Source organism: Mesoplodon densirostris, chromosome 5 (assembly GCF_025265405.1).
Source record: "Mesoplodon densirostris isolate mMesDen1 chromosome 5, mMesDen1 primary haplotype, whole genome shotgun sequence".
NCBI classification, from domain to species: domain Eukaryota; kingdom Metazoa; phylum Chordata; class Mammalia; order Artiodactyla; family Ziphiidae; genus Mesoplodon; species Mesoplodon densirostris.
This window is the reverse complement of record NC_082665.1, coordinates 151,762,009-151,883,904: the sequence shown is the minus strand read 5'-3', so window position 1 is coordinate 151,883,904 and position 121,896 is coordinate 151,762,009. Positions and strand designations below refer to the sequence as shown.

Here is a 121,896-nt window from a genome sequence, read left to right as displayed (position 1 = left end):
AGGCAGGCAACAATGCTGCTCTGAGCTTCTTAAGGGCCAGAGAAGAGAAGAAAACATTATTACTTACTTAAGTACATAATTAAATTATTGTTTATTAATTAATTATTACAAAATCAAAACACCATGGGTTCAAGAGAAGCACTCTCTTTCTCAGTGTGTGTATGAGCCGTGGGAGCGGGACATAGCATTTTTTTTTTCTTTGCGGCATGTGGGCCTCTCACTGTTGTGGCCTCTCCCGTTGCGGAGCACAGGCTCCGGACACGGAGGCTCAGTGGCCATGGCTCACGGGCCCAGCCGCTCCGCGGCATGTGGGAGCTTCCCGGACCAGGGCACAAACCCGTGTCCCCTGCATCGACAGGCGGACTCTTAACCACTGCGCCACCAGGGAAGCCCGACATAGCACTTTTTTTTTTTTTTTGTAACTGACTAATAAGAGAATCGGTACAGCTTCCTTACAGGGGGCTTCAGTGTGCACTGCTGGCATAAGGCTGAAGTGCAATTCAGAGGAACCGGTTCTCAGAAGTCCCCAACATGATGGTGTGAAGCTCTCATGGCCTGGGTTGATCAAAGGGGAACATTTAGAGGAATGATGGACTGTGATCATCTATAAAAGCAATCTTCTATAAAAGCTATTTCTCCACAGTGCGATTTTAGTATCTTTAACAACACGGTTCACCCTTTCTCTCTGTGGGAGCTTAGAATTTGGGAAACTTACGTTGCCCATTAAGGCCACGTTCAAATGATTTGACAATCCAATCAGAAGTAGGTTTATACTCCTCTTATGAAAAGAAGGAACCTAGTCAAGGCAAAGCTTGAATGGTGGGAAGTCCAGGAATTCCCTGATATTAAATGCAGGGAGAAGATCCATAGTTCCCACCAGACTCTCAAAGATAACTGTGAGCCAAAAATAGATTAAGAACCACAACTTTAGGGGCTGGAATTCTCCCAGAATGGTGTTCCGTTTCCTGGGGAGAGATACAAAATTGGAGGAGCCCAACAAATTCCTACTGGGGCTGAGTTTTAAAGTGCAGTTGAATAGTCATGAAAACTTCAAGCTTTTCAATAATAAAAAGACAAATAACCCAATTTAAAAGAGGGGAAAAGATCTGAATGAACATTTCTCTAAAGAAGTTATACAAATGGCTAATAAGCACATGAAAAGATGCTCTCAGGGAAATGCAACTCAAAACCCTTCACACCCACGTGTAATAAAAAAAGATGGAAAATAACAAATGTTGACAAGGATGTGGAGAAATTGGAACACTCATACACTGCCGATGGGAATGTAAAACGGTTGTTACTTGGGAAAACAATTTGGCAGTTCCTCAAAAAGTTAAATTTAGATTTACCATATTACCCAGCAATACCAAGCCTAGGTATATACCCAAGATCAGTGAAAACATATGTCCAAAGGGTTGCACACGAATGTTCACAGCAACATTATTCATAATAGCCTCCAAATGGAAAAAACATAAATGTCCACCCACTGGTGAATGGATAAACAAAACGTGGTATATCTGTACGATGGACTATTGTTTGGGAATAAAAGGGAATGAAGTACTGAGGCTACAACGTGGATGAAACCTGAAAGCATGACGCTAAGGGAAAGAAGCCAGTCACAAAAGAACACATACGTGTGATTCCATTTATTTGTAAAGTCCATGCTATGCAAATCTGTAGAGACAGAAACTAGTTGCTGGTTGCCTTGGGCTGGGGGGTATGGCAGGATTGGGAGTGAAGACTAAAGGGTGAGGGTTACTTTGGGGGTTATGAAAATGTTCAAAAGTGTGATTGTGGTGATGGCAGCACAACTCTGAATACAGCACCACGGAAAACCACTGAACTGTACGCTTTAAATGGATGACTTATATGGTATGTGAATTATATCGTAATGAAGCTCTTTCCGAAAAAAGCCTCTGATGCACAGCAACACCTAAAAAAAGTCAAGTTTATATTCAGAAAACATTACAGCCCATACAGCACATGCTATTCTAAAAGTTCATATTTTCCACTTTCACACTCGGGAGTAACAGTGGCACCCCTGTTTAGAGGGTGGTGATCAAGCTCTGTCTGAACACCTGCTTGTGCGGGCGCAAGATTACACACTGAGACACTGTGGGTAAGGGCTTTGCCGGGATCCGGATCACAGAGGTCTCCTGCTCTCCCCGCAGTGGGGCAGCTCCCAGGATGACTGAGGGCCCTGGCAGCAACGTCCGTGGTAATCAACCAGGCAGAGTTTCTTGGCCAAGTATATTGTCTGGAGGGGCTACGGGAATGCTCGGCCCTCTCTCCGTGGTTAGAGGAGGGCTGTGTACAGAAGGTTTTAGATGGAGTTCCAGACCACTGCTGGGAAGTGTGGGAATACGAGACTGTGCCCTAAGTCTGCTTGACCAGTCTCCAGTGTCTTTACAAGCGTGACAGTGAAACAGAGGAAGAAAAGCCAGGTACACGCCATACACCCGCGCATTTCTTCAGCTAGGGGAAGAAGGTCAGCTAAGACACCGGCCGACACCCCTTTGCCCCGTGCTGTTATGGACCCGCCACGCTCTGGGAGGCGTCCGGTGTAGACAAGCTGGCTGCTAGCTCTGGAAGCTGTGCTGAGGCCCGAAGCACTGGCTTGGGGAAGCGGCATGGGCCTCTCGCTGGGCCATCTCTTGGATGTGTCTTGCCCCTGATGTGTAATATGGACTAAAACAACTCACCAGTCTGAATCTTTCTGCAATCTAGGACATGCATTTCAGATCCTCAGCCTAAAATTAAATGCCACAAACAAGGCAACAAGTGTTTTCTACCAGTTAGTCCCTTCAGCCATGGCTGAACACAGCCCTTGCTCCCAGCAGGAGCATGTGCTACAATGTGCAGGTCCCCGTGTAACCCGACAGAGTGGTGGCTGGGGCAGGAGCCCTGTGGCTTCCCTAGTGATTCTCCTCTGGGCTGACAGGCGCCTCAGCCCAGCGTGGAATGCTGGCATCAGCCTGTTCATATGAATAAGAGTTGGACCATGAGCAAAGGATGGGGAAGGTTCTAGACGGGTGATGTGTCCAACCTGCTACCTCCTCCTGCATGAGCTACCGCTTGTGGACTAAGAAGATCTCTTTAATTTGCTTCAGATGTTTTAACACTAACACATGGTTTAGCAACACCACTCAATTCCAGTATATTCCCAGGTTAAGTCATTCCTTAAATCCACATTTCTCAAACTGTGTTCCAGACACCTGAAATTTTTCAAAATGTTAATAAGAGCTCCTTAGAAATGTACCAAAGCAGAATGGGAAAGGCTGCATGTCATCCCCCCAGAGCGGGGGTGGAATTGGGAGAGCTGCCTCTCTTCCTCCCACTGGCCACGACCCCTGCATCTCTCTCCCTGATGGTCTCCCCTGTGCTTTCCAAATCACTGGGAGCTGGGGGCCTTAGGCACTTCGACGTTCTTAACGTTTTGTGTGCCGGGGACTTCTTTGGCAGAGTGGTGAAGCCTATGAACCCCTCAGAATAGTGACTAAGTCCACAAAATGAAACATATAATGTTAAAAAGAAAACCAATTACATTGACATTCAGTTATCAAAACCTAAGAAAAAACAAATTTGTGATTAAAGTACGACATGCACCTCTTTATTAACTTATTAAATAATGAGACCCAGCGACAGGCCTATTGCCCACTATGTTTTGAAGCAATGATGCATGAAGATACTATTTTGAGGTGTCTGCAACCACTGTAGTGAGAGGTGAAAATACTTGTGATTTCTCTTGGAATAAAGGCCCAGGTACTGCTAGCACTGCTGTAGTTTACGGCCAATATTCCGAATAGAATGGAAACTCAATTCCAGTTAGAGCTTATTGAGAATAAGGATGTTGAGTTTTCCCACTCAAGTTCATGGAAGCTTAAATTCTCTCCTTGGACCCTTTGGTAGGGGGTCCATGGACTCCAGGTTAAGAATTTAGAGGCTTAGAGCTTATTGATGCTTCACCTTATCCCTGGTCAGTCTGGTTCTCTGTGAACGTTCACTTGTGTAGTGGGGGCAGTATTTGTGTTTAGTGTCACCTATGATTCTAAGAACTCAGTCTTTAAATGGATGAGATCACAAACCAATTTATGCAAAAGGAACCTTATTTTTTATTATTCGTGGAGTGACTTTGGGCATCTCGGAGAGCTAGTGCCATGCACTCGACAGCTCAGAGCATTCCCCTGAGTTACAGGGGACCCTGGGCTCTGGATGCTCTTAGCATTTAGGGCAGCCAGGTCAAGCCTGGGATGGTCAGAACTCCTGACCTGGGGCTCCTCGGAGGAAAGCTAGGTTTGGCCAAGCATCCCACAGTCCCTGTAGGTGACAAACCCAGTGGGTGACAAGTGGCATCTTGGGCTTGCTGCATGTGGTCAGGGAGAAGCTGGACCACTCGGACGTCTCCTCCACCAGAGCTGCAGAGGGTACCGCTGTCCACTGTGGACAAGGAGCCCATGAAACACGGGGGTAGCTGGGGCTCTGTGCACCCAAGCAGACTTCTGTAGCCTAAGGGCAGCCACCCAGGAACTGCGGGGTAAGGGACAGGAGGAGGGTAGTTGGTGCAGGTGAGACAGGCTGGGACCTGGGAGCCTTTGCTGCAGTGCTTGCACCTGGACACACCTATCCTGGAGCAATGGAATACAAAGAATGATAAGGGACTAAAAATAACTGCATGCATGTGCAGTCGGGGCGAATTATGAACAACAAAATAGAAAAAGACCAAAAACCCACACAGCACCTCCAAGCCAGTGGGCAGACTACCCAAGCCACCCCTCCAGCCCAACCCTTGCACCAAACCCTACGCTCACCCCATATAACTAACCAGCTAACCGAACCCCCGCCCCTTGGGGATCGAGGAAGGGAAACTGTTACTTGTTCTCGCTCCCTCCTGCTGCAGCAGGGGCCCCAATAAAGCCTTGCCTGAATTTCTTGTCTGGCCTCTGACCAATTTCTATTGATTAAGGAGGCCAGGAGCCCTGGTTGGTAACACAGGGAAGCCAGTCGGAGTTCCTGTGGGTACAACTCTAGATGGCGGTCCTGAATCTCTGTCTTCACGAAACAATCCAGTAGTCTCTGAATCTCAGGACATGCATTTTGGACCCTTGGCCTAAAATTAAATCCTACAAACAAAGCAAATGTTTTATCCAGCAATGGTCAGATAATCATCGTTCTCTCTTGTGTACCCTGCTGGCTCTCACCCCAAGCCAGCTACAAGATGACTACTCCAATGAGAAACAGAAGTTCCCTAAACTAGTGTTTCTCATAATTTAACAGCTGATTTTAAAAGGCTTCATTGGATTCAAAATCTCTCCATAAATTACTAGAAACTTCAACAATAAATTTGTCAGTTATAGAAGAGGAATCGCAATGAGTCTTTAAATACATTTTGTAGTGCAGTAGTTTTCAAATTAATGTTGTAAAGAAAATTATCACTGCTTTGTAAAGTTTCTCATCAAGGTGGACTAGAAGGAATTTAAAGACACTGTTAGCTAAAAATATCTTAATTAGGAATTGTTTGTAACAATTTCCAGCATAAATCCTGATATAGAAAGTTAAGGTCATTAATCATACATAAAAGCTTTTGCACAGCAAAGAAACCATCAACCAAATAAAATGAAAAGACAACCTACAGAAAGGGCGAAAATACTTGCAAATGATATGACCAACAAGGGGTTAACTTCCAAAATATACAAATAGCTCATACAACTCAATATCAAGAAAAACAACCAACCCAGTCAAAAAATGGGCAGAAGGCCTAAACAGACATTTCTCCAAAGACATACAGATGGCCAACAGGCACATGAAAAGATACTCAACATTGCTAATTATTAGAGAAATGCAAATCAAAACCACAATGAGGTATGACCTCACACCAGTCAGAATGGCCATCATCAAAAAGAATACAAATAAATGCTGGAGAGGGTGTGGAGAAAAGGGATCCCTCATAAGTGTTGTTGGGAATGTAAATTGATGCATCCACTGTGGAGAACAGTGTGGAGGTTCCTTAAAAAACTAAAAATAGAGCTACCATATGATCCAGCAATCCTACTCCTGGGCATATATCTGGAAAAGACAAAAACTCTAATTCCAAAAGATACATGCGCCCCAGTGTTCATTGCCAGCACTATCTACAATAGCCAAGACATGGAAGCAACCTAAGTGTCCATCAATAGATGAATGGATAAAGAAGATGTGGTATATATACACAATGGAATACTACTCAGCCATAAAAAAGAATGAAATAATGCCATTTGCAGTAACATGGATGGACCTAGAGATTATCCTACTAAGTCAGACAGAGAAAGACAAATATCATATGATATCACTTATATGTGAAATCTAAAAAATAATACAAATGAATTTATTTACAAAACAGAAACAGACTCACAGACATAAAACAAACTTATGGTTACCAAAAGGGAAAGGGGAGGGGGGAGGGATAAATTAGGAGTATGGGATTAACAGAAACAAACTACTACATATAAAATAGATAAGAAACAAGAATTTATTGTGTAACACAGGGAACAATATTCAATATTTTGTATTAAACAATAGTGAAAAAAAATCGGAAAAAAAAATGTAACTGAATCACTTTGCTGTACACCTGAAACTAATACAATATCATAAATCAACTATATTGCAATAAAAAAAGTTAAGGTCATGAAAGAAAGCTCACGGTTTTCATTAAAATTTTTGAAAAGATCATATTGGAAGTTTTACATAAATTCAATGTCTTTCCTAATACTTGCATTTTATTTTTATCATCAAAATTACATATTGCAGAGAAAATGTAATGAATTTTGTCTCGTATAGACACCCTTAAATCCTCTCCAGTTTACCCCAGAGGGTTGTGCAAATATTATTGTCTATGCTTTTCATGGGAAGTCTTCCCTTAAATGAGAAGGGGGCCTCGGTGGCAAGGGAGGGTTTGACATGGGTGCACTGTAGGCTACCCTTCCTTCTCTTCTTTTATGCCTGAGCTAAAATATTTCTGCAGTTAAAATGTGTTGTGATTAATAGTTAAACCTATGTGGGCTACTCAGATGACAGTTCATCCATTTATTAATTCATTCATCAAATATTTAATCAAGCAAACTCCTCATCTTAGAAGTCTGAGCTCCTGTGATTCCCTGAAGATGCTGGTGACACAGACCCCAGCTCCGTTCTTGCTCCCAGAACCTCTGACAAGTGTGTGTGATGGGTCTAGTAACACACCTGTGCAGTTAGCAATTTGCATCACCAATGCTTAAAGAAGGCCCCAGTGCCCAGGGGGATGGGCCGAGTGAAATGAGTCTGAGAGCAGAGAGGGAAACCTCAAAGCTGGGTCTCCACTTACCAGCTGTACGCCCTTGGGCAGTTTCTTCCTATGCAGAATGTGGACTCTGATACTCCCTCAGTGAGGTTGTCATGAGGCCAGGTGAGATGCTGAATAGGGAAGAGAATCAAAGAGCTGTTGATGGGGCCTCACAAGTAATATCCGTCACTGAGGGGGGCAGCTGTAGGAAAGCATCCACTCAGGGGCAGACAGCTGACCCTGGCTTCAGGGTCTGGGAGACGGTCGGAGGGAGAGGGGTAGGAGGACCTGGGCAGCCAGCCCATCCAAAGGGGGCGCTGCAGCTCCGTTCCCTGTGGAGCTGTTCACAGGCTTCTCGGGAAAAGTTGCCAGTCAGATTTTCATGTAATTTCCCTGATTTTTAAATGGTGGCGCCGATTAACACTGTGCAGTCTGAACAGTAAGGTTTGTACCCTACCCACACCAGTGTGGAGGTGATAAGGATGACCTGGGGCCAGGGTGCATCACCACAGCCAAGGCCTCTAGGACAGGGGTTGGGGGGGGCCACAGGAGGACAGGCCACCTTCCCTTGTCTGCAGAGCTCCGAGGGACACTGAGGCCACAGCAGCTGGCTGTCTGCCACGTGCTCCTTCCATCCTCCAGGGAGAACGGAGCTCATAGAAGAGAGTGACTTCCATTTAGAGCTAAAACTATAAAACCTCTAGAAGAAAACAGGAGAAGATCTTCATGATCCTGGGTTAGGCAAAGATCCTTTTTCTTAGATGGTGGCATGGGTGACTTGTTTTCTCCTGGATTTAACAAATGCCGGCATTTCATCATATATGCTTCAAAACTTACCTAGCATAAAAGGCTACCGAAAACTGTTCTGTGATCCTTTCTAATTTCTTGCCCTTTCTTCTATCCCCAGAAGCAAGTGCTATCCTGGTGACAGTGTTAACATTTCACAACCATATTTTTGTTTTTTTGTTTTTACATCTTTATTGGACTATAATTGCTTTACAATGGTGTGTTAGTTTCTGCTTTATAACAAAGTGAATCAGTTATACATATACATATGTTCCCATATCTCTTCCCTCTTGCATCTCCCTCCCTCCCACCCTCCCTATCCCACCCCTGTAGGTGGTCACAAAGCACCGAGCTGATCTCCCTGTGCTATGCGGCTGCTTCCCACTAGCTATCTATTTTATGTTTGGTAGTGTTTATATGTCCATGCCTCTCTCTCGCTTTGTCACAGCTTACCCTTCCCCCTCCCCATATCCTCAAGTCCATTCTCTAGTAGATCTGTGTCTTTATTCCTGTCTTACCCCTAGTTTCTTCATGACATTTTTTTTCTTAAATTCCATATATATGTGTTAGCATACGGTATTTGTCTTTCTCTTTCTGACTTACTTCACTCTGTATGACAGACTCTAGGTCTATCCACCCCATTACAAATAGCTCAATTTCATTTCTTTTTATGGCTGAGTAATATTCCATTGTATATATGTGCCACATCTTCTTTATCCATTCATCCGATGATGGACACTTAGGTTGTTTCCATCTCCGGGCTATTGTAAATAGAGCTGCAATGAACATTTTGGTACATGACTCTTTTTGAATTATGGTTTTCTCAGGGTATATGCCCAGTAGTGGGATTGCTGGGTCGTATGGTAGTTCTATTCGTAGTTTTAAAAGGAACCTCCATACTGTTCTCCATAGTGGCTGTACCAATTCACATTCCCACCAGCAGTGCAAGAGTGTTCCCTTTTCTCCACACCCTCTCCAGCATTCATTGTTTCTAGATTTTTTGATGATGGCCATTCTGACTGGACACAACCATATTTTTGTATTTGTACACATCCACAAAGAACACACTGCATGATTTCAGGTACTATAATTGTTATTTCTGTACACTAGAAAAAAACAAGTAGAAAATGAACTTAAAAATTGATACCTTTTACTGCATCATGAAAAATATATCTGTGCTTACTTAGAAATATATCTAAGAAAAGATATGCAAGACTCTACAAAAGTTTACTAAACATTACTGAGATAAAGCAAGAATTTCCACCCTCATCCTCTGAAGAGGGAGACGGTGAAGGGAGAGTGGGGTTGGGGTGCATCAGACGGGTCTTGTACTGGTGACTCAGGGTTTCTGCCACATGGTGGTCCTGGACTATAACAGATACATCCAGAAGCCAGTGGGCGGATTGCACCTTTCAGCAGAAGTGCCCAATAATGTAATAGCTGCCTCGTGGAGTGCAAAGCTCCTGGTCTCTGGAAGATTCTAGGACAGGCAGAGTGGCCAAGTGTTGGGAGACTGGATTTCTTCTTATTAGGCTGGAATCAGTGACGGGTGTGATTTTATGAGGGGCTTGCGACCTTCGGATTCTGCAGGGAGCGACACACAACACAGCAGCATCATCCTCATGATGCTGGTGACAACCGTGGCGTGGAGGTGATGACAGCTGAGTCTCACTGAGCCCTTCCTATGTGCCAGGGACTGTGTTCACTGTGTTCTTTTTCACTCATTCAAACCCCATAAGAAGCTTCCATGGTGGGTGCTATGATTATCCCCGTTTTACTGCTGACGAAACTGAGACAGGAAGCTCAGTAACTTGCCAACAGCAGTGACAGGTGGCCGTGCTGGGTTGGAATCCGGGTGGCTGACTGCAGGGTTGGTACCATCCCGGTGTCATCCACAGATCTGGCCTCAGGAGCTCTGCGAAGAGGGGTCCCTGGGGATCCTCAGCCCGCCCCCCCCCAACCACCCCGAGTCAAGCCAATGTTTGCAGAGCGAAACTGAGGTTTCAGTCCTGCATTAATGGCTCCTGACCGCACAAGGCAGCTTTTGCTCAAACAGTGACCAGCGGCTAAGTGGCCATCTTTCCAGAAAGAAGCCCATTGCCTTCTTTTTAAAATGGGCTTTTAACACTCTTGTTGAGCTTTAAACATGTCAAGTGAAGCTTTCACAGACAAAGTCGATTTCCTCCCAAGATCAGGTTCTCTCCACCGCATTTCTCCTGGGAGGTGGGGAGGGGGATCTGAGGCTGATGAAGCAGACACGGAAGGGTTCACAGTGCCTGCACACATCATCCCAGTCCTGAGGGCAAGCTGATCGCAAAAGATGGGGAGCAGCCCCCAGAGGCCTGCGGTATCTTGGCTACATTTAATTTTTTGTCGTATAATGAAATGACCAGTGTTAACTTTCAGATCCCCTTGGTGTTCACATACACACTAATACAGATACAGACCGGCAGAGTGCTCACCAGACAATTTGTCATCCCGTAGTCATTTCTTTTACATAAACGTTCCTCGTCCTTGTCCATATGGGAGCTGCCAGGGGCCCCCCACCCGTAACATCTGTTCTCCATGAATCCTGTGGCCCAGTTCCTCTTGGCCGTTCTCGGTGTGGCTGCACCTCTGCCCTCATGGCACAACCTTCCCCAGCGTCCTCCCTGCCACCCTGGAGGGGGCGTCCTTGCCCGGTCCCCGCACAGCTGGGGTGGAATTATGTCTGATTCCTCGTGTCACGGAGGTGTTCAGCCGTCCCCCCAGTGGAAACAGAGCAATCTGAGCACAAGCCTAGGGCGGCAGCTCCCCCGGGAAGAAGGCACTCCTCCGATCGACCGGTTGCCCTGATTGCTTTCTGGAGGTGAACACCAGGAGTACGTCCAGCCAGGTGGCAACCTTTGTGTCCTTTAAATCCACATTTCCCACAGGGGCAAAGGAGCTCGTCGTCCAGCATATAGTTTTCAGTTAGTTGGGAAAAAGAAGATGACTCAACAGTCTTTTGGGTCAACAGCCATGTAAATAAATCCAGTGATTTATAATTTCGTTTTTGAAAGGACAAATTGGTGTTCACTTCAAACACGTACTGATTGCTTATTCTAAACGCAAGGTACTGTTTCATCATGAGATGAAATAACACACACGTTCGGGGTGCTTCCTCCTTCCTGGAGCACTATGTCTGCATGCGTGTGTGTGCTCCACGCGGGTGGGTTGGGTGGCGACCTCCTGGAGCCCAGAGGTGGTCAGGACGCCTCCAGAGCAACATCCTCGGGTCTATGGTGGGAGGTGACTGGTTGTCCGTCAGTGGGCAAAGTTGCTGGGAAGCCAGCGCTCACCCACTGGTCTGAATAATCTCCTGTATCATTTGGTCTTGGCTTGAGTTTGGCTGCCTTTCGGTCAGGATTGGCAAATGCGTGGTGCACCTCACCCTTCAGTCCAGTGTCTATGGATCACTAGCTAATCACAATACTCTTTCCTACTGAGCCCGATGGGACCTCAGAATCCTTCTTAACCCAGTGCTCCAGGCAGCAGTGACCAAACATGTGGAGAGCCGGTTTAAGTCCAGGTTTCCTTCTCATTCTCAAACCCTTGTGACTCAGCTTTGCCACTGGATACACAAGGACCTTGAGGCATTTTGTCTCTTTTATGTCTCATCCTGTAGGCGCTTCTCTTTAGAGGATCGGCCTTGGGGACAATGCTGCTCAAAGAGCCAGGAGCTCTGAGTGTTCACTGGACCATTGTTTTCTGAGACATCAACCCTCCTGAAGATAGGCCTGAAAATACTGAGGCTTTGTCAGTAAAAAATGTTTATGCTTTTGTGCCATTTTTGCAGCTCTTTCCTAAGGCAACAGGTTTTCCTGGGGTTTTAGAAGCTTTCCTGTAGGAAGGTTTATTCGCTGGGCTTGTTTGGGTGGGACCGGTAGGTGCCTCCAAGGGTACCTGTGTTCCTGAACGGAAGCACCAAGCTTAGGTTATAGAGCCTCCTTCAGACTGGGCCCTGGGGGAGAAACTGGGGCAGGAAACATCGTTAGATGAAGGAAAGGCAGCTCCATAAGACTATTCACGGCCAGAGGGTCCCCGACCATCCTCTGCCATCCCCCTTACCAGCAGGGTGACCACCTGCAGCCACCACCGCTGCACCTGCCAGAGGTCTCCCCTGGCTGTGGTGCTAAGAGCTATCCTCCACACTGTCCCCTAGAGACGTCCTCAGCACCTTGCCTCTTCAGAGTCCAGGAAAAGGGGGAGACTCTGGGATTTTACCTGCCTCCCTATTAAAACCAGGTTTTGTTTGAAGACCTACATTTGCCACCAACACCTGACCAAATTATGCCTTCTCCAGAGGTGGCGAACTTCCGGAAGGTTTTCCTGGACACCTTATCTTAACCAACACACTAGTCCTGCTGCTCAAGTAAGAGGAAGCATGGAGAGTCACAGGGCAGAGGGAGGTTCAGGTCATCAGAGGAAGCAAGCACACAGTGTCACCGGGAGACGAGGAGGGCCTGAATCATGGCAAAGCCTGCTCAAAGGAGTGTGCACGGCGTTGGATTGTTCCCAATATGGAACAGGGCAGAATGGACCAGATTTCCTCACTGAAGGGGATGCTGGAGTTACTAGCGGCCACCATGAGTTTGACTTAGGGGATGGGGATGCATTTGTTGGGGGCCCAGGAGGAGGCGGAGGTACTCTGGGGGAGAGAAGTGACTTTGGTTCAGTATCTTTTGACTCAGGGATGCGGGTGGGACATCCAAGAGACGGCATCCCAGTTGCCGCCTGACTTAGTTTTCTTTAGTTCTGCTCACAAAATCAGAGAGCCCCTGAACATCCTGTCAGGAGCTGTTGCTTCCCCTTTGGTCCCTCTGCTGGGTTTTCTCCAGCCCCTTGCCCTCAGGCAAGAGAGGAGTCCGCAGCGCAGTCTGCTGGGGGCTACAGGGCAGGCTCTTAACCCAGCAGGGCCCTTCAGATGTTCCGCCACTGACAGTCCCAGACCTACCGCCTGCCAGCATCTGCTCGCGGAGACACAGCATCACAAACTCTCTGGACTGGAAGGGATTTGAGAGGTCATCCACTGCAGCCCCGGGGCTGGCATTTTCAAACTGGTCTAAGAACTTGAGAGTCCCCCCTTCTATTATGTGGAAACTGTGTCTTCTGACTTTCCCTTACCATGCTGTTAAAGATCACCCGTGGGCCTCCTTCGTAAGGAGAAGCGTGCTGGGGCTTGTGTTTGTGGGTCTAGCAGTGAGGGGCGTGACAAGGCCAGATCTGGGAACACGAATTCTTTCTGTCCTTCACAAGACAGCTATGAGAATGGTCTCCATGGTTACAGCAGCTTCTTAGAGGTGTCTAGATTTTCATTTTCTACATTTCCCTAAATGTCTAATTTATGAATAATCTGTTTAGGTAACCTGCTGGAAAGTTTCTGCAAGTACATGTATTTCAAGGCATATATATTTATATATATTAACAACAACAGAAAGTAGGCTGATAGACATTTTTGGAACATTATTTTTTCTCCCACTAAAAACAGAAACTTGGATCGAATTAAAAAATTTCAAGTTAAACAAGATTCAATGAAACGAACACTGCCTTCATGTTCTTCAAAGGCACGTGAGCCGGAGAGGGGCTGGAGCTAACCTAATTATGTTTCCTTTAATGTGAAATAGCTATTTGCCTGACATTCTATTTGCATCTCACCATCATATTCAAATAGCTGGGACATTGATTTTTTTTCCCTAGCGTTCCCTTTGAACATGAAAGTGTTTTTTCCTGTTCTTTCCCCCCGCTTGTGAGAACAGTGATAAGAATGGATCGATAATTACATTGTTGGATAAAAATGAATATAAATTTTATTGAAAAACAACACGAGCAACAATGTGGGGAAAGCATACTCAACAGCCAGTGGCCCACACAACTCAATGCACACGTTATGAAAACTAATCACCTCTTCAGAGTTCCAACTACTCATCCAAATGAAAAGAAATGATCGACCTCAGATAAACTGACGGGGGACACAGATGCAGACAACCTCTGAATGCTTAGCCAACAGCAAAGGACGCGACCATACCATTCTGGTCCCCTGTTTGCTGTGGGTGATGGAGCGTATTTCAAGAATTAAACTGGTTTGGAAAGAATCTAGTCCTTCGGGTTAGTGTGGCATCAAAGACCCCAGACCACTGGGAAAACTTTTCTATTTTTCCCGTCCTTTAAGAAGAGGATTTCACAAACTTTCTTGGCAACTTGTCCCTCCTGCTTAACAACAGGAAATACTTTGTTATGTCTAGCCTAAATCTTTCATGCTTCAGTTAATCTATTTATTTCCTTTTAATCTCAGCAGGCTGTGAGGGATTCGCCCTGGTGGGACAATGTAACATATGGGGAACACACAATGATCACAATCAGATTGAAAACGGAGTCCAGTTGTGCTCGTGGTGCTTCCGAAACAAGCTGAAAAGAAGTTAATTGCGGTTGTGTTCGTAGCCCATTTGCCCCATCCTCCCCCCCCACCTCCACGACCCTCCATGCCCTCTGGGGACTTGCGGCAAAAGCTCTCTGAGTTCGATCAGTTCCAATCCTTCACTGGCGCAGGAATGAGTGTGGTCAGGCTGTTCCATCCACTCCTACGGGATTTCCGGGCAAAATACTCCCCAATCCTATGACATTCACGTCGCCTCACCACTCCAGGCAGGCCCCAGTGTCGCCTCACAACTTGTGCGTGGCAACGACGTGCTCCATGTATACACGAGGAAGCGCTGAGAAGCCACGAGAAAGCAGTGAATTTAACATAAACATCTCAGCTACATTTTTCAAATTCTGTGTAAAAACGCCGGTGATAGATTCAGCCTCAAGGGGATTTGCAGCGCCCGCAGCTCCGCACATCGGGCACCAGGGGGCGCCCGTGCCATTCCGCTGGCCGCTGGAACGCCTCGACCGGGAAACAAAGATAGGGATTTGAATAAAAGACTTCGAAATGCAGCCCCGAATTCTACCCTGAGCAGCATGCGTGTAAAAATTCATGAAGATTGGATTTCATTTCATGTATTTTTACTTTAGTGGGAAGAAATGCACGTGTCGTCTGACTGTGCCTACAGCTGTCTTTACAAGGGGCGGGGGTGCCTGTTTAAACGAGCAGGGAGGGCTGCTGATGCTCCCCAGCGCTTTGAGAGGCTGGGCCTCCGTCTCCGTCTAGGGACAGCTCCTATTTTTCTGGGTGGCATCCTTTGTGTGCTCTAGAATGTACAGATTCATTCTATTGTTTTGTAAAGGATGCATGTTGTTCAGCAGCCAGCTCTGGGTCCAGGGAGTGACATGAGTCATAGAAGGCACTTATTACTTTGATGAAACACAGCACATTTCTTTCAGCCCATAAAATCAAAGGGGCGAGAAAAGGCTGTTTTCAGGGTGTAGAAACTCCCCTTGTTTCCCTGTTGTGGTGCACAGCGGTTCTGCGTCTGCGGCCTTTGTGCATTTTCCAGGCATGAGTGACACGGTGCTGAATGCCCGGGTGGCAGAGCCTATCAGAGGACGGCTGGACACAGGCCAGGGCAGCTTGGCCCCCAACGGTGTACCGCCCTTGAGTTCCAGGGCCCCCCGCCTGGTGGAGGATGGGCACCCCGTAGTAACATCTCTCTGGACCGGGCCCATACTGGGTGACAGTGGGGGTTGTCAGGGGAGAGATCCTAGGGGGAGGGTGGACTGAAGCGTTAGGAGCCTGGAACGTGAAACAGGCCTGGGACAGAGGGGCTGCTGCCGCCCACCCTGAGCTCTGGAATGGCGAGGGCAGGGCCCCTTGGTTCCCTCTGTAGCCCCAGCATGAAAGGTCAACTGACACCATGCTTGGTGCTTATTAAGTGCTCCACGAACATTTGTTGAATATACAAATGTGAGGATGAAGGCACAGGAGTCTGTGAGGACCCCCGAGGGCCCTGGCTGTAGCTGAGCCCGGGCGTTTGGAGCGACAGTGTGGGGAGGAGAGTGCTGGGCGGTGCTGGCTCTCGGTAGGGGCTGCTGAGCTGGAGAAGCCAGGAGGGCAGGCGGAACCCCCTCCAGTGTCTCCGTGTGCTGGGATGGTGCTGCAGTGGCCACGCAGGGCCTCTTGGGGCCTCTCCATCCCTCCCTTCCTGCTGCCCTTGCTGGAGCCAGCCTTTCTGCTGTTGCCATGGCAACGTTGGCCCGAGGTGCTGCTACGGGCCGGCTGGGCAGCGATGCTTCTCAGGCCTGAGCAAGTAAGGGGCTCTGGACTGTCCCTACGGAAGGCGGGCCCTGGGGGTCTCTCTTGTCTGAGAAAGGGAGGAAGGAGCATAGGATAGCGATCAGCACAGAAACTGCTCCCAAGACAGGTCGAGGTCCCCCCAGGTGTGGCTTTGGTGGTAGGGATCTTGGGGCTGGCAGGGCCCTGTTATCGTGGGGGCCCCTTGGCACTGCGGCATTCTCATTACTTCACCCAAAGTCTTTATTTAGGGTTATCGTCAGGGCTCCCCAAGGGCCCAGCAGCCTCCTGGGGCTTCCTGTGAAGGGTGCAGGCTGGGGCCTGAGAGGGCCTGGAGGGGCCGAGTGAATTGCTCTTAGACAGAGTGGACTGAATTGCCCCCTCTGAGAGCAGAGTCGGAGGTCTTACATCCTTAGACTCAGGTGGCAGGCCTGCCATGTTTCCCTGCACCTCCTGGCCCCTACCCAGGACACCAAGAGCGGACACTGGCTGCTCTTGGCCTTGGAGTCTCCCATAAGTTTTCTGTTGCCACATTCCCAGCACACACAGGGATTGTGGAGGCCCTCAGCCCCCAGTCAGCTGGGGGGCAGTTAGTTTCCTCTCCACACCTTCCTTCTCGGACCCTGGAAGAACAAGAAGTGGCATCGGGAATGCGGAAGGCAGTCAGGTCTGGGAAAAAGATGACAGTCCAGCCTCCCCTGGGGTCCAGGAGTTGGTGAGAAACACTGTGATGCTCCTTGAAAGTGGCTCTAGGATTCAGGATGACTCAGCCTCGTAGAGCATGCCCTCTTCTCTCTCCCCATCAAGGGAAAAGCTTTCGGCCCGGGCAGCATCCCTGCTTTCCCACACCAGCCAGATAACAACAAGGACAGCATCAGCAGGAGAAGGGGGCGTCTGGGCCGTGGTACTGTACAGTTCACAATACCTCAGATTCACGTAGCACCTTTGTCTTCTAAAGGGCCTCCGCCTCCATCCCCTCGGCCACCAGAACACAAACATCACAGCTCCCGCGGCAGAGCAGGGAGACTGAGGCGGAGGCCTAGAAGGGATTCCATGCAGACTCAGGGGTGTCTGGGGCTCTCTGCGCTGCCCAGGGCAGGGGTGGCGGGGCCCCGGCCCTCACTGGGCGTCCACCTCGTATTTCAGGATGTAGGAGTAGAAGTTGTGGTTGGCATTCTCCAGCACCATGACGTACACCTCCTGGCAGCCGGCTGTGCTGCAGTGGCCCTCCCAGTAGCCCTCGCGGTTCAGGGTCAGGGGCCATGTGTCCTGCCCCTTTACCAGGGCTTTGGCGATGCCGTGCAGCTTCAGCTTGAACGGGACGCTGTGGTTGGCGGGCAGCACGCCCGACAGGGGCTCCAGTAGCTCGTTGTCTTGCCCCCAGTTGCCGAAGCTCTCGGGGAACACGGGCCAGTTCACCTTGCTGTTGGTGCAGCACAGGAGGTAATTGAAGACGAAGACGTAGTTGCCCGGCTCCTGCCTCTTCTTGACGAAGATCTTGAGCGCGAACTTGCCGGCGTGCGGCACCTGGACTTTCAGCTCCGTCCGCTTCTCCCGCTGCAGCTGGAAGATGTAGCGCCGCTGTGTCTCCTCGGTGACGGGGCCATCGTCCCCGTGCAGCGATGCCAGGACGCTGATGCCCTCCTCCACGCCGAAGCTGACGGAGCAGCGCCCGTCGCTGGTGTAGATGACGGGCTCGGGGTGGGACGGCTTCGTGATGCCCATCTGCTCTGAGAACCAGCTGGGCCCCACGGGCTGGTGCAGCTCCGCGGGCAGCCGGACGTCGATGTCTGCGTAGTGGCACTTGAGTGTGTACTCCAGCACTGAGCTGTAGATTTCCGAGTTGCCCTTGGCGAAGATCTGCAGCTTGTGGGTGCCCACGGTCGGAGGGTACACATCCAGCTTCATCCCGTTCTTCCTGAAGCTCAGCAGCCCGTGCTCCTGCTTGCCGTTGAGCATGAACATGAACAGCGTCGGGGCGCAGCTCTCGATGGTGACTGTGACCTTCCCGTTCACTGTGCAGAGAGAGCCGGGGTCAAGTGAGAGGGGTCCGGCCTGTGCTGATGTGCTGGTAAATGTTTAACAACGGGGTCTCTGGGGGGAAAGCGCTGACACATAGCGTCTGCCCAGTTCCATGGTGTAAACACCTTCACCGCGATAGTTTTAAGTCACCACTGTGACCTGACTGAACACGATATAAGCCGGAAGCAGCACACCTCTGGAAGGGGCTCCCCTACCCGCTCTAGGTGGTTCTCTTCGAGAGCTGCAAGCTGGGTGGGAGGGGGTCTCAAGAAAAAAATCTGCCCCCAGCTGTATGTGCTCGCCTTGCCCATTTGATTCGTATCAGATGAGTGTTGCATGAAGCCTTAACCTGATTCTAGGGCAGGGGAGAGGGCTAAGGGACAAGGCGGGCCCAAGACCCTGGCTGGAGAGCCTCCATGTCTCAGGTCTTGCTTTCACCCCGCTCCCTCCAGCATCTGGGCCTTCCCTTATCACAGCTGTCAGGTCAACACATCACCTTAAAAACGGGTTGGAATGGCTTCCCTCCTGGAGGCTGTGCTCAAGGGGCAGGGCTGCTTCCTTGCGTGTCCCCCACTCTCCCTGTGCCCCCCCCACCCCGCCACCCCAGGCTGCACATCTCTAATGGGGTCAGTGAGTGCAAGGGAGGGTCTTCTGCACCCACCTTCCCCGCTCCTTGCCCTCCAGCGCTGTCTTCCTCTGTCCCGGTCATTGCTGTCGGGGAGAGGGGCTGAGTTCTCCGGTTATTGCAGCCCACCAGCACTCCCCTACCTGGCCCTCCCTGCTTCGCAGGGCCACAGGGAGGGAGAGGGCTTCTCTGAGAGCCTCACCTTCTCTCAGAAGCTGATCACCTGCTCCGCCCAGCCACCTCCCCAGTCCCGTGCGTGGATGAGCGCAAAGGAAGGAGACAGACTAGCGTCTGATCCATGTTCCCTAGTAGCCTGTCCCCAGTCGGGGTCCAGTGCTCTTGCTGGGTAGGCAGAAAGTCATGCCCAGGCTCTAGGACAAGTGTCCCTGAGACTTCCTGTCTAATCAGCCACGAGGTCTCCGACTCCAGGCTGCTCAGCTACTGCATTCAGTGGTACCTCTCATCTTGGGAGTGAGTGAGAATCCCCACACAGGCAGCAGGACTGGGATGGGGGCTCCATCAGCCTCCCCACTTCCTTCTTCATGGCTCGTCCATCTGGAAGACTTTCCCTGCCTTCCCAGGTACTGCCAACTCACCTACCTTACTCTCCCAAACACTTCCCCACTGCAGTTCCCCTCCACCCAGTCAGCTCTCTGAAATCTGGCCTCCGTTCCCATTCTCCAAGTGTTCAAGTGTGCTTGGAGGGTCTGCGCCGCTGGCCATGCCCTCCTGGAAGTCCTCTCCTCGCCTTGCATCCACCACCCTCTCCAGCCTGGCCCTCTCTCCACCCTCTGACCACCACCTGATCCCTTCCCTTTTCCGTACACTAATTGTGGTATTCTTTGTGCTTAGGTGCTATTTTCTTTGTCTACACTCTTTCTCCACTGCCACCAGCCACCGTGGGACCTGGTGACCTCCAAAGGAAAGTGACCAAGAACAGCAAACTCGTTATCAACCTCTCTCGGTTGAATCCCTCCTCTCCCCTCACTTCCTAATCTAAGCCAGCTCAGAGGGCAGAAGCTGTCTCAGCCTTCAGCTGCTCATGGACCCTGTCCTGCTCCATCTTGCACCACAGTCGGTTGTGTGGTCCCCGTGCAATTCACCTTTGATGCATGGAGCGCTCCCAGCATCTCCACATGGCAGCCCGAGGGCTCCTGAAAATATCCCCCCGGTCACTCCGGGGCTTACTTCACCATCAAACCGGAGGCCAGTGGAGAGGCCCGTCCCCTCCTGCCTTGCCTGAGTCAGGACCGTCTTCGGGCCCACACGGTATTCCCTCACATCCTCCCGGGGGACACCCGTTCACGTCCCAGGGCCCTCACACATGCTCTTCCCCATACCGTTGTCCCCCAGACCTGGATAAGACCTCAGGGTAACGTTCTGACGGCAAAGAAAGCTTTCCCGCTGCCCTGGGGCGAGGCTGAGCTGCCTGGAAGCCTCTCTCCTGGCTCTGCATCTCCTCCAGGGAACTCAGCACCGTAGTAATGAATTGGTTATGTGTGTAACCTCTGTCTGTCCTCCCTGGGGACGCCACAGGGAAGCGTCCGCCTGCCTCCTTTCCTGCCATGTCCCAGGCCTGGCCGGGGCGCCTGGCCCAGGGCGTTCTTGGCAAAGGTGAGTTGACTGGCTGGGAAGACTTGAAATAAAGGATTGGAGACCCCTGGGGACCAAGTTGGAGCCTGTGACCTGCTCTTCCTCTCACCCCTCCTTTGCCCCCTCTCACCCTCTCCTCCCTGCATTTTGCCCACCTCAGTTTTCCTCTCAGCTTTCCTCCCATCCCCAATCTTAAGAAAACTAGCTCCAGCAAAGAAATATTCTATAAATATGCTTCATGAATATGCAATCACATTTTAGGTTTACTATATATTAAGAAACCCAGTGTTTACATTTTCTCTGTCTCTTGAAAAGGCAGACCCCTTGGGGGCACTGTTTTGACGCTGGTGTGACCTGGCCTATTCCTCCCTGTGGCCCCGTGGCCCGTGACAGCTGGAGCAGGCCCCCATCTGACGTAGTGGAGGAGCCGCACTCCTGAGACGGCAGCTTCACACCGTTATCTTAGCAGCGGGAGCTGCCAGGTATTTGTAGTGTTAGAAAAAGTATTCCCGAGCTCAGCAGCCTAGTTAAGGAGACTGTTGTGAGGTGGAAGGGACAAGTCAGCTGGGACTAATGTGGGTGCCCCCATAGCCCTGAGTGTGGGGTGGGGGTCCCCCAAAGACCCTCCCACAGACCCCGCTGTGCTCACACCAGGTGAGCTCAGGCCTTCTCTCCTGGGAGCACACAGGCCCCCAGGGGCAGAGATGGGGCCCGTAGGCAGTCCTTGGAGGAAGTGTGGGGGGTGCACTGATCCTGCTGGGCTGAGCCCTGACTGTGGCTCTGGCATCCCTGGGCCCAGCCCCCCATAGGCCTTGCAGTTCCCAAACATACCCAGCTGGCTGCCCGTGGCCCCTGTGGGGAGGTGGGGAACAAAGGTCAGTCCAGGCCAGCCTTGGGGACAGCTCGGCCGGGGGTCCTGCACGCCTGGCTGAAGAGGCTGGTCCTGCCTTCAGGAGGGAAGGAAACAGGGCAGCGGGCAGAACCAGCCGGCGTCCAGGCGGCGAGGGGAGCTCTGAGAGTCCAGGCAGCACCCCTGGAGCCCGGCCGTCGTCTGGGGTGCTTGAGCTCAGACCTGGGGGCCTTGCCGTGTCCTTCCTGGAGCACGTGCTCCCATGTCCCGGGATGCCTGCTCTCCTCCAGCTCCCAGCGCCCAGCTCGGTGGCTACCTCCCTACTACAGCCCGCAGCGCGCTGTCCTGGGACACACCCGCCGCTCGCCCACTAGCTGCTTAGGCCACTGACACGCAGACCCTGGCTCAGCCGGGTCAACACACACTCTCTGCCAGGAGTTTAGGAGCATCTGTCGGGCACCTGAGCTGGGAGGCGGGTGTAGCCAGCTCTGAGGCAGTCCTTTCCCTGCTGTGTGAGCTGAGAGAGACTACCCCAGCTCGGGCCCGCCAGCCCTGGTGCCCCGACCCCGGGCCGAGAACGCGGCCCTCAGGCCAGGGAAACCTCGGACCCCCTACGCATCCCTGTCTTGGTTTATGCTGGTGGGAGGGGCTTCTGTCCCCGCAAAGGTGCCCTGATGGCCTGACGGCCTGGGCTGCCTCTGTCGCCCCTGCACAGCCCCCATATACAGCGTCCAGCGAGCTGGGCCCTGGCAGGGCAGCCCCGCGGGCCCGGGTTACCTGTTTTGATGATGGAGGTCTGCGGGTGGGCGCTCAGCATCCCCTTGTTGTAGAACTCACTCTTGTGATACATGTTATTCTCAAACTGCCGCAGAGACTGAGGAGGCCTGAGCAGCTGCCAGTTCTTGTTGTCTGGGAAATGGTCCTCGATGAACAGTGCCGGGTGGGTGAGGAAGTAGAATTCATTGTAGCTGGAGGGGGAAAGGAGGGCAGGAGTCATGTGAGGGGAGGAGCCCCGGGTGTGCGAGGGGTGGGGGGCCCACAGGGGGTCTTTGGGGCCTTCTTTGGGCTGACGTATCTTAGGGGGGTCCCGGCCACCAGCCAGGGGGAAGAGGCACCACTTCCAGCCCTAACGTGGGTGCTGCAGACGCCCCCTCAGTGGCTACTTCCATAAATAGGAGGTGAGACAGGATCTGAGGCTCCCCCCCCCCTTTTTTTTTTTTTTGCGGTACGCGGGCCTCTCACTGTTGTGGCCTCTCCCGCTGCGGAGCACAGGCTCTGGACGCGCAGGCTCAGTGGCCATGGCTCACGGGCCCAGCCGCCCCGCGGCACGTGGGATCTTCCCGGACCGGGGCACGAACCCGTGTCCCCCGCATCGACAGGTGGACTCTCAACCACTGAGCCACCAGGGAAGCCCTGAGGCCCCTTTTAAGACAAGGCCACTGCCCAGGAGGGGCTGTGACCAGGCGGGGAAAGGGCTGCCCCTGCTCTCAAAGCCAAAGAGATTTGAAGGGAGCAAAGCCATGACCCACAGACCAGGTGCCAGTGGAGTGGAGGGAGGGCAGGGAGGGAAAGCCTGGTGCACCAGCTCCGTCCACATGGTGACCTGATGTGAGTAGCTGTGCAGGTGAGAGGCCCTGATGTGGTCCCTGGGGCTGCCTAGACACGGCTCTCTGGAGGTCAGTGATACAGATCAGGAGAAGAACGGGGGACTCATCTGACATGGGCGAGCCTTCACTCGACCCAAGGTGAGCAGCGCCCAGAGCTGATGCAGCAAAGCAGGGGTGTAACTGAACGTGTCCTGCATGTACGGGCTCCGTGCATGCACTTGTATCGGCCCCCGCGTGCGGACCGTCAGGATTTTAACTGCACGAATGGGGCCGTGCTCTCATTTTTCTGGATGAAAAGGCATCTGAGCTGCTGATGGACATCAAGATCCAGCATGAGTGTTATGGCCTTAGCTTAAGGCCGGAGCCTCAGAAGACAGATGCGCTCCAGTACCCAGTACCCAGGCCACCCTGCCCCGCTGTGGCCACAGGGAACCTGCACACCCCAGCACCCCTTCCCGCAAACCAGACCCCTTTTCTCAGAGGTGGGATTCAGCTGCATTCAGCCCAGAGAGCAGGAGGAGGAACCCCGGTGCCTGCGAGAAGCAGTAGGAGAGAATTCTGGCAACTGTAACACAGTCAGTGGCCAAGCCCTGAGGGGAACCTACAGACACTTAGAGAAGCTTCTCAGCCCGGCCTTTCCTTGCACTTGGCCTGTGGCAAACACAGTGCTTTTAGCACTTGGGTGGAGGGAGCGCTGGGGAGCCAGAGGGGGGATTTAGACAGTGGAGCGTGAGGTGACAGGAAGGCCTGGGCCCTTATCATTGGCCCGGAGCTCACTCCCTCCACCAGAGGAAGGGTGGGAGTGGCCAGCAGCACACGGAGGCCCCCCAGCTCTCCTTCCCCTTCCATCCGGCCTTCTCCACCTGCCGCCTCCTCCATCTCCACCCACCAGACACCCCGCAGAACTGAGGCACTTACAGGAAGGTGAATTTGGAGGTGGTGGAATCCACCAGGCCGCTGCCCCAGGTGCTGTCCACCAGGTGCCATCTCCCCTCCAGGAACACGGCGTTCCAGGCGTGGTCAAACTCCCCGGAGAAGCTCTGCCCCGGCTGGTAGCCAAAGCCCTTGGAGTAGCCAGGCACGGTCATGCACTGCACGCCTGCGATCCTGGGGCGGGACAGGGCTCTGAGAGGCGGCTCCTGCTGGGGCTGCGTCCAGCACCACAAGTCTGTCTGTCTGTGGCCCCAAGCCTTAGGCGCATTTGCTGTCCACAAGTCCCTCCGGGCCTCTCCTCTTCCCTGCCTCTCGCCCAGTCACACACACACAGCCTTTTGTCTGCAGAGCCGGGGGACAGGGGCACACAGGGCTGGCTGGTCCCTCCGGCGCAGCCTGGCTGCGGTCCCCGCTGTCTGCTCCCCCTTCAGCCTCTACAGAGCGCTTGGGAATGTCTCTCCCCAGAGCCTGCCTGAGGGCTCCGCCGGCAGCCGCAGGAGGACAGTAGCGGAACAGTGAGGGGCGCCTGGCGGACACGGAAACCAGGGGCATGCCAATGCTCTCGACTCGACACACGTGGCTGGGGAGCTGGGTGGAGGTGCCACGGGTGGGGCGTCAGGCAGGGCGCTGCACGTGAGGGTGTGGGAGAAACTGAGCCCACCTCCACCGCCACGTCCTGCCCGCAGACACCTGTGCGGCGACCCCTGGGGCAGGCCAGCCGGGGTCCCTATCTTGACCGGGGGAGGACGGGCCCACTGCCAGGGCCACCAAGGTGCATTAAGGCCATTTGCCGACTGATCGCCCTGGCCACGGTTTCAGAGTCCCCTGTAGCTGTTACTTTGGGAGTGGAAATGCTGAGTGGTCAGCCCGAGCTTTTATCAAGACCCCCTTGGCAGTGTGTTCCCCCACTGCTCACAACCAAGCTGACCTGCACGGTGGGGCAATGGGCGCTGGTCACCTCTGGGGACCAAATGGCAAGCTCTAATCTGGCCTCTGTGTGACTTAGAACAAGGTGCTCCTTCTTCAGGACACTTTGCTTTCACTGTGGAAGGTTGGTGTAATCAACGCCCAAACCCGTGATATCCAAGATGTTCGTGATGGCCCATCGAATGGGGCGCAGCACGAGCTTCCCGCTGACTCTGCCCTCCCCTTGCACGAACCGGGGCTGTGCTCCGGGTGGGTGTCGACCCGGCCTGAGTCAGGGAAGCGGCCTCGGGCGTCCCTCCGGGAGCAGGTCTACAGCCTCAGTTGCTCTGAACAAGAGGCCACGGAGCCTCAGGCTAATGGGGTGAAATGGCCATGCACACAGGATAGGAATGGGGAAATTTTCCGTATAAAAACGACCATTTAATTAACAATTAGTAGAATATTGGATTAAGTACGACTTATCTCTATTTACATATCATTTGTTGAGAGACCTAGTGAGGCAAAATATGGAGCCTGCAAATTACCAGATTCCACCTTGCCATGGGGGCCGCGCACGTGCCCACGTGGCCTGAGCTCCCCTCTCCTGCCGGGGGCAAGCCTGCTCTGCTGAGGCTCCTTATGGGCTGGGAAGTTTTGCAGCCCCCCACCTTTCTGCCTGCCAAAAGGACGTCCAGGCCTCCCAGGCTGCCTAAGAAATCCCATGGGAACAGACCAGCTGGGCCCGTGGGGAGGATTTCGGGAGCACTTGGGGGGCGGGAGCAGAGAATGAGAGAAACCAGATTCCGATGGATGTCAGGATTCTGCTGGTAAAAGCCTACACGGACTCCCTGAATCAGAAGGGCCGCCCAGAGGCCCGAGGCCTGGGAGGGGTGGGCCCAGGACCCCAGGGGAGGGAAGTGCAGCAGGCATGCCTGGAGAGCCCCCTCCTCATTTAGCTGCAATGGGATGAGGCCCAGGGGGTTTGTTCTCAGCCTGTGTGACCTGAGTGAGTTTAGAGTCTTAAAGGAAACAGCCGGCAGAGGGGCGGGGCGAGGGTCGCGTGCCAGGCCAGAGGCTGGGACTGAGGTATGTGCGAGGTATGGGGGCACCTTCCACAGACTCAGAGAGTGGACGAGGAGAAGGAATGTTGTGAAAAACGTTTAACGAGGTAGGAGATGCTCCTGACACGCTGCTAACTGACAGGAGCCTATAAAACCCCACCATCAGCACAAGTCGTGTGTGTGTGTGTGTGTGTGTGCACGCGTGCGTGCGCACGTGCATGGAAAACAAGAGATGGGGGAGGGCAGAGAGGGACGGCACACAAGTCGTCTGGTCTCAGTGGTGGGGTCAGGGGTGATGTTACTTGTCTTCTTTAAGCTTCTCTTTATTTTTAAGATTTTCAATAATGATTATGCGTTACTTTTCGAATTGGAAAAGAATCCGTAAATACTACTTGAAAATGACACTTTTAGTGAGTTATTGTCCTTTCTTGCCCAGAACGTCGGTGCATATGAATTTCTAGGATGATGTGGAGGAGTGTGGGGTCCTGGGACAGCAGTGTTTACACGAGGGGCTGCTTTGCGGGAGGGGAGGGTGTCTGCTCCGCTCTGGGCGAAGTCAAGGCGGGAAGGAGAGGTGCTGAGCGCCCAGGCGGCCTCCACGTGCTGTGAGAAAGATGGGGCTGGTGCTGATGTGGGCAGATGGCTGGCTCGAGCTCTGCCGGACGGTCCTCCTGGGAGAAGCCGTGTCCCCGGGCAGAGGTATCCTCCCACCACGGGTGTGAAGTGGAGGTCAGAGTTGAGCACCAAGTAGGGGAATAAGAGTGAACACCCCGTCCCAAGCCTGGAAAGGGCCGGAGTGGGGAGAAGCGAGTGGCCAGCTGTCCTCCCAGAGGGCTCGGGGCTGGAGGCGGCGGTGACTGGGCTGAGCCGGGAGGGCGGGGCTCACCCCAGTGTGACCTTGCCATGCTTACTGTGGGCAACAGGGAAGGTTGGCATTAAATGATCTCTAGGGGTTGATTCTCTTCTGACAGGCTGAGGAGAAGCTGGGAGGGCCGTGGGGAATGCCTAGGGCAGAGTAAAGATGAAAAACCCCCTCAGCTGTGAGCTCCTGCCATGCTTGACTATGATATGAGAATATTTTATTACCTGGCAGCAATGTGCTAGATGAATTGGACAGGGAAGTCATAATGTAAAGCATTATTGTTAATAATCCATAACTCCCATGCAAGGAGGTGGACCTAGTAATTCTAGCTGCTGGTTGCTAGACAGATGACCCACCACCATCTCAGGTCATCAAAAGATCACCAACTGTATAGACTCTGTGCAAAGCACTGTACCAGGCGCAGGTACCAGGGGATAATATCACATATCATATCATTTCAAAATGTAATAAATACTATAACATAATAAATTGTAATATTCTAAACATAAAGCTCACTGGCCACCCTAGATGTGCTCATAGTCGGAAGGGGGCAGATATGTGAACCGTCACGAAAATGCTAGTGATAAGCATGGCCCTTTCAGGGAACCCAAAGGAGCAGGAATTTGCTGGAAAGCTCGGGGAGAGCACTGAATAAGCGCAGAGGACGAGAAACGTTTCCGCCTCTCGAAGAACCCCAACCAGCCATCCTAGAGCCCCAAACATCAGCCAAGGAGATGTATCTAATAACCTCAGGCTGCAGAATCTTGGTTTTCACTTTTGACAGTTTTGAAAATCCCAACACCAGTGGTTTTATTGAGGAGGTGATGGATCCAGACTGTGACTGTCATTTTAAACAGAGACGATCCGGGCCTCGGTAGCAGGGTGGCTGAGCGGCCTGGGGTGGGCGGTGTACCCTGCACATATCAGCCCCTGACCATAGTGGGCTTCCTCACCTCTGACCACTTCTTCCAGGATGTCTGAGCCACACAGAAAAAAAAAAAAGGGAGGGTGGGAAGGCTATAGGAGATGCAGTAAAGCATGCTCTTTTTTCCCATCTTGATGAAAACATTGTGATTTCTAACAGTAAAATTAGGAAACATGGTTTCGTTAACGTTAAGCTCAAGGGCCTGTTTAACTGGGCAAATGTGTGAATTAGAATTTTTAGGGCCTTGCTGTTCCTGAAATGGTCCTCAAGAAGGTCATAGAAAACAAATTTATGGTTACCAAAGGAAAGGTGGGGGAGGGATAAATTGGGAGTTTGGGATTAAAATATACACACTTCTATACATAAAACAGATAACAAAACAGGTCCTACTGTACAGCACAGGGAACTCTACTCAATATCTTGAAATAACCAGTAATGGAAGAGAATGTAAAAGAATATATATATATATATATGTATGTATAACTGAATCACTTTGCTGTACACCTGAAACTAATCCAACATTGAAAATCATTGTTTTTCAATAAAAACTAAAAAAGGTATATTATATAAATCCAAAAAAAGGTAAATTCTAAACTGGCAAAAAAATTGTGATTTCTATACTACAGCAGGACATGAATAACCATGATTTATGTTTCACAATTTATGTAGTTGATTTCTTGTAAATTTGACGGTGTCTTCATATTTCTGCTATATAGTCGGTCCCCTTACCCTTTTCTTATACCACCACCCTTACAGCAAGGTCAGTAACTGTAATCACGGTAATAATTTTCACTCCAAAGCCCTGTTTAGAGCCTTTTGAGGTTGACTTCAGCGGCCTCCTCTCTGACAAGTGAGGAGTTGGAAGTTCAGAGAGGGAGGCTGACTTGCCTGGGGACACTCAGTAGGCCAGGGGCCAAAGCAGCGCCAGGACTCATTTTTCCTGATGCACAGTTCAATAGGCTCTGTAATTGCACCAGCCCTTTTGTACATCGAGATTTGTTTTAATCTATAAACTGCTGGGTGGTATACAGAGTGAAATTAAAGGCTGGTTTGCTATAGTGACATAGTTCATCTCCGTGAGAATTCTCCTTTGGTGTATCTATAAGGATGGGAGAGTTTAGATGCCCCTTTCAGAGGCCGTATATGGTGAGGATAATTTAAGGTTATTTAATGTATCCTGACTTCTGGGCCTTTGGAACCAAGTGATGTTCTGGGAGGGTCTGGGGCATGATGCCACACAGCGGCACGCCACTGTGACAGCTGCAGGATGCATGGAAAACGCACGGACATCTGATTGGTGACAACGGGAGTCTCCTCAGCACCAAAGTCTCAAACTGGTAATAAGCTCCTGGCCTTATCAGAAGTCCCTGGAAAAGCTGCTAACGGGTGGTGCTAGCGCGGTGATAACGGGGAGAAATTGCACTGGAGGCTGACTTAGTGGTAGAATTCTGGGGAATTAAGCTTGACCCTCGCAAGGAAATGAAGCAAAATTCATGAAGGCTGCCAGGGAACTGAGGCAAAAGGAGAGACATGAATGCTGGATGAGAGAAAGTCAGAAAGAAACTGGTCCAGCAGTTACAAGCAACAGTGCTAACAAAAAAGGTATAGTGGTTACTTGGGAAAGACAATGAAGAAATGAATGACGTTGCAAAAATATCTGAATTCCCCACCAAATTACTTTATTAAATCAGTCTTTAATGAGGCCATTGCAGGGAGGTGGAATGGACTGGCAGAAGTAATGCCAGCCGTGTGGATACAACTCTTGCTAAGAGGCCACCTTGACAACTAAGCAGGGGTAAATCAGCAAGTGTGGATTACACGTCTTCAGTTATTAAGGAGTCCGGTAATGAATTTACCAAACCTTCAGCAGTTATTTTAAAGGGAAGGGCACTTAGGAAAGATGCATGGACCAGGTTACTGATCTTTAAAGCCAAAGTTAAAGGAATTCAGCGAACTGTGAGCTATTGTAAAATGTCCCAGGCAATGCAGAGAGTATTTCACATGGTAACTGCCAGGTTGGAACCTAGCTTTAAACGATGCAAAACGTTGGGATGTGTTTTAATGATCAGCTTCAGGCCAGAATACGGCCGTTGTTAAGCATCTGGACCAGGCCAAAAGGGCTGACGGTTCCACTCAAGGCCAATGTCAATGTTCTGAGCCTGTGTGAGTCTGTGTGGGTCTGTAGGAAAGTTCTACAGAGCAAAGACACTCCAATACTGTGGGAAGACAGGGAGGATTTAAAAACAACAATCCCCAAGTCAGGTTAGCAAACTCCACACTGCATGTTCTCATTTAGTGCTGCAGTCCTGCCAGGAGGCAATAAAGTCCCCAGTGTACAGATAAGAAAACTGAGTCTCCAGTCTCCCAGAGGCTTAGTGCCTTCCAAAAGGAACAAAACTCTTAAGAGGTACATTAAGGACTGGAAATCAAGGGCTGGTAAACTAACTGAGGCCTGGAAGTCTTTCTGCTATAAATCTGGTACTCCTTCCATACCATGCTGAGAAGGCTTCTACTGGATAAAGAAGGATATATTCTATGACTTAAAACCCTGAGTGTTTTCAAATTTGCAAATTGAGATGAAAATGCTGAAAGGTGCTAGGCACAAACAGAGCTGAACCCAGAGGGAGGGCTATTCCATTATCTAAAAAGAGAAGAAGGTCCGTTTCATACAAGTCTGCTAGGAACATCCTGTCGTTTCCTGTCATCGAGGGCCTACTGTGTGTCGGATTCTGAGATGTGTATTCACAGGGAAAGCAGAAAGGGTCGGGGGAGATATGTGAAGACATAGAAGACCTATAAGAACTATAAGAAGAAATGAGCACAGGCAAAGCCTACATGATAGAACAAAGTCCAGAAAGGAATATGACAAAATGTCAAGTGTCATCTCGAAGTGGTAGGATTCAGGGTAACTTAATCTTCTTCTTTTTGTTTCTATTCACTTTATAAATCTACAGTTAAGTTTTATTTTTAATTTACAAAAGTTAGTTAAAAAAAAAGGCTAAGCAAGACCTGAGCTGGCGTACAGGTGTGCTGACGGCACCCCGGGACGGGGAGGGGGGGCCATCCTGCAGCGGGACCCGAAGAGCATTAGGGAGAGGAGAGCAGAAAGAGCCTGAGGTGCAATGAACATTTTGGTACATGTCTCTTTTTGAATTATGGTTTTCTCAGGGTATATGCCTAGTAGTGGGATTGCTGGAGCTGGAAACAACCTAAGTGTCCATCATCGGATGAATGGATAAAGAAGACGTGGCACATATATACAATGGAATATTACTCAGCCATAAAAAGAAACGAAACTGAGCCATTTGTAATGAGGTGGATAGACCTAGAGTCTGTCATACAGAGTGAAGTAAGTCAGAAAGAGAAAGACAAATACCGTATGCTAACACATATATATGGAATTAAAAAAAAAATGTCATGAAGAACCTAGGGGTAAAACGGGAATAAAGACACAGACCTACTTGAGAATGGACTTGAGGATATGGGGAGGGGGAAGGATAAGCTGTGACAAAGCGAAAGAGAGGCATGGACATATATACACTACCAAACGTAAGGTAGATAGACAGTGGGAAGCAGCCGCAGAGCACAGGGAGATCAGCTCGGTGCTTTGTGACCGCCTGGAGGGGTGGGATGGGGAGGGTGGGAGGGAGGGAGATGCATGAGGGAAGGGATGTGGGAACAGATGTATATGTATGACTGATTCACTTTGTTATAAAGCAGAAACTAATTAAAAAAAAAAAGAGAGAGCCTGAGGAGCTGGAAGTGGGAGCGGTGGAGGCGGCAAGGCCGGGAGGGAGGTGAGGCTACAGTTGGGAGGACGTTATGGGCCAGTGTAAGCCTTTAGTCTGGTTCAGGAACCCAGGGCCTGGGAGCCTGGACAGGGGGCTAGTGAGGACCCCGGTTTCTGGAGAGGCCCAAAGGCATGTGGGGTGCCTGGGTCTGGGGTGGGGTGGGAATGCGGGGGTTGGGAGATGGGTTGAACCTCTGCACCCTGACCCGCCGTGAGCCCCTCTAAGAGCAGACGGTGAGCAGGAGGGGTGAAGCAGCATGTCTGTGCTTGCTGGGCGTGGGAGGCTGGACAGCTGGGGGTCAGGCTGGGAGTGGGATGCGTGTCCCCCAGGAGCAGGACATCCTGTGGCCGCTGTACAGCATCGACACATCACGACTGCCTGCCCATGGACTCTTAAGTGTCTGTCGCTACTCTTGGTTTGATGAATTTCCCCCTGCGGTCCTGGCTGGCTGATGTCTGGGTGCCTGAGAAGACCGGCTCTCAGAGGGCTGCAGGGGCAGTGGGCACAGTCTGTCTACACCCTTGGGGATGGGCTTTTCAGTGGTCCCCAGGGCTGGCTGACTGTTTCCCGGGGAACACGGCAGACCTCAGAGAGCAGGCACAGGAAGCTGTGCGGGTCGGCGGGGCTCCCCCAGCCTTGAGTGTGTCTCCAGGTCACCTAGAACCTGCAGTGACGTCTCCAAACACAAAGAGAGCAGCCACTCGCCTGCTCTCACCCACCTGGGCAACCTGGCCAGGTGCTCCCTCCCGGAGCAATGGAAACGGAGCCCAGAGGCTCCAAGAGACGAGCTGCTTCCTAGTTATTCAGCTTTTCCAACTGACAAATCTTTTCGGGTGGGGGAGCTTTTGCTTCCCCCGAGGGGGCCCCTGTGCCAGCCCCGAGGACAGCCTTTCACAGTCCTCTTGGCGCCCTCAGTCACTGTCCTCGCGTTCCCAGATCTGCCATTCTTCTAACCTTCAGCTGCACAGAGATGGGAGAAGGTGGAAAAAGGGCCTTTTATAACCAAATTATCTCTGTGCATTCATCTGCCATTATGTTAATGTATCCCGAAGCCCGACAGATGGTACAAAGTCAATTATGCTGGTGTTAAAAAGGGAGAAATTGACCTTTTCAGGACTCACTTGGATTCAGAGCAGAGTTTGCAAACTCGGGCTTCAGGCCTGGCACGAGGTGAAGGCTCAGGGCGCTTGGCAGGGGGAGGGGCTGGGTCAGGGTGGTCCGCGCGGGACGCCTGTGTACCTGCACATTCTCTCAAAGAGCCCAGCGTAGCCGTCACAGTTGGTCTTCTGGGTCTGCAGGATGGTGGTGGGTTTGAAGGCCTGGCGGTCCTTCTCCTGGGCGGCCTCGATGTCATACTCTGGAGGGCAGGGGAGGAGGCCGTGAGGAACCAGGTCCCTGGAGACGACCGGCCGGTGCAGAGGAGAGAGGGGTCCGCCATCTGCGGCACCACCCCTGCCCTCCACTGCACTTCCAGCATCACTTGGGCTGGCCTCCCTCAGGCCGGGGGGAAACCGCTGTGGTACCCCAGTCCAGGTACTATCTGGCAAATGTCCCCTCTGTGTGTGGGTGAGGGCAGGAAGAGCAAGGCATTGGCTGAGGGGCCACTGGTTCCTTAGGCCTCGTAGGAGGGGCTGGGAGGGGAGGGACCAAGACAGCACTGGGCTGGGGTTTGCCCGCGTGTCCCCACCACAACGCAGCTCTGCAGGCAGGGCCAGTGAGGCTGCTCACCCATCCCTGTGGCAGCCCCCAAGGCCAAGGCCTCACACTGACCTGCAGGGCGTGAACTGAGCTACTATTAAAACTTGTCCCAAATAGAGAAGACAGACTGTCACTTCAGTAACAGTAGAGCTTAAGGCATGGGGGAGGCCCTGAGGCTGAATCCCTGTGGCCTTTGAGGGCACAAAGGAGGTGTGTGTGTGTGTGGGGGGTGGTGGTATGTGTGTGCGCGTGCACACACGTCTGTGTGTGCATGTGTGTGGGGTGGTGTGTGTGTGCGTGTGGTGTGTGTGCGTGTGTGGTGTGTGTGTGTGGGGTGTGCATGTGTGTGGGGTGTGTGTGTGTGGGTGTGGGTGTGTGTGTGCGTGTGGGGTGTGTGTGGGGGGTGGGGTGGTGTGCATGTGTGTGGTGTGTCTGTGTGCGTGTGCATTTGTGTGTGTGGGATGGGGTGGTGTGTGTGCTGCAGGTGTGTGTGTGTCCGTGTGTGTGTGTGTGCACGCGTGTGTGCATGTGTGGTGTCTGTGGGGATGTGTGTGTGTGTGTGTGTGTGGTGTATGTGTGCGTGTGTGGGGTGTGTGTGTTCGTGTGTGGGGTGTGTGTGTTTGTGTGTGTTGGGAGTGTGGGGATGTATGCGTGTGTGTGCATGTGTGCGTGTGTGCTTGTGTGTGGTGTGTGTGTTTTGTGTCTGTGTGCATGCATGTGTGGGTGGACGGGTGCGGATGTGGGTGTGTGTGCATGTGTGGGTGTGTGTGCGTGTGTTTGGGGTGTGCGTGTGTGGGGTTTGTGTGTGTGTGGTGTGGTGGGGTGTGTGTGTGGGGTGTGTGGGGATGTATGTGTGTGTGAGTGCATGTGTGCGTGTGAGGTGGGGTGGTTTGTGTGTGTGCATGTGTGGTGGGGTGGGGTGTGTGTGTGGATGTATGTGTGTGTGTGGGGGGGTGAGGTGTGTGTGGTGTGTGTGTGGATGTGTGTGTGTGTGTGTGTGTGTGTGTGCGTGGGGGGGGCGGGGCAGCAAACAGCATCCTGACGGACGTTCTGTTTCCCATCCTGTCCCCTTGAAGCCCAGGCTGAGTGCCGGGGCTGGAGTTGGAGGAGCGGCTCCTCAGGTCCTGTGGCAGATGCTCTACCTGTGTCAGGCGAGCTCATCCTCTAAGCGGCATCCCTAACTGCTGCTCTGGGAGGACAAAGAGAAAGCCCAGTGGCAGCAGGTCAGGGAAGCCCTGCTGGTCTCTATGTCACAGGGAAGTCCCTAGGAGTCCACCCCACCAGCCAGCTCCTCCATGGACTGCGGGGTGCAGCATCCAGCTTTCCCTTAGCAGCCACCTGTGGGCTTGGCTTGAGCTGGTCAGACTCTCAAGGCTGTCCCATGCAGAGCTGTGGGCAGCTGAGCAGGCCCAGGTCCCCTGGGGTGGCTCTGAGAACCTGGAGACCGGGCTGAGAGCAGCGGCCGAGGCCCCCACTGTGAGAGCAGGGACCCGGGAGAGGGGTGCCCACCCTTCCTGGCGCGGGTGTTTTGAGAAACCTCTGGTGTTGCGGTAACTTTTCAAATAGCTATGGCTCATCCCCAGCCTCCTCCTTCTTGGAGATGACTTTCTGCCCTGGGTTCTCATCTCTATGGAGCAGGTCACCCAGGAAGGCAGGACTGAGGGAAGGTTGCCACTGGGTGAGGGGCCTCAGCTCTGGCTGTGGGCAGAGGGCCACGTGGGATCCCCGCCCATGCACCCTTCACGGAGACTGCTAGCACACAGTGAGTTAACCTTGGTTATTGAACTCAGCCATCTGAGAGCCCCTCTCTTCCACCTTCCCTCTTCCTCCACACACATGGGTGATGGAGTCAAGCCCAGAGACGCTCCTCTGGGAACAGGGTCCCAGAACCAGTGGCCCCACCGGCAGGCCTACCTATGTGGTGGCAGATCCAGATCCAGATGGCGCGGACCCTCTCCAGGTCACTGTGGGCCTCCTGGAGCAGGTCGCTTACCAGCGCGTCCAGGCCGCTCTTGACTGTCACCTAGGAAGTGGGAGGGGGGTGCTACGTCAGGGCCCAGACAAGGGCTGTGGGGAGCCCGGTGCCTTGCCACCTGCAGCCAGCACTGCCCTTCCTCCGGTCAGAGAAGGAGAGGCCCAGAGGCTCAAAGGCTGGGCTTAGGGCAACCTTGACGTGGGGCTGGACGTGGTGGGCAGTGCTGACCAGCTGAACCACTGGCCCTAGAGCCATCACATCTTCTCTCTGCAGCTCCTGGGGCCAGTCAAGTGGCCATCTGGGCGCTGTAGCAGCCCCTAGTCATGGTCAACACTACCCGAAGCGATCGACAGATTTAGCACAATCCCTATAAAAGTCCAACAGCCTTTTTTTGCAAAAATGAAAAAAACAGTCCTCAAATTCATACGGAATTCTAAGGGGCCTGGAATAGCCAAAACCATTTTGAAAAAAGATGAACAAAGTTGGAGGACACAGATTTCTGGATTTCAAACTTACTTAAAGTTACAGTAATCACAACAGTGTGATATCGACATAAGGGTTATATAGACTAATGAAACAGAATTGAGTCTAGAAATAAACTCATACATCTATGGCTAATTGACTTTTGACCAGGGTGTCAGGTCCATTCAGTGGGGAAAGAATAGTCTCTTTAATAGATGGTACCTGACAACTGGATATCCATATGCAAAAGAAGGAAGTTGGACCCCTACATCATACCATATATAAAAATTAACTCAAAAATAATCAATGACCTAAATATAAGAACTTAAACCATAAAACTCTTAGAAGAAAACACAGGGGTAAATTGCGTTGACCTTGGATTTGGCAATGGATTCTTAGATATGATACCAAAAGCACAGGATATAAAAGAAAAAATAGATTAATTTGGCTTCATAACAATAAAAATCTTCCGTGCATCAAAGGACAATATTAAGAAAGTGAAAAGATAATTTATACAATGGAAGAAAATATTTGCAAATCATATACCTGATAAGGGTTTAATATCCAGAATATATAAAGAACCCTTATAATTCAACAACAAAAAGACAACCCAATTTTACAATGGGCCAAGGACTTGAATATGCATTTCTCCAAAAATATATAAATGGCCAATAGACACATGAAAAGATGTTCAATGTCATTAGTCACTAGGGAAATGCAAATTAAAACCACAGTGAGATACTACTTCATACCCACTAGGATGGCTATAGTAAAAAAAAAAAAAAAAAAGGAAATCAAAACAATTGGCAAAAATTTGAAGAAATTAGAACCCTTGTACATTGCTGGTGGGAATGTAAAACGGTACAGCTGCTGTGGGAAACAATTTGTCAGTTCCTCAAAAATTTCAACATGGAATTACCATATGACCCAGCAATTCCACTCCTAGGTATATATACAAAAAGAACTGCAGACAGATACTCAGATACCTGTTCACCAATGTTCATGGGGCAATATTCACAATAGCCAAAAGGTAGAAACAATGCAAGTGCCCATCACAGATGAATGGATAAACAAAACGTGGTATATCCATGCAATGAAATATTACTCATCCATTAAAAGGAATGAAGTTCTCAGACATGTTACAACATGGATGAACCTTGAAAACACAATGCTAAGTGAAACAAGTCAGACACAAAAAGACACAGTGTATGATTCTTACTTATATGAAATATCTAGACTAGACAAATTCATAGAGACAGTAAATAAATTAGAGGTTACCAGGGGCTGAGAGAGGGAGAATGGGGAGTTATTACTTAACGGGTACAAAGTTTCTGTTTGGGGTGATTTTGGAAGTAGACAGTGGTGATGGTTGTACAACACTGGGAATGTAATTGACGTCACTGAATTGTACACTTAAAAACGATTCAAATGGCAAATTATATGGCATATGTTTTACCATAATATATAAAAAAGAGCAAGTTAGGTTTTCTGCAGGGATCCTCGGGAGGAAACAGGGCTGGGGTGGCTGGAAAGGCAGCCCTGGGCACGCTCACTCTTTCTAGAGAAGCAGGAGCACCTGTGTGCTTACCTCTGCAATGGTTGCCCACGCCTCGGTCAGCTCTCACCCTAGGTCCTCCTGACCTGTTCTCCCCTGGGACGGTTCCACCGCTCACACGGGAGCTCCAGGACCCACCCTCTGAGCACAGGGAGACCGCCAGGCCCCTCCGCGTGCCCCCTCACCCAGCTGCTCCAACACCACAGTCCTGACTTTGTCCCTCTCCCAGGGCCTAGAAGCACACGTTGCAGGCCCACATTACAGCCTGGCTGACTCCTGACTTAATCCCCAGCTTCGGTTCTATGGCTTCTGGCCCTTTGGTCCCCACTCTGCTCTCTGAGGCTGTCCAGCAGCCTGTCCATCCCTCCTGGCAGCCCTGACGACATGTCCCACCCTGCACAGACTCTGGACGCCCGCCTTCCCTTCCCTCAGTCATGCAGATGACCAGGCCTCAGACTCAACAGGGCCCAGGCAAGGCTTCCTTACCCGCGAGCCCTCCTCCTCCTCAGCTGGGCCCTCTGCTGGCCTCGGAGCCAGGCCGCATCCTCACCTCCTCCTCCCGGCCCTGGCGGCCCCAGCCTCTCCTGTCTGCCGGGTCTCTTCAAAACGCCCCCAGGCTCTCTCTCAGGACTGCCCGCATCTAGTCTCCCGTCCATGCCAGGCTCCTGTGGGGTCTTCCCTCCACTCCCTCCCCTTCCAGCCCCCATTTGCCCTCCAGCCTGCCGGAGCCTGGCCCAGGCCTTCAGCCTCCTCTGAGCTGCCCCCCTGGAAGTACAAAGGGCCTCAGTGCTGAGCAGTGGAAGGGAGCCTGTCTAGCCTCGCCTGGTCAGAGTGAACCATGCCTGCACCTTCTAGAACACTGACCCTTCCTGGTATCGCCCGGCCTCAGGTGGCTCCTGGCCCTGCCTTCCCCAAGAGGGCACCCTCCCTATGGCTTTAGCTCTTAGCTGAATCTGACGGCTCCCAAAGCAGGGTTTCCGGCCCAGACCTCTCCAGGCTAGATACAGCTCCGGGCTCGGCTATCCAGCTGCCCAGGGGTCACCTCCACAGGCACCAGAGCCCACTGCACCCCACACAAACCGTCATCCCCGGACACATGCTCCAGCTCCCTCGCTCCGCGCGCCGAGAAGCTACCCTGCCTGCCCTCCACCACTCAGCGCAGTGACTGGGCAAGGCCTGCCCCACCTTTACCTCACTGCACACACACTGGGGAGGGGTCCTTCCCCTCTGCCTCCAGCTCCTCTCTGTTCTCAGTGTCCCCGCTTCATCCAGGGATGCCTCCTCCTGCCGGGACAGCTGGACACCCCCTACTGATGTTCCTGCCTTGAATCAGACTCTCTGATCTGAGCTCCTATCATCACTCATCAGTTCAGCAAACAAGGTTCCCGAGTATCCACTAGGTGCCAGCCCCAGGGTGGTTTTTCTAGGACTGTAGATGATCTCCCGGCTTATCGGCCTAGGATCGCTCCCTCTGACCTTAGCAACGGGTCCAGCTCCTTAGCTGCTCCAATCAGACTCTCTGTGGTATGGCTCCTGCCTGGCTCCCAGGACCCCAGTGTGTCCCTAGGGCATCAGCTCTTGTAGCTGCTCCTCCCCACACCCACCCCAGATGTGCCCAGGCCCAGAGGTGTGGGAGCTCAGCCGCCCACGTGTTCAGGGGTGAGGACTGCTGTGGTCATGTGGGTGCTGGCCATCTGCATCTGTGGCCCTACCCCCATCCTCACGTCCCTTCCTTCATGGGCTGGGGCTGGCAGGGCTCAGCAGCAGCAGTGCCCCAGTGGGCAGGGGAGGACGGGACAGGGCTGGTTGGAGGCGCCTGCCAACAGGGAGGCATGGGGTGTGTAGCCTGGGGTGAAAGCCTCAGGACCATGGGTGGGGTGGGAGGGTGAAATGGCCTCTGTCTGGGGGCTTTCTGTCCCCCTCCCACATGCTGTGGAAAGGAGCTCCATACTACCCATCCAAGGGACTCAGGATACACTCAGGAGGGGTCTGGGGAGAGCCTTTGCCGCTCTGGTTTGGGAAACTCCAAGCCGCCTAGTGGGGGTGACCATCGCAGGCAGAGGGCCCGGCTCTCCTACCTGTGACGCATAGGTGTCCAGTTTCTCAAACTGCCGCAGGTCCAGGGGCATGGATTTCAGGCTGGAGCGATCCCAGGGGTAGGCTGGAAACACAGGGAGGTTGGTCAGGGTCTGAGACTGGCCAACAGGACTGCCTGGCCCAGGGCTCCCTGTCTTTTTGAGGAGCTGTGACTGCCTGACCTTCAACATGATTCTCAGACTGAAACACTGCTCTCAAGAGCTAGATCTCTTAGAAGGGTTCCTCGGTCCAACTGGTTTGGGAACCGTGGAAACTCCTCTAGTCCTCTGGGAGACTTACAGGGATGGTAAGCAGACCCCAGAAGTCAGCAGTAAAGAAAGTGATGGATTGCACCTCAATGAATTCAGCAGCCCCAGACGGACTGAGGACAGAATCCCTTCTCCCCATCCCATAGTTTCCTGCAGATTCCCTGCTAGCTTTCCCAGGAATGAATGCTCTGTGGGAAGCACCCAGGCAGAGCTGCTCGCCACTGATATCCTGGCCACGGTGCCCAGGGTAGTCTGAAGGGCACCCGGGTGTAGGAGAGGGCATGATGGTCCTGGGCCACCTGGATCTCCATAGGGTGAGGTGCGTTTGGCACCCAGACAGGCTTCTTCCCTTGACCATGGTTATCTGGAGACGGACCACTTGCACCCCAAGAAAGTTAAGAGTTCTGGCAACAGGTGCCCAAAGTACAGTGGGGGGGCCCGTGAGGGAAGCTGGGCCTCAGAATCACCCTTCTACGCACAGCCTTTCTCAGAGGAAGCCAGGACACAGGACAGCCCCAGGCAGCTGCTGCAGGGTTGACTGACCAGTGGTCAGACCAACCCATGGGTGGACGGGCAGCAAACCCCTGTCCCAGCCCGGAGAAGAGCCTGGGCTCTGGCTGGGTCTTTCTTATTCAAGGCCCTCTGAGCCAGGCTGACCAAAATCAGGCAAGCTGGCTAGGAGGACAGGGCTTGGGTGAGGGGTAGACGGCGCCAAAGGGGCACTGATGCCCTGACTCCAGTGGATCAACCCCCAGCCTGCCATGTCAGCACCTCTGGGTGCTGGGTGAGGAAGGGGTGCTGGTGGGACCCCAGGACATGACAGCAAGGCTGGGAAGAGCAGAGGAACATGGGAAAGTGCCTGGTGGGGCTGCTCAAGGCCCGGGGTCTTGTCCAGTGACCTCCCCCTCACTGGGCTGTGCTAAAGCCAGCAGCCCAGCCTCCGGCGCCATCTATGGGGCACCTGGGTGGGTGAAAGAGACGGTGGATCACGTGGTAAAGTCAGCAGCACTCTTCTCCCTGGGAGGGTGCAGGGTGAGGGTCCTTTGCAGGCAAGCGCAGAGCAGGGGTGCGAAGCCGCTGTGCCCGGGGCGGGACTGCGCCTTCATGTACCCACACAACCCTCGTGGACTGTGAGAGTCCTTTTTTTCTTTTCAGTTTAAGCAGAAAAATAATTTATTAAAGGTCTTCAAGTAACTGCGTGAGCTACAGGAAGACCAGAACAGCAAGTGTAGAGGCTGCATAGCCAGAACCAGGGCTGGAATTCAGACTGTGGAACCGCGGGGGACAGCATTTTGGAGAGTGTCGCCATTCCCACCGAGATGCATGCAGTGGTTTCCTTGGTGCTATAGACCTGAGAGGTGTGGTGAGAGGGTGGGGACGCCACCAGTGCTGGCTGGAGCAGCTCCACGACCCTCCCTGGGCCAGCACTGCATGTCAGGCAGTGCCAGCTGGTCAGGGAGCTGGTCAACGTCTGGCCACAGAGGAGCTCCCAGCCTCCAGTCAAGTTCAGCCGTCAGGAGCAGGCCACACGGGTCCTTCTGCATTTCCCCACTGCTGTGGGCACCTTCCCGTTAGGACCCAGGCCTTCTCCCTTCTCAGCCTCAGACTGGATTTGGCCCCCTCTCTCTGCTCCCTGGGTCTCTCCCTGCTGACGCCCTGCAGGAGTCCTCATGGGGGGGGGTCGGTGGTGGGGAGAGGTGCTGGTCCCTGTGACCTCTGACACATCCAGGATCCGAGGCTGTTCCTCTCCTAAGAGGGGACAGGGTGCGTGGTGGGCAGGCAGGCTGTGCAAACTCTACGGTGAGGCTGTGGCCTCGCCCAGCAGCCTAGCATTTTCTTTCTTCATTTTCTGCTCCTCTAATAAGCACCAAGGCTCCCTGGACGTCCCCCGCCCCCAGCCTTCTGTCCTGTACAGTCTTACCCTGGAGCTCCCTAGAAGCCCAGCGCCATCGCGGCTCAGTGACTGTCTGGTGCCAGAGCTGGGATTTCTCACCTCCCATCACTCAGATCACCTCAGGGCCTATCTCGGGTGGCCTACCGTGCGGCCCTCGTCCAGCCAGACCCTCAGAAGGGAGGGGGGACACGACAGGAGGCCCTGCCGAGCTTCCCCCCTTCTTGGTGCCCTCTTCCCCCCACGGACTCTGGCTCCTGCCATCCTCTGACAAGGGCCGTCACGGTGACCTAAGTGGATATGAAGTGGACTTACACATTTAACAAGCGTCAGCTCTGCAAATGAGGTCTCCCCGCCCCCATTTCAAAGAAGGATGCTGTTTCTAAAATGGGACTGAAAAAGCCTCTTATTAGGAAAGTTTTACCCTTTCTTGGTTCCATTCTACAATATCTGAACATTAAGAATATCCATAATGATTTATGCCTCATTAAATTTACTTTCTGAGCAGATTACATAATATTTGAATATGATTTTGCATAATACATTTAAAATACCAGTGGCATTAACTAAGTTATTCTAATTTTAAAGCAAAACAATGGGAAGATGTACCAAACTGTACTAAACCTTAGATGCCATCTGGTCTGAGCCGAGGGGGAAACTGAGGCCCAGGGAAGGTGAGTGAGGACCAAAAGCAGGATTCGAACCCAGGCCGTCTATTACCCATTCGGAATTTCTTCCTCTGCCCCTCTCTGCTTATTCACCTGCCTCCCTCCTTACAGATGCTTGGCATTCCATTTAAAGGTAATACAATTCTGAATTCTGTTTTCAATGTTTCCCATAACGGGCTGCCTTGCTATTGGTGGGGTTTATGCTTTAGCTTTGGGATCACATCTGGTGCGTGAGCTTTTTACTTCTCTACCTGTGTCCATGGCAGACACTGCCAATCAATCATGATACTCCTGTCCCCTGAGCCCAGAGGTGGCCCCAGACTCCCAGCACAGTGCTCCAGGGAGCCATCTCCAATTGAGCGCAGATTGGCTCATGAGGCTAAACCAACTTAACCGTCTCAGAGAATGGCTCCAAAGAAGGCCCCGCAACTTACCATGGGCGTCTTTCCCTCCAGGCTGCCGGGCTCTTGTGTTTCCATTTTTATCGCCTTGTAAACCTACAATACCCCAAAGGTCAGAAGCAGAGACACTTCAGAAGAAATAGAAACGCAAGCGCAGACGATTCTCTGTGTGGGTGTCCTTGTTTCTGACCTCTCCTCTTCACTCTCCCTCCCACAGCCTTATTGCTCCCATCCCCACCCACTACGGAATTCCTGCTGGGATTGCCCTGGGCCTCCTGCTGAGGAATAGGGAGGACTGGCAGCCAGGGAGGGGATGACAAGAAAGAGAAGTGCAGTCTGTGAGCAGAGGGAGAATTTGCTTGGGCATCAAGCCTTGCGATTATTCAGTGGGCCTGCCTGGAGCTCCGTGTTCCTCCCTCCTCTGGACACTCCTGACATCTTGGACCACAGCTGGGGATCCTGAGAACACCAGTGAATTCACTACCAGATGACCCCAGGACAAGAACTGACCATGGGCAGTTCATGAAAGCAGGGAGAGGGGAGTTATTCCTCAGGAAGGTTCAAGGACAACCAAATCCTATAAATCCAGGACTGTTAAGGCAGAATGGTCAGTAATTGTTATTAGACTCCACAGGCAACAGGAGAGAATTTCCTGCTGATTTGAAGCCAGGTCAGGAAGATGTGGGTCCCTCATGGAGCCAGGAGGAGCCAGAGGTGGGGAAGCCAAGGCAAGTTCTTCTCTGCCCTTGAAGGCCACTGTAGGCCTTCAAATGTACAGAAGGTTGCAAATGTACATAGGCCACTCTGAGAAACAGTGGGTCTTGTCTTTCTTACACCCACATTTTGTTTCCACCTACATTCTATGGTAGAGTGATGGGGGTTCAAAAGAGTAGCCAGATTTTTTGTATACTTACTACACCTGGCTTGTGCGTTATTGACTATCTCATTTAACCTCATGACAATCCTACGAGGGATGTTGAATTAGTTTCCTCCTTTTATACATGAGGAAACTGAGTCCAAAAGAGAGGTTAAGCCACTTGCCTGAGGTCACACAGCTGGGATCTGAACCCAGCCAGTCAACTCCCAGAGCCTGACCTCTCTACACCTGCCTGCCCTCCCGAGGCCCTGGTTGCTGAGGGCTGCAGGACCAGGCAGCCTTGGAGGAGCTGCCTCGGCCCCCGTCTCTCCACGAGCGGACATGAAGGTTCACTTCATGAACCTCAGCCTTGGCTGTTCCGCAGCCTCCATTCCTTGGCTGGCATTTCCCCAGGCCCCTGTTTACCCACAGGATGGACAGATGCAGGGAGAGGACCAAGAAGGGAGCGGAGGAGACATCGTGGGCCTGGGCCTGGGCCTGTGCACAGCATAGAAGGCAGCCAGGTGCGGTGGTTCAGGGTACGGGCTTCATTAGGACCTGGGTTCTGATCCGCTTCCTAACTGGGTGACTGGCAGTCAGTTCACTTCTCTGAGCCTTTGCTGATCTAAAAGGTGGGGGTAATACTGGTGCGTATCAAAGAGTTAAAAACTTATTGAGTGTACAGTGCTTAGCACTGTGCATGCCACTTTTTAGGCAGTCAATAAATGGTGTTTAAAAACAACGGCACTCTTGTGATGAAATTCATCTTTAGCTAAATGCCTTGTGTTACACCTAATGGCAGAGACTTAAGAGCAGGGGTTGCTGAGTGTGGAGAAGAGAGTGCCCCGGATGAAGCTGTCATGTCTCTGCTTCTTCCCAGTGTGTAGGCCCAGGTCACTCCTCTCCTTCCCCAAGAAGGTGTCCAGGCTGGGTTTTGGCCCTTCCAGCTACCCTCAGTCCTCCCTGCCAGCCCTCCACACATGAGTAGCCCTGTACGTACGTACGTTTAGCCAAGGGGAACTTCTTGAGCAGCTGGGGCATGGCATCCCGAGGGTGGACCTCCACAGTCAGCTGTGTCCCTGCAAAGGAATAGGAGGTGATATTCTCAGCCAGACGCTGCCAGGAAAGGGTGCAATGTCTCATGACAGATGTTTGATCAATAAAACACAACTGGTTTTAGAGCTTTCTTTGGAATGTGCAAATAATTTTTGTTTACAAAACCAAAAAACAAGAAATAAGCAGACAGGTTCCAGATCTGGGCAAGATGGAGTAAACAAATTCTACCTTGTCTCTCCCACCGAATGCATCTGTAGGCATTGGAAAGAATGCATGGGCCAACTCTTTGAGGACTCCGCAAAGTAAATGGTAGGCAAATGGGGAAGGAAGATTAGAATTTTAAGCATCATCAAATTGGCAGAGTTGACCATTCCCCACCCCCAATGGTATTACCTAGACTGGACTCAAAGGCAGTCCCAAACCCAGCAGTACACAATGGATGCAGAGAAAAAGTGCTCTAAGAGAAGCCCTTTTTTTTGGCCTGTGGAGTGAGAAAGGGAAACTCTAAGAGCCAGAGTGGGGGAAATCCCCTGTTGTTTTTTACCCCCTTTTTCCATTATCTCCTGACTCAGCCCCCAGGGAAGTTCTGCTGGTATCAGTGCAGCAGTGAGTTTGGTGGCCCAGCAGGCACCTAAGTCTTTGAGGGGAGGTACCAGTGAAGCTATAATTCCCAAGAGTGTGGGAGAAAATACTCTTGATTTTTTTTCTCTCTTTGTTCTCTGCTGATTGGTTCCAGATGCAGGCAGAATTGTGAGAACTACCCAGAAGAGTGGGGAAACTAAAACCCCAGTTTTTGGGCCAGAGGACTGGGAAGTGGGTCATAAAGAGGAGGGAGCTCAAGAAAGCAATTCCATAAAGTTATGGATGAACTCCTGTGGTCACCTCTTCATGGATGGACCTCATTCATGTTGTGCATGCTTTGATCTCATCCTAAGCATCATATCACAGTCTTTGAGAACTAAACTAGGGGGTAGACCAATGCCCAGACTGGCTTCTGGGTGGTGCATGTGCAGGGCAGATCTGTATAGCATTGCAAAGGCTACAATCCCAAATTACTCAGTATAGAGAAACCCTAGAAAATATCAACTTAAAAAGGAAAAGAAAATCAACAGATGCTAACCCCATGATGACACAGATTTTGGAATTATCAGACAAAGACTTTGAAAGAGCCATGATAACCATTCTCTAAAAAGTGAGGGCAAATAGTTTAAAATAAATGGAAAGATACAAAGTATCAGGAAAATGTAGAAGACATAAAGAAGAAAGAAATAAAAATTTTAGAACTGAAAAATATAGTTGTTTAAAAAATTATCTGGATATGCTCAATAGCAAAATAGAGATGACAAAGGAAAAAGTCAGTGACTTGAACATAGATCAATAGGAATTATTGAAGAAAAACAGAGAGAAACAGTGAACAGAGCCTCAGGAACTTGTGTGACAATGCCTGAAGATCTAATGTTCATGTCACTGAGATCCCAGAAAGAGAGGAGAAATAGTGTGGTGCAGAAAAAAATATTTGAAGAAATAATGATAGAATAATCAACAAAACCAAGAGCGGGTTCTTTGAAAGGATCAGTAAAATAGATAAAACTCTAACCAGAGTGGCCAAATAAAAAAGAGGTAAGACACAAATCAGGAATCAAGACACCAATATCAGGAATGAAATGAGTTATATCACTACAGACCCCGTATATGTTAAAATAATAATAAGGGAATAGTACACATAACTCTATGAAGAGAAATTCTGCAACTAAAATGAAGTGAACCAATTCCTTGAAAGTTACAAACTACCAAAACTCACCCAATGAGTAGATAACTTGAATTTTCCTATATGTATTTTTAAAACTAAATTTGTAGTTCAAAATTTTCCAAAAACAAACAAGCAAACAAAAACCAGGCTCAGATGGTTTCACTGGCAAGTTCTAACAAAATTTAAAAAGAACTAACACCAAAGACAATTTTTCACAAGATCCTTCAGAAAACAGAAGAGTATCGAATAATTTATATCCTTTTATGATACCAAAACCAGATAAAGACAGTATAAGAAAAGAATATTACAGACCAATATCCCTTATGGACATAAACATAAAAATCCTCAACAAAATATTAGAAAAATAAAATCCAGCAATATAGTAAAAGAATAACATACCACAACCAAGTGTGGTTTACTTTGGGAATGCAAGGCTAATTCAATATTTGAAAATCAATGAATGTAATTCACCATATTAGCAGGCTAAAGAAGAAAACCCACATAATCATATCAACTGATGCAGAAAAAGCATTTGACAAAATTTAACACCCATTCAACAAAACCTCCCAAGAAGCTAGGAATAGAAGGGAACTTCTTAATCTGAAAAAGGGCATCTACCAAAAACTCAGAAAATTTAGATGGAAAGGTACAGCAACTAGAATAACCAAACTAATTTTGAAAAAAAATTAAGAGGACTCCAGCTGATTTTAAGATGTACTATAGGACTTCCCTGGTGGCACAGTGGATGAGAATCCGCCTGCTGATTCAGGGGACACGGGTTTGATCCCTGGTCCAGGAAGATCCCACATGCCACGGAGCAACTAAGCGCATGCTCCACAACTGCTGAGCCTGTTCCTGAAGCCCGCGAGCCACAACTACTGAGCCCATGTGCCACAACTACTGAAGCCCACGCGCCTAGAGCCCATGCTCCGCAACGAGAGAAGCCACTGCAATGAGAAGCCTGCGTGCCGCAACGAAGAGTAGCCCCCGCTCGCCGCAACTAGCGAAAGCCGGTGCGCAGCAATGAAGACCCAATGCAGCCAAAAATAAATAATAAAGCTAGAGTAATCACAACAGTGTGATATTGGCAAAGGGATAGATATATAGCTCAATGGAACATAACAGCGTTAAGAAATAGACCCACGCAAATATGGCAAATTGATTTTTTACAAAAGTGCAAGGACAATCCGATTAGAAAATGGGTAAAAGAATATAGATATATCACCAAATACGAAGTTCAACATCTTGCTGTTGTTCAACATGATTAGCCATTAGGAAAATGCAAATTGAAAGCAGAATGAGATATCACACCTATTAGAAGACCAATAATAAAAAAAATAGTGGCAATACTATATATGCTGACAAGGTCATATATGCAGGTGGGATTGTAAAATGATACCGCAGTTTGGCAGTTTCTTATAAAACAAAACATGTACTTAACATATGACTCAACAATTACACTTTTGGGCTTTTATCCCAGAGAAACGAAAACTCATGTTCACACAAAGACATATACACAAATGTTTATAGAAGTTCTATTCATAATCACCCCAAACTGGAAACAACCTAAATGTCCTTCGATGGGTGAATGGATAAACACTTTGTGGTACATCCATATCAAGCTGTACTTCTCAACAATTCTCTTAGGAATGCATGATGGGAGGATGTGACTACAAAGAGTCTGCACAAGAGACTTTTTGGGGTGACAGGACTTCCCTGTATTCTGATTGTGGTGGTGGTGACGTGAACCTGTGCATGTGTTAAAACTCATAGAACTCCACACCAGAAAATCCAATTTTACCGTATGTTAATTTAAATTAAAATAAAAATTTTAAAATACCAACCAAACACCAAAGTCAAAGCAGAATTAAAACAAAACAAAAACTTGTATGGTACAGAAAGATGTAAAATAGAAGGTGACACTGAAAAGCAGGATTATAATAACCATGCTTTTTGTATCCTGCTTTCTTCACTTAAGTCTTTACATGTCAGTGAATATAGTCATCTTCACAAGTCATCATTTTAAATGACTGCATAATACTCTATTCTATAAATGGTTTATAATCATTATAAGCAATCCCTTTTTGTTGGATAGTTAATATTTCCTGAATGTTTTGCTATTTAAAGTGATGTGATGAACATTCTGATACACACTGCTTTACACACTCTTCACATCAATTCCTTCAAATACATTCTTTTTTTTTTTTTTTTCTGTGGTACGCGGGCCTCTCACTGTTGTGGCCTCTCCCGTGGCGGAGCACAGGCTCCGGACGCGCAGGCTCAGCGGCCATGGCTCACGGGCCTAGCCGCTCCGCGGCATGTGGGATCTTCCCGGACCGGGGCACGAACCTGTGTCCCCTGCATCGGCAGGCGGACTCCCAACCACTGCGCCACCAGGGAAGCCCCAAATACATTCTTAAACATGGATCAAAAGGTATGGAGATTTTTAAGGCTTTTGTTAGATACTGACAAACGTTTCTCCTGAATGATTTTAAGTTTACGATCCTCTCAACAGTGCAAGAGGATGCCTATTTTGCTCATCTTTGCTGTGTTTGATGGCAAACTTGGTCACAATACTTTGTTCTTCTTCCCAAGAAGAGGTCTTTTATTCCTTCCCTCACATTTGGCCCAGCCTGATGATGTGATCTGGACAGTTAGCGTGTGGTAGACGTGATGCTGTGCGAGTTTGGAGCCTAGGCCGAGAGACTTTGCAGCTGCCACTTGCATTCTTGGGATTCCAGCCACAACTGCCATGTGACTGCACCCAGGCTAGCCTCCTGGAGGATGAGCAGAGCCATCTCAGGTGAGGCCACCCTAGACCAGCTGCTCTCCAGCCAACCCTCCAACGGACCACACACACGAACGAGCCCAGCCAAGACCTGCGATCAGCCAGGTGTGGCTCAGACGAGAATATCCAGCCAACCTGTAGACTTGTAAGCTGGTAATTGTTTTAAGCCACTGAGCCTTGGGGTGGTTTGTAATGTAAAAATAGAGTACCAATACACTCACTGACATTTGATTGTTATTAATCCTTTACAGTTTTATCAATGAACAATGACATCTCATCGTTTTTATGTATTTCTTTAATTTTCAGTGTAGTATTTTTCATATACTTATTTGCCATTTTAAATCTTATTTAGTGAATCACGTATTTTCCTATTGATGCATTATTTTTTCCCTGTTGATTTTGTAAGAGCTCTTTTTACTAACCCTTTGCCTGTTAAATGTGTTTTCACAGAATAACAATACTGACTTTCTTGTGTAGCTCATGAACTTGCTCTGCATGCCAAAGAGGGTAATTCTCAAACAATTTTCAAAGATACAATGTGGCCTCCCGAGGGATTACTTTAAAGGGGTTAATATTCATTTTGAGTGTAGTTTCTAGCACATTCACCGTCAAAGAAAATCGGCCTGTGACTTGACCAGACGTTAAGCATTTCAGAGTTCAAAGCATCATTCAGCTCTGGTCACAGGATCGGGTACCATTGCCATGGGCAGCCACCTCTGCCTGTGTGTCTTCCCACGATGCACGAGGCACAGCCTGCTCACCTCTGCCTTTGCACTTTCTCCCCCAGAGACACTCGGAGTCAGTTTTCAAAGTGGGTGCCAAGCTGTACTTGGCTGCCAGATTCCTTGTGAGAAAAATGCCCACTTTCTCCCCTTTTGTAGTTTGCAACACACAATTCTCTGAGAAGTCCTGCAGAAGTCTACTGGACCCGGTACGATTTTATCAAACAAAATCTGGGAAATGCTGAGCTGCAACAATCTCCAGAAGTGGAGGGAAGCTGCAAAACTGACCCACCTGTTGGTTTAGGGCTCACCAACAAACCTCTTCCCCAAACTTCTCCTAACGTCCGGGTACTTGCAACCACTCCAATCCAGCCACGTCGCTCTGTCAGAGAATGAGCAAGCCGAAAACCAAAATACTCTTTAAGCCCTGCCGAGGTGGTCTCGCACTGGGAACTCGCCCTGGCCGGAAGCTCCACCCATCACCTTTTCTCATCCCCTCCTGCCCCCTGCACTGTCTCTTCTCTCTCCCCTCTCGGACAGGGGCTGATGCCCAGCGTTCTCCTGAGGATTATCGCGCCCCGCCCCGCCTCCCTGATGGGTGCGGGAGTGTGATTCCCGCTCCCGTTCACAGCTGTGTAAGAGCCCTTCCGGGAGGCTTCCCTGCTCCACGCGGGCCTGGGTCTGGGCATGCTGTCCCCAGGTGCGCAGGGTCACAGTACCCATGCTTCCTAAAGGTGTGAAGTGCTGAGAGTTTGCTGACTACAACATTCCTGTATCAAATAAAACTCTTAATTTATAGAAAAACTTAATTTGGCCAATCTCCAATGATAAACAGTGGAGCATTATTTGGAGCACCATTTAAAGTGAGATCTAAACCCTAAGTACAGTCAGACACCACGACAGTAATCTTAGTCACATCTAAACCCAAAGCAGCCCCTTCCTGGGATTTCGGGTCACCTGGCTGGCTCTCTCCTGGCACCCCTCCCCAATTCTACCCGTTGTCACCCAAACAGCAGTTTCTGAAGCTGAAACTTTGGCTGTCTTAGTAAAAGTGTATTAGCCATTATTTTCTGCTACATCTGAGAAGTGGTTCGCAGCCCCTTTTCCCAGATGCTCCGGGCTCTGCTTCCGTCTCCCCACCCTCGCAGACGTGGAGCTGCAGCGGGCAAGCCCAAGCCCGTCCACTGGCCTGCCGCCCAGGGCCTGCCCTCTACCCTGTCAGGAGAGTCCTCCCACGCGAGAGCTTATCTCCAGGTCTCTGCGGCTTTGAATCAGGCTTTGTCTAGAGGCCTAATTTGCTCAGAATTCCTAATGCAGAGATGGCAAACAGATTTCGTGTTGTTCATTAACTCTGACTGATTGGAAGTGGCTGCCTGGAGCGCTTATCAATTAGCAAAGATTGTCAGGTATGTGCGTGTGTATGTGAGTGTGTGTGTGTGAGTGTGCACACACACATGTGGGTGTATATCAGCGTGTGGAGGCTGCAGGATTCACATCAGATGTTTGCCATCATTGACTTAAGGCGGTCCTTAATGCTCTCTGTAACTGGCTGCTGCCTTTACAACCTGGATCCTCTGCCTTGGAATTTTTTCCTGCAGTAGCTGAGAGTCAGAAACCCTCAGCTAAAGCATTTGTAATTATTAAAAACATGACCCTTAAACAGCCCGTGACTGGGTGTTCAACAGAGGTTTCTACCCAGAGTATGGCAGTCAGCTTTAGTGCAGGAAGCGTAAGCTCTGACATCCCAGGAACAGTGGGCTGAATGATGACCCGGGACAGTCCGTCTCTGTAGATCCCGCACCGGGTACTGCAGTGGCTCTCGTCGTGGGATGACAGAGAGTGCAGAGCTCAGGGCCAAGACCTCAGGGGCACCCGTCAGGGGGTGATGAGGGGCATCTCCTGCAGCCCTGACTGACCCTGGCTTCCACTGGGCTCTTGAAAACCCAGGGCCGTTCATGATTCTTTCTGCAGAATGGAGCTCGACAGGGATGTCACAAGTCTGGAAACACGGCAGTTGGAGCCTAGTGCATGAGTGATCCAAGAAGTCACAGAGTGTCTGCGTGGGGATGAGGGTGGGTGACCTGGAAGGATGAGGCCTCAACCCAAATCTGATTCGTCACGAATAACTTTCGGGGCCTGAGGTCACTGGGGCTCCTGTGATTGTTCCCCTCTCATTCAACCCACACACCCATTGCAGATGAATCCTACGAAGCCCTCTTCTACATGAAGATCCAAGATTCCAGTGATCTTCCCGTCACCTGTTGCATGAAGTTACCACACCCGGTGTCCCTCTGCTGGGAGCTCTTCCCCGGAGGCCGCATGACCCGCTGCTCCTCCGCCTCCCTTACTCAGATGTCACCTTCCCAGGGAGGCCTTTCTCAATCACTCTATTTTAAATCATTCCCTGTGGTAGCTGCCTGATGGCCCTTAAAGCTATCCATGTCCTAATTCTGTGAACCTGTGAAAGTTACCTTATATGGCAAAAGGGACTCTGCAGATGTGATTTGCTTAAGGATCTTGTGACGAGAAGGCAATCCTGGATTATCCAGGTGGGCCCAACATCATCACCAGGATTCTTATAAAACAGAGGGGAATGTATCTACTTTATGGAGAGAAGGCAATGTGATAGCGGAAGTGGAGATTGGAGTGACGCAGCTACAAGTTGGCAAGTGCCAGCAGCCTCTAGAAGCTGGCAGAGTCAAGGAAAAGGTTCTTACCCAGAGCCTCCAAAAGGAACCTGCCTGCCAACCGAGAGACTGATTAGCCCAGTGAGGCTGACTTGGGACTTGTAGTCTCAGAACTGTTAAAGAGAATACATTTGTGTTAAGCTACCAAGTTTGTGACAATGTGTTACAGCAGCCGTAGGAAACTAATACACACCCATGTGCACCCCCCCCATTCCCCTTCCTGCTTTAGTTTCTCCCCCAGCCTTATCTGACACCTTGCATTTTTCTTGTTAGGGTCATCTGTCTCCCTCGCTAGGTGTCAGCTCCACGGGGACAGGAGCCTTTGTCTGTTGTGTTCTCTGATGGATCCCCAGTGCCGGCATCCAGAGCTGCTTTTTGTGGAACGGACGGATCAGTGTCAGTGTGGACTCTGGCTCAGGCCCAGAGCAGGGCAGCCTCTCCCTCGCTGTGGTACAGGCTCCCTTAAGACCTGGGGGCGGGGGGCCCATCCTATCCCAACCTACAGTGGACCCTGTCCTGTTTGTCGGATGCCAAGGCCACCCTCCTTCCTGCCCTCTGGAAGCCTCAGATACCGGGAGGTGGCTTGTGAGTGGCCCATGAGAGCCGGGGTGTGGTGTGCCAGGTGAGGCTCTGGAGAGTGGCAGGCCCCATCCCACTAGTCCCACCCCACACGTCTGACAGGAGCACCCCGCTCGGGGACTGCAGCACCCCCAGTCTCAGACTCCTCCTCTGTAAAGAGGGATAACACCATGACCCCATCAGGGATGTGGCCAGAACCAAGCGAGAGAAGTGGCTGCTAATCCACTCTCACTCTAGTGAGGTATCATTTACTCTTATTTGGGGTGAGCTGTGCTGCTAGTCCATTTCAGAGGAGCAGGGGGTCTGGGTTTGTCCTTGTGGTGCTCAGCGGGGTAGCAGGTTGTGGTGGGCCCACTGAGTACCCTGGGGTTTGTCCTGCAGCCATAGTCCCAGGAATTCTGCCCTAAATGGATACTGACCTAGATTGCAAGGACAGCTGGCCACCTCCTGCTGGGAACTTGAGCTGACAGGCCCTTCCTCACGACCTGCCAGTGCCTTTCCCTGGGGATGGTGGGTCAGCCGGTGTCTCAGAGAGCGATTCCCCGAGGACCTCCGAATCCTCCAGGGCATCCTCCTTCGGCACTGCACCCTGGACGTAACCCTTATAGATTAGGGCATCAGTGCTGAGAGCACCAGTGGTGACATCTTGGGGCTGAGTCTACGAGAGTTCTCAGGCACCAAGCCCTGAGCAGAAAAACCAAGGTGGCAGGAGGGGAGGTTAGTGAAGGGGGGGAGTGGAGGTCTCTAACCTGGCCTCTCCTCCAGCTGTAGCTATGGAGCCATCCCGTCACTACCCCGTCGGGCTCTCAGATCCAGTCAACTGCAGAGTCCGCACGGGGCTGCCCTTGCCTGCCCTCCCTGACCCCCCAGGACCTGTCCTGGCAAAGTGAGGATTCTTGAGGAAGACCTCTCTCACTCTCCATTGCCGAGTTTAACTTGTCCCTGGGTGGAAGGGCCTGGAAGGCTCAGCCTCAGGAGGAGAGGCCAGGGAACCGCTGTGACTCGGTGGGAGGGAAGGCTTGCACACGGCGAGCCAGTAGGGGGAGGCCGGTTTCTAGGAGAACCAGAGCTGTGAGAAGTGGAACAGCTGAGGCCCTGGTGGGGGTTGGGGGGGGCCGGGGGGGCAGGGAGGGGGTCAGGCTGCTCCCGCTCTGACTCTTGCTGGCCACGTGATCTTGGACGAAAGAAAACCTTTCTAAGCCTCAGCACACTCATCTGCGAAATGAAGATAGTAAGAGTACCAATCAAATACGACTGTTGTGAGGCATAATTCACATGAGAAAGGTCATGTGCGTGGTCTGGCAGGGTGCCTGACATGAAGGTAGCACTCAGCAAATGTTAGGTATAGTGACGACAACCGGGGTGATGATGATGGCAGCAGTGGATGCCGGAGCCCGAGGGCTTTACTTCTCTGCTCCATGACACATGCAGCCTCTCACTGGTTTCCATGGGATGTGGGAGAGGGGAAGGGTGCTCCAGCATCCCCAGGACAGAGGGGCCCCCGCTCCCCACGGTCTGGGCTCCGCACCTGCTGTCTCTGGCCAGGACAGTGGATCCGGGCACACAGGAGCTGGGGGAGAGGTCACAGGCAGTGGCGAAACCTTACCTTGGTTGTCGTAGGAGGTGATGACCTGGGGCTGCTGGGGCTGCTGCTTCTCCACCAGGTTTCCTATTTAAGGAAGACAGAGGGAACTGCAGTGACCACTGGGCCCGCGGTGGGGTGGATTCTTCCCCAGGCAGAGGAGAGAGCTGCCAGGCTCGGCCTAAACACGTGTGAATCAGCAGAGTCGCACACCTGAACGCAGAGGCACGTGACCGGGAGCCCGTGTACGCACAGCCTCACGCTCGCGGCAGGTGCCGGCAGAGGCTGGGTTTTTCTAGAGAAGCTGGGGACGCCTCCCATGGGCTAAGTGACCACAGCTCCTGACTTTGCTGCAGCCGGGCCCAGTTCCCAAAGTGCAGAGGGATGCCCTGCTCATCTCCACACCTTTCTTTGGAGCCGCCAGGGAGGCTCCTATCCTGATTACGGGCCTGCAGCTTCAACTGGTTAACTTTGGCAAAGACCCCACAGCCAGGTGAGATGCGGGACTTGAACCCAAGTCTCCAGCCTCCTGCCTCCCTCTGAGAGGAATGGGGGGGGGTGGGTACCCTGCCGCCTACTCTACCCTAGGAGCTGGGGTGCTTGCAGTTTGGTTCAGTTTCACAGACATTTGCAGGGCACCCGTTCTGCAGGGTGAATGCTCTCCATGCACTGGTCATAGTCATGTCCCGGGACACAGAGCTGTCCTCAGAGCCTAGTGGAGCCAGGCTGCTGTGGAGAGATGCCCAGCTGCTGCCATAGGCCATGGCAGGGGGAACCCACAGGCTTATCTGCCCCTCCTACAGGAAGCACCGCCCTCCCTCCATCTCTCCCTTTACAGCTGCTGTGGTGGCCTGGTCTTGCCCTTGAACCTCTGCTTCAGAGGGGTGGGGGAAGGGCCACTACCACCCTGGCCTGCCATCTTCTCCCCTGGTCTCCCACTGGGCTGCAGAAAGGCTGTTGGGCCTGTCACTGGAAGTGACCACTGGCACCTGTGCCTGGACCTGGTGCAGGCACTCAGGGGCACTGGCCTGACCTGGTTCCCTTCATATGACATCCCTTGTGTACCCAGCCAGATCTGTCACTCAGCGTTTCCCATGCCTGGGCTCAGGCAGAAACCAGTCAAGGTGGATGGGTGGGTGGGTCACTGAGCTGGGCTGGACTTGCGATCCTCCTGGCAGGGTCTTGCCCTGGGAAGCCCATCCTCTCCAGCCTTCTCTATAAGCAGGCCCAGGCAGGACCCTTAGCCCCCCCAGGCGGAGGTCGATTGGTTGGCTAAGGGCCAGGACCGCTGTGTGTGCCAACCCAGGGTGATGCTGTATGCTGGGCTGGAGCTCCAGGCCAGACCCAGGCGAGGACAGGGCAGCTGCCTCCTGTGGGCACAGCTGGCCGCATCTCTGCTCGGCTGGCTTATGGAAGAAATAGGATCTGGGAAGGGAATCCTCAAGGAGGACGATTGGCTGGCATAGCTGCTGTGGGCTATTTATAGTCAGGGTTGCACAGTTGGTTTCCCTGTAGCTGTGGGGCGTAAGTCCCTGTGCTGCTAGGCAGACTTCGGCCAGGACCAAGGAAAGCAGCCAATCACAGCAGGGGAAGCCCGTTGCCGGGCAAGCTGGTGGCTCAGCCCAAACACCTGCTGCTTGGAAAAGTTTGGAGCACTCGGGCTCCCCCCACCCTGCCAACGCCCCAGCCCAAGGAGTGCACAGTGCAGAAAGAGGGGGGACATGTGCCCTTTTGGACCAACCCCACGTTCAGCCACATTGGTGCACACTCCACCAAGCACAAGCCATCAGCTGCTTCCTTCTCAGATGAAAGCCATCCAGTTACCAGGGCTGGGTGCTCTGGGCACCAGCAAGGCAAGTATGTACCCAGGACCTCACCATCAGAAAACACAGAAGAAGCTGGAATTTTAACTTCTGCACGGATGCAAGCATGCCACTCGAAAAAATTAATAAAATTTGACTTAGTAAATTTTAAATTGCATTATGTTGGTGGAGTGGTGGAACCATCATCTTTCCCAGGCTCAAGGCCTCTGTGTGGCCTCTCTCCAGCCCTGCACTTACCTGAAACTCTCAGTTCTTGGGTGGTTTTGCAAGAACTATAATCATTCTCTTTATCGGCTGGTACATTGTACTAAGACCCACTTCATGTCTTAAGGAAGATGGATAAAGAAGATGTGGCACATATATACAATGGAATATTACTCAGCCATAGAAAGAAACGAAATTGAGCTATTTGTAATGAGGTGGATGGACCTAGAGTCTGTCATACAGAGTGAAGTAAGTCAGAAAGAGAAAGACAGATACCGTATGCTGACACATATATATGGAATTTAAGAAAAAAATGTCATGAAGAACCTAGGGGTAAAACAGGAATAAAGACACAGACCTACTTGAGAATGGACTTGAGGATATGGGGAGGGGGAAGGGTAAGCTGTGACAAACCGAGAGAGAGACATGGACATATACACACTACCAAACGTAAGGTAGATAGCTAGTGGGAAGCAGCCGCATAGCACAGGGAGATCAGCTCGGTGCTTTGTGACCGCCTGGAGGGGTGGGATAGGGAGGGTGGGAGGGAGGGAGATGCAAGAGGGAAGGGATATGGGAACAGATGTATATGTATAAGTGATTCACTTTGTTATAAAGCAGAAACTAAAAAAAAAAAAGAAAAAAGAGTCTTGTAAGAGTTATCGTGTCTCTTTGTGTTTTGTTATATTTTTCCACTAAACTTACCCCAAACCAGGAACCCCGAAGATGGTAAAAAGAGGATGAATCCAGTATATTTCACTCCTCTCTTGAGGACTGATAACATTAATAACATGCCCGAGAAGCCATAAGATGAATTGCCAACAACTCAGGCAAAGTAAGAGCTGCGACAAACACAGACGCAGTGTCTCTTTCCTCCCACGTGGCCCGCCTGCCCTCCACCCACCCGCACACTGGCCGAGCACGCCTCCCTGCGTGGGCTGCTATGTGCTTCTGTGGCTGTCAGGTGTCTGGAGGTCTGATTCTTACTGTAATTCTCAAGAGCCCACAGCGCCGTTTCGCTAACCTTGGCGTCTGCTTAGGTAGAGCTGGAACTGGTGCGTCTACCATCTGATGGCCCCGTATCAAGGTGTAGGAAGCCATCCCACACCATGCGTGCCCATCAGCCAGGACTCAGAGGGTGGTCCCTGGTGGTGGGGGTGTGTCTTGAGGATGAGTTATCTCCATGCAAAGTGCAGGGGACACAGGCGAGCTCTTCACCTCCAGGGTGCTGAGACTCGGCTGTGGTGAACGGCATTATGACGCAATCATTCTAACATGGACCCAGGGGGACGGGCACTCCCAACCGTCCATCTCCAACAATTAGAACCCTTCCCGGCACAAAGTAATCACTGTCGACCTTTACTGAGGGAATGAATGAATGAATTTACGTTTAGAAGTTCATCCTCCCCTTTTGTTACTGTCAGGAGGACGGCAGAGCATAGGTGTTCTGTTTTGCTCACTTGGGGTCCTGTTTCCCCATTTGTGGAGCATCACGGGGGGGTGGGTCCCTTCCTACTGGCATTTGATGAGTCAGTCATCCGATCCTGGGGCTCACACAGTTGGAATCTGACTGAATCCCCTACTGGGGCTCTGGGAATGGAGGCCTGATTCTTACTGGAATTCTCACATGCCCACAGTGCAGTTCCACAGTGTTTGTTCCTGGAGGCCGGGCTTACAAATCTCACAATAAGGGCACAGAATAAGGCCCAGTATAACGGTTCATGCATGGCATGGTCAGAGAAATCCTGGGCCTGCAGGGGGAAAGACACCTGGCCCCATAAAGAGGCTTTGGAAGCTGATTTCTTCAGATCTTACTGTATTCTGGATCCCAGGCCAGGAGCCACAGAACCCTTGAGTGGCATCTCCCAAGGCCTTGAGTACACCACCCAAGGCAGGCCGCTGTCTTCTCTGTTCAGAAATATTTTCAAAAGATGGGTGCCCCAAGATGCATGGGACGCATGACCTGGGAAGCCCCACCTCCCATGGGAACACACCTAAACCCACCATCCCAAATGATGCCAAGTTCTTTACAGCTCAGCCAGCGAACAAGTGGGTGCTCAGGGTTGTAGCATTGCGCCGTCTGCCTCCCCACACACCCTCCAGGAAATTGGTGGACCTGTTGCCAAGGAAAATTTTCCAGGGTCACAGTGGCCCCAGAGGCCTGGCTGCATCACAAGCAGCCACTGTCTGAGTGGTTAGATGTCTAGACTAGTCCTCAAACAAGTGAAACCCAATGCTTCCAGGCATTTTTCAGTGTGTTGAATTCCAGAGATCGGAAAGAAAACAAAATGAAAATGAGAGAATTTACCATGTAGGTCATTTCTTTCTAATTTCTGCCATCTCCGGATTCCGTTTCCAACACCTTGAAGCCCTGTGAAGTAACAAGGACCGGCATGAGGCTCTCTGCGGTGGGGAGACTCAGATCAAGTGTGTGATGCACCAGTTGCAAACTGATCTGGGCTAAAGCGGGGCTGGTGGAACTTGGCTCTCCCGGGATCCGAGGGAGGCTGCCCACGAATGAAGTGCACTTGGAGGAATGAACGCAACCCTCCACATTCAAAACATTAAAAAAATATTACCACGGTAGTTTCCAAGGGTGGCGGGTTGGTTATCAGGATCATTCAGGGAGAATTTTCACAACAGAGGTGCCCCTTTGTCACTCCCACATTTCCACTGCATAAATATGGAAGCATTATTGTGAAGACATTTGCCATTCATGTTTCCTGCCTACTTCTGTATGTGGTGAATCTCCTACTTTTAGCGTCCTGATGTGGGGTGGGGGGTGGGCAAGGATGGAAACTGATGGATCCCTATGGGAACTGCACGTGATGGCTGCCTGCTCTCCCAGCCTCCCTTGCAGCTAGAGCATGGACCTGTGTGGCCGAGGCATCCACTGAAATGAACCTGTGTCCCATTCTCTCTTGGGACCTAGTGAGGCAACAGGGAAGCGAATGGAACCGCTCTCTCTCTCTCTCTTTCTCTCTGGTGGCGGCTGGAAGTGATGGCTGCAAGGTCGGGTTCCTGGCACAGAACTGGCAAACGTCCTGGCAGTGCAAGCAGCTGCAATAATTTCAAGTTCCTGGCGCAGAGGGAGCGTCTCGGGCTCCTTGGTGGCAGCGGAGGTTTCCTCACCAAACCAGCCATTCTGCACAGCTTATGGTCGTGTTCCTGGAAGCTCAGCCTCCAGTCTGGGTCTCCAACCCCTTCCACCACTCTGAGCGCCCCCAGTCCTTTCTTGACACCCTTCTTTTCCGCAGAGCTCTCCATAGTCAGTGTCTGGGCCTTACCACGCGGAAACTTCACTGACACTTGGGGAGTGGAATGCACACATCCCATCCACTTTGGGGATAAAACCTAAGGCGTTGAAGCTTTTTCAGACCTGGTGTGGCAGCTTTAGGCTACCTCCTCCATGGCCGGGGGAATATACAATAGGAGTTGAGGGCTTCTAGGCATGTTTTGGAGAAGTGCGGCTCTAAGGAAACTGCTGGGGAAATGCTAGGGCCCTGCAAGAAAGGGGAGGGAGTATCTGCTGCCTTGCAGCCCAAATTCCCAGTGCACATGCTCAATGCCTCCTTGTCCCTCTGACTCTTTTCTGCCACAAGGACACAACAGAAAGCCACCTGGTCACAACCTTACTCAGTCCTCTGCATGTGAGAGTAACCGAGCTTTGCTCTTTTCTCAAAGCAGAGCTCAGGCCCTCCTTTGCAGAGCCGGGGAAGATTCCCTGTCCAGCCGGGGGCCTGGAGCGGGGAGGAGACTGGAGGAGACGCCTGGAAGTGGGGGAGGGGTGGGTTTTGGATCTCTGTGCACCAACAGGAGGCCTTGGAACAAGCTAGTCTTGTCCAGCATTTCCCCTCCTTAGCTTGTCCCAAGGAGTGGGCCCGCAGGCTGGCTTAGCCAGGGGTCTCCTGGACATCCCTGCTGCCCAGCGGGCTTTGGAGGTCACACACGCTCCCTCTTCCCTGCTCTGGTGCAGAACTGTCTGATCGTCAATAAGTGACACGGGTCTCTCCGCTGCCATAGCGCCTGGGAGAAATGTCTGTCAGGAAAATATTTGGAGAAAAATATCAGCAGAGAGGGCTCAGCAAACAGCGGTCTTCTTTCCCTGAGTCACGGTCACGAGTGTGAAGTGCATCGGTCTGGCCTCATGTAGGCTTCATGCCGGGGGCTGGACACGTCTCTGAGCAGCCCCGGTCTCTGGACCTTCTCTGTGTTCTCTGCCCTGTTTCTAGTGTCAGAGCCTTTCGGAGAGATGTGATCGGAGAGGGAGAGAGAGGAGGGGACTCATGCGCTAACCTGGAGCTGCGCCTCGTGGGGGGCCTCTGGCCTTCCGGACCGCAGTCCGTGCAGTAGGGGCAGCCGCATTTCTATCAGGGAAGGCCAACGGCCTCTGCCAGTTTCCTCATTACAAATACCCCTGCACGGGCCATCTCCCCTTCTCCCAGAGGCAGCTCTGAGAACTAAAGAACCAACTAACCCAAACGACTCCTGGGCCCCAAATCCCTCGGGAGACTGGGGCACCTGCCAACATTCTCAGCTCTCCAGAATCTCTTTTCTTTCGCCTGCCTGCCTCCCCAGGAGGTCACCAGGAGCTACGGGGCAGCTGCAGCTTGTGGGGCTGGCGGGGGGCAAAGCCACGCGTGGCACCGTTGCTCCAGCAGGGTCGGTGGAAGGTGCCCGTTCAGTGTGCATAGCGGCTCTGGGGACAGAAGAGCTGTGGACAGACTTCAAGGAGCTCTGGAGCTGGAAGGGCGACGGGGCAGGTCACTTTACCTTGAGGGCTGTGAAGCTTCGCTCCCCAAGAACCGGGACACAGTGTGTCTAGTGTGCCCTCACGCCAGCCTCCTCAAGGGCTCCTGAGGGCTTCCTCAGAGACTCAGGACCAGGGGGTTCCCAGATGTATGAGGGGCTGATTTAACCGCCACTGTTATCCATCTCTACTCTCTTCACGTTGTGTCCTGTTCTCTGGAGAGTACAGAGGCCAGAGCCCTGCTTTCCACAATCACTCTATGAAAAGTCGCTTTATTTGACCAGTCTACCCTTCCCCAGAAAGTCTGTAGGACAAGTAGAATCAACAGATAAGCCCAAGTGGGGAGAGCAGATTTCAAGTCTAACCCTACCCAAGCTTGTGTGCCTTTTACACCTGGCACGCCTTCTACTGTAGGAGGCTGGGAGAGGGCTCAAGAAAGGGGACAGTGAGGCCATGAATCGTGCAAGGACACCAAGGGAGGGTCCCACCTCAAAGTCTGACTCAGCACACGAATCCCCCTGGGTCCCCTGTGCCCTGCAATGTTGCCTGTGGGGAGCAGGCCTCGGGCACACAGGAGTCAGGCCCGAGGTCCCTTTCCTCCAGGGCATCTTCCAACCTGATCTGCACCCTTCAAAGAGTGACCAGGAGGAAACCTGCTCACGGGGGGGACGGAAGCACGGCAGGCCTGTACGGGGTGTCAACCGGGGCAATCGCGGGGCTGCGCGTTGCCACGGGATGCCAGAGGCGCAGCGCGGAGGCGCAGCCAGCCTTGGGGAGCGGGTCGGCCTCGGGGACCTCTTTCGGGGGCGCGCACCCCCAGCAGGCGGGCCTTGGGGCGAGGAGGTCCAGGGGCTGGGGGCCGGGGCCCTGGCTGGGGGCGCATTACCTCCTCTGCGCTGCGGAGGCGCGCCCGGGTCCGCCTGGCGGTCCGAGTGCGCGCCCTGTGCGGCGCGCCGCTTCTCCGAGTGCACGATCAGCAGCATGTCGATGGATACGGCGTTGCTGTCCTTCTTCAGCTCCATGGTGCCGCCAGCTCCGGCCAGTGCGCGGCGGCCGCTCGCGAGGCTGCCTGAGCTGCAAATGGCTCGTGCGCGCCGCTGCCCGGCGCGGGAGACGGCGAGGGTGCGGGAGAGGGCGCTCCTTGCCGCCCGGCCGCCGCGCCGCGTTTCGCTGACTCTGCCAAACTCGCCATTAGGGCCCGCCCGGGAGGGCGCTACGCTAATGAAGAGGCCGTAAGTCACCTTTGAAAGGAAATTCCCGTCCGGCCGCTCTCCGGAGCCTCCCTCCCCGCGCCCCTGTCTCCCGCCCCTGCCGGCCGGGCGCTGCCCCATCCCGCGCTTCCCGGGGCCTTTCTGGGACGGCCAGCAGCAGATGTCCGAAAGCCGCGGCAAATACAGAAATTGTACAGTGCTGTCAACAGGGGGAATCAGTGCAGGAAAAGAGAAACGGCAAGGGGGCTGCAGATTCAATTGCAAAATGTGGAGAAATTGGCCAAGTTTTGGCCTTGGCTCCACTACCTCCCCGGGTGGGCTTGGAGGTTGACAGCTCCCTTCGTTAGAGGGAGATGTGTGGGGCATTGGGGTCAGGACACCCCCTCCCCCGTTATGGCCCCACCAGAACTTGGAACTTGCCCACTGGGCGTCAGCCTAACAGCCCTGCCTGGTCTGAAGTGAAAGTCTTAACATCTCTGTACCTTCTAGAAGCCTGGCTCTAGCCCGCTGGGGAAGGGGGAGGGGGAGAGGAGGAGGCTGGGTGTAGGGAACGGCCGGCCTCGGTTGGCAGTCAGGGAGCTGGACCTGAGGGCCCGTCTATTTTTAGCGAGGCCTGGCCTGCCCAGCCAGCGGCAACAGGGCCTTTGGCTCTGGGACTCAGGAGTGTTTACAGCGCATCTGCTTGGCAGCCCTTGGCACTGTGGGCCTACCGGGCTGGGGTCAGTCCCCTAACTTGAGTTTCCACCGTTAAGAAATACCGTAGGCGTGGAGACCTTTGCTCTGGGACCCTCCTTGCTGTGGAGTTAAGTGACTCTACCTTGTGTGGCCGCTGAGACCTCCCGCTACCTCTTGGAGGCAGACCGTATGGCACAGGCCTGGGTTCCACACTTGCTGCCCCCGTGACCTTGGACAAGCCACTTCCCCTCATTTTGTCACTCGTATCATGGGCATAACGCAGGTCCTGCTGTAACAGTGACATGCATGTGAGGTGCCTGGAGCCTTGTAAGTGGTCTTCAAGTGGTAGCTGGCATTCTTACCTGATTCTAAGGGCGAGGAAAAGGACAGGTGAAGTGATAAAGCTGGGGGTCACAAAGCTGAACTCTCAGACCCTGAAGATCTTTCCTCGCTGACTGTGGCTCACAGTTTAGTCACCTGGAAAGACCACCACCCCATTGTATCACCGCCACCCCACTGCCCACCGGGCATCCGATGAAAGGAGCGGTCACTGGCTTCCGGCAGTGTTGACTGGAGTCCTGAGAGAGCTGAGCGCAGGACCAGTAAAGGTGATGACTCGCAAGGCAGTTTCTTCATGCAGCAAGCCCTGTCCTTCCCTGTCCTGTCTGCATGTGGGCCTGTACACACACACACACACACACACACACACAGGGCTGGGAGGCTGGCTAAGCCTTGCTCTCTAGATGACTAGGGAAGTAAGAACTATGGATTATTCATTATCTGAAGCTGCTGGGGTCTTGGAGATTGCCCAGGCAGCTCTCTGGTCCCAGCATCACCTCACCACTGGGGCTAAGTCCTTGGAGGGTGCGGATCCCAACAGAAGCTCCTGTGCAGCACCTGAATGAGGCTGCGTGGGGAGGGCAGGGAGCTGAAGCCCCCTCAGCAGACATTTGTGTTCCATCCCCCATGCTTACTGTCCTGCTGGGAGTGTCATTTTAGGAACTCACTCACCATGGCATACCTTCCATAGCTGCCTTTGGGGGAGGGGATGATGACCTGGGGCAGGCGGGAGGGTGGTGGTGCTAGCCTGAGCTCCAGGAAGATGGTCTGGGACACCCTGCCTTTCCAGAATACTTGAAAACAGATCTTTTGGGGCAGGGCTTCTCCCCCATGGCACTATGGACATTTGAGGCCAGAGAACTCTTTGCTGTAGGGGGATGTCCTGTACACTGTAGGGTATTTAGCAGCATCCCTGGCACCTACCTAACTAGATGCCAGGAGCACCCTCTTCCCAGTGTGACAACCCAGAACAACTCCAGTTGTTGACGTATGTTTCTTGGGGGACAAAAATACAGCGAGAACACTGCCTTGGAAAAACCCCGTAAATATAGGGGCCATGTTGCCTTGACTGCTTTGGGAGATGCTGCCGCTCCTGGATCCTGATGCTGCCCAGAACGTGGACCCACTCTGCGAGGCTCCCACCCACGGCCCTCAGTCTTTGGGCCTGCCAGAAGCGTGAGCAGAAAGAAGAGATGCTTTCCTCACCCCCTCCCTCCCCCATCCCCGGTCTCAGGTGACCCATACCCTCATCCAGAGCCTCATCAGTTTTGGGCTGGGAGGAAGACACCACGGGGAAGGTGATGTGGATGAGGGCATCTGGATGTATCTGGAAAGGGGAGGGGGCACAGGACTGAAGACTGAGGCTACGAGTTACCCGTCAGAGGGTCTAACCCTCTGCTTAAAATCCCTCTCCAGTTGTTCCTACAACCAGCGGGACACAGAACAGACACTCGGCCTATGACTCACACCCTAGTCCAGCCTCCTTCTACAGACCCATGTCTTCCTCTTTCGCTGCCAACTCGCACGCGCTGCAGCCACGGCCATGCCCCCTGCTCCCCGAGCACATCTGGCCTTTCTGCTGCCAGGCTTGGCTCTGCACCCCCCGCCCCCCCATCCTGCCACCAGCTTGAACAACACGGGATTCAAGGACCTCAGTATTCTGACCCAGCTAATTAATCTACACCCTCGTCTTAGGATCTGACAAGCCAGGGGGTATCTCCATTCTAGGGCAGAACTTTAATTATTTTAATCACAATGAGTTGGAAATTTCAGGACACCGAAAGACAAAGAGCAGTCAAATGGCTGTATTGTCTCCTTTATCCTCTGTCACATTTAATACCCAGATACGTCCAGCTGTCACCCACATTGCTGTCACCCCTTTGCTTGAAGGGGGGATTTGTCAATTGAGTGGTTCTGAACCCCGAGCCCACTTTGCTATTTTGGCGGTGGGGGGTGGTTGATGGGAGGAGGCTTGCCCTTGCCAGAAGGGGTTGTGTTCTGACTCACGTTATTGTTTTTCCTCAAACATAGTAGTTCCTCAGGGACCACCTGTCCTAACTCTTACTTCTTTAGAGATTCCAAGAGGCAAGTTTTCCCCTTTTCTATAGAGACCTAATAGGCAAGCCAACCCATGGAAGGCTCTTAGCCGGCAATCTGTAGACACAGCATGCTTTTCTCCATTGGTGCAGTGGGGAGGGGTGCACTGAGGGTGGGGAGACTCGGGGAAGCGCAGCAGACCAAGTCCCCGCCTCTTAACACGCTCGCTTCCCCTGAGGTGGGCAAACAGTCGCACGGGGGACCAGACGTCTTTCCCAGAAACCTCTTTCACAGCTGTTGTGGGCTTCTCCTGGAGTCATGACCAGCCTGGCTTGGCTGGCTTCTACTTCTGAGTCTTTGTTATTGCTTTCACTTCTTCCTGGAAGACTTTTTAGACCTCCCTGGCAAGTACAGTCTAGCCATCCTTCAAGGCCTGACATGAGACCTCACCTCCACCCTGAAGCCTTCCTGGGCACCTTAGTTCCTGGAAGTCCTAGAGAATGCCAGCTCTCTGTGGTGCCTCTCTTTGTATCCATCCCGATAGTTAACAGGACTTGGAAAATTATCCCAGCTCTGGTCCCACACTCATCAAATTTAGAAAACCCGTCAATTCCCACTGGAGCACTTATGCCAGGAAAATGTATGCTTCCAGATTCCCTCCTAGCGCGGTGACCTTGGGGAATGTACTTAACCTCTCTGAGCTTCAGTTTTCCTCATCTGTCAAATGGGTGAGGGAGTTGAGATAATGTGCTTAGCGATAGCTTAATTAAAGAAAGCTATAGTGGCTTCCTGTGTTCTGGTCAGACCCCTGTGTGTCCTGGTCTGAGGAGGGTCTCATGGGTGTGGTTCCACAGTTGGGGAGCGGGGACAGAAGAAACTGGAGGCCTCCTTGACCCCCTCCTGGAGCAGGAAGTTGCCTTCCCTCCTGTGTCACTGTCCTCTGTCGCTGTTCTGCCATTGCAGAGAAACTCAGTGAGCCACAGAATCCATTTCTTGCACTACTGACTTCAGATCTGTGCCGCAGAGTGTGGCTCAGCATAGCTCTTCTTCCTTCCCCCCGTCCCCCCACACCTATACTCTGTGAACACGGTGTGCATCCAATGGGATGTGCCTCTGTATTATCTCCATTTTATGGATGAGAAAACTGAGGCTCAGGGACCTAAGGAGACCTATACAAGGTCCCACAATGTCTCATACATAGCACTGATGCCCTAACCCTTGACACCATACCCTGTATGACTCCAAAGCTCATATGCTGAACCACCCCCTGCCCCCGAGACCATCACATGTTTGTGAGATGCCTAGCATCCCAGCCGAGGGGAAGAACAGCCGTCAGCCTGCAGGGGAGATGCTTTCAATGGTCATAATGAACACAGCTTGAGCCAGGAGCCCAAGACATCTGTTGAGGTTCTTGGGAAAATTCTCTGAGCTCAAGCCCTGAGTTGGGCCTTTGAGGACAGATTTCTTAGGCTCTGTGCCATCTCAGTGGGTGAGAACTGGTGGCAGTGGCAATAGACCGAAGTTGGTGGTCGGGAACATTCAGCAGCCTTTAGGAGCTGTGAGGGATGGAGACGGAGACAGAGTTCTGCCATTTGCACAATCATTAGGAGGTGTGCTGCAGAGAGGACGGTTCATCTGTAAAGGAGCCTTGCCATGTCTGCTGGGTTTGTCTTGAGGATGCTTCCTGGCACCGGCTGCAGCTTGTTCTTGAGACCCTACTGTGGGCAGTGCCATCATGATGAAATGACACAGCAAGCGCTCAGGGAGGGGGTACCTGTCCTCCTAAAGAGGAGGGTCCAGGAAGGCTATGAGGTGGGGCTGACATCCGAACAGTGTTCTTGGTGGTGACGGAGTCGGAAGAGCCCCAGAAGAAGGGCGAGGACTTTCCAGGCTGAGGAACAGCCTGTGGGGGAGGGGGTGGGGGGCCGGGAGAGTGCTGGAGGTGAGAGAGAAGATGACACGCTTCAGGAAGTGAAAGCAGGGTGGTCTGGCTGATGCCTCAGTACAGGGAGGAGCCCAAGAGCAGCAGGGGGTCAGCATGAGGGGAGGCCTGCAGTGGGTGGGGCTCCTGCCACCCACCTGAGCCGTGATGGATGTTGTCAGCAGGGAAGGGAGAGCAGGGGGTGTTCACAAGGGGGACGCCTGAGGGTACATACTGTGGGCTGGGCTTCTGGAGAGGCTGCTGGGTAAGGGGATACTGGTGTGAAAAGATTGTCAAACACCACACTTGGGCTGTGTGATGACGGGGCGTCTGCGAGTGTGGTGCGAAGTGTCCAGGTGAGGTGGGGAGCTAGGCTCAGAGCAGGAGCACGGGCAGGGGCCAGGCGCTGGTGGAGCAGGCAGGTGACACGAGGGGCCTCCACTCCAGCTGGAGGGCAGACCCAGCTCAACCCTCACACACAGGTGACCGTTCTAGGTGAGCGCGGGACCACCCCCTGCAGGGCTCCCTAGAGGGGTCTGTGAAACAAGCCACCCTGCCAAACTCATGTTCATTATTGAAAATTTAGGAAATGCAAGCCTTATATAGGGAAGAAAATAAAATCACCCAATCTCATCATCTAGGGATAAATCACTTTTAAACATTTTGTTGTTTAGCATTTCCTTCAACTACAACATATAATTATTACATCATATATAATAAATGTGTGTGCGTATCTACATATATACACACATATATATGTGTAAATACTTATTTAAAAAATAAAACTGGGATCACACCATATAGAGTTTGGTCTCATGATTTTTTTGGTCTCAACACAAGTAGTGAATAGTTTACTAAAAGGTATTCAAAACCTAATTGAAAGGGCTGCTTCATCACCCACTATACCAATGTACCATAATCCATTTTTCTATTTTCTCGTTGTTGAACTTTTAGCTTGTTTTGCATTTTCCACTTTTATAAATAATATGTTGATAAATATCTGCGTGCTTATACCTTTGACCACATTTCTGATTATTTCTTTAGAAGTAGATTCCAGGTAGTGGAATTACTGAGTCAAAGGTTATGACTATCTTAAGGCTTGAGATAGATATAATGTCCAATCACTTTCCAGAGAAATCGTGCCTGTTTACAATCTCGCTAGCTGTGTACGTCCACCTCCCTGTAGACCGTCACAAGCAGTGAATACTGTCATTGTGTGAACCTTTGTCATCATAAAATTGATACATGGTAACTCTTTCGAATTTTCATTTTAAATTTACCACTGAGATTGAACAATATTTTCTACATAAATTTATGTGTGTGGTGTGTGTTAAATCATTAAACCTTAAATAGTTTGAATCCTTAGTTCCTTCTTCCTACTGGAATGGCACAAATATTTATATATTAGTTTGAAAAAAGAATACTCTTCCAAACTACCTAGGGCTTTTCTATTTCATAGCAAAGGCTATGGTGAGGTCATAGCCACGCTGGGATCACGTTAAGGTCTTTGAGGGCCGACTCATGGTCTTCCTCATTCCTGAGTCCCCCTTCCTGTGCCTCCTCTGTGTCTTGCACACAAGAGGTGCTCGATAAATGTTTGAATCAAATGGGGTGGAATGTGTGCTCCCAGCCAGCAAGACCTCTCCCTTTAGCCCAGAGGGTACCAGCCGTCCAGAGACTCGTAGCACTTGCTCTTCCGTGTCTCCCTCGGACCCTCAGGGGATGGAGGAGAAGGAGGTTAAATTAGGACAAGCAGCTCTCCAAGCACCTCCCCCGCTCCTGGCGGAACCATCTGGAGCACGGATCTGGGGAGAGTTTGGTTCTGACAGCGCTGCTCAGTCCCACGCAGCCGCCCCACCTCACCGCAGCCGGGAGCCAGAGCTGTGACATTTCTGTTAAACACGGTTTCCGTTCTCAACCTTTCTGGTATGTCTCTCCCCGATGGCCCGTCAGCCGTTCCCTGTCAGTATTTCTGTCCATGACACCCTCATCACCGGTCCCTGTTTTTCTGTCCATGGCTCCTTCCGACCCCCTTTCTTGCATATAATGAGATGCACCTGTGGGAAGGACCACATCCAAGTTCCAGGTAGTTTAAATTTTGGAGTCTTTATACTCGCTGGCGTTCTTGGCCTTTTCCTGTGGATGGATATGATGAAAATCAATTTGTCTTTCATCATCACTTCCAAAATATCTCAGGCCATGCCAAGAGAGGTATCCAGTGGCACATGAAAGCCCATGGAGAGATTACCTCTTCAGCTTCACCAAGTGTTTATTGCCGAGCTATTGAAATGCCCCCTGCATGTTCCTCGATCCGCTTCTCTCTCCGATGGAAGCAAGGCGTCCTCACACCTACTTCCTGCTTCAAAGTTCGTCCACCCGCCGTCACCTACTTCCGAGCAGAATTCTGCATTTTTACTTCCGTGAACTCATGTCGTCCTCACTCTAACCCAAGCCTGGGCTGATGCCTTTGTGTCTGTTTTATTGGCAGAGAAACAAAGGAGCAAGAAATCTGTTCACACAGTTTCACCAGTGTACCAACTCTGGCTTCTAGATGGGCCCGGTGCTCACACCAAGCCTCACACATTTGCTGTCCTGCGTGTTTTAACAGAAAGGGCACAGATGTCTTTTCCAGGAGCAGGCTAAGACTTGGGTGGGCCACTTGCGGGGTCCAGAGCTGTGCTCCTGGTGAGGCGTGTCCCTTGGGGACGAGCCCTTGTGCTTCATGGTGGGAGGCTGTCTGACGGGGTGATGAGGAGACTCCCAGAAAATGGCTTTGGAATATCTGAACAAAAACACACATGAAGGGTTTCCCTGGTGGCACAGTGGTTGAGAGTCCGCCTGCCGATGCAGGGGACACGGGTTCGAGCCTTGGTCTGGGAGGATCCCACATGCCGCGGACCAACTGGGCCCATGAGACACAACTACGGAGCCTGCGCGTCTGGAGCCTGTGCTCCGCAACAAGAGAGCCCGCGATAGTGAGGGGCCCACGTACCACAATGAAGAGTGGCCCCCGCTTGCCGCAACTAGAGAACGTCCTCGCACAGAAACGAAGAACCAACACAGCAAAAATAAATAATAAATAAATTAAAAAAACACACACACACATGAAGTCAGGACAGCCTTTTGATCATTACTGGGGATCCCTGGGGACTGTCGGGAGGAAGCTGGTGCCCATCTGCCCCAAGCGGGACAGGCCCAGTGGCCTAGATCCCAGGGGGCACAAGAGAGCCGGTTTTCAGTGTCAGTGTGGGCTCCAGCCCTTCCTGTTCCTGGGCAGAGCCTCTAAGAGGAGACATGGGTATTTTTAGTCTCACGTGTGCAGGCACAGGACAAGGCGAGCTGGAAGGCAACAGCTAACAAACCATGGTCCTTATTAAGTTGGGAAGGATGAAATGAGGGGAGGGTGGGGAGCCTGGTGGAACTTTTTTGCACATGCCTCATTTTCAGAGAACTCTCTTTCCATAATTCACAGAGAAAGATTGAGGTCGGGGCGATTATGCATATCCCTGGTCACAGAAGCCTGAAAGTGGAGCAGGCTCACCTCTTGCAGCCTGCTGGTCCCCTCCCCACGGACCCACTCTACCTTCTGGTGAGCAGGTGGGATGGATGTTCAGCTTTGGGGCTTGGCTATCAAGGCTCTCGTGGTGGCAGGGTCTTCAAAAGGACCAGAGTAGAACCCATGCCCAATATAATCCTTGCAGCCTCAGGAGATAGTTGAGTGGTACCAACTATTATCCTGATTTCACAGGATTTGGAAATGGAGGCTCAGAGAGGTGCAGGCACTTGGATAAGGCCACACAGTTGGGAAGTGGTAGAGCTGGGATTGAAACTCAGTGTCCTAGATCAAGGTTTACTGTTGTTTTCCAGTACATTCCACTTTTCCCCAAATGATAGTCAGTCGTGTGTAAGACTCATTATCCATTTTATAAACGATAAAACTTTTTTTTTCTATGCCAACTCTGTGTCAGGAACTCTATCATTGGAATGAGGCAGTGATCAGTGACAAGGATACAGCTGTTGATCTCAAGAACTCTGGTCTTGTTGAGGGTCACATAGACCATCCCCCTCATTCACCCACTCCTCCAGCCCCATCCCATTACCAATTCCTTCATTCCATCTAGAACCAGACACTGCATTCCAGGCCTTGAGTCTGGTGTGGTGGGCACACAGAGGTGAATGAGTCTCTCTCGTAGTCGACCTAGAAAACAGTGTGCAGATCCACGTACAAAGGAAACAGTGGAATTTAAGAGGATCCTGAGAGGAGCGACAGAAAGAATATTGTTGCAGGACAAGGAGAAGAGACAGGGCTGAAGGAGGGTCAACTAAGGTCACTAGCTTCTGCTTTGGGGGGAGGATGAAAGAAAGAAAGAAAGAAAGAGAGAGAGAGGGAGGGAGGGAGGGAGGGAGGGAGGGAGGGAGGGAGAGGGAGGGAGGGAGGGAAGAAGAGGGGGTGGGGAGGGAGGGAGGAAGGAAATATGCATTGAATATCCACTGCCTGCGAGGCCCTGGGCTAAGTGCTCTCATTTGTCTTAATTATCTCAACAACATGCATTTTGGAGATGAGGAACAGGGTCTCAGATAGGGCATCTGTTTAACATGAATAAAACCTGAAGAGCAGGGCTGGGTTGAGTATGCTTGCTATCACAAAGCATCAGAGCGAGAGCTTGAAGCGAATCGGTCTAGGACAATTGAAGAGCGTGCTATCTGACAGTTCACTTCGGGACGGTGTTGCCTGAAGTTGTGCATGTGGACAGGAACCACGAAGCCGATCGGCTCCTGTGGTACTCAGAAGGAGGTCATGGGGGCACGCACAACTGCTGGAGTTTGATGCCAGGTCGTATCTGTTTGACATGGAATTGGAGCCTCCCTTGGTGGCTGCTCCAGATTCAGGGTCCTCCTGGAAGATTCCTGGCCCTGGACCCTCTCTGCACGGATGTAGGCTCAGGCCAGACCTACTGAACCTCAGCCAGTTCAGTGTTCAGCTTTGTTTGCTTTTCTGGTTCAAGTCCTCCTCCTGGGGGTAGGGTCTTGTGAGGACCTAATAGAGCCCCAGAGAGGAGAGTTCAGCTTTACTTCCCACCTGTTAGGGCTTCAGCCAGGGCTCCGTGAGCCCCAGCCCCAGGCCCCTCTGACACCCAGGATGTACTTTTCTGCTGCTGACACGTCATTCCTGGCACTTTCTGGATCCACACACAGTCCTCACTGTTTGATGTCACCAAATAGCTCCCTGACTTCTGTGATGAATCTCTAAGGACCACTGATTGTCAGTATCTGTCCCCAGGCTGGAGTGTCCCCAGATAGTTATGTAGGTGGTCTAAGCAGCTGAGGACTCTAGTGCAGCTCAAGGTGAAGGGGCCCTGTGGTTTCCCAGGCAGATTTCTTCCAACAGGTGCAGAGCTGTGGGGTTAGGGAACAACACGGAGGCTGGGTGGGGATGGCAGTGTTAATCAGAGATTCTAGAATTACAGAGGTCTCATTCAGTTGAGCCCTGCTGCTTCCTACAAACTAGTGGGTCTTCTCCCTGGTGTCAGTCTGTCTGTCTGCTGAGAAACTGCTCACTGGGCCTTTGCCTGCCTGCCCTGGAGAGCAGGTTTGGGTAAAGGGAATGCAGGTGCCCAGGTATCAGTCAGGGCCCAGTGGCTCGGCCCCAGCACCCAGGACTGGGAAAGGGCATGGGTGGGGAGAGTGGCTGCTCTGGGCCCAATTCCCTTGGCCACCCTCCCCCCCCAGCTCTCCCCTCGGCATGGCATGGCCACCTGTCAGCTCAGCTGTTCTTGCACACCATGGAATCCCTGCCAGGAAGAGGAGGAACATGAGCCGGGCCTTCTCCCACTGCATCCTGCCATCCTGTCCTCCTTCTAGCCAGGAGGGACGGGAGGGCTGCTGCAGCAGCGGGGGCCTCCTGGATGCACAGACCCCAGGAAACCAGGCCTTCCCTCTGGAGCCCGCGCCTGCGCAGGGCCTGCTCTGGTTTCTGGCACCTGGACACCTGCTGGACCCGTTCAGTCCAGGAGAGTCTCTCCTGCCTCCTCTTCGCTTCCCTGGGTCTGGGGTGGGGAGCCCTGCTGGGTGCTTTTATTTCCATCTTAAAAAAACCACTTGGCACCTAGGGAGCTCGATGTCCCGGCGTGGACAAGCAAGTCAGAGCCTCAGTCTCCCCATCTGTAACCCAGCGGCCATCATGCCTGCCGCCCCGGCCAGAAGACAAAGTGACGTAGTGCAGGCTGTGGCCCAGCACACGCTGGCGCGGGGTGGTGCCTGTGCACAAGCCGTGCAGGCCGGCCCTGAACCTGGACATGGCTGCTCCCCTCATTGTCAGGGGCGTCTCTGTACATTGCATGGGAGGAGTGCCCCTCCATGGGACCCCAGGGACAGCAGGGTGGGGCGCAAGTGCTGCATTCGTGGGGCGCTCTGCTGCCGGAGCCGTCTTTTGTTTGTGTTTTCCTAGAGCAGCTGCTTCCTGCACATGACCGGTGCTCCTTTCAGGCAGTTCCGAGTGTGTATGCGTGTGTGTAACGAGGCCGTTTGGGTCCCCCACTAGTGCTGTGGGACCTTGGAGCAGTCATGTCCCTTCTCTGGGCCTTGGTTTGCTCATCTGGACAATGGGTGTGCTGATTCCTGCCTGACGCAGCTGTTCTGGATTCTGCAGTGGGCCCCCTGCGTGGCACAGTGACCCCCCCATCCAGTGCAGAGGTTTTCTCAGCTGCCTTAGGTCTGCTCCAGGGAAGAAGGGGGAACTGGGGGGGACACTGCATGGGCAACAGGGGTGTGGGGGGCCCTGGCTTTTCACCAGACACTGACGCTCTCTGCAGACAGAGGCTGGGCAGTGCTGGCCGGGGGTCAGCAGCCCAAGGCCACTTCTGGCCACCCCCTGCAGGTCTGGGAGATATTGGGCAGCGGGCTTTAGGGCATGCCACCCAGCCTGGCTTCTCCCTGTCTCCTGCTAAGGGAGGGGGCCAGAGTGGAGGCCTTGACCTTGCCTCTCAGTGAGAGATGGGGCTGGCCAGTTTCCATGGAGGGCCCCGACCCCCGCGTGATGCTCCGGGGAAGAGCTGGGAAAAGCCTCCTGGGTTCAAGCCCCCGCACCTCCCCCCAACCCCGAGGCCGGGCCTCTGGCTCTGGAGCAGGTGTTGCGCAAGCAGAGCCGGGAGCTTGGCCTTGCACAGGGTTACCCGAGGCAGGCTGGGCCCCGGGCTGGGCCAGGCCCTGGATCTCGGTGGTGACAGTGACCTGTTTGTGGCAGGACAGTTTGCACTCCCCAGGTGGTTGCTGAAAAGCCACCAAGAAGGGAGGAGCCTGTGTGATGAGACGGGCCTCGGGCCAAGCCTGACAGCCATCTGCTCTACCAGCAGCCTGCAGGCCTCCAGGGAGGGAGAGGGCAGGGGGAGAAAGAGAGGGAGAAGCAGAGGACGGAGAGGGACAGAGACAGAGACAGAGGGACAGAGACACAGAGAAACACTGAGACACAGAAACAGAGAGAGACAAAGAGACACTCAGAGACAAAGGGACAGAGAGAGGAAGAAGGAGCCACAGAAAGGCAGAGAGACACTTAAGAGGAAGGATACTCAGAGAGAAAGAGGCAGACAGAGGGCGAGAGAAATGGAGGACAGATACAGAGCCTAGGGAAGGGAAACAGGACAGAGAGAGAGACAAAGAGACACAGGAAGAGAACAATAGGAACAGAGGAAGCAAGAGAGTGGTGGAGGGACTTGGGGGGAGGGTGGTGGGGCGGAGAAGGGGGCGGGGGATAGAGACAGAGACAAGGAGGAACTAGAGAGACACAGGGAATCAGAGAGACGGGAGGACAGACATGGAGAGAGACAGAGAGACAAAGAAATGCCTGGAGACGGGGACACAGAGGGTGCGTGCTGGGGCAGCTGGGGCTGGAGTCGGGGAGACGGGCAGATGCTTTTGCTCAGGCTCCTGGTGGAAGGAGCGTCTTCAGAAGGAAGAAGTCACACTTGGCTGGGGGTCCTGGGTCCAGGGTCCTGACAGTGGTTCTCAGCACATTCAAGTTCAGGTGCCGGCTCCATCCCCAGTCTAATCCACTGGTCAAGGGGAGGCCTGGAATCTGCATCTCCAGCAGGCTCCCCAGGAGAGTCTATTGTGGGGTCACACCAATCACAGTCAGGATGCTGCACTAGAAGGGCCCAGGGGTGGGTCCCCCTCCCTCTCCCTCCCTCCTCTCCCCACACTGCGGGGGGGCCGTAGGGGGGCAGGGCCAGGGCTGGGAGGGCTCTGAGGGAACCGTCTCCAGAGACCTGGGGGCTTCCTACCTCTTTTGTTTCATCACCAGTGATCCCAAGAAGGGTTGGGGACCTGTCTAGCCCTGGACGGGCAGTTTGGGAGCCACCTTAGAGCTCATGATTCAGCCCTGAACACTCTGTGCAGTTGAGGAAGCTCCATGGCTGGGCCAAGGCAATGGAGATAACATGAAATGTTAATTTATCAAGCCCCTGCCCAGGCTGTGGGCTCAATACTATTTCATTTCATCCTCTTGAATAGGGTAGGGCTCACCACTCACTCCACCTTAGAGGTGAAGAAATGAGGCCCAGAGGTGACAAGTAACATGCCCAAGGTCACAGAGTTAGCAAATGGCAGAGCTTGGACCAGAATGCACGTCGGTTTTACCCTAGAATCCATGCGCACTCCCAACCTCTCCCTTATTTCCTCTAATGGCTCTTTTGCCTCTCAGGCTGAGATCCCAAACTCAGCTACCTTGGTTCCTTCCACCTGTTCCCATCTGTCCGGGGTGCAAGGCCTGCTGACGCCAGCCCACTATAGTCCTCTCATCATCACCATCTTCTCCCACTGTAATGTCTTTTCCCAAATTCAGCCTTCATATATGTTGCATATCTATCTGGGCCATAATCTTTCAAACCAATTTTTCCCCTAAACTTGTTACCTGTACCACTGGAAGGGAGAGAGATGATTTTAGGCAGCGGTCTTTCCAGATACCCTAGAAAACAGAGCCAGAGGCAAATTCCTCCACTGACACTTTCTGAGAAGAGGGTGGTGGGTGGGATGCAACCCCAGGGCAGCAAGGGTGAAGGGGAATTGCTGGGATGCAGTGAGAAGGGAGAGGACAATCAGGAGGTCGTGTACCGAGCTGACCACAGGTTTTGGGGGGACTAAAATGCCTGGGTAACTGGATCAAAGAATCTTAGGTAATAATAGAGCCAGCACATGTTAAAAGATGGAACTTGGGGGGCTGGCAAATTATTTCTGAGCACAAGCAAATGTTTTCAAACATTACCAACTAGATAACCTAAATCAAATATGATTTTTGAGGCTCTCTGAACTACATTAGAGGACAATTTTGCAAGTTGTTGCGCTCCAATGTGAACGTACTCCTCCCAAATCCACACACAGCCCCTCTAAAATTTAAATTTGGGTGAAAAATCAGTTCTAACTAAGGGGTATCTGATTTGATAGGAGCACTTGGGGAAATGCTCTGGAAGATCTTAGATGGCCACAGTCTGAGCTTACCAACAGGGAAAGTGCATCCATCACTGTAAGGTAGTTCCTTCAAGAGTCAGCCATGGAAAAGAAACGGTGCTGCTGAGAACAGCGGTGAATTCCCTCTTTCATGTTAGAGGATAGCGTGGTTGGCAACACCATGGTTTGCTCTAGGTAAATGGACTGCTCATAGCTGACTGGGGGGGAATATAAACTATTACAATACTTTTAGAGAGCAATTTGGCAAGTCTAATAAAGTTGATATATACATGCCTCATGACCCAGCTCATATCATTAGAGGTTGTTTATTATAGTAGCATTTGTAGAACTTACAAACTGGGAAGTGTCCATGGTCAGGAGGGTTGTACAAATCACGATGTCCTCTCGCATTGAAAGTCTATATGGATGTTACCATGGATCAACTAGATCTCCATGGAACTGTATGGATAAACATCTACAACAAAAAACTGAGTGAATGAACTAGGATTGGAATATTACAGCATGATATCACTTAGATATAGTTTTAAAGCATCCAAAACAATATGTATTGTCCACACATGTATACAGGTGTGGAAAAAGTTTAAAGAATGAGTAGAATGTTCTGTTACTTGTGGATAATGATTCCATTGTGGAGAGAGAGAATTGGGGAGGGATTCATATAGATCATCAATACATCTGTAATAATTGACTTTCATTAAAAAAAGATCTGAAGCAAACATAGAAAAATATTAGCTTTTATTCACTCCCAGTGGTGGACACATGGGTATTTGTTATGTTATGGGTGTCAACAGTGCTTTTCTGTGTGTTTGAAATGTTTCATAATGAAAATAATAGATGTGGAAGGAAAAGGAAAACCAGGAGTCCTGCATTTGTGGAAGCGTTTAAACAGAGGCTGTACAAGTGTCTGTGGGTACAGTGAGCCAATGCTTCTTGCATGAGGGGTGTTGGGGGCTGCAGCAATACCCTATATATCAGATAAAAGGGTTTGAACATGATTTGTGGGATGTCACAAGTGGTGGGGTTGCCCCCATCTCTTTGCGCCAGTTTCCTCATCTAAGAAATGGAATGCTGTGAACTGAGGGAGGCTGTGTGTGGATGTAGATGGGGAGCATGGAGTCATGCACAGTAAACATTATGACCTGGGCTGGCTCCAGGTCTCCCTTGGGAACCTCCAGTGACAGCTTGTCAAGTTGGGTAATATTTAAACAAATGTGTAGGGTGGAGACTTTAAACAGATTTTGGAAATGGTGTTCCATTTTCAAGGACCACAAAACCCATGCTGTGTAAAAAAGGGGTGCACTAATTCCATCATTGAGAGTTCAGAAAAAAATCCATACATCTATGACAATTGATTTTTGACATGGATGTCAAGACAATTTAATGGGGAAAGAATAGTCTTCAACAAATGGTGCTGGGACAAGTGGATGTCTACATGCAAAAGAATGAAGTTGGATACCTGTCTCACACCATAAATGAAAATTACATTAAGATGTATCATAGGCCTAAATGTAAGAGTTAAAGCTATTAAACTCTTAGAAGAAAACATAGGTATAACTCTTTATGACTTTGGGTTGAGTTTCTTAGATATGACACCAAAAGCATGAGCAATCAAAGCAAAAAAATAGATAAAATAGACTTCCTCAAAACCAAAAATGTGTTGTCAAAGACACTAACAAGGAAGTGACTTTTTACAACTCACAATATGGTAGAAAATACTTTCAACTCATGTACCTCATAGGGACTTATATCTGGAATATATAAAGAATTCTTACAACTCAATAATAAAAACAACAGCCCAATTAAATAATGGGCAAAGGATTTGAATATACATTTTTCCAAAAAAGATACATGATGATCAATAAGCATATGAAAAGACACTCAGCATCATTTGTCATTAGGGAAATGGAAATTAAAACTACAATTAGGTATGACTCACACACATGAGGATGGCTACAAAAAAAAAGATAGGTAATAATAAGTGTTGGTGAGGATGTGGAGAACTTGGAACCCTCATTCATTGTCAGTGGCAATTTAAAATGGTGCAACTGCTGTCGAAAACAATTAGGCAGTTACTCAAAAAGTTAAACACAGAGTTACCATATCACCCAGCAGTTTTACTTATAGTTACATATACAAGAGATTTAAAACCATATGTTCACAGGCCTCAGGAAGGGAGGTTGGCTAATATGGTGGAAAAGAAAGATGCTTAGCTCACCTCTTCTTATGGGCACACCAAAATTATACTATTTGGCAAATTGGTACAGCCACTATGGAGAACAGTATGGAGGTTCCTTAAAAAACTAAAAACAGAGCTACCATATGGTCCAGCAATCCCACTCCTGGGCATATATCCGGAAAAAAAACCATAATTTGAAAAGGTACATGCATCCCAGTGTTCATTGCAGCACTATTTACAGTAGCCAGGACATGGAAGCAATATAAAGATCCATCAATGAACGAATGGATAAAGAAGATGTGGTACATACATATAATGGAATATTACTCAGCCATAAAAAGAATGAAATAATGCCATTCACAGCAACATAGTTGGACCTAGAGTTTGTCATACTGAGTGAAATAAGTCAGACAGAGAAAGACAAATACCAAATGATATCATTTATACGTAGAATCTAAAAAAATGGTACAAATGAACTTATTTACAAAACAGAAATAGAGTCACAGATATAGAAAACAAACTTATGGTTACCAAGGGGGAAAGTGGGGGAGAGATAAATTGGGAGATTGGGACTGATGTATACACACTGCTATATATAAAATAGATAACTAATAGGAATCTACTGTATAGCACAGGGAACCCTACTCAATACTCTGTAATGACCTATATGGGAAAAGAATCTAAAAAAGAGTGGATATATGTATATGTATAACTGATTCACTTTGCTATACATTAGAAACTAACACAACATTGTAAATAAACCCTATTCCAATAAAAATTAATTAAAAAAATTACAACTATTCGCAGGATAACCATTGATGAAAAAGATATAAAGAAGAAACTACAATGAGATGGGTAGGAGGGATGGAGTCGAGATATAGTCAAGTCCCATGTTATCCCCAGGTAGGTGATCCACAAACAGGTGAATAATTACAACTGCAGAGGTTCTCCCAAAGAAGTGAGAGGTCTGAGGCCCACATTGGGACTTCTGTCCAGCCCAAGAGTCCTGCACCAGGAAGGTGAACCCCCAGAGCATTTGGCTTTGAAAGCCAGTGGGGCTCACTTTTGGGAGTCCCACAGGGCTGGGGGAAATAGAGACTCAACTCTTAAAGGGCACACACAAAGTCTCACATGCTCTGTGACCCAGGGCAGAAGCAGTAATTTGAAAGGAGCCTGGGTCAGACCTACCTGCTGATCTTGGACAGTCTCCCAGAGAGTCAGGTGGCAACTGTAGCTCACCTTGGGGACATAGACATTGATGGCTGCCATTTGGGGGACCTCATTCTATCACATGGACACTGGTGCTGGCAAGTGCCATTTTGGAATCCTCCCTCTGGATTATTAGCCCCAGGACCCAGCCCTGCCTGACCCAACAGTCTATAGCTGCCAGTGCTGGGATGCCTCAGGCCAAGCAAATAACTGGGCATGGACATAGCCCCACCCACCAGCAGACAGGCTGCCTGAAGATCCCAAGAGACCACAGCTGTCCCTGGACACGGTCCTGCTCACTAGCGAGCCCAGGACATAGCCCCATATATCAATATGCAGGCATAACACCCAGGAACCCCAGGACCCTGCAGCCTGAGATGCTGGGACACTGCTCTACCCACCAGTGGGCAGGCACCAGCCCCAGAATCCCCTGGGCTCCAGTCCCACCCACCAGCAAGTCTGCTCTATCTTTGGAACCTGCTTCACCCACCAGTGGGCAGACAACAACCTCAAGACAATTGCAGTCCTGCAGCCTGTAGACCTGGCCCACCCACCAGCAGGCCAGACCCTTCCCTGAGACTGGCTGAGCCCTGGTCCTGCCTGCTAGCAGGTCAACACAAGCTTTGGGACACCCTGGACCCTGCAGCCAACTGTGTCAGGAGCCAGCCCCACACACCAGCCATCTGACACCAGCTCTGGGAACCCTGGGCCCTGCCACCAGACCCCAGGACCCATCTCTGCCTGCCATTAGGCTGTCACTAGCCCCAGGATTTGGCTTTACCCACCAGTGGGTAGACAAGAGACCTGGGGTCACGTGGACCCTGATTCCACCCACCAGTGAACTATCACTAGCCCTGGGGCCCCCTGGGGTTCTGCAGTCAGCCATCTCATGATCGGGCCTCACCAACAAGTGGCCTGCAGTCTCCACACAAGGCAGGACCTGGCAACCAACTGGACTAGGAACAGTAGTCAGCTCACCACAACAGAAGTACTCACACAGCCCACACAGGGGGCATTCCTAGAGCATATAGCTCTGCTGAAAAGAGGACAGTACACTGCTGGGACACATAGGATGTCTCCTAAAAAAGGTGACTTCCCTAAGTTTGAGAAATGTAACCAACCTATCAGACACATAAAAATGAAAACAGCAACTTAAGTAAAATGAGGTGACAGATGAACATGTTCCAAAGGAAGGAACAAGATAAAACCCCAGAAGAAGAACTAAGTGGAGTGGAGTTAGGCAACCTATCCAAGAAATCGTCCAAAGTAGTAAAGATGATCAAAGAACTTGGGAGAAGAAGGAATGTACAGAGTGAGAAGTTAGACGTTTTTAACGAAGGTTTAGAAAATATAAAGAACAACCAAACAGAGATGAAGAATACAATAACTGACATGAAAACTACACGACAAGGAATCTAAATGAGAGACTAAATGATACAGAGGAATGGACAAGCAAGTGGGATGAGCATCAGCGGAAATCACTGATGCTGAACAGAAAAAAGAAATGAGGACAGTTTAAGAGACCTCTGAGACAACATCAAGCACACTAATATTTGAAGAAGAAAATAGGAACAAAAAAGACCTACAAAAACAACCCCCAAACAATTAACAAGCTGACAATGAGAACATACATATCAATAATTACGTTAAATGTAAATGGGCTAAATGCTCCAATCAAAAGACATAGATTGGTTGAATGGACACCAAAACAAGACTCATCTATATTCTGCTTATAAGAGACTTCAGATCTAAAGACACATACTGAAAGTGAGGGGATGAAAAAGGTATTCCATGCAAATGGAAACCAGAAGAAAGCCAGGGTAGCAATACTTATATCAGACAAAATAGACTTTTAAACAAAGACTGTTACAAGAGATGAAGAAGGACATTACATAATGATCAAGAGATCAATCCAAGAAGATACAGTTGTAAACATATATGCACCCAACATAGGACCACCTAAATACATAAAGCAAACATTAACAGACATAAAGGGAGAAATTGACAGTAACACAATAACAGTAGGGGACTCTAACACTCCACTTATATCAATGGATAGATCTTCCAGACAGAAAATCAATAAGGAACACTGGCCTTAAATAACATATTAGATCAGATGGATTTAATAGATATATATAGAACATTCCATCCAAAGCAGCAGAATACACACTCTTTTCAAGAGCACATGGAGCATTCCCCAGGATAGATTGCATGCTAGGCCATGAAACACTTGGTGGGAATGTAAATTGGTGCAGCCAATGTGGAAAACAGTATGGAGGTTTCTAAAAAGCTGAAAATAAACTACCATATGACCCAGCAATCCCACTCCTAGGTATATATCTGAAAAAAATGGAAACCCTAATTCAAAAAAGTACATGCACCACAATATTCATAGCAGCATTATTTATAATAGTGAAGATATGGTAGCAACCTAAGCATCAGCAGATGAATGAATAAAGAAGTTGTGATGTGTATATATATATATAAAGAAGTTGTGATATATATAAAGAAGTTGTGATGTATATATATAATGGAATATTACTTGGCCATAAAAAAGAATAAAATTTTGCCATTTATAACAACATGGATGGACTTGGAAGGTATTATGCTTAGTTAAATAAGTCAAAGAAGGACAGATACTGTATAACATCACTTATATGTGAAATCTAAAAAATAAAACAAACTAGTAAATATAACAAAAAAGGAACAGACTCACAGATATAGAGAACAAATGACTGGTTACCAGTGGTGGGAGGGAAGGAGGAGGGGGAAGATAGGGGTAGGGAATTAGGAGGTTCAAACTACTATGAATAAAGTAAATAAACTACAATGATGCATTATACAGTGCAGGGAATATAAACAATATTTTATAATAACTATAAATGGAGTATAATTTATAAAAATATTGAATCACTATGTTGTATACTTGAAACTTGTATAATATTGTACATCAACTATACCTCAATTAAAACATTTAAAAAACCAAAAACAAAAAAGTTCATATAAAAACTTATGCAAGGACTTTCATACTAGCATTACTCATAATAGTCAAAAAATGGGAACAACTCAAATATCCACTAACTGATGAATAGATAAACAAGCTGTGGTATATCCATTACAATGGAATATTATTTAGGCATCAAAAGGAATGGAGTACTGATACATACAACATGGGTGAAAAAATTATGATAAGTGAAAGAAGCCAGACACATAAGTCCACATATTGAGAAAGAGAGTAGGTGAATGGTTGCCAGAGGTTGAGGGTGGGGGGAAATGAGAAATGACTGCTGGTAGGGACAGGTTTTTGCTGATGGGTGAGGAAAAGGTCCTAGAATTAGATAGTGGTGAGCATTGCAAACCTTGTGAATAATGTCAAAATGATTTTAAAGTATAATTGTCCACTTTTAAAGGGTGAATTTTATAAGTGAATTATATCCCCATTTTAAAAAAAGATTAAAAAAGTGAATCTGTTTGGAAATGGGGTAGACAGTGAGGAATCAGGGACAGGAGCTGGAGGGGGAGAAACCAGATCCTGTGATATTGCTCGAATCCCCATATCCGGTTATGCCAGAAGGCTGACTACCTTGGAATGTTTCAGTTATGTGAGCCGACAAATTCTCTGCTTCTTAGGTCAGGGTGGCTCAGGTTTTCTGTCACTAACACCCAAGGGTGCCCAGGCTGGCACTCATGCCCTCTGACCTCCCGGGGGCCTGGTCCCTCCAGCAGCACTTTTCCTTTTTTTTCTCCCCTCTGCCTCTATTGGCTTCTGCTTCATGCTTCTTCCCTTTAAAAGGGAATTCTCCTCGAGTCCACTTCATACCTTTCTCTCTCCCCCATTTCACTCAGATCTCCCTAAGAGTGACCTACATTTGCTATTCTCTTTCCTCACAGTCCCTTTCCCTCTTAACCTGGGGTCCCTGTCCCACACACCCTGGCGGCTCTACTGCCCTCCTGTGGTCAGTCTCCCGCACTTCCTGCCCTCCATCTTCCTGGCCCTCCCTACATCTGGGAGGGCTCTGAGCTCTCTGGGCAGCCCTCTGACCTCTGCTCCTCGGCTTCCTGGTGGCCCCTGCCTGGTCTACTCACCCCTGGACGTTTGCGCCTCCCCTGACTTTGGGCGAGGCCTCTGCCCTGCTCCTTCTCCCTGGGCAGGTGTCTCCACGCTCCAGCCTCCCAGCTCGATTCCTTGCAACTGGATCCCCTGCCTGCCCTTGGCCTCCTCTGACCCCCCTTCTCTTTTGGAAACACCCCCGTGGACCCAGCCACCTATCCCCCTCTTCCTGCAGTCACTGAGTCACGCTGTGCCAGGTCCCTTCCTGAGCACTCCTGGCGTCCCTGCTCTCTCTGTACCCCCATCACACTAGAAGCTAAGTCACCCAGCCAGCCACCCAGTTGGCTCCTGGGTGACTTAGCTTCTAGTGTTCTCTCCTCCAGTTCCACCTCTTACTGTGCTCAGGTTTAAAACACACATCCAGGTATGCCACTCCCTGCTCAAACCCACACGGGTTCAAGTCCAAGCCCTTGGTGTGGCACTGGGCCCCAGGCACTGGCTCCCACCTGCTTTCAGATGTGTTTCCTGTCATCTCTGCTTAGACTTAAGCTCCTCCTACCCAGAACTGCCATGGGTTGCCGCAGGGCCCACACTGCCCCACGTCGCTCTGCACGTGTGCCCTCCCACTGCCACCCCTTTCCCAAGACATTCTTGCTCTTGCTTTATGATTGGACCAGGTGACATGTTCTTAGAGATGCTTTTCTGGACACCCCATCCGTCCACCCCGACTCAGGCCAGGTCACAGGCTCTTCCTGGTTTCCATAACTTGTTGGGCTTTATCTCTGTGAGGCTATTTACAACACTGTTTAAACGGTTTTCACATCTATGCATGCTGTGTGCTTCTGGAGGGCAAGGCTGTGCGTTCCTGGAGCCCAGCATAGTCCCGGCACGTACCAGATGCTCAATCACGGTTTAATGAAAGAACAGGATGAACTAGAAAGGCTATCGTTCCTGGGTTACTGACTACATGCCAGGCACCTCTCTAAGGACTCTTCTTATAAGAACTCATTTAAACTCCACCACAACCTATGTGGTGAACATCACAATTGTCCCCATTTTACAGATGAGGATACTGAGGCACAAATGAGGCTAAACAACTTGCCCAAAGTTATGCAGCTGAATTCAGGCCAGCTCTGGGGGCTGGCCTATAACCCATAACACTGTGCTGCTTCTACAGCCCAGCCCTCCCCCACTGCTGACTTGTGTGCCGCAACCCCTACACTGGGAATGTCGATGACCCGTCACCTCCCCGACCTTGCTCAGGACCCAGCTCAAGGTCCCACTTGCACCAGTCATGCTCAGTCCACCCCGAGCTCCCTGGCCTAACAGCGAATGAGCCCTTTACATGTACCGTTCATTGGAACAAAGCACTGCACCCCCAGAGCTCGTTCGAGGCCCAGAGGCCTTGTGGCCTCTCAAAGAGAGCTGGTGACCTATGGGCCCATCAGACATGGGCCATTAAGAAACACCACCACTGATAGCCATGCCTTTGAAAACGCCATCTTTTTGTGGGGGATGTGTTCGTTTACCTGAAAGGAAAAAGAGACATAGTTTTAATGACTTTCATTTATTTGGTTTTGTTACAGTTCCCAATGTGCTGCCACTTCTTGGCTGTGTCTTGTTTGCTCTCCCCGCCTCCCTGGGCAGAGCTCAGGACAGGTTGGCCCCACTTCACTGAAGAGACAACTGAATGTCAGCTGCAGGCCCCGCAGCTCACCGGGACCCGGTTTGCTGGATCTAAGCTTGCACTTGCTCCCCATGACTTTAAGCAATCTCTGGCCACAAAATGACCCCAGGACAATGTCGTTCAGCTAGCAGGTGGCTGAGAAAGCCCTGCACTTAGGTGTCTCAGCACAGACCAGGGTCTTGTCCCTGGGGGTTAGGACTTCAATGTATGAATTTGGGGGTGGGGGGAACAATTTGGTTCACAACAATATGTAAGTGTGTGGGGTTTTTTTTTAACATCTTTATTGGAGTATAATTGCTTTACAATGGTGTCTTAGTTTCTGATTTATAACAAAGTACAATATGTATGTTTTTAAAAGAGAAAAGTGCCTTGGTAATTAAGAGCATAGTGGGACGCCCTCATGGGGGGGTCAGCGCTGTTGACCCCTCAGATGTGACTGTACATGGAGATAGAATCTTGAAAGAGGTAGTGGAGGTACAATGAGGCAATTATAGTGGGTCCGAATCCAGTAGGATTGGTGTCCTCATAAGAGAGGAGGAGACCCCAGGGATGCACCTGCACGGAGGAAAGGCCATGTGAGGACACAGCAGAAAGGCGGCCACCTGCAACCCGAAGAGGGAAGCCTCAGGAGCAGCCAACCCTGCCGACACTTTGATTTTGGACTTTAGTCTCCAGAACTGTGAGAAAATACATTTCTGTTGTTGATACCCCCAGTTTCTGGCATCTTGTTCTGGCAGCCCTAGCAAACTAACACACACATACATTGTAAAGCTCTGTTTAACCCTGTGATCATTTACTGATGTTCAGTTTTTCAGTAGCCCTAGTTTTGTCAACACCGTTAAGTTTACCCGAATATTGACCATTGAGGAACGGACTCCATAACTCATGTCGAAGTCACCCTTTGAAGGGCTGTGCACTGTCCTGCATACTGATGAGGCAAGAGCTCTGGGCAGCGTCCAGCTTGGCCACTCACTCCCCGAGAGGTCTGGGGTAACAAGCAGACTTGACCGAGCCTCAGTGTCCTCAACTGCACGCTGAGTACGTGGCGACATAGGACTCAGTTCCCTTCCAACCCCAAATGCCATCAATTCCTGATGGGAGAGGGAAGGAGATTTCTGGCTCAGTGATGCTCTGAGAGATTCATATTTCGGGTTGGGAGGGTCCACAGCCCCCCACCCATCTCTTTCTGTTGAAAGGCTTAAATACAAAAGGCCCTTTAGTCCCTTTGCAGGACTGGGGCTGGTGACATGACGAGGAGATTTGCTCGAAGAGATCTAAGCGGCTGGAACCGTCAGCTCACAGGAGAGCTGGCAGGGGTTTTACAGGAACTCCAGCGAGTGCCTTTGAAACTTTCTGCTATTCAAGTCTGTTTAAAGCTTGCTTCTGAAGCCTGATATCTTTCAACTGGTTGACTTAATTCTTCCCTCCTGCCTCGGGGGCTGAGCCCAGAGGAGCCTTGCAGGACAGCGGCACTTGTGAGTGAAGCCCCAGGACAGGTGGCACTCGGGACAGGAGCCTGGGAACATGCAGGGGCAGGCCTCATAGTGGGATGAGGTTCAAGGGTGGGGAGAGCCGGGGGGAAGGGCGGGGAGGTGGACCCTCTCCGGGCCACGTCCTGTAAGGGGCTCTCTGTGTTGAGGGCAAAGCCGGGAAAGCATGACTTTTGAGGCAGACACCGTGAAAAGGGGGCTGAAGAGGGGGTGAAATTAGTTTTCTGTGGCCGTTCAAATGAGAACGTGTCACTTTGTTCCGTGGCACCTTGTAAACTGTGAAGTGAGGGACAGCTACCGTGCCCCTTTGGGGATGACTCGCTTACACGTGGCCAACAGGAATGCTGGCCAAGCACAGACGTGAAGGCCAGAGGCTTCTGAAGGTCAGTTAAGGCAGAGACCTTCATCTCGGGGTACATGTAGCCCTAGGAGGCCCGTAGAGGGGCTTCCTGGAATCTGAGTCACATGCAAAAGCATGGTCATTTTTACAGGGATAAGGACCGTAGCTTTTGTTAGATTCACAACTATGTATAGCCCTGAGAAGGTTCAGAAGCTCTAATTTGGGGTGAACTATGGCGAATGTTAAGCTAGAACCTGCTCAAATGCTTTTCTCTGGGAGGGCTGCGATGACGTTATGGCAGGAGAAGGTGGAATCTGGGAAACGATATATTTAGAGTTTATACATCACTCAGGGGTGAGAGTAATCCAGGGTTCAGGGGCTGAGACTGGCTCTGGGCCAGAAATATATCTCAAGAGAAGGAAGGACACTCAAAACAGTAGCCTTGGACCACTTGTTGGTGAGACAAGCATTTGACATGTATGATCTCAGTCAGTTCTCACAGCTACCTGGGTGTGAGTACCATGGCCCCACTTTATAAATGAAGAAACTGAGGCTCAGAGAAGTTAGAAATTTACCCCAAATCACCCAGCTAGCAAACAAGGCTTGCTAGAGTAGCAACCCAGCCTGACTGTACCCCTCAGCCCTCTCTCATTATACTCCGCAAGCCTCTTGGGGGGTTGACACCTCCTGATTGGTGGGCCCACTTTGTTCTAGTTCTGAAGCCAGCCAGTAGCCTTTTGGGGGCTCAGAGTGGGTATCTTCTAGGAGGGAATTCTCGAAGCCATGCCTGAGACTAGGGCTCTGGTCCAATCTAATTCTTATTATGCTCAATAAATGGTCTTTCTGAGTCATCAGTTGGTTTCATTTAAGAGCATTTTAGGAGAATTGGTTCTCAAATCCTGTTACTTCTGAGTGCCCACAGGGAATTGAGTTCTGGGGTCAGCTGGTCACTCTGGGTATCTCTTAGCTAAAACAGGCATAATTGGGGAATGAGTCTGCACTTGTATTGGGAGCAGTTCATATTAGATACCCAGAAGAGCAAATTTATACTAGGAGCTGCAAATCATCATTAACTAGACGTCGTGGGTCCTGAAAGCCAGTAGCAAAGGCTCCAAAAAGAAGGGATCTGACGGGGGGCGGGGCTCTAGAGTGGGCAGGAATAGCAGGAAGGGGTGCGGGCTGTGAGATCTGTCTCTTCTGAATTGCTACGTTTACATCTCTAGAACACCATCGTTAATAAGTATTTCGCAGTGTGAAATATTTTTGAGTCCTTCAGACTTTAACCATTTGTTCATCCAGCCATCCAACCAAGCAAACATCCATCTGGCACCGAGGAGTCCATCCAGAAGCATCATGATGAGGATGAGAGTGAACATTTACACTGTGCATGCTGGGCGCTGTTTACTCCTTCAGTCCTTACAACAACCCTTGGAGGAAGGGACTAGTATTATCCCCATTTTACAGATGAGGAAACTGAGGGTTCAGAAAGACTCAGTGATGTACCTAGGACGCTCAAGCAGGCAGGAGTGGGAGGAGAGATGAGAGCGAGTGGGCAGGTGTCCGACTTGGCATCTGGGTTGACAGAGAGTCACTGAAGGGCTTTGAGTCAGGGCCCTAGAGTCTACAGGCAAAGCAACTACAGTTCTGTTCTCTGAAGATTGTTAAACTGTTACACCTCTCTTACCTCTGAAAGAGTTTGTGGCTTAAAAGGCTGAGTGAGGGGCTTCCCTGGTGGCGCAGTGGTTAAGAATCTGCCTGCCAGTGCAGGGGATACGGGTTCGATCCATGGTCCAGGAAGATCCCACATGCTGCGGAGCAGCTAAGCCCGTGTGCCACAACTACTGAACTTGTGCTCTAGAGCCTGAGAGCCACAACTATGGAGGCCACGCGCCACAACTACTGAAGCCTGTGTGCCTAGAGCCAGTACTCTGCAACAAGAGAGGCCACCACTATGAGAAGCCCGCACACCGCAACGAAGAGTAGTCCCCACTCGCCGCAACTAGAGAAAGCCTGCACTCAGCAACGAAGACCCAACGCAGCCAAAAAAAATAAATTAAATAAATTAAAAGGCTGAGTGAAATAGACTGGCTATAGCTACAGCCGGGTGGTACTCATTAGAAGTTGGAGGGAGAGTAGAAGTTTTCTGGCACCAGAAACTAGCAGATGACACATCTCCACCATGATCGTGGTTCTATGTTTTGCTAAAGCAAAGAGATCTTACATGGTTTTCCTCATCTGAAATTTGATTAAACTTTTAAAAGTTTTATTTTAATGTTTTTTTTTTTTTTTTTTTTTTGCGGTACAGGGGCCTCCCACCGCTGTGGCCTCTCCCGCTGCGGAGCACAGGCTCCGGACGCGCAGGCTCAGCGGCCATGGCTCACGGGCCCAGCCGCTCCGCAGTATGTGGGATCTTCGCGGACCGGGGCACGAACCCGTGTCCCCTGCATCGGCAGGCGGACTCTCAACCACTGCGCCACCAGGGAAGCCCTATTTTAATGTTTTGAATCCACATTTTTGAAGAAGAATGGTTTTGTGTCTAAATCTGAGTGTGAAGGTTGCTAAGAGACTGCTTGTAGAGCACAAATACTTGGCCTTATATAAATAAGAGGACCTGGGAGATCGGGTCCCATGCCTTATTTTCATGAGGACATGGATATGACTTGTTCAAGGTCAGACGGCAAGAATTTGATGTACATTAGAAATATCCTAGGTCTTTTACATAAGGCCAAGAACTAAATAATAAGAAGGAAAATCATTCTTTTTTAAGGTTGAGATGTGTTATCAACCCAAGTTGCGTCAGTTACAAGTGTTAGAAAAACAGACTTAAGTGATCAAGCAAAAACAGAGAATATATCCCTTGCTCATGGAAGTGAAAAGTCCTGGATTCTGGCTTTAGACACGGGGCTCAAATGACATAATCAGGTCTCAGTCTGTCTCTTGGCCTGCTTTCCTCTTTCTATCTTTGCTTCATTTTCAGGCAGGTTCTTCTCACAAGCCACCAAAATGATCCCAGTGCCTCCAAGATGGCTTACGTCCTTACTGGCTTAGCACATAGGGAACCCCTCCCCACTTCCCACCATCAACAGTTCTACCGCATTAGCTTGGATTGGCTGGGTTGGGGTCACCTGCCCTCACTTGACTTACCGCCAGGAGGGAGTGTAGCGCTCTCATTGGCCAACATGCTCACCCTTGCATCAGGGGTGGGCTCAGACCCACCGCAAACCACACTGCCTCAGGGTCAGGGCATTAGCAGACCCAGGAGAAATGAACGCAGGCGGGCAAAACAACAGATGTGCGACACCAGTTTTCATGAGAGCCAGTTGCTCTAAGACAGCTTTCATTCTCATTTGGCTTTTGCCATGGAAGGAAGTGTAGTGTTGACTGAGGCCGTGAGAAGAGTTAAGAACATCTTTTGGATTGAGAGAAAAGTAAACAGAGCGCTCTCATCTATATCAGGGGCTGGAAGCAAGCCCCTGGAAGATGACACGGCTGCCGGTAAGAGTTTTGGGTGCAAAGTTGCTCAGAGCACCTAGAAGTGTGCCCGTATTCTGGGAACATGAGCTCAGCCCTGGCTTGTGACTGTGGGCAGGTGATTGCGCGTCCCCTCAGGGCCTCTTCTATGTGGCTCTCCCCTGCCCCCACTCTTCCTCCCTGAGTAACTGGGGACCACGCTGTTCTAGGCTGGCTGTACGTTCCAGCTACAGAGAAATCTCTCTCCATTTTAGCCATCCTTCTGCCTCAGGGGCTGTGGCCCAAGTCAAGTGCTCCTTTTCCTATTTTCCTATGACTCTCTGGTCAAATAATCCATATGGGGAAGTGTCTTTATTGCTTAAGCACAGACTCCTTCATTAATCCCTTATTTTCTTCCACTATCTCTTTCCACTTTTGCCTCATTATGTCAAGAAAGTTCCTCCCTCTTCATGTATCTCTAGACACACCTCCCGCCTGCACGAGGATGCTTTCCTGCCTCAAAGAGTAGAAACCTCCCTCGAATTCAACGGAAAGTCCAGCAGAACAGGAAGTCCAGAGGCAGGGTAGCTGTGGAGGCAGTGAAGCCCAGGCTTGGTGTCCCTGGGTTCTCTGGCCCTGAGCTCCTCTGCTGCTGCCCTGTTCTCAGCAGCCTCACTTGTGCTGGCGTAGTGGCTTCCAGAGGCAACTGGGACACGTTCATGCTCAGCAAGAGAGCTGGAAGGACCGCTCCTTCAGTCCACCTGGACCAGCGTAGGTCTCCCCCCACTCCCTGGGCCAATGACAGTCTCCAGAGGCATGCCAGGTGCTGACTGGATGCCTGAACACATGAGATGTGCTTAGCATGCTGGCTCCACTAACCAGGACCCTCACTGGAGCTAGAGCTGGTCCAGGGGCCTTGGTCCTGTGGCTTGAGTGGAGGAGGAAAGAAGGCTTGGATGCAGGTAGACCTTATATTGTGTTTAACTGGGCTGTACATGTTTAACGGGTTCTAACATAAATATTTTTCATTAAAAAACAAGATTGCTGACATGTTATGATTTAAACAGACCTTTACGGGTTTAAACTTATAACCTAAGCATCATGTATAAGATTGTTTGTTTGGGGCTTCCCTGATGGCACAGTGGTTGAGAGTCCGCCTGCCAATGCGGGGGACACGGGTTCATGCCCTGGTCCGGGAAGATCCCACATGCCACGGAGCAAAAGAAAATGATTGTTTGTTTGGAAAAAATGTATAACCTCATGCCAAACATCTTATTTACAAAAGCATTTATACCAATTTAAACTCTGTTGGGATGAAGCATTGATCAGAATAATTAGGTCTTTGTTTGGGGAACTGAGGTCACTCGGACACCTTCTAGAGCTTTGGGGATGCCCTGTCTGCTCCACCACAGAACCCGTGTCAGGCACACGTACACGCAGATGTGCTTCTCTCTGGGGAAGCTCGTCACACCCCTCGTATGAAGATTCTCACCTGCGTTTATCCTTTGCCCTTTCTCCCAGAGTCTGGGTGTAGACAAGCGGTCTGTGGCCCTCTGTGTATTGATTAGAGTCTGTGTTTGGAACAAGGTAACTTGGGGTGTCACCTCTGGGTGCCCATCTTTAGCGCTTTCTGAAGAGTATTCGGGTTGGGGGGCAGGAGAGTTTGGGTAACAAGAAGCTCTAAGTGATGCTACCCCCAGCTTAGCTGGTGTTTCCCACCCTCTTCCGACTGAACCCCTGCGCCCGGGGGCTTCCTGCCCGCCAGTCTTTCCTCCAGCAGTTACAGGGTGCAGACAAACACGCAGGAGGTGCTGTGAGTACACGGTGGGTGGGAGCACACGCTTGTCAGATCTCTTCAGGCTCTGGCCAGATGGACTTCTCTGTCCTCATAGTTAAAGAGGGGACACTGCTTCCTATAATCTATTTGGCTGCCGTACACTCAGGGCTTACTCTGTGCCGGGATCTGGGCCCCCAAGCTTCCCTACATCACCTCATCTAATTCCCCCAAACCACAGCAAGCAGGTATTATCATCCATATTTTACCAATGAGAAAACTGAGGCTCCGGGAGGTTAACTGACTTGCTCAAGATCAAGATCCTGGGGCTCAAGGCCTGGTCTGACTGCAGTGCCTCTGCTCTTACGACTCACTCCCCCACCGGCTATAGACGTGGAGAAATGGGAAAGAGCACGGAAAGACAGTGGTCCAGGATCCACACCCATCCATGGGGAGTTCACACATGAGGCCGGGTTTTGCTGACGCCTTAGTTGTTACGAAAAGCCAAGGTCCTGGACAACGCCCAGCATGACATCCGGCCCTGCAGAAGCTTGAGCTGGGCATGGTCTCCTTGAAAACTTGTTTATTGCCCATGTGGCTGTCTGAGGTAAGAGTTGCCTGCCCGCTCTCAATCTCTCAGGCCCTCAGAAGGTAGACTCGAGTTACTGAGCACATCCACCTGTTGTCCTGGGCCAGGAGGGGCTGCAGAGCTCAGGTGACACAGCACACATCTGATCTGGGCTGGGGTCAGCAGTGTCCTTGGCAGGATGAGGGGCTGGCCTGGCGGGAGCCTTCCAGCTGGGGGCGGCAGCAGGATCTCATGGTCAGAGACCTGACGGGGGCAGTGGGGGTGGCTCTGGGCCCTCAAGCTTCCCCTTATGTCCTCCGGGCCCCCGAGCCCACCTCAGACAGAGCACAGGCTCGTCCCCGAGGCAGCTACACATCAGCAGCAGTGAGGGCAGCTCCCAGCCCCTGGGAAAGTTCAGAGAAATGCAAGGAACAGCAGCTATGAAAATTGTCAGTGCTGGTGAATGCTTCTTAGGCGCCCGGATCCAGGCCCAGGGCTCCCCCTTCACTGTCCGATGGGACCTCGTGACACACTGAAATGAGTGAGACACCGTCACGGGTGTCACTTTAGGGCCGGAAAAACTGAAGCTGAGTGAGATGCGGTGACTTGCCTAAGCAAACACAGCAGGCACAGTATGACTTGCTTGCTATGTCTAGCATGGAAGTTTGCTTTCTTAACCAGGATGCCGAAGTGCCTCCCCCAAAGCAAAAGATTGGGGCGAGGCTGTTTTATCTCACTTCCCCTCAGTAAACGTTGGTACGATGCCAATGTTGGGAAAAGTGTCAACCACAAGCAACCAACCAGACACCATTCTGGGGCTCTCCTTATCACAAATCCTCACAACAGTCCTGCAGACTACAGCTCGGAGAGGTCAGGTGACCCACCCCAGGTCACAGAGCTCTCTATGCTTTCATAGAACCAACTTTGGTCACCCAGGAGATGTTCTCAAAGTGCACGGGGAGACATTTTCTGATACCCTCCATCTTCACTAAATTTCTCAAAAGATACTGACCCTTCTCACCGCTTGATGGGATCCTCTGGCAAGACTCTAACTTTAACTCACCTGAGCCTGTGGCAGGTCCGGAAAGGTGAGCTGCAGCCTGAATGAATGTGCCGCTTGTCACCCCGGTGCCTGGAGAGCTGGGCTCTCCTTATTGCTGAAGGCATTTCCCTGTGTTGTCTGCAGTAAGAACAAATCCTGACCCACCTGATGCCTGCTGGTCTTATTCCAATAGGCGATGTCAGCTCCAACTAGGGTCAGGAATGGGGCGCCATGAGAAGTATGCAATTCAAATGGGTGCTGTTGCAAGTGACAGAACCTCACGCAATCTCACTTAAGTTTTTTTTAAAAAAACATTGTATTGAAAAGACATGGGGGTAATATACAGACCCCAAAGGGAGCAGAATAATCAGGCCTCAAGAAAGGTAGGAATCCAAGGACCTGATGCAGGATGAGAGGCAGCTTTCTCGGTGCACTGCCAAAGATGGGTCAGCCACAGCTGTGGCCTGCCCTCACTTCATGTGGCTCAAGATTCAAATTCCCAACCCACAAATGCCTATAATCTAAAAGGCAGACAACAACAAGTGTTGACAAGGATGTGGAGCAACTGGAACTCTCCTACCTTGCTAGTGGGAATGTAAAATGGTACAGCTACTTTGGAGAACAATTTGATACTTTATCAAAAACATAAATTTACCATGTGACCCAGAAATTCCGCTCCTATGTATCACCCAATGGAAATGAAAATGTAAATCCACGCAAAGACTTGTACACAAAGGTTCCTAGCGACGTTGATAACCAAAAGGTGGAAACAACCAAACGGCTGTCAATTGGTGAATGGATAAACAAAATATGACATATCCATAGAATGGAATACAAGCTGGCTATAAAAAGGAATGAAGTACTGATACATGCTGTGATGGATGAAACTCAAAAGCATTATGTGTATTGTACGATTCCATTTATAGGAAATGTCCAGAAATAGCAAATCTATAGACAGAAAGTAGAGCAACGGTTGCCTTGAACATAGGGGGTGCCTGCAAATGGGCACAAGGTTACTTCTTGGGGTGATGGAAAGGTTTTAAAATTAGATTGTGGCGATGGTAGCACAACTCTATACATTTTCTGAAAGTTACCGAATTGTATCTTTAAACCAAGTGAATTTTATGGTATGTAAACTCTACCTCAGTGAAACTGTTACAAGAAAAAGATTTGGGTTTCCAGTAGAGAGTCTGCATCACTCGTGTGCTGCCCCTTGGCCACCTTACTCCCAAAAGGCCCAGCAAGAAGATGACAGGGAACTGGAGACAATCAGGCTGTTGCTCTATTAGCAGCTGAAGTGGGAAGAAAGGTTGCTGACGGGAACCTCAGACACCCTCTCCTGCCCTCAGGGTGGCGGGTGGTGGCTGGGACCAGCATTTTGGCTTCCTCAAGTGTCAGAGTCACTGGTCCCTGAATTGCACTCCTCTGCAGCTGAGGTCAGGCTTATGACACCCTCCCCCAGCATCCAGGTCCTCTTGACAAAGGTCTTCTTCTGCCAGGGGCTTAGCAACTGAGGCTGGGATTGGGTTCTGGCATGGAGATCTTGAGGATGGCTTCCAAGGACAAGCCTTAAGCCAGGAGCTCACAGAGGTGTGGTTTTGCTCACAAAACCAAAATAGGTATGTAGTGATTGCTGGGCAGGACACAGTTATCTCCAGCTATACATACACGAAAGCACACATGGGCTGTGCACATGGACCCCCTGCCCCCATCTATTCGATCTCCTACTGGTTTCATTCTCTCTCTCTTTCTCTCTCTCTGTTGCTCTCTCTCAGCCCCCTTTCTACCTCACAAACAAGATAATGAGGAAGCCCAAACTAGAAAGAAAGAACAGCTATAAGCTAGACAAAGTAGACAGAGGAGAGGGTACAGATTTTTCAGACAGCAGGATGAGAATGGAAGTGACTTCCAGAAGGCAATTGAATCACATCAATGGCGGGGTCCAAGAACAGAGCTTTGCAAACCCTGTGTTTGTGAATAATGTGAAGGATCATATTACTTTTTAATGAACACTTAATAATGATTTTATGTAACTCACTAATGAGGATACCGCTGAGATGTTACAACAAGTTCAAAGGTAAATCCAAAGAACAGACATAATTAGAGTAGGAATATGGCAACGAATGAATAAATGGAGGCTAAACGGTCCTCAGCCACAGTGAGGGAGGAAGCCAGTTGCATGACAGGAGTTTTGCATGTCTATAGGCAGAAATTATTTTGTATTACTATTAGTTATCTACAGTATATAAAATTGTAAAATAGCTCAGTGAAAGGCTACAATCAGGTCGGCAGGAAATGTGTGCTCTCAACAATGCACAGTTTGCCCTTGAAGTACAAAATTTTCTACGGAATACCTTGTCCCCTTTTTTGCTTGGATAACCAGTATTTATCCTTTAAGATTCACCTCAGGCATGAAAGGGCCATATTTTGAAAATTTCCAATGCATCATGGAATACTTTTGCCAAGTACAGTAAAAATAAATTTCTGGAAAAATAAAATGAAAGAGAGAGGACATACAAAATACAAGCCCAGCTTTTCCTATTATTAGTTTCAATAGACGTAAAGCTACTCTATCAAGTTGTTATGGAAGTTTCTAGAAGCTTCTCTTGACTTCTGTACTTATCTCAACAGTGACTAATGTGAATAGTTCTCAGCCTGGCCCCTATCCATGGAGCACATTTTGAGCAGCACTACACTAGGACATTTATTCCTGTGGAGGCTCCCAGAGCTGCTGCCTTCTGACACCAGGGCCTCGAGGCCCAGCCTTCATCCTGTTCCCATTATTTAATGCCCAGGGGAACCTTACTTGTCTAGTCTAGGACAACAGGTTTCCAACTCTTCCGTCTCAGGACCCCTTTACACTCTTAAAAATTATTGAGGATGCCAAAAATCTTTTTTAAAGTGTAGGTTATGGTTATCAATATTTATCATATTAGAAAGTAAGACCAAGGAATTAAAAATTTATTCATTCATTCATTTAAAAATAACTGTAACAAATCATCATATGTTAACATAACATATTTTTAAGGAAAATGACTCTATTCTTGAAAACAGAAGTAAATTTGTGAAGAAATTTTGAGAAGAGTGGCATTCTTTTACATTTGTTGAAAATCTCTTTGGTGTCTGGTGTCTCTATTTCTTTCTAACAGAATAGAAGATGGTTGGATTTGCATATCTGCTTTTGCATCCAATCTGTTGCAGTATCACACATAATATAACCTCTGGAAAGCTCCTTTGTATACCTGTGAGAGAAAGAGTGAAATAGGCAAATACCACTTTAATCTATTGGAAAAATAGCCCGACCTCACAGATCCCGTAAAAGGTCTTGAGGGCCTCCAGGGGTCCTTGGACAACATCTTAAGGAGCTCTTAAGGAGCACCGGTCTGGGATCTCTAGTCTAACAACCCCCGGTTCACACACACCTATAGGTGTGCACATTCAAGGTGACCAGCTGTCCCTCTTTGCCTAGGACTGTCCTGGTTTTAACACTGAACATTCTATATGCTGGGCAAACAGTGTCTGTTGGCACCCTAACACACACGCACGCCCACCTGGGCGTCGGCTCTGGGCTCTTGTTGTAGGCTCTTCCCCTTTCCCTTCTCTTCTCCTTCTCTCTTCCTCCTCCTCCTCTCTCTAATCCATTTCCCAGAGCCTTCAATGAGTTGGCTGAGACAAGGGCAAACACAGAGCTGTGTGGTGGAGACTGCCAGGTGCCCACTCCACGGCCTTTCTTCCCTCCCTCCTTATTACCAGAAATCCCATTTTGTTGGAATAGCAACGCGCCCGGGGGGGGGGGGGGGAAAGCAGCCTGCCTTGTGGATGGAATGGTCATGTGATATAGTTCTGGAATACAAGATGTTCAAGAAAATTGTCAGGTGGGGCCTCCAGAAAAAGTTACTTAAAACACAGTAGATTGATAACACATGTTTTGCCCTTGCCCTTTTTCGTCTTCCTGCCTGGAACTCAGCTGGGATGGCTGGAGCTCCAGAGTCAGCTTGCAGATGTGAGGACCAGGGCCACACTTGGAGACAGCAAGGCTGAGGGCCAGTAGGAGCCTGGGTCCCTAAATGGCTTCATGGAGCTGCTGAAAAAGCCTGGGGTTAATTATTCCCAGAGCCCTTTTGTAAGTGAAACTAAAGAACTAGGTAACTAAAACCCCAATTGGGTTTAAGTCACTGTTTTCTAGATTTCTGTTGCCAAACACAATTCTTAAACAATGCAAGGTGTTATTTGTTTTCTTTACAGCGTAGAAAGATTCTTTACATAAAATAGCAGGAAGCAGGAAAAACTGGGCTAAATTATGGCTAGTTTACAGCTGCACTTGGGACTCAGACATTCCTAGAAGGCCGGAGCCTCTGTGGAGAAACGATTCTTCATCTCTGGGCTGGATTCAGTGGCTATCGATCTCTGCCCACAGTCACCAGACTCTTGGAAGCATCACCACTCAAGACCGGAGGGAAACTGAGCGGGCAGGACTAGGACCCGGGAGAGGATTCCCTTCTTGCGGCTCTCTGCAGGGGTTCTTGCCTCGCACAAACACCGGCCTGATTTCCAGGGCCCTGGAGCTGAGTTCATAGTCCTCTTGCACGTGTCAGTGGGTCAGAAGCATCCCCCACTGATGGCCGCTAGCTGCCGTGCCCTGGAGGCAGGAGCTCAGGTTCAGGGCTCTGGGAGGAAGGCAACAGCACCCTGCAGGAATGCTGGCAGCCGTCCCTCAGACACGTGGGTAGCACTCCTTGCCCAGGGCCAGAGGCTAACCTTCTCCATCTGTCCACTGGCTTCTGGCCCCCTCTCAGGAGGCAAATCCCAGGCTCCTGAGCATGGCCATCGTGTGCTATGGGAGGCACGGGATTCTCGATGTCTCCCCGACGTGGCTGGGGTCGGGGTGGGCTCCATTCAGATGGCAGGCAGGTTCAGTCGTCCTGTGCACCCTGCCGCATCTGCACACCTGCCCTCCTGCTGCAAGAGCAAGCCTGGGAGAACTGCGCGATCGGCCCTGCCCCTCCCAGTCCTCAGATTAGCTCTTCCTCTGGGTGCAGATGACCCTGATCCTTAGAGCTTCCGTCCCGCTCGGCCAACACTGTTGTTCTGCAGATACTGACCCAAGTTAAGGAAAGCGGCACCCAGTCTCGGAGCGGAAGCTGTCTTCCTGCTCCTCTGGTGTCTTCCTTCCTTCCATCATCAACAAACATTTCCTGGGTGCCTGTTTGTGCCTGGACCTGTGCTAGGTGTGAGGGACACCCAGACGTGTGGCTGCCCCCAGGGCAGGACAGACACACAAGCCCACACTGTGACGTGCCTGCCGCCTCTGCCGCGCTATTTCTCACTGCGTCTCCCTCAAGGACTCCCTGAGTGTGGTCTCATTTTACGTTTCTCTTGCGTTTCCAGGCCCCGTCTCCATTTGTTTCACTGGGGCTTCCCTGGGTTTTGGTAGCCTGCGGTCTAGGCAATGAACAATTTTTTTCCTTCTTACCACGTATAACAATTAGTACTTCCATGGAATGGTTTATCGCAGGCAGAGAGGCAAGCGCATGCTGTGCGTGTGCACATGTGTGTGTGGGCATGTCTCATCATGCTGTGGAGTGGAAGAAGCCTGAACCAGAGCACGGGCCTGCGGGACAGTGATGTGAGGACGGACCACGGAGCAGGTTCTTGCAAAGATGAGTTAGCCAAGCTCCTGACCAGACAGCACAGGGCTCTGAGGCTCCAGGTTGCTCTGGGGCGGCCAGCCAGGACCTGCCTGAGCTGTAGGGGTGGGATGTGTTAGGTGGGAGAGGCTGGCCCCTTTGTGCTCCAGGTGTCCCTGCAAAGTCAAAAGCCACTAATGCAAATAACCACCAGGGCATGATTTTTGATGCCCTGATTCCAATCAGACCTTTCATCCAAGAAGAATATTGAAGGGGAAATTCCATTTCCTCTTAAACCAAATGTTCCCTGCAGAAGCCAACGGCTTGTGGAAACAGCTCTGACTAGAAAGAGTTGAGCATACGTTGGTCTGGCTTCTTGAGCCGGAGGTGGCAACACTCATTGTTTACTGAGAGATGACTTTATAGAGAGAGGGGTCCAGCTCACACATGGCGGTGACCTTTCTTGCCTCCATGGACCAGACACTCAGCTCACAGGAGGAGGCTGGGGCCCATCTGGTCCTTGTGAACAGACGGACATGGATCCTGGCAGGTGGTGAGTCTGGGCACAAGTTACTACACCACAGAGGCGTCCTGAGGGAAAGAAGGGGCTCTGGACCCCTCCCAGAGAGCACTGCAGAGGCCAGTGCGCTTGCCCTCGTATTGTTGCACCTCGTCCACACATAGGGAATGTTAACATATAGAGAAGGGGAAGGTGGCAGGCCTGATGGTCTGAGCACTTGACACAGGGTCAGGCGGTCCAGGTCTCCTCCGTGGTCTGCCACGTGTGACCTGTAATAACTGATGGCTGATAGTTTCTGTGCTAAGCATTTCTAAGTACTAAGCTCAGTGAATCCTCACAACAACCAGGGGACGGAGTTCTAGTACTATGCCCCCTTTTTTTTTTCTTTGCGCTACGCGGGCCTCTCACTGTTGTGGCCTCTCCCATTGTGGAGCACAGGCTCTGGACGTGAAGGCTCAGTGGCCATGGCTTATGGGCCCAGCCACTCTGCGGCATGTGGGATCTTCCCGGACCGGGGCACGAACCCGTGTCCCCTGCATCGGCGGCGGACTCTCAACCACTGCGCCACCAGGGAAGTCCATATGCCCATTTTATACTGGTAGAGGCTGAGGCTCAAAGAGGTTAAGAAACTTGCCTAAGGTCGCATAGCTAGTAAGTGCCTCTGGGATTTTTACTAGCTCACTGTTCTCCTCCCTGGCTCTCCTGGCATTGCTTTCCACCTTGTTCATATAGTAAGACAGTCACCAGCAAGCTCTTCATTGGCCCATCTTGGGTATACTTTTCTCCAAAGTGGATGATTCTATGCTCTAATGAGGCTGCACCTCATAGGAGAGGAACTGTTTAGGCCCCTCACCTCCCATGGAGGCTCAGTGGGCTTGCCTGGAGGTCTGGCCAGTGGGCTTGGGGCCAGAATTCGGACTTGCGCAGGTAGGCTGTTTTATCTGACAGGGCCCAGAGCAGGAAGTATCACAGGGGGGTGTGGGTCCCTCTGGGTAACAGCATTTGTCCTAATCACCCCTGTATCCACTGTGCCTAGCACCTTTCCTGGCACTGGGAGCTTCAGAAACAGTTGTTAAGAGAATGGCCAGAGAACAGCCATCAGGCAAAGTTTGGGAGCGGGGCTGCTGCACCCTGGAATGTGAGGTCCGGGGGCATCTGGATGGAGACCAGCTGCACATGCTACCACATCAGAGCTGGGACTTGGACCCAGCCAGGTGCCAGAGCATGAGTTCCATTCCCAAATAAATATTTTAAACAGTTTTGTGCTCATTTTAAAGTTGCATGTGTACCAGAACATCAAACCTGGGGCTTTATCAAGCTTCCTTTTTTTTTTTTTTTTTTTTTTTTTTGCAGTTCGCAGGCCTCTAACTGCTGTGGCCTCTCCCGTTGCGGAGCACAGGCTCCGGACACACAGGCTCAGCGGCCATGGCTCGCGGGCCCAGCCGCTCCGCGGCACGTGGGATCTCCCCGGACCGGGGCACGAACCCGTGTCTCCTGAATCGGCAGGCGGACTCCCAACCACTGCGCCACCAGGGAAGCCCCTATCAAGCTTCCTTTTAAGGTACATTTATTTAATGGAAAACTTTCACTTTGAAAATATTAAGTAGACAATAGCAAAGGAGACACATGGATGTGGCAGTTGTGAGGGTGACATGTAAATGACAGACAATTGGGAATTCATGGAAGAGGAGTAGAGGGGCAGAGTTTGCATCTGAAGACCTCGACTCGAGTGCTAGGACCTGCCCCTGTCCCAACTGTAAACACAGAACCAGGCAAGTACCTCAACTCTGGGAACCTGTTTCCCCATCCATAAAAGGGGATAACAGGAGTCCACACTGCTTAGAGGGTGGTGCTGGCACCAGATGAGATAATGCACAAGTTAAAAGCACTAAGTAAATTGTGAAATGCTAGGCAAATCTAAGGCGTGATTCCAAGGAATACCATGTAGACCCAGTAGGGGTGGGGAATCCTACCCTGGCCCCGCTATCACCATCCCAACTTTGGCCTTGCAAACAGAACCCAGATTTTGCTGCGATATCAGATGGTTAAAAAAAAGAATGGCTCAAGCCCAGTCCCTGGAAAGCTGAGAGGGGCAAGACCAGAATCACTGCCTGGCTTGTGAGGCACTGGGAAGCAGGGAGAGGCGCAGGCTGCAGGGTCGGTGGTGGCCCGGGGGTGGGAGGGAGCAGAATGGACAGTGAATAAAGCAACAGCACAGGCGGGGGAGAGCAAGGGCAATATGGAGCCCCAGGTGGTCGCACAAGGGGCTGGCCTGAAGCAAGACAGAGGACAGAGAGCATCCTGGCCTCCTCACAGCACCCTGTCTGTGAAGGTTGGGGGTGTGAGGCATTCAGGACAGTGTCCTCTGAAAAGACTCTCTTCTTGGTTTCTGGAACACCAGCCTCTCCCAGGTTCCCTTCCACCTGCCCGGCAGCTCCTTCTCTGTCTACACTGCTGGTCTCTCTGCCCCTCCTTGTTACATGCCTGAATGTCTCCAATCTGGCCCCTCCTGTACTTTCGCACAATTCTTTCTGGGTTCCCTTGTCCCAACCATGGCTTTAAGCACCATCTCTATGCTGAGATATCCGAATTTCTCTCTCACTGTGACTGCCCCCAACTGCAGACTTGAACCGCTTGACAACTTTACTAGACCATGAATAGATGACTCAACCGTGACTTTTGTCCAAAATAATTTTTTTTTTAATTTATCTGTCCTCCACTGTGACCCCTATGCTTTTGCCACTAATTTCTCCATGTAAGTAAATAGCACCAGAACCTGTCACGTCGAGGCTGGGATGAAGGTGGCACCAGCACAGCCTTCCAGGGGCCCCCCTCTCAGGGCCCCACCTGCACCTGCATGATCCCAAGCACCAGGACCTCCTTGGAGGTTGAACCCCTGGGGCTCGCAGGTCTCATCCTGTTCCCTACCCTGCCTGCACCAAGTCGCACCAGCCACATGCCTAGAAATTACATTTGGTTCCTCTCATTCTTTCACTGCCTGTATTCGGTCCTTCAGGAGGTCCTGTGGACTCTGTGTCCGAAATTCTGCACATGCATCCTGTTCTCTCCTCTTCCATCCCTGCCATGTCGGCTCTGGACGTCATCATCTCTCTCCTGGACCACTTAACGGGTTTCCCTGCTTCCATTCTTGCCCTCCTCCAATCTATTCTCCACACAGCAGCCAGAAATTCAATTTTATTTTTATAAAAGTAACACAGAGACATAGTTTAAAAAGGCAAATCATCCTATAAGGCTTATAATGAGAAACAGCGGGCTCCTGTCCCATCCCTCCTCGGTCACAATTCACACTTCCCAAAGGTGACCACTTTCAACTCTTTTGGCAGTTTCCACCATCCTTAGGCTGCTGGCTTTTGAGTTTTACTTATTTTCTACTGAATTTCAAACAAGGAATAAAACGTATCCCTCTCATCCCCTGCCCCCACCCCCATCACACAGACATTTCCCGATAACATCTTTCCAATGTCTTTATATCACAAGTTGGATTAAATCAGCAGTACATATGCAGTTGCTGTTCACGTGGGGGGAAGGGGTATGGGGGTCTCACTGTCTCTTACACTGCTCTTCAACCCATTCTCCTGTGCCTGCTCCCAAGACTCCAGAGCAGCCTCCCTTCTTGCAGTTCCAGATGGTAGAGCAGGAACCAGCTTGCCTCCTCGCTTGCTCCCTTCAGACAAGCACCCCTCGCCCTCAGCTAGCCTGCCCACATGGTTGCCCCTGTCCATCGGCTTTCCACATTATACTCTGTTGGTATCTTGTCTGTAGTCATCTGCCTCGTATTCTTTTTGTCTTTATTGGTTAATTCTGTTTTACCTCTTTTTTTATTATTTTGCTGGGGTCTGGGGAGGACATGTGTATTCAATCCACCATGTCCAACTGAAGCCAAAGTAGTACATTTGTGCTCAGCACACAGTGCTCAAGTTTTTTCTTTTCATAAAGTTATTTCTTTCTTGAATGATTGAGCGAAATACTACAGATATAAAAATTGTCATGATCTGTGCTGACCTAGGGCCTAGTATAAAATTTTACAAATTATTGATACATCCAACAATATTTATTCAAAAATATTGAGCATTGACTACATGCTAAGCACTGCTTTAGGAGTTTGGCATAAAGGGAAAAACACAAACATGATGCCTACCCTCAGGAAATTCATCCATGTTGGGGGAGAGGTCAGATGGTAAACAGTTACCCTAATAAATGGGTAAATTATAGAATGTTTTAAAAGGTGATGAGACCTACAAAAAATGCAAAGTAAAACTGGGTAAAGAGGGCACAGAGTGCCGGGGTAAGGGCAGCTTGCTTTACTCAATGGTGTCGGCAGGCAGGACTTCACGGGGAGGTGGCCTTTGAGCCGGGACCCACTGGAGGAGAAGGAGTAAGCATGCTGGTGGCCGGGACACCGGTGTCCCAGGGAGGAGGGAGTCACGGCAGTGGGAGGTGGTGAAGGCAGAGAAATGATGAGGGGTAGATGCCATAGAGACCTTACAAGCACTTGTAAGAACTTTGGATTTTACCCTGAGTGAGATGGAGGCTCTGAGCTGAGATGTGATCTTATATGGTTGGCTGTTTAAGAGGCAACTCTGTGTATCAAATAGATTGTAGGGGTGAGAGGAGAAACAGACACTTTCAACCACCCAGCGTGAGATGACAGGGGCTTAGATGAGGGTGGCAGCAGAGGGGTGGCGAGAAGTGTCAGATGCTGGACATACACCGAAGCTAAAACCTGTAGAACTTTCTTCAGGTTTCAAGTAGAGTGCGAGAGAAATAGGAGAGTCAAGAATGACTCTAAGAGTTTTGGCCTGAGCCTTTTCCAAAGGCTGAAGAGTAGAGGAATTTGCGGTGAGGTTCATGAATAGCCAGAGAATTGGAGCCAGGAAATCAAGCCTAAGGGTAGCAGGAAACACACAGAAGACCCTTCTGTGCAGTTTAAATCCCCAGCGACTTTCCATTGCATATAACACAAAGCTCCATGTCAGAATGATGAAGAACTTACATACTGGCTTCCTCCCACCTTCCCCGCCTTACTGTTCATCACTCACCCCAGCACCCAGGGCCCTCCAGCCGCACTAGCCTTCGGGATATTTGCTGGAGCTGTTCCCTCTGCCTGAAATGCTCTTAACCCAGATTTACACAGGGCTGGCTCCTTCTTATCATTCAGATCTCAGTTTAAATGTCACCAACTCAGAGAAGACTTCCCTGACCACCCAAATTACCACTTTAGATTATATCATCCTGTTTTAATTTCCTGCTTTTAATTTCCACATATTAAAGTGCCTTTGATATATTAGAAGGTTATAGCTCTGTGAGCAGTAACCTTGCCAGTCTTGTTTACTGCTGTGTTCCCAGGCCTAGACCTGCACCTGGCACACAGTAGAGCTTTCCTGTTACTGAATGAATAAACATCACATAGAGCTTTCCCTCTGAAAGGGAATTTGCCTGCCCGCTCCCCCACCTTTACTCCCAGCTCACTATTTGGTTTTCAAGTAAACTGGTTTTCTGCCAAGATCTGGATTGGTTGTATGTGATAACTTCTGATCAGATAGAAACTTCTGGTTTCCCAGGAGGGTTGTTGATGGTGCAGAATCTCTGCTAACCTTCTGGGAACCAGTCAGAGAGGAGACAGTCGGCAGGCTGGCTTGGAGCCTGGAGTCTTTCCCTCCACTACCCAAGGAAAAGCCAGGAATCTGGGGAATCTTAAAGTTTTGTTCCTTTTCTCTACCTCCAGCTTCAGCCATCATTGAAGCGAAATGAAGAGACTTAGTTTGATGCTATGATGGGGATGCTTCTTCAAGAGACTTCTGATTTTCCTTAATTCAGCTGAGTAAGGCTATACAGGGGAAAAAAAATTTGAATAAGGTCCCTTTTTCCTTAAGGGAATGGAGAAGAATGCTTTGGGTGTTTTTTGAACCTCACCCTGGCTGCTTTTAGATGATTCAAAAGATCTCTACTCTTCCCCTCAAGGTATTTTGACTTTAATTTTTGTTTCCAGCAATCCTGTACTCTGCAGGCAGAATGATCTTTTTCTCAGGTAAATCTTTCTGTGCTTTACTTTGGATATTTTCTATTGAGTTGTCCTTGGGTTCACTAACCCTTTCTTCAGCTGTGTCCACTTTAATGTATTAGACACAGCTATTTTAAAGTCTTCTAACTTATTTCTATTATTTGTTTTTCCTTTTATTATCAGTCACATTTTCTTGTTTCCTTGCATATCTAGTAATTTTTCATTACATGTTGGTCATTGTGTGTAACAGAACTGTAGAGGCTTTCGGTGATATCTTCAATCAGCCAGGATTCCTTCTTTTCTTTGTTAGCTAAGACTATCATCTCAATCCAACCAGGGATTGAACTAGGTTAGAGATGGGTTGCAGTTTTAATAAGATTTAGCTCATCTTTCACTACAGGGCAGACAGCAGAAGCAAGAAGCACTACAATCCTGCAGCCTGTAGAACAAAAACCACATTCACAGAAAGATAGACAAGATGAAAAGGCAGAGAGCTATGATCAGATGAAGGAACAAGATAAAACCCCAGAAAAACAACTAAATGAAGTGGAGATTGGCAAGCTTCCAGAAAAAGAATTCAAAATAATGATAGTGAAGATGATCCAGGACCTCAGAAAAAGAATGGAGGCAAAGATTGAGAAGATGTAAGAAATGTTTAACAAACACCCAGAAGAATTAAAGAACAAACAAACAGAGATGAACAATACAATAACTGAAATGAAAACTACACTAGAAGGAATCAATAGCAGAATAACTGAGGCAGAAGAACTGATAAGTGACCTGGAAGACAGAATGGTGGAATTCACTGCTGCAGAACAGAATAAAGAAAAAAGAATGAAAAGAAATGCAGACAGCCTAAGAGGCCTCTGGGAAAATATTAAACACAACAACATTCACATTATAGGGGTCCCAGAAGGAGAAGAGAGAGAGAAAGGACCAGAGAAAATATTTGAAGAGATTATAGTTGAAAACTTCCCTAACATGTGAAAGGAAATAGCCACCCAAGTCCAGGAAGTGCAGAGAGTCCCATACAGGATAAATCCAAGGAGAAACATGCTGAGACATAGTAATCAAATTGGCAAAAATTAAAGACAAAGAAAAATTATTGAAAGCAGCAAGGGAAAAATGGCAAATAACATACAAGGGAACTCCCAGAAGGTTAACAGCTGATTTCTCAGCAGAAACTCTACAAGCCAGAAGGGAGTAGCATAATATACTTAAAGTTATGAAAGGGAAGAACCTACAACCAAGATTACTCTACCCAGCAAGGATCGCATTCAGATTCGATGGAGAAATCAAAAGCTTTACAGACAAGCAAAAGCTAACAGAATTCAGCACCACCAAACCAGCTCTACAACAAATGCTAAAGGAACTTCTCTAAGTGGGAAACACAAGAGAAGAAAAGGACCTACAAAAACAAACCCAAAACAATTAAGAAAATGGTCATAGGAACATACATATCGATAATTACCTTAAACGTGAATGGATTAAATGCTCCAACCAAAAGACACAGGCTTGCTGGATGGATACAAAAACAAGACCCATATATATGCTGTCTACAAGAGACCCACTTCAGACGTAGGGACACATACAGGCTGAAAGAGAGGGAATGGAAAAAGATATTCCATGCAAATGGAAATCAAAAGAAAGCTGGAGTAGCAATACTCATATCAGATAAAATAGACTTTAAAATAAAGAATGTTACAAGAGACAAGGAAGGACACTACATAATGATCAAGGGATCAATCCAAGAAGATAATACAACAATTATAAATATATATGCACCCAATATAGGAGCACCTCAATAGATAAGGCAACTGCTAACAGCTCTAAAAGAGGAAATTGACAGTAACACAATAATAGTGGGGTACATTAACACCTCACAAACACCAATGGACAGATCATCCAAAATGAAAATAAATAAGGAAACACAAGCTTTAAATGACACAATAGACCAGATAGATTTAATTGATATTTATAGGACATTCCACCCAAAAACCACAGATTACACTTTCTTCTCAAGTGCGCACAGAACATTCTCCAGGATATTCTCCAGAATATCTTGGGTCACAAATCAAGCCTCAGTAAATTTAAGAAAATTGAAATCCTATCAAGCATCTTTTCTGACCACAATGCTATGAGATTAGATATCAATTACAGGGAAAAAAACGTAAAAAACACAAAGACATGGAGGCTAAACAATATGTTACTGAATAACCAAGAGATCACTGAAGAAATCAAAGAGGAAATCAAGAAATACCTAGAGACAAATGACAATGAAAACACGATGATTCGAAACTGATGGGGTGCAGCAAAAGCAGCTCTAAGAGGGAAGTTTATAGCTATAAAGCCTACCTCAAGAAACAAGAAAAATCTCAAATAAACAATCTAACCTTACACCTAAAGGAACTAGAGAAAGAAGAACAAACAAAACCCAAAGTTAGCAGAAGGAAAGAAATCATAAACATCAGAGCAGAAATAAATGAAATAGAAACAAAGGAAACAATAGCAAAGATCAACAATACTAAAAGCTGGTTCTTTTAGAAGATAAACAAAATTGATAAACCATTAGCCAGACTCATCAAAAAAAAAGAGAGGACTCAAATCAATAAAATTAGAAATGGAAAAGGAGAAGTTACAACAGATACCGCAGAAATACAAAGCATCCTAAGAGACTACTACAAGCAACTGTATGCCAATAAAATGGACAACCTGGAAGAAATGGACAAATTCTTAGAAAAGTATAACCCTCCAAGACTGAACCAGGAAGAAATAGAAAATATGAACAGACCAATCACAAGTAATGAAATTGAAACTGTCATTAAAAGTCTTCCAACAAACAAAAGTCCAGGACCAGATGGCTTCACAGGTGAATTCTCTCAAACATTTAGAGAAGAGCTAACACCTATCCTTCTCAAACTCTTCCAAAAAATTGCGGAGGAAGGAACTCTCCCAAAATCATTCTATGAGGCCACCATCACCTTGATACCAAAACCAGACAAAGAGACTATAAAAAAAGAAATTATAAACTAATATCACTGATAAATATAGATGCAAAAATCCTCAACAAAATACTAACAAACAGAATCCAACAACACATTAAAAGGATCATACACCATGATCAAGTGGGATTTATCCCATGGATGCAAGGATTCTTCAATATATGCGAATCAATCAATGTGATACACCATATTAACAAATTGAAGAATAAAAACTATACGATCATCTCAATAGATGCAGAAAAAGCTTTTGACAAAATTCAACACCCATTTATGATAAAAACTCTCCAGAAAGTGGGCATAGAGGGAACCTACCTTAACATAATAAAAGCCATAGACTATAAACCCACAGCAAACATCATTCTCAATGGTGAAAAACTGAAAGCATTTCCTCTAAGATCAGGAACGAGACAAGGATGTCCACTCTTGCCACTATTATTCAACATAGTTTTGAAAGTCCCAGCCATGGCAATCAGAGAAGAAAAAGAGGTAAAAGGAATGCAAACTGGAAAAGAAGAAGTAAAACTGCCACTGTTTGCAGCTGACATGATACTATACATATAGAATCCCAAAGATGCCACCAGAAAACTACTAGTGCTAATCAATGAATTTGGTAAAGTTGCAGGATACAAAATTAATGCACAGAAATCTCTTGCATTCCTATACACTAATGATGAAAAATCTGAAAGAGAAATTAAGGAAACACTCCCATTTACCATTTCAACAAAAAGAATAAGATACCTAGAAATAAACCTACCTAGGAAGACAAAAGACCTGTATTCAGAAAACTATAAGACACTGATGAAAGAAATTAAAGATGACACCAACAGATAGAGAGATATACCATGTTCTTGGATTGGAAGAATCAAGAGTGTGAAAATGACTATACTACCCAAAGCAATCTACAGATTCAATGCAATCCCTATCAAATTACCAATGGCATATTTTACGGAACTAGAACAAAAAATCTTAAAATTTGTGTGGAGACACAAAAGACCCCAAATAGCCAAAGCAGTCTGGAGCAATAAAAACGGAGCTGGAGGAATCAGACTCCCTGACTTCAGACTATACTACAAAGCTACAGTAATCAAGACACTATGGTACTGGCACAAAAACAGAAACATAGATGAATGGAACAAGATAGAAAACTCAGTGGTAACCCATGCACCTATGGTTAAGTAACGTATGACAAAAGGAGACATGGATATACAATGGAGAAAAGACAGTCTCTTCAATAATTGGTGCTGGGAAAACTGGACAGCTACATGTACATGAATGAAATTAAAACACTCCCTAACACCATACCCAAAAATAAACTCAAAATGGATTAGAGCCCTAAATGTAAGACCGGACACTATAAAACTCTTAGAGGAAAACATAGGAAGAGTACTCTGTGACACAAACCACAGCAAGATATTTTTTGATCCACCTCCTAGAGTAATGGAAATAAAAACAAAATAAACAAATGGGACCTAATGAAACTTCAAAGCTTTTGCACAGCAAAGGAAACCATAAACAAGACGAAAAGACAGCCCTTAAAATGAGAGAAAATATTTGCAAATGAATCAACAGACAAAGGATTAATCTCCAAAATATATAAACAGCTCATGCAGCTCAATATTAAAAAAACAAACAGCCCAATCCAAAAATGGGCAGAAGACCTAAATAGACAATTCTCCAAAGAAGACATACAGATGGCCAAGAGGCCCATGAAAAGCTGCTTTTATTAGAGAAATGCAAATCAAAACTACAGTGAGTTATCACCTCACATCAGTTAGAATGGGCATCATCAGAAAATCTACAAACAACAAATGTTGCAGACTGTGTGGAGAAAAGGGAACCCTCTTGCACTGTTGGTGGGAATGTAAATTGATTCAGCCACTATGGAGAACAGTGTGGAGGTTCCTTAAAAAATAAAAATAGAATTACCATATGACCCAGCAATCCCACTACTGGGCATATACCCAGAGAAAACCATAATTCAAAAAGACACATGCACCCCAATGTTCATTGCAGCACTCTTTACAATAGCCAGGTCATGGAAGCAACCTAAATGCCCATCGACAGATGAATGGATAAAGAAGATGTGGTACATATACACAATGGAATATTACTCAGCCATAAAAAGGAACGAAATTGCGTCCTTTGCTGAGATGTGGATGGATCTAGAGGCTGTCATACAGAGTGAAGTAAGTCAGAAAGAGAAAAGCAAATATCGTATATTAACGCATATATGTGGAACCTAGAAAAATGGTACAGATGAACTGGTTTGCACGGCAGAAATTGAGACAGAGATGTAGAGAACAAACCTATGGACACCAAGGGGGGAAAGCCGTTGGGGGGTGTGGGTGTGGGTGTGATGAATTGGGTGATTGGGATTGACATGTATACACTGATGTGAATAAAATTTATGACTAAAAAGAACCTGCTGTATAAAAAAAAAGAATGTGCCTTCTTGATAAAATGTTTAAAATGAATGAATGAATGAATGAATGAATAAATAAGTAAGTAAATAAATAAAAAGACTTAGCTCATCTTTATTTCCTTGGTGAAATCTTTCTGAAGTTTTGATTAAGAGCTTGCAGGTTCTCTATCTCCTCAGCCCTGAGTGTTCTTCCTGTTTGGAGGGTGTATCACAGGAGCAGCACACAACAGCTCCCAGGCCAAATCTTGCCTGTTGAATGTTTTTATGTGACCCGCAAGCCAAGAATTGTTTTTACAAGTGAAAATTTGAAATCTATTTGATGATTGGGAGCACTAACTTTGAATTGCTATTAAGTGAAATGTTATCTTGTCCGAAAGAATTCTGTTTTTCTCATAAGTAGACTTGTATTACCAAAAAAAAATGTATTCAATTAATATTATTATGTTTTGAATTTATTTAAAAAATTGTGAAAATTTATTTTCTCTTTTTTTAGTTAAGTACCTTTATAATATCCTAAGTTTGCCTCTTAGCCTGCAAGGAAAGTATATAAATGTTTAATGTAAAAATTAATACATATAGTTATTTTAAAATGTTAAATAAAATATTTACATAAAACTTTTGCTGACCTCTGGTGTACCAGTTAGAGTTTGATCAGAGCAGCAGAACCAGTATGAGTGACCTGGAATAATTATTATTTGGATTAGACCTTATGCAGTTGTGGCAGCTGGTGGGGAAGACCATGGAAGGCTGTTGCATCTGTGTCTAGCCATGGGTCTGAAGTTGCTATTCATTGGCATGGCAACACCTTGCTGTCTGCACTTTCCCAAACACTGCAGATTCTTTCAGACCTGGGTGCTTTTGCCTCTTGGAGTGTCTTTGAAGTGTCCTTCCCTGATATCCCACTTTATATCAATTAATCCTGCAAATTCCAACTCAAATGCTAAATTCTTTGCAGGTTTGCATGCTCTTTCTCCTGTGCTTCCATGCCACCATGTACTTCTGCATAGGTAGCTTAAAAATCTTCCTTTCCAGCCTGGGAACTCCTGGAAGAAGGATTGAGCTTGGTTCATGTCTCTGTCCCCGGCACCTGGGGCCACACCTGACATCCGGTAGACATCTACTCTTGTAGAATGAGAGGAGAATGAAAATAGAAAGAGAAAAAGAAGAAGACAGAAAGAATTACATAAAGAAAGAAAAAGAAAAACAAGAAGAAAGAGAGAGAGAAAATGATTGAAGCTCAACTAAGAAGTGTGTTCCTGTTGAATCCACAGAACATCATGATTATGAGTCCTTCTAACCCAAACTCTGCCCATAGGAAGACATTTTTACTGGAAGCCTCTCTCCTCTGGAGCCAAGGCTAGTTCACACCTGCTATTTGCAGGCATGTGTTCCCAGTGCAACTCTCTGATGAGCTAATCTGCCATCATGGCCCTGATGTGCTTTATTTGGACGAGCTGGACAAGCTGGGACTTGTTGGTGAGCTGGAAATTTCTGCAAATAGTGTGTGGATCCCAGAATGGAAGGGCCATGGCTCGCTGGAGAGGTGGGGCCTGGCTGGAGTTTCTAGACTCTCTTTGGAGGGAGACAGCCCAGGGTCTGCCAGACACACAGAAACAGAGCAGAATCAGCTTGCTTCTCCTCTGACATCCTAGGTCTCATATCCAGTCTCTGAGAAGCAGGGGTCCCACGCAACATCTCCAGGGTTTGCCTAACTTTTCAGACTCCTTTATATTCAACACTTTAGCCAGTGCATATGCAGCCCTGGAAAAGCAAACAAATTCAAGCAAAAATAACCTCTCAGAGGCAGGGACTCTCTCATTCCTTTTGGATCTACTGTGAGGCCTAAATGTGTAGGGTCTCATTGCACCCAGGGTTTATTTACAAGATTGATACACTTTCTCTTCACCTTGGAAGGGCCTGACCAGACTCCAACACATCTCCTGGGGACCTGAGTCTCTAGAGCAGGTGGCTGCTCACCTGTACCTGGGCCTGACCACCGATGGGCAGCTCACGATAGTCACACATGGTGGTTGACACTGCCCTGGAGGGGACAGGTTAATGATGTTCATTGACTTGAGCTGGAATAGATGGCTGTTCAACCATCTATTTGCCATGGGCTGGAGCAGTGCTGAGGGCCCTCTGAGATGCTGTTGGTGAGGTCAGGTCCTCCTGGCACATGAAAAGGGCTGTCACAAGAGGGCTGGTGGGGTCCCCGTGCTCTATAGACCTCTTCATGGGCTCAAGGTCTTTCACTATCTGGAATAAGTCTTCCTTCCCTCAAGGACCACGCCAAAATGCAGATATGTACCCAGAGAGGGAGGGACAGGTTCACCTAAGGCAGCCACTGATACCTGGATGGCAGACAAGCAGCACCTATGATGCCCTTATCCCTAGAGGGCTCAGGGCAGACATCCTGAATTGATTCTGGCACTCTTGCTTGCTGAACTAAGCTCTGGCCACAGTCCTCATGAAATGAGCACTCTAGGTAACACTACCAATCAATCACGGTTGGCAGCAGAAATGAAATCCATTTGCCATCCTTGCATTAATCTTTTATCAGAGATTAATTTGCCTGATTGGTCAGGGATTTCCAACAACAACAAAGCTTGGCCTGCAGGGGCCCAGGCCCCAAGGGAATAGGTCACCAAAAGGGAGGTTTTCATTATCTTGATGGGTCATTGAGGGAATGATCAAGCAGTCTGGGGATTTTGAGGCTCAGTATGAGTTAAGTGGGTGTGGAGAGCTGCATGAGTGTGACCCCTCCAGGCTTGGGATGGCCCTCCTCTTTTCCCTGTTCTGCAATGTCTGGCTGGTTGAAAACTTTGTGCGTTTTACCCCATCACGGCGCAAAGTTCTGGCAAATCTCTCCCATTTGTACATCTTATTCCCAGATGATCAGGTTCTATGCTCTATTACATAGCCATCAATTGCTAAATATATGTATCCCTTGAAATTTCAGGGCAGTGCTGTGAAATGTGGGGGAAACATGTCCTCCTGCTGCCTTCTGTGCCCACATGATGAGGTTCAAGAGTGTTGGACCTTGACCATGGAAGGGTGCCCAGGCATATGATTCAGGGTGGGCTGGGGGGTAGCTGTACGTGTGTGTGCACACGCGTGTGCTGGGGAGGCAGCCCACCATAGGCCCTCAGCCATGTCAGCGTGTGCCTGGAAGTGTAGCTGAGGTAGGGTAGGCTATTTTCATGAGAGATTGGGGAGCCTCCTGGGAAGAGGGAGTCAGGCAGTAGTTAGGCTCAGGAACAAACCCTCTGTCTTTAGCGGAGCTGTCACTTGGATCTGTGCCCAGGTCATGTCCCTGGGACACGTGTAAGACCCAGAGTACAGATGAAAGGAGATTTTTCAGTGGCGACCTTGAAAGACTTTGGGTGCAGGAGCAGCCTTGCTTTGGCACCGAGTGGCAGAGCTTCCCACAGGAAGGGGGGCAGGGGAAGGAAAGCATCCTCTTGCTTCAGGCCTCAGCCTTCTGGCTCCAGAAGCCACAGCCCCATTTTGGCAGCTCAGGGCTCTGGAGACTTCTTGCTGTGGTTGTGGAGGTAGTGCATGGTGAAGGTGGCTGTGATGTGGGCACTGGGGTGCCTGGAGATACCCGAAGCCTCAGCAGCATGTAGCCCTGGAAGAGAAGAGCTAGAGTGAAGGACAACGACTGCTGTGAAACGGTCAGTGAGGGGACCCATCCAGAGGCACGCGACAGGTATCTGAGAGCTCCCAGAAATGACTGGGGGGGGGGGGGGGTGATGGGGGAAAGCTCTCATCACAGAGCTGTGGCTATTTGTTCTGGTGTCTTCCTCCCACTCTGGACTGTGCCCTGGCATAAACAATTCTCAAATTAACAAAAGACATTTGTGTAGTGCTTTACTTGTTTATAAATACTCTCCCAGTGAGACTTCGCACCCCTCCTGGGAATAAAATGTATCGCACCTCACTTATAGAGATAGTCTGGAATAACGGAAAGAATTCAGACTTTGGAGCCCACAGAGCTGAGTTACTACCTTGTGTGGCCTTGGTCGAGTCATTTAGCCTCCCTGACTAAGAAAGGTAAGGTATTTAGCATGTTGTACCAGCATTATTGGACTATGATTGGTGATCAGTTCATGACAGAGAAATAAATATTAGATACCTCTAGTTGGGTTTGGGTATGAGTTTGCACACGGGGTCTTTTCTGTCTAAATCCATTTTTGTTCCACCCTGCTGCCCCGGCTGCAGATGATCCTGAGAAGTATGGTTGGGAGAAGAAGGCACGATGCTGAAACCCGTGTAGTGGTGGGGTGAGGGGGTCTGGGGCTGGGCGGGATGGTGGGAACCATGCCGTCTAGCATCAGTCTGAAGGCCCCAGAGCTGCTGTGAAGTCCTAGGATTGGCCTCACAACACTGAAGCCCGTTCCAATGGGCTCGCTGCTGCCATTGGTCTCAGGGATGCAGAAAGTTCACACTGGAGGTTTGAGGCCAACTTGGAAAATGGCTGGTTGGTTTCTCCCTGGACATTTTCAAAGGCTTATGTCATGTTGTTTGTTAAAAATGAAGAGTTCTGTAGCAACCGAGGTGAGGCCACGTACTGTTTCTAACGAGGACACGTCCACTCTTGACCTGGAAGTATGCAGGTTCACCGGCAGGGTCGCAGTGAGAAGCCCAGGCTGTGGGGCATTCTCCTGGATCAGGTGAGAATCATTTCTATTTTCAAAAGACATTTTTGCAAAAATAGCATGACCAGAGTTTAATAATAATTCAAACAGTGCAGTTAGGTTGATGTGGACAACAGTGGTCCCTGCCTTGCTCCTGACCACCCGGGTACCATTCTCAAGAGACCCTTTCACCTGTTTCTTCTGTTTATCTCTATCTCTCAGTGATACATAATTGTACTTCAGTTTCTTGATTCTCCAGCTTTAATATTATATATTAGCACGTTATTTCGAGGTTAGGATTTAGCCCTTTTACACACACACACACACACACACACACACACACACTTTTACACCTCCCTTCTCCCAAACTGTTTATGCCACAAGATTTGATTAAATAAATGTTCAGTGTTTGCCATACTATGACTATAAAAATAATTGCCCATTAAGCAGCCTATTATTCTAGAATTACATTTCCTTTCTTTAACAACTTATTGTTTATCATTTTCCACGAGGGTGGGGAAGTGGGTTAATTGCCTCATTTTTAATTTAATTAATTAATTAATTAATTAATTTTGCAGTACGTGGGCCTCTCACTGTTGTGGCCTCTCCCGTTGCGGGGCACAGGCTCTGGACACGCAGGCTCAGCGGCCATGGCTCATGGGCCTAGCCGCTCCGCGGCATGTGGGATCTTCCCGGACCGGGGCACAAACCCATGTCCCCTGCACTGGCAGGTGGACTCTCAACCACTGCGCCACCAGGGAAGCCCAATTGCCTCATTTTTAAATTTGCTTTAACTTCATGTCTCTATCACTCAATTTCCCAGGGCTCTTTTCCAAACCAGCTGGTATCTACCAGCTTCACATTTGCTTGGGGACATCAAACCTGGCTTCTCCATCCTTCCTGGTTCCTCTCCAGGCCTTCCGCAAACCTGTGACTGTCACTCTATGACCTCCCTTCACTGTCATCCCAGCAACTCCCAAGTCCTGGGTCCCATTTCTTTCTCTTTCTTAGTTTATTCCCTGGTTTGGTGAATCATGATCTCCTGTGGCTTCCTGACAAAGGGTGCATGATTCCAGGGCATTGAATATTTGTTGAATTTCAGAAATGCCTTTATTGGCACCTGATTAATAATTTGACTATTTTTGGAGTTCTCATTTAAACATCATTTTGAAGAAACTGCGCTATTGTCTTCTGCTGCACTTAGAAGTTTCTGTTCAGAGGTCTGATGCCACTTTCATTTCTGATCATTTATATGTGACTTTTTTATTTGTTTCTGTCTGGAACTGTTTGCCCCAGTGTTAGGAAACTTCACGATCATGTGCCTTTTTTTTCATCTTTCCATTGTGGTGGACACTTGACAGGCCCTTTCTGTGGAGAAACTCATGTCCTTCAGTCCCAGGAAATTTTCTTGTGTTATTTCTTTGGTAATTCCCTCTCCTCTATTTCCTCTGTTTGATCTTTCTGCAGCTCTTCTGAATGCCTGAATTGATTATTTTATTCCTTATCTGTTCTCCCTAATTGTCATCTTTCTAAAATTTCTAACTTCTGGTCAATTATCTTCTATTTTTTAAATCGAGTTTTAAATTTCAACTTTTAAAAATTTCATAAAACTCCTATTCTCTCTTCCCTCTTCAAATATGTCATTATTTTCTCATATTCTTGTATTGTGTGAAGTATTTTCTCTTATCTCTCTAAATATTTATTTAAATTTTTTTCCTTCCCCCTGAATTCTGTTTCTCCCAAGTTTTTAAATCTTCTTTTTTGCTTTAGTTTGTTTGTGGTCATTTGACCCCATCTTGACTTTTACCATCCTGGGCATCCTTGGCTGTCTGCTCACATTTAAGAGTCTACATAAGGCTTGGGGATTGGGCTTTGCTCTAAGGAGGTCAGGCAGGGACTGGGATGTCTTGTTGGGGGAACTTAAATTATAGACTGTTTTCTCTTGGGGCAGTTTTCCAGTTTCCACAATATTCTCCAGTTTCCTGCCTGGATATAACCTGGCCATCAGCAGCCTGTGAGGTAGGGAGATGGCTGGGACTTTCAGAATGATGCCTCTCCCCTACTCATCATCACCCCTGGTGTCTTCTCATCCAAAGCATGTCTGATTCCATTTCTCTGAAGCAAACCCCTCTAGTTTCATGTCTGTGTAGCATGGGGAGGGATTTTGTGTAACAATACCAAAATCCCCTCTGGGGCTGCCTACTAGGAGAGTTCCTTCTCCCACAAGGTCCAGGCATGGGCTCCTGGGGAAGGACTTAGAGCAGCCATTCCTTTCTCTTCCCCTTTGTAGAGTCCCAGTTGTACTGGGGTGTCCACACCTGTACTGGGTAACTCAGGCATTCAGCCACTTAAGCTGATCTCATCAAGTAATTCTCCTTTCCCCTTGCCAGCAGTTGGTTTAGGGATGGGCATGTCGCCTATTTTCAGCTAATGAGACATGAGGGGAGGTCTGCTGGAAAAGGACCCCTGTCTCTGAAATAGGAGATACCTGGAAGAAATAGCCTCTCTTCTTCTTGTCTGATCATGAAGCTAGGAACAACAGCTGTTAATTTGTGACCATGAGGCGAGCTGATCTCTGAGGAGAGAGATATATGCTGAGAATGGCTGAGAGGAAAGAGGGAAAGGGCCTAGGTCCTTGATGTCACCACAGAACTGCTGCATTAACCCAACAGGCAGCTACCTTACCTGGGAGCCCCTTTTTAGATGAAGTGATAGATTTTACCTGTTGTCTAGGGCCATTAATTTGTTCCTTGCTTCCAGAAGCTTCCTAACTGACAAAGTGAGCATCCTTGGGGGTGAGTAAATTGTAGCCCCAGCCTCCAGATCCTGGATATGTAATTAAAACAGGGAGTTATGCACAGGGTCCAAGCCAAGTGCAGACTTGATCTAGGGAGTGAGATGTCTTGGGCCACACAGTCAGAGCTAGACAAGGGACAAGAATGTAAGGTGGTGAAGCCTAATGGTTAGGGCTCATGCTCTGGAATCCCAGCTTTGCCACTTACTTGCTAGGTGAACTTGGTGAGCTACTTCATGCCCCTAAACCTGGTTTCCTCATTTACGAAATGAAAGTGATCATAGTAACTCCCTTCTAAGGTTGTTGAGATTGTCAAATGAGATAATATCTATTAAGAGCTCAGAACTGTGCCCATGACTGTCAGAGGCTGGACCCCTTGAGTGCAGAGTCAGGGCACCATTGCATCCTCGGTGTAAGGGATGCTGAGTCCCAGCGCCAGGGTGTAATTGGGGTGGGACCAAGTGGATGCCAGCTGTGGAGAGGACACCTTCTCCCAAGGGTGGTGGGATGGGGTCTTCCAACAATTTGAAATACCACCACTGTGGAAGTCATGATTTTGAAGATTATGAATAAAATATATTTGCCCAGTGGTTCTCAAAAATGTGCATGCATCAGAATCATCTAGAAGGCTTGTTAAGCATAGTTTGCCGGGCCCAACCCCAGAGTTTCTGTTTCAGTAGGTTTGGGTGGGCTTGCAAATTTGCATTTCTAGGAAGTCCCTAGATGATACCAGTACTGCTAGTCTGGAGACCACAGTTTATGGACCAGTGTGTTAGAGGAGGCGGGGAGAGAGCAACAGCATGAGGGGAAATCACGTGAGGTTGATGCCTTTTTAAAATCTATTTTATTAAGAATTATGTTATTTTGGAGAAATGAGAGATGTATACTGAGCCCTCACGTACCCATCACTCGGCTTCAACATAGACTCATGTCCCATCTTAAGTTCACAGATGTCTTTTGAATGGGCTCCCTTTCTCTCCCCACAGCACCAGCAGGGGCCTTGGCCCCATCTTGGGCTGCCTCCCAGGGCTCAGAAAGAGGCCACATCTTTGGGGCCCAGCTGCACGGAGGGATGACTGAGGAGAAATGCCGTGGCTGGGCTTTTCTTGATACCCCCCGTCAGCCTCAAACGTTTTCCATCCCCACCACAGGTGGACAGCTAAGGCGGTCCCTGGAGACGGTCCCCGGCCGGCGGCTCAGCCGGATGGCTAAGGCCTCAGGGGGCTGTAACCGCCAGTCTGAAGACTAGCTCTCCTCCGAAAACGCTGGTCCCCTGCCAGTCAATCATTCCATCCACTACACTGTGCCTCGTTCTGTTGGGTGCTGGGGAGGCTGCAGTGAACAGGACCCACCCCAGTGGGGCGAGGGGCCACTAAACTGGTGACCACAGACAACAGGCTAAGTGCCGGGAAGAAGCCTCTGCAGAAAGTGTCCTGGGAGCACAGAGGAGGATGCCCCAAACCTATGGGGAGGCAGGAAGTCTAGGGAGGCCCTCCTGACTTGCTGATGCTGGAGCAGGTCTTCAAGGGCTGTGGAGGAGAAGGCCTGGCCACCCCGTTGATGGGCTGTCTGTCTCTCGCTGTTAGAGTCAGCCCATGCTTCCTTCCTGTAATCTGTGTGCAAGCTCCCAGTCCAATCGTGAGGGCACCAGAGTCCTTCCCCCTCCACACGGAGCCTGAGCCCAGCTGCGGCCTCTCTCATGTGAGCCCGTGTGGGGTTGGGGGAGTGCTCTGGGAGGGGCTAGGGGTAACTGCTCTGGGATTCAGCAGCATCACAACGCTCCATCCTGAATTTCCTCCCTATCAATCAGAGTCATCGGTGATGGATCACACTCCTTCAGCTCCAGGAGATTCCCCTTCTCCTGGTTTATGTGTAGAACCCGGGTGATTCTGGGATTGTCTGCTCTGTGTATGATAGACATGGGGCAGGGCTGCCCGTGTGCATATTCAGCGTTGGTGTTGATGCCAGGAGGGCTGGGGAGCCAGGAAAGGGGGATGTCTCTCTCTGGAGGGGATGGGAAACAGGCAGACCCCAGAGGGCCTTGGCCACTTAAAGGTGTCCTGGTACAGAATCCTGCAGGGAGCCCTGTGGGGATGAGTGGAAGGAAGCTCACAATCGATGCTCTGCAAATTTCCTCTTTACAAAAATGTCTCTGTTTCCTAACCTATGATCCCACCAGGCCCTCTGTTCAAGGTCCCTCCTCCCGTG

The 121,896-nt window shown here is 49.8% G+C and overlaps 1 protein-coding gene across 3 annotated transcripts; it reads right to left on the bottom strand.

The window, feature by feature from the left end:
* Positions 1 to 17,387: 17,387 nt before the first annotated feature.
* Positions 17,388 to 62,257, bottom strand: KY (kyphoscoliosis peptidase). Of its 3 annotated transcripts, XM_060100250.1 has the most exons (11): positions 62,122 to 62,257; positions 58,794 to 58,856; positions 54,483 to 54,545; positions 44,299 to 44,373; positions 42,472 to 42,534; positions 39,212 to 39,294; positions 35,056 to 35,164; positions 32,683 to 32,800; positions 23,884 to 24,072; positions 22,136 to 22,326; positions 17,388 to 18,283 (listed from the first exon to the last, which is right to left on the bottom strand). In XM_060100250.1, the coding sequence occupies exons 1-11, from the start codon at positions 62,255 to 62,257 to the stop codon at positions 17,388 to 17,390; spliced, it is 1,986 nt and encodes a 661-aa protein (XP_059956233.1). The 3 variants fall into 3 exon arrangements, with proteins under 3 accessions (XP_059956233.1, XP_059956234.1, XP_059956235.1); XM_060100251.1 differs by lacking the exon at positions 54,483 to 54,545 and having other exon boundaries at positions 44,284 to 44,373; XM_060100252.1 differs by lacking the exon at positions 54,483 to 54,545.
* Positions 62,258 to 121,896: the final 59,639 nt, after the last annotated feature.

Bases quoted from the DNA above. Each gene is read 5' to 3' on its own strand.
- KY (XM_060100250.1), bottom strand. From the start codon at position 62,257: ATGGAGCTGAAGAAGGACAGCAACGCCGTATCCATCGACATGCTGCTG. The intron at 44,374-54,482 runs GTAAGGTTTCGC...ATTCCTTTGCAG, and splicing joins CACCTCCTACGACAACCAAG to GGACACAGCTGACTGTGGAG. The intron at 32,801-35,055 runs GTAGGCCTGCCG...CCTGCCCTCCAG, and splicing joins CTGGATCTGCCACCACATAG to AGTATGACATCGAGGCCGCC.